The 144,179-nt window shown below is 37.1% G+C and overlaps 1 protein-coding gene and 1 pseudogene across 2 annotated transcripts; one reads left to right on the forward strand and one right to left on the reverse strand.

Moving 5' to 3' along the window:
* Positions 1 to 3,654: 3,654 nt before the first annotated feature.
* Positions 3,655 to 117,292, reverse strand: PLA2G4A (phospholipase A2 group IVA). Of its 2 annotated transcripts, XM_069459382.1 has the most exons (17): positions 117,188 to 117,292; positions 102,715 to 102,796; positions 79,613 to 79,761; positions 78,861 to 78,974; positions 67,568 to 67,605; positions 63,278 to 63,419; positions 50,326 to 50,462; positions 44,376 to 44,598; positions 43,548 to 43,662; positions 38,100 to 38,237; positions 37,918 to 38,010; positions 34,348 to 34,419; positions 29,320 to 29,562; positions 23,212 to 23,396; positions 12,758 to 12,953; positions 10,706 to 10,863; positions 3,655 to 4,251 (listed from the first exon to the last, which is right to left on the reverse strand). In XM_069459382.1, the coding sequence occupies exons 1-17, from the start codon at positions 117,218 to 117,220 to the stop codon at positions 4,120 to 4,122; spliced, it is 2,250 nt and encodes a 749-aa protein (XP_069315483.1). In that variant the 5' UTR covers positions 117,221 to 117,292; the 3' UTR covers positions 3,655 to 4,119. The 2 variants fall into 2 exon arrangements, with proteins under 2 accessions (XP_069315483.1, XP_069315484.1); XM_069459383.1 differs by lacking the exons at positions 63,278 to 63,419; positions 67,568 to 67,605.
* Positions 117,293 to 120,663: 3,371 nt separating this feature from the next.
* LOC138375621 (nuclear ubiquitous casein and cyclin-dependent kinase substrate 1 pseudogene) lies at positions 120,664 to 122,412 on the forward strand (annotated as a pseudogene).
* The last annotated feature ends 21,767 nt before the right edge of the window (positions 122,413 to 144,179 follow it).

Consider the following 144,179-nt stretch of genomic DNA (forward strand, 5'->3'; position numbering starts at 1 on the left):
TTTTTGTTTTCTTTTCTGAGCCATTTAGGAGTAAGTTGCCAACATGATGTCCTATCACCCTGAATACTCTATTATATGTACTGACTACAAATAAGGATAGACTGCTCCATAACCACAACACAGCCATCAAAATGAGGATATTAATGTTGACACATCACTTTGATCAAATGCTCAGATCCCATTCATGTTTCGCCAGTTGTCCCATTGACATTCTTTACATAGCGGTAAGAATTTGGCTCAGAGTCACACGTTGCTTTCAGTCATCAAAGCCCTTTAGTCTCCTTCAGTTTAGAAAAGTTCTTCAGTCTTTCCTTGACTTCCTGATCTTAACAGTTTTGAAGATTACAGACACCTGTGCTTGGCGTTTCCTCCAATTGGGTTTGCCTGATACTCCTTCCTGACTAGGTTCAGGTGATACATGTGATGCCAGGACTGTCACAGAAGGGATGCCACACTCTTCTCATTGCATTCTATGAGGTGGTGCAAGATTTCACTTAATCCTGTTACTTATGACCTTTATTTTGATTACTTAATCTGCCAGCTTTTTCTAGTATAAAGTTACTTTTCTTCCTCCTTGTAATTATTTTATAAAAGGAAGTATTTTGAGATGATGTAAATATATGATTCCTTATTAATCTATCAGCTTGTTTATTTATTTAAACCAAGATAGAGTCATGGTTTCCAATATTATTCAATGGGTTACAATCTGTTACTATTGTCACTTATTTTAATGTTTAATTTGTCCCAAATAGAGCTAGAAGGTGTTGCTTCAAGCTGACTTGTGTGTCTTTTTTGACATGCCCTTATCATTCTTTGAGCACTTTGCTCTCTGGCAAAATAAAACGGTCTAGAATCATCTTATACATTTTCTGTGCTGAAACCAGCCACTTCTACAATACAAGGAGGCTGGGTTTCTTGTAGTAAACAATGGGACTTAAAAGACAAGTACGGAGCTCCAGGTGTGCTCATTGCTTTTGGGGGTGTCACTACTACCAGACGCTCTCACTGACAGACCTATGGAGTATGTGTCCACATGTGCACACTCACACCCTGTAATTTCTATGTATTTCTATATATCTTGACATATATTCAAAACCACGAATTCATACCAATACCTTCAGTTTCAATCTAACACCACAGAAACCTGCTTTTCTTCATTTCCAGTGAGAAACTCTCAGTGAGAATCTGGCTCCTATTATATTATAGTTAATATACGGAAGTATTTGCTCGATCCCCCACATGTAACCAATCTCCATGTCAGTCCACCCCCTTCCTAAGCACGGGCGCCCTCCTGACTCTGCTCAGGGTTCCTTGTCCCTTTCTGCCTCACTGTTGCTCCACGACCACCCCCAGTGCCACCTACCTGTCTCCATTCACCCAGTGGCTTTAGGATTAAATTATGCGGGGAGTAAAAGGAAAGGAAGGGGAAAAGAAATGGAAGGAAAACCACTGTTGAAACTTTGAAGTGTTTTTAACATTAGAAAAGTCTAAAATTTTACTTTTCAGAAAGGATGAATTTATATTATGTACATACACACACAGAGACACACAAACACACATACAGCTTTTATTTTGTTGCTTTTAGTGCTTATCAAAAAAAAGAGGCTGGGCGCGGTGGCTCACGCCTGTAATCCTAGCACTCTGGGAGGCCGAGGTGGGTGGATCGCTCGAGGTCAGGAGTTCGAGACCAGCCTGAGCAAGAGCAAAACCCTGTCTCTACTAAAAATAGAAAGAAATTATTTGGCCAACTAAAAATATATAGAGAAAAAATTAGCTGGGCATGGTGGTGCATGCCTGTAGTCCCAGCTACTCGGGAGGCTGAGGCAGGAGGATTGCTTAAGCCCAGGAGTTTGAGCTTGCTGTGAGCTAGGCTGACGCCATGGCACTCACTCTAGCCCGGGCAACAAAGTGAGACTCTGTCAAAAAAAAAAGAAAGAAAGAAAAAAAGAAAAACCCTGAAATTGGACAGCTTGTGCATGGCTGAAGTAAAGTGTGATCCCATCGTGGGATCAATGAACAACCACTACATTGGAAAGGCTATGCTTGTGTCAAAAAGCCAGAGAGTTGAGCTGAAATGACTAGGGCGTGTTGATGATTTTTGGGAAGACTAACAGGATATCTCACTTATCAGTCATTCTTTGGAACAAAAAAAGTATGTATTCAATTTGTAAATACACATATGTAAATGTGTATATTTAACTTGCCATCAAAACGTGTTTTTGTATAATCAAGATTCTAGCAAATTCATAAATGAACAATTTAGCAAAGCTGAATTAGATAAGGAGCCTAAAAGCACGTGACCAAAGGGAAAGCAAGTGTCCTGGATGGTTCCAGCTTTAAAATCATTAGTCCTTCAAGTGTTCAACTAATTTATTTCTAGGGGGCACCATAGATTCTGATATACAGGCCACAATGTCAAAGGCACAGGACTCTGGTTAAGACATGATCATAAACACAATCTTGGGCAAGTTTCTTAACCTCACTAGTCTCGTTACTTCACAGGGGTTTTGGAAGGATAAATTAAATATAAACAACATCTCCAAGTTTTACATAAATAAGACACAATTTTTTATACCTCCCACTCTGCTCTGGGCACGTTGTTCCCTTCCCTGTTCGCAGAACATGCTTGGTGCTCTACCTCAGGACATTTGCATTTGCTATTCTGTCTGCCAGGAATGCTCTTCCCTTGGATACCCAAAGGTCTGGCTCCCTTAGTTCTCCATCTCTTCACTCTGAGGTCACCTTCGCATTACAACATTCCCCGGACCAATCACACATCTCCAATACTTCCCATCTCTTCTTTCCTCTTCTTTAATTTTCTCCTTAGCACTTATCACTCTTCAGCATTCTGGATGCTTATTTGTCTTGTTTATCATCGCTGGTCATCTCACTAGAATGTGAGGTTCTCAAGGGCAGGCACTTTTGTCGGTTTTGTCCACTGTTGTACCCACAGATCTTACAACATGCCTCATGGCACGCGGTGGGCACTCATTTGCCGTATGCATAAATCAATGAACAAAAGAAAAACTTTCAAGGCCTCCCTTCTTCTTTACTATTGTTTTATGTCTTTCCTCATAGGCAGAAATAGGTGAAAAAGAAAAATAAGACAAGCGAGTAGAGAGCTTAAAGAAAGGTAATTCTAGGAAAGAAGAATGGCAAAGAGCAAAGGAAGAAGACGAAGACCTGAGCTTTGCAGCATCGATCCTGAGCCACAGCCTGAGCTGCACTGAAACCACAGTTGTGCGATACAGCCGGTCCTGAGGCCAGTCTTGCAGGTGCAAAAGGCAGGGCACTTCATGAAGCCTGATACGGCCCTTGCCTCTTTTCTAGATTGTTCTCTGGGATTACCCACACTGGTTGGTAGATAAGTAGTCCAGGATAGTATCAGCAAAATGAAATGATGCATTAGAAGTGATGATATATTTTTTCTACTTATGTAATAAATAAATATATACCACTTGTTCAACAAATTATATATTTCTTTTTTAAGAAAAACAACTATGATTTAAAATGAAAAGTTTCACATTTGAGTGTAGAATTGAAACCTTTTGTGCTTGGACGTAGTGACTCTGAGAATCTTTCATAGCCGCAGTACAATATCTCATTAAAAGGAATAACAAAATAAAAACTCAGTTATTTCATGTTAATTTGTAAATTGATGTTATTTATTTCATATATGTAAATATAAATAAAAACTAGTGTTGTCTCATGGAATGAATAAATCTAGTCAGTGAATAACATTCACACGCAATGGGATGTCTTACTCATTGAGATTAAACTGTTAAATATGTTAAAAGTAGAACCACATGTTTAAAAACTACACGCATAAGAAAGTTGGTGAGAAATGTTTAAAAATACAGTATATGCCCCTACATTTGCATCAGGAAATTCACACTGACAGAAAATGTAGTTAAGTATATCTTTACGTAATCGACATCATTTGTCAACCTAACAAACTTATAATAGTATTATTCCCACGCAGCTCAAGAACTGCAACTTTGAGTATCAGCCCATTTCTTATGATCAGCACAACCATCTGTACTGTGCTTTTAAATCCAGTTGTCATGGAAATTCAAATGGCTTCAGTGTCAGAAACTGCTGCCCTTGCCAGCACGCCAGCTATGCTGGGGGTTTATTTAGAAACTCCTTGTTGAAAAATCTTCTTGCCTCAACATTACTGAGCGAAACAGAGCAACGAGATGGATTCTGTCTTCTATATTCAATGCTTTCAACCATGGCATCTTTTATTACCTACAAATAGAGGCAGAAGATGTATAATTAGTGTTGCTATGAACTCATGTAAACATTTTTTGACCAAAACAAAAATATAATTGATCTTTTTATAAGGCTATTCTTTTTGAAATATATGGAGAGAACTCTATGAGTTGTACATGCACATTGAAATTCAACATCCCACCATTACACTCTTGTTAAGCTCATACCCAGCTACTCTTCCTTCCCCCACCAGAGAAAAAAGTATTCTGGGGTGTTCTAGATTTTATGCTGATAAAGTCGGGAATGAAATTTTTGTAACATGGTAAAATTTGTTGGTTCTGTCCTTCACAAAGAAATTGATAGTAGGGAAGAAACAAGTAATTACTAAATCTATAATTTATGTTCTTTATAGCTAGTAGGCTAGTAGAAATGACAGAACAAAAGAAAAGTACAAACTTTCCTTGCTGGGGAGAGAAGGCATTGCTGAAACACCGTGCTCTGAGATTTCATTGATGAAAATGCATTACCACTTTTTATTCTGAATAATCTTGACATATACCCAAGTTAATGGTGACCAGGAGAAAATATAGGCAACCGCAACCTCTGAGAATTGCTATTGGAATTATCATACACTGTTTATGGTATGAAGTTAGCCTGTTAGGAATTTGAGGAAAGAAGAAACCACTTGGAATCCGGTAGAAGCAATTATTGCAGAGCAATGGGAATGGGCTTTGGAACAGAGGCCTGACTCTTGGCTCTGTTGCTGCTTTAGAACCTTGTTAAAGTTAGGACGACTCCATTACCCAGGACAGGACTACAAGGTTTTATCTTAAATGACCAATGAGCTGGACATTTCAAGGCATCAAGAAACAGAGGCAAGTCACAGGGTTATTCCACGATTCTCTGTATTCTCTACCCCAGGGATTGCTAAACAACATTCAGGCATTTCAGCCTTCTGCCATGGCAGGAGCACTTGGCAAGTCTGAGCAGTTCAGGGCCCCATGGCCTCCCCCACTCAGAGCTGTTGTGGCCCACTTGGCCCTGGAGACACCTGCACGGAGGGTTCTGCCCATCCCCATTTGTAAGCTCACTGGGTGGGCACAGTTCAATGCCTGGAGGAGGGAGATGTGAGACCTCAGTGATGCAGTTAACATGCAATTAATATCCTGTTAATTTGTGTCAGCCCCAACAGGCCAGCCTCTCAACCTCTCATAGTAACTTTAAACAGCACTCGTATTCTGGAAAGAGGGAGTTAGCATAGGAATGTGATTCTTTCATACGCTTTATTTTAAAAAATAATACATGTAATTATCTTCCGGGGAAAATGGGCTCCAATGTTACTGTCTTTTAAGTAAAGCAGATAATTGCTGATCCTATTTTTTCCATGACAAAGGGAAACATAATTAATTTTGTCATGACAGAAGATGTTTCAGATCTATAAAGGAGACTTTGAGCAAAGGCCTCTTGGCTGTGTGAGATGAAGGGGAATCAGTTTAAATGCTTGAGCTTGATTCTTCTTCTTTAAAATAGAAGTAATATCACTAATGTGAGGTTTTGTGGGGATTGGAGATCATTTATATCAAGTGCTTTGCACGTTGCCTGGCACGTAGGAAACCTTCTGTTAACCAGTATCTATTACCGTTGTTATTTTTAAACTGATCATATGTGATGAAAATTAAGAGCTCTAAATTAAGTGAGGCTATAAAGTTCACAAGAAATAAACACACCATGTGCATAGCCGAGAATGAGCTTACTATAGTGTATAAGTCAGTAAATCAACTTTGCTCTTCAAAGCGCCCTACTGCATCTTCTTTTAATAATCCCTCTGCCTTTCCAGGGACCCACGTTGGCAAATTTATCGGTTGTTTTCTCCTTCTTCATGGTAACCCGAGAAATATCAACCCTCACTGCAGAGAACTGCCCAAGTAAAATAAAAATCAACTGTTTACTTTTCAAACACCCAAAAAGCTTTAAAATAGAAAAGAACACAGGGGAAATTATACTGATAATCATGACTGCTATCATTTCTTTATAACGAATTCATGAGCACAAAAAAATCAGGAATACTAATATCAAGATCTAGTGGATTTACCATAATTGGACCTAGTAAGCAAGCCATTCTGATAAAGGAAAATGAACATTTACATTTATAACTGAAAAAAAACCCCAAATTATATGCAAGTTGAATGTGCAAGTTGAACCACTAGGTGGCGTATTAACACTATGAAACCATTAACCAGGTTTCAGGTTTTTTTTTTTTCAAATTACTGCAGAAAATGCCCAGTTCCTGGGAATTAAAATTCTGTGATACGAACAGAAGTTAATCAGTACTAGATCAGTTATTAAATTCAAACCTTTTGGCATGCTACATGATGTAGCCTACATACATACTAGATGTTCCCATACAGCCTTTTGGCATGCATATGAGTAGATGTATCCAAAAAGGCAATACGTTAAATTTAAATCTTTCTAGGAATTATACTAGTAATAATCTTAGACAGTGTTTATATCTACTTTTATAAAGATATTTTATATCTTATTTTTAAAGATAAGAACTTGGACTTATACCTAGACACTCTTATCAAGATGATGAACTATCAATAAATTAAGACTTAAATGCCAGTGTTTTTGGATATATGGCTGTCCTCATTTTAATTAACAGTTAATATTTAACACTTTATAGAATTATTTGATAAAGAATTTTAACATCTCATTCTTATGCATCATTAGCATTATCTAAATAAACTGACACACAATAAGTTCTTAGAATTGTGCCTATTCAGTTAATAAATTGAATGAGTGAGGCTGGGAAACAATATATTTTTCTGTGATAGCTGAATCAACCAGGTCCTACAAAAAAGATCCTGGAAGGCACATTTCCTCCAGATCAAAGAAGTGCTTACGAGTAGAGTGTGTAGCCATGCGACATGGCCAGGCACGCACTGTGTACAGAGTCCCCATGGTCAGAAACTCTGTCTCCAACCAACGCACTTTGTACCCTGACACTTGTCAACAACATTTTAAATATCCATCATGAAAATTGTATTGCATATTTATTTTAGGTGCCTAGCATTGTGATCAATATCTCTAGAAGATACAAGGCAAATAATGCAAGTCACTGTTGTAAAAGTGTTTATAATTTATAATTAAAACCAGAAAAGGTATGAACATGAATAATAGTTATTGTCGTCATTATATTAGCAGCTTCAATTTACTGAGTGTCTGTTAGATGCTAAGCTCTGAAATTATACGATTTTACTTAATCCTCATCCTAATCCCACAAGATGTGTATCATTATTTCCCCTTACAAATGAGGATAGTAAAATTTGGGAAGGTTGACCAACATGCCCATGTCACCTAGGCAAGAGGCAGCAAAGCAGGGATTTGAATACCCAATTTGCTCTGATTCCAAAGCCTCGGAGTCTCCCACATACCACATATCTACCTATGCAAGGCACTATGCGTTAAGTTTCTTTAAAAAAAAAAAAAAAGCTTGAAATACTACAGTAATTGCAAAAGCATTGAGGCAACGTCCAGGCAGTGAAAGGAATTTGGGAAGACTGAGTAAGTGCAGAAACCCGATGCTAATGAGAAACCCAGGCTGCTGTCACGAAGTCAGCAGAAACAGAGCAGAAGTCCTCTCACATAAACTGGAATTTAGCTTCAGTAAAGCAGGCCAGCCAGGATCTCCAAGACAAATGAAGCAACAGGAGTGTGCAGCTGCCTGAGACAGCGCGGCCTCCACAGAGCCAAAACTGAGATCAGATTGTGAATGGAAGAGGAAAACTAGCCTTAAGCCACAGGAGTCACAGCTACAAAGTTGAAAACTTTCTTTTATGGGATCAGCACATAAGTGAGCTGCATTCTAAGAATTTATATTCACGATGTCCACTATCTACAACAACTCTAATGGTCCGTGGCAGTAGGCATGTGCCCGTGTTGCTAAAGTGTAAATCAGCGTCTTACTCTATTCAAAGGGTGAGAATGAGAAGTTTAGCTAATGATAGAGCCTAATGAACTCTCCAGCATCCTAACCTCAGCAGAGTTTAGTTGCTCTTTATATAGATCATCACTTATTAAGAAGTTTGATTCTGAAAAAAACAAATGTGTTTTCTTGGCTAAAGTGAAGAAGCAGGGAGTCACCAAGGGAGATATTAAATGTCAGTGAAAATTGAAAACTTTACCTGGATACGAGATACCCCCCCCCCAACACCCACACACACACAGAAATCACTTGAATGTAAGTCTCAATGGTCATATAATTTAGGAGAAAGCCTACATTTATTTATTCAAAAAAACATTTACTCACTGTCTAAGCTAGTATTACCTGTACAAACTTGTCTATCTTGTTAATTCTGGGCATTCACAAAGGCCTTTGGGTGTAAGCACCATGGATTTTCAGGGGTACAGGCTATGGACATGCACAGGTCAGGGTCCCCTTTAGTGAGCAGCTTCTGTTTCCAGGGCCATTGTTTATGCATCACCCAATTAAACATTCTCCACTATAATTAAAATAGGTTCTAGCACACCTGGTTTAGAGATAAGGAAACCAAGGCTCGAAAAGTTTAAGTAGCTTATTCAAAGTCACACAAGTGGCCCATCTGGGACTCAGAGATGATATAAAGCCCATGACCTTGCCTCTACAATGCTGTGCCAAAAATGTTAGCAGAACTTGTTAAAAACTGCTTAATTAATGGCTTGTGAAGAATTAAGATTTGATGAGCTATAAGTTAGGACAGTTATTTGGGGATTTAGATATTTGTTCAGGCTGTAACTTTTTCATTTATATGTCAAACAAACTACTTTGAAGGATATTTGTAAAATATATAAATAGAACTATATCATTCCTTATAGCAAATAGTTTAGCAAGTTTTACATAAACCAGAACAGCAAGAGAAATGTAGTTGTTTAAGATATATATGTGTACCTGTATATATATTTCCAATTCCAATAAAGTATTTATATATTCTTATAATATAATTTTTTCCATTTGAGGATAACTTATCAAGTTGAATACATTTCACTCCAAGGAATATATATATAGTTTTGAGTTTACTGGCTCATACTGACAAAATAGGATTACTGTGACATTAACCCTTAGCTCTCTTCTCTTTTAATAGCATGAGGTTTTATAAAACACACCTAACTCTATTTCAAAAATTTCTGTTCACTCTCTGAAAATCACAGATTAAAATATTCATTTTCTCTTAATATTCTTTCAACTTTCACAATCACTACAGAAATAATGCAGCATGTGGCTCTCAGGTGTCCACTGCTTGTAAGATTTTGAAAAAAGGAAATAAATCTATTGAGAAAATGATATATTATATAAATTTTGATAACCATGTCTTACATGAATTATCACATATTTTTAAATGAAGGTTTAAAAGAAAGAATTTTAGTTTTGTAGGAACTGAAGCTTTTGGGGAAGATTTCTTATGTTTACAGAAATTAAAGATATTGATTAACAAACATATTATGGTGCAATTGTCATGACTACACACGATATATCATTAGTAGTCTCAGGCCAAACTACACAAACAGATGAACTATATTTGCCAGAGTTCTATTAGGTCTCAAACCATAATTAAAGCCCATATACATAGAAGACTCATCCACATACTCTGAGTTCCTTTGCACCATTCAGACAGTTTCCCAGAAGACTGGCAAATCAGACATGATGCCTTTTCCTCTCCATTTAATTTCTTTCTTTTTCTCTTATTCTTTTTCTTTTTTTTTATAATGAACAAAATCCAATCGGGCCAATTAACGCGAGCTTTCACAACTGATCACAATTTTTCAGACACTATGATTTGGAACCACAAGCCAATTAGTTGGATGACACAATAGTGTTCATAAATGGTGAGTTAAAAGCTAAAGACTTCACGTAGACACAGAATCTTGGAGGCAGATATACTAGTGATAGATAGGAATGATTGATAGTGAAGAGAAAGACTTGTTTGTAAAGTTTCTAAAGCAGAATATACTTGATATATCAAGGGCTAAAAATGGGGGAGGCTATTACCTTTGGCGACACTCCCAAGATCCACAAAAAGAAAATATTTAAAAGCATGAATATAGTCATTAAAATTCATGTCATGATATTTTTGTGGATTAACTACATTTCTGGTAACATTCACTTTCATACTTGTATATTTTCTTTTCATAATCTTTCTTCTTTACTTATAACTTATTTTATCATGTGAGGAATACATTAAATACTTCAGTAAAGTGGCTGAGTGTTAACCAAATATTCAATAAAATAATAGCAAAGAGTGTGGCTTTGCCAACTTGGAGGCATGAGTTTTCTTATTTGTGAGTTTTGTAGGATTCTTTTGTAGATAAATAAAATAATTCATGAAAGGTAAAGGGGCATTTTGGGATGATATCACTCATAAACCTTATTTTTAATTAATTAAAAAGAAGCTTTGCTGTATTCAAGTGGTATGGAAATAATCTGGCATTGTCAATGGTCACGGGAGATACTTACATCAATGTTGTTCAGGGTGTTGAAATACATAAGATCATGCAGCCTCTTGAATGCTTGATTTGGATATTGAAAATTGAAGGTTGAAAATGGTGATTCGGGGTCATCAAAAATATCAAAGTCAGCTATTTCTCTCTCTTCCTCAGTTTCTCTTGGAACACCTAAATACCAGAAAAATCACAAATTGGTGTTATTTTGAAAACTACAAAATATCTCTAAAACTCAGGGAATAAAACAAACAGACCTAAAGACAGCATTGGGAGCCCCCACAGAGCCATGTAATCTGAAGTATCCCTGGACTTTATCATGTCAGTGTGTTCTGACTGGGTGACTTCCATCTGCCCCTGTCTGCATCTCTGTGCCTGAAGGCTTTCTGCCCTACCCTGCAATTGCAGAAGGCTGCTTTGCCCAATAGCAGCAGGCTGGAAATTCTGGTAAATAACACTTTGCCCCAGGCAGCAGTCAACCAAAGACTGTAAGGAGTTAGGCTATAAATATCCGAGGTCGCCTGCCTTTGGGTTGTGTGTGGGAAGGATGAGCCTAGGGCATGGATTCTATTCCATTTCCTAGACTTTCCCAGCAGGGTCAAGTTCCCCTTGTTCCCATCATGGTAGCCAACTGATTGACACATGCTTTGTTGTCTGCCTTCCTTCCCCACTTCCCCACTTCCTTACTAATAAACTGGAGTGTTCTCTAGTTCACCTAAATAAACTATTTGTACTGGAGTGCTTTTCTCAGAATCTGCTCCTGGGGCAACCCAAACCCAAAACATTATGTAATTGTCTTCATGCCACAGAAATCCCCTATATGTGCCAACTGCTCATTGGCTGTCCCCTTGAGAATTAACAGTGGTAGAAAATTCTGTTTTAAGCGCTCCACTGTTGGATAACTAATGATGTCAGCCAGTTTTTCTTTCTTCTGTGCTGAAATATGCCTCACAATAACCTCCACTCCTATTGATCCTTTCTCCATCTTCCTGAGAAACTTAGAAAAAGACTATTTTCCTCTCCATATTCCCATCACCCATCTTCTCTATTTTTTGTGTCTTTCCATTCACATAATGGAAAACTACATTTTCTGGTCCTGAAATCACATGGTTTTTAGAGCCTTAAGCATCCTGCCTGTCAATCTCTAGACCTCCTTTTCTTTTGTTACTTTTTTTTTTTTTTTTTGAGACAGAGTCTCACTTTGTTGCCCAGGCTAGAGTGAGTGCCATGGCATCACCTTAGCTCACAGCAACCTCAAACTCCTGGGCTTAAGCGATCCTACTGCCTCAGCCTCCCGAGTGGCTGGGACTACAGGCATGCGCCACCATGCCCGGCTAATTTTTTCTATATGTATTTTAGTTGGCCAGATAATTTCTTTCTATTTTTAGTAGAGACGGGGTTTCGCTCTTGCTCAGGCTGGTCTCGAACTCCTGGCCTTGAGCAATCCACCCGCCTCGGCCTCCCAGAGTGCTAGGATTACAGGCGTGAGCCACCACGCCCGGCCTAGACCTCCTTTTCTTAACCAGTATTTTCCAGGATACAAAAGAGTGAACAGACTCCTCTGGATGTAATAAATGGAACAACTATGCCTTCAGCTTGATTCTCATTTTCTATGAAATACAACATGGCGACATGAAATTGCTAGCCACGTTTACCATGTTGTACTGTTAGATTATGTTAATCTTGTGGTCAGCTAAAATTCCCAGAATCAGAATTTTTTACATGAATTTTCTGCAATAAAAGCTCTCTTACAAGAGGGATACTCAAAATATTTGATTCAAAATCAATCACAACAAACAAAATTCAAGGTCTTAGAGTAAAGCCCCCGAGATTTTTTGCTAAGCTAGTCGTTAACTCTTCACTTTCTGGACTGTGAGCAACTCCATGGACGGAAAGAACAGAAGTACCTGGGGGCTCAGCATAGTAGCTATTTATCAAGGTGTGGAGGTGGGGAGGCATTTGATATTGTAACAGCTGGCACAGCGGTGCCAGAGTAAAACAGCTCACGGTCAATTTGGCCTCCCTACCAAATGTCTATTTTATGGAATATGAATATATCCCAACATACCTGGAGCCTTGTACTTTCTGAAGTTGATGTTGGCCAGAACAAAGTGGATGATGGTTGGGCAATCTTTCTCCACATCAGGATTCTTGGGTTTAAAGACATAGCACTCCTTCAGTCCTTCCCGATCAAACACGTTAGGATCGATCTTTGGAAAGGGGAGCTTGTTCATTTTGGCCCACTTTTCTGCAAGTAGGAGTTCCTGCAAGGGAAAGATGCATTTGTTCAGCTGATCTGACCATTATTCAATATTCATGAGGTGCCTTCTACATGCCAGCAGTATGCTCCTTGCTAGGATGAATAAAGACCGTGTTGCCAAGAAGCCCATCAATCTCAAAAAAATATCAAAGTATTCTCCAAACAAATTCACTGCTGTTATATCAACTTTTGACACAGGGCTAGCTCCGCAGCAGGCATTTGGAAAATAACTGGTAAATTAAACTGAATGAAATTATGCTGAAGAAATGACTAAAGAAACAAATATTATGGGTTCAGAGTATTTATAACCATGTGAATGTTTTTTAACCCTCAGGATTAAAAAAAAAAAGAATCTGATGACACAGAATCAGGAACATTCTGTTACTGGATTTTTACCTGTATCATCTCCATAACAGTGTTAAAAATACCTATTAAAAATGCATTCATTTTATGTATGTGAAAATATTTGAACTACTCTGAATCAGCTTTTGTTGGTGTCTGATAATGAAAAAAAGTTGAGCTTCCGGCCTCAGCGCGTTGCTATTCCACGTGTAATGGTCAAGATTAGACCAGACAGAGGTGCCAAGAGCTTTGTTAATGGCCAGGGCAGCTCGTATGATTGTTTCCACACATTAGCTCCTTCCTGGTAAAAGGATTATACATCCCCACTGGAACGAGGAGACACATGCAACAGAGCCAGCTGATCTGCAGCTGCTGACATGTAACGGACCAAGAAATGTATGTTCGTTGTCCACTCTTGGGATCTGAGGTTGGTTGTCTCTGCATCAAACCTGAGTAACTCGGTGGGTAAGCCCCCAAATTAAATGTAAACTGGAGAACATAAATCAAAAGGAAAAGGTGCAGCAAATAGACCTTATTTCCATTTATATGCAGCTTCAGAGAAAGTGAGATAAATAAGAAACAGAGTATCACAGTGGTGAAAGCACAGGCTCTGGGGCCAGATGCCCAAGTCCAGATGCAAGCTCTGTGGCCTTGGCGTGTTTCTTAACTCAACGTCTCCGCACTTGATATCCTCAAAGATAAAATATGGAAGACATGAATAATCCCTCTCTCATAGACTGCAGTTAGAATTAAATAAATATTTTATAGTGTTTAAAACAGGGATTGTTACATAGTAAGAGTTCTACACATGTTTGATAAATAAATACCAATAAAGAGAGCAAAAGAGATGGAAAGAAAAATGGGGGGAGGAGACAAAAGAAAAGAGAGATAGGAACAGTATTAGGGAAATTCCTAAGGAGAGAAGGTTTGGGGGCAACTGGCATTAGAATCTTAAGTTACTTTAGACAATCCTTGTCATCAATTGATCCATTCAACAATAATCATTAGTGGTCAATCTAGGTTCCATGCTAGGAGTTGGAGATACAACAGTGAGTAAAACATTCATGGCTCTTGTCATGGGATTTGTAGCATGGTGGGTGACAGATGGTGATCAAGTAATCCTTTCTGTTTAAAACTGTGATAAATGCCAGAAAAAAAAAAAGTACAGGTTGAGATTTTGCAGTATACCCTGGGCCATTTCCCCAAAGTATTTATTAATTCAACAATTATTGAGCACCTGCTATGTTCCAGGCATAGAGAGAGGCTGTCCCTGAAGGCAGGGAGTTTATAAAGCAATGGGCGAGATAAACAGATAGGATAGTCCAGTGCGACAGAGGTGGGGAAGGTGCTGGGTGGTTATGCACCTGGGCTGTGCAGTCTGGAAGGCCCAGCTCAGACACACAAGCCTCAACTCGCTGACTGGGTAACTTGAGGCAAATAGCTTCGCCACCACAGCTCACCAGGGAACCAATTATTCTGGAGGGCTGCAGCATGCAGTGACTCTCTCCAAATGGCGCAGCAGGGACAATAAATAACAACAAACAAACAGGGACTAGGTTCTTAGCTATCCCTGAAATAATGGCCTCTCCATGCCATTTTATTCCTATTTCATCTGGTTCTTATTTCTCAGCAACTTATTTTCTACCACTGTAGAATACAGCTAATGCAATTATTACCTTTCTCATAGGATTGCTGTGAGGATTAAATGGGATAATGTATAAAAACCTCAGCAATTCCAATTCTGAGGAAGCAAATACTTTAACATAGGACCTTAAGTACAGAGAAAAATACACTTTTCACCAAACATTCAGGACTCTTGATCATTCTGCAATGTCATGAATTTTAAGTTGACCAACTCTTTCTCAGTACCATTTACAAAGAAACAAAAATCCCAGAAAACGAAGGATTTAATGTACAGGAAAGCATTTGCTTCATAAACTATGAAGCTAAACAGAATTATGTTTCACTGAAAATCCCATATAGGTATGAATAATTTGTTTAAAATTCGAGAAAACCTCTTTTTTCCCCCTTCTCTTCAGTCGAATTAATCAGCTTGTTATTTCTTGTCTAGCACCATTCACAATTATTCATTCATGATTATTCAACAGCAAAATAAAACCAAAAGTTCACATTGTGGAGCAATTGCGTGAGGAGAGGCAAAGAAAGAGCTTTCTAGTGTTTACAAACATGACTCAAAGGTATGACCAATGATGTGTGGCTGTGGGGAGAAGAGGAAAGGGAACTACGTGATGTAAAAGCCAGGCTATTTTTAGCAGCTCACTTCACGCTGGAATCAGCAAGAGATGGAGACTTTTCCTTTCCTTATACAATCCCGATGTGGAAAAGATTAAAAACCGACGACGATAGAGACAGTGATTACAAGATGGAAAAACCATTTCCTCTCTGATGTCTCAGTTCACTCTGTAAAGACTTGAGAAACAATGACACAGACTCTGAGTAAAACGCACTAGTGTTTCAAAAGGATTCTAAAAGAAAGCAGTGAACAAAAAATCATAGCAGTATGCCAGAACTGTGTTCTATCTGTCACTGCCCCTTTTGGTGGTGGTTTGACACCTCAGATACCTCACATTTCCATAGACTAGTTTATGGTAAACTTACAATGTGCTAACTAAAATGATTTTCTGTGAAAGTAAAAATGACAGTCTCCTTCAAAGTATCCTTTTACCAAGTGATACTTTGTAAAATGTCTGTGCTCATTGTTGAGTGCCTAAAACCTGATGAAAATGTCTTGAGGGAGAGGAAAAACAAATGAATACCAAATAAATACCAAATACCATAACTAAATGCTATTTCTAGGTAACAGAAATATATTCAAAACATAGTATGAATAGCATATGTATGCCATTTTATTTATTTACATGTAAATATGTATTTTTAAATATATGAAAAATATATTTATCTACATAAATGCATATATGTAAAATAATAAATTGGCTTTTCATGATAGGAAGTAGAATTTTTTGTCTTTGTGCAAACCAAGAATGTGTGTTTTCTATTCTATAATGTTTCTCATTATTTAAAACTTATTTTTAAGATTGGGAAGAGGGATGGCATATAAAAATGTAAATAAACACCAGAATCTTAAAAAAATATTGAAGTGACTAACATAAGATACATCAAATAGAAACGACAATTGAGAATTCATTATTTTATGGTTACAGTCACTCTTTCTTTCAGTAAAAGACATACTGGTATTAGGTCCCAAAAGCTTTATAACACAATAGGCATGAAGGTAATTTTCCATATCTAATATCGTATAGAGTTTACATAGTACTTTGTAATTCTTGTAGTTCTTGTAAGTTCATCACAAAAAGGTTACTATAAACTCACAAAAATATGTAAGGAGAAATTAATGTTGGGTATATCTACTCATTGCAAGACATCTGATCCTCAGTGGCCAATATGGATATAGTAGATTGATTAGTGCCCCCTAAAAGATAAGTCCATGCCTCAATCCCTTGGCCCTGTGAATATGTTCTTATTTGGGAAAATAATCTTTGCTAATATAATTTAGTTAATGATCCTGAGGTGAGATCATCCTGGATTATGTGGATGGGCCGTGAATTTAATGGCAATTATTCTTATAAGAGATAGAAGAGAAGAAACACTTGCGGAAGAGAAGGCCATGCAGAAATGGAGACAGAGACTGGAGAGACGCAGCCACAAGCCGAGGAATGCTTAGAGTCCCCAGAGCTGGAAAAGGCAAGGAAGGATTCCACAGTGGAGCCTTTGGAGAGAGCGGAGCCCTGCTGATTTCGGCTTTTGGTCTCCAGAACTGTGAGAGATTATGTTTCCGTTGTTGTAAGCCATCATGTTTGGGTTGATTTGTTATAGCAGCTCTAGATAACTAATAGAAGAGGTAAACCTGGAAGTACGATATTTAATTCTACGCAGTTTCCTTCGCTAGCCATTGTGGATTGGGGTTCACAGAGCTAAGGCTTGAACTAATTTGGCCATGATGTAGCCAACCTAGCAACTGTAAATAAATCACATGGAGAGAGTCTGAACAGGGCCATGCCCCAATGTCAACAAATAAGTCTGGTCACTGTGGAAAAACACAGGTTGTTTTCCCTTTATTGTAAGTTTAAGTGGAATTTTGACCCTGAGTGAAACATAGGAAGATGAATTTAATTTAGATACATTATTCCTATCATTTCTGAAGACTGCCTCACTTCAAATTTTCTTTCTTTCTTCCTTGTCTCCTTCCCTCATTACCTCCTTCTCTTTTCTGTTTTTTCATTTCCTTTAATTTTTAAGAAAATAAGCCCATTGTTCTAGCTTCTGATCATGAAGCACATAAAAGAGCATTGAACAACTGAACCAGATTTATGTCCAATATATGGTAACATAATATAGCATAATATAATTTATGGCACAATAACTTTAATCCATTACTCTCCATACAATTTAGTAAATTAAAGGGGAAAAATCTCTAGGAACAAACTCTGAATTCATTATTCCTTGCTTTCTTGCTCCCCAATAAAACCCAAACTCCCCCTTTTCTACCCTAAATTTGCAATCTGTTTATTTTGCATACTTGAGAGTAAAGACCCTGGCTTATTTTTAGGACCAATACTAAAGACAAATCTTATTAATTGTCCTTAGATGGACCCTAATGGTAAAGTCAATTAATACGGTATCTATCTAAGATATTAAATGGTTAACAAAAAGAAACTTGACAAAATAAAACAAACAGCTGCTTTTCTTAGGAAAATTAATAGGAATAATATTTACAATGATGAGACTCTTTATATCAGATTATTATTAGGGTATGCACTAACCTAAAAAAACGGTGTCACTTACATTGACGTCATTAACTTTCAAGGCCAGTTACAACATAGATACAGCATAAACTGTGGTTGCATTTATCAAAAGTCGTGATATACATCTTTCTGTATCTTCCTGACAAAAATCTGACATTTAACTATACTTATAAAATGCTAGAATTAACAGTAAATATAAAGTCAATGGTTCTGATTTTTGCCCTGTATTTGTGCTATACTCTTTTATAAAAAAGGTATCCATATTTCAATGTCAAAAATAGATGATTCACAATTTAATCATCTTAATAAAATCATATTGCATGTATCTATTAGAATCTCCATTAAAGATTCTCCCCTACTATCAAAAGAACTTCACACAGACTTCTCATCAATTTTCATACCTTACCATACTCTATCTAAAATAAGTATACTATTTTAGCATTAATAGTATAACATCTTTATCAATTTAAAAATTATAACTGGGTAATCCTTTAGACCCATTAGGAATACATACTTTTATAACAACACTCATAGGGTTACAAAGTGTTTTCAATATTCCAAGTAAGGCTGAAAAGTTTATTTTGTTTACTTTGTTGAACTTGTTGAAGTTCATTTTTGGAGAATAAATATATTATATGTAATATATTGCAATATCCTTTATATTAAATCTCTGAAAATATAATTCAATACTTTTGGAATGATAAGTTTCATGTCATACTCAATAAATGATGAAAGGACTTGTATATATTTGGAGAAAGGAATCAGAAGAAAGGAATTGACAAAATAATTTTAAAACACATCTATAAGAATGCACAGGTAGGAATGGCTATAAATATATTTAAAAAGGAGTGATTGGAGACATGCTCTTTAAGATAGTAAACATATAATAAAGCTACAGTTACTAAAATTCAGTATGGTACTGGGATAAGAATTATCAGATTATTGTCAGATGGGCTAACAGAACACAACAGATAAAAACAAAAAGGATCCTTTTGCTACAATAGTAATACAGTATATGATAAAAAATAACATAATAATGTTGAAAAAAAGCTTATTAAAGATTGTCATTACATGCACAATATATTCAGATAGATTAATGAGTTAAAATATTTTTAAAAGGCTATCATAAAAAAATATTAATTCATATTTAAATCATTTTGAGCAATATGAATTTCAAGAATGAAACCAATGGAAGAAGTCACTACATAAATATTTTAATAAAATCGTCAGCAATAAAATTCTCAACACAAATGATATATTAGATCATACTTATAAAAATAAGACAAATTTTCATATGCTTAAGACATGAAAAGAATGCTTATTAATCAATAACAGCAACATTAATAATCTAATTAAAAGTAGCTTAAAGACATGACTGACTATACAATAAGCATGACAAATCATTTAATCTCACAAGCAAAGAAAGAAAACTGAAGCAAAACGTGGAAATTTTTCTATCATATTGTAAATTTTTTTTTACTTCATTTTTAATATTTTTTGATGCCAGCAAAGGAATATAAAACAGGGACTCATAGATACGATCAGATATAGTAACATAACTTGGTGCAGCTTTTCCAGAAAGCAATCTGGAAATATTTAATAAAAGTCATAAAGTGATATGTTTCTAGATACCAGCCTAAGGAAATAATAAAAATGTGATTAAACGGCCGGGCGCGGTGGCTCACGCCTGTAATCCTAGCACTCTGGGAGGCCGAGGTGGGCGGATCGTTTGAGCTCAGGAGTTCGAGACCAGCCTGAGCAAGAGCGAGACCCCATATCTACTAAAAATAGAAAGAAATTATATGGACAGCTAAAAATATATATAGAAAAAATGAGCCGGGCATGGTGGTGCATGCCTGTAGTCCCAGCTACTCGGGAGGCTGAGACAGGAGGATCGCTTGAGCCTAGGAGTTTGAGGTTGCTGTGAGATAGGCTGACGCCACGGCACTCACTCTAGCCTGGGCAACAGAGTGAGACTCTGTCTCAAAAAAAAAAAAAAAAAAAAAAAAAAAAATGTGATTAAAGATTCATGTACAAGGATCATGATTATAGAAAAATGTGGCAAGGCAGCAATAGTCTAAAAGTTGAAAATAGAACATTGTTAAATTCTTGCATATTCATATAGAGAGATACTATACAACATTTATATACATCTTACATATATCTTTTATATTTATTTTATTACATCTCTTTATAATTATGTTTAAAATATTTAATGGCATAGGAAAATAGTTATAATATAGCTGTAAGTCGAAAGAAGCAGAATGCAAAACTATATGACCCTGGTGGTCACATACACACACACACACACACACACACACGCACACTCCAAAGACAGACTAGAAAAAAATACCAAAATACTAGCTTCTGTTTAGAAGCACTTGATGTATATTCCAGATTTCCATGTATTTTACAAGTATACATTCTTCTTAATCATAAATAATAAGTCAACATTTTAAGAGTACTGCAAAGTATAACGGTTCTTTTTTGGAGGTGCAAAGTGATATTCTAAACCTCCTCTCAATATCAACTCATTGAGGCAGTGGGGCTCTGATTCATATGTAAAATGATGACTTTGACATTTTACTCCCCCATTGGTAAAATGAATAATACAGTACCTTCCACCACCAGAATCAGACTGTAAGGTATCATCTTAGAGTCATCCCTTTAAACCCACCTCCCCACTGTTGCTCATGGGTCATCAAATTCTGCTCCTGGTGTTCACAGTCACCCACCCTGATGCAGTACTTCATTATCCTATGGTTGGCTAATTCCACTCCTATGGTTGGCTAATTCCAATCCTTTGCCTCCCATTCTCCAACTCATTCTACTTTCCACTGTCAGATTAATCATTCTAAAATTACAATTTCATGAAGTCATTTGTCTGCTGGAAATCGTCCACTGGTTGTCTGTTCCCTATCATTCACTCTTAAATCCTTCCCGGAAGCCCTCCTAAGGGAGCTTGATATCTGTCAGTCTAATCAGATCACTCCAGTCTCTCAGATGTGCTCACTGCTGTTTCTGTGCTGTTTTCATCCTATTTCATGTATTCCCCTGTTCATCAACACCAGGATACACCAATCTATTTGTATACTAACCTGCTAGAAAACCCATACTTATACAAACCCAAATAATCACTTAAAAATAAATTTCACAGTTTCCTTCCAAGTAGATCTTATGTATAAAAGCCTTTCTCCCCAAAAAGTCAAAATGTTACAGAGATCCGGAACTATGTTTTCCCATTAACTGCTGCTGCACAAAACATAGCACACAGAAGAAAGCACATGAAAAGGTTCACAAAGGAGGCAGCTGGTAAAGGGTATTAGATCCTCATTTTGTAGCCTTGGAATCTGGTCCCAGCCTGACCACTTCTTAGCTAGCACTTCCCCAGCCAGGTCCTGCCTATGCTCGTTTCATGTATCTTATTTAATTTTTTGATGAGGCCTTAACTCATCCATCCTTGCTTCCTTGTCTAAATACCACTACCTCACTCAAACAAGATAAAATATGAAAGAATTTCAAAAATATGAGGTTTTCTATATATTTAAGGATAATTATTATAACTGCTATTAATCTTGAGAGCAATTTAATCATCATATGCTAGAGAAGAAACCAGATTGCTGTCAGAGCACACAGGTTACAGATGATGGACTGTTTCAATTAATCTCTATCAATTTCCATTTCTTAATCTATGAAATGGGAATAATAACTCCGTCTCTCTTAGAGCATTTCATTCATGCACCTACAAAAAATGTCCTACATACTCACATTTTGGCCAGCACTTACAAGGCAATTAGGACCAAATGATTAACACAAAACAAACACATGTACAAAATAGTATTATAGTCTCAAGGGGTTCACACACAGAGGAAGCAATATATATGTAAGCAAATATATACAATACACCATGATAATTGCTGTATCATTAGAAGAATTTATTAAGTCCTAAGTACTGTAACTATATGTGCGAAGTCAAGAAAGATAACGTCTGTGATGTGTTTAAAGAAAGTTTGGGGTATTCCAGACAAAGGAAACACAAAGTACTTATGGTTTCACTGGAGTGAGGCCACAGTGCTGCCCAGCAAACTCTTCACATTGCCCTATTCTGGACTTTTGCTCATTTCTTCACAGAGGCAGACTTTTATTCACTTTACGCTCCTGACTCCACTACCTCCCTTTTCTCATTCTCACAAGATGCACACGATGACACTGATCCTAATTCCTATAAGTTAGAAGTCATCAGATGAGATCTATCGTAACTTCTCTTCTTCATGCCTAACAACGAGTGTCCATCCATAGCCATTGTTCCCCCTTCTCTCTTGCCCCGATATGCACATTTCCATACTACTCTCCACGTGTGTCTTTGATCCCCCCCTTCCCTATAACCTTCCCAGACTTTATCATATGTCTCATTCCTCTCCTCTCCAATAATATCTTCTTCATTAGTGACTCCTAGCCATCGGCATTCAAACATGCTGGTCTCCTCTATTAACAATCCACCCCCCACCACACGCACACAGTTCTCCTATTCCCCATACACTCTTACAGGTACAATCCACCTCCTTCTTCCCTAAACAGTCTACAGAATTGTCTCCATTTTTTAAAAATTTCCACTCATCCCTGAAACCACTGCATTCCAATTTCCACCCTTACAACCAACCCTACTGAAACTGCTCTTGTCCAGTTCATCAATGGCTTCTTGTTGTTATTATACATATTTTCAATTGGTTTTTGTAACATTGCATACTTCCTTTGTTCTCTTCCTTTCCCCTAGATATTGTTCTTCAAAGTACTATTTTGAATCCACTTCTCTTCTACCTAAAACTCTCCACAAACTCTTAGGTATCTTTTACCTGCTGGCTCCCAAATCTCAGCCTCATTTTCTTTCTAAGCTTTAGACCTGTTGTATCATTCTTGTCCTGCTCAGGACTCTGAACTTTATTGAGCTCATTGGAATCATTTAAATGTTTCTTCAAGTAGAAGAGTGATTGAATCATCTGCATTTTAGAAATATTCCTAATAAAAATGTAGAAAACAGGCTAAAGGGATAAGAAACTGGGTCAAAAAGACTAAGAGATCTTTAAGGCATGCAAGAGAATGCGGGAGGGAACAGAATGCTACACAAAGTCTCTTTACCTTGAACGGAGGACTGGAGTCACTTGGCCTTGCAGAGAAGTCAAAGGAGATGATAAGATCGACCCCTCTCTGAGGTCTCAGTATCAAGGGATATGGCAGGTTAAACGTGAGTCCACTGTCCACCACGTGAATCTTTTTACTTTTGACATCCAGAGGCTCATATATTTGCTCAAATTCATCAGGATCTTAAACGAAAGAAAAGCCAAGAATGAATCAAATGATCATTTGACATTATTTGTGATATAAAAAGGCTTGTTTAAAATGTGAGAGACAGAATTTCATGTGGTTAGGCCCTCAGGCTTTGAAGACAAATAGAGCTGGGCATGAGACCAACCTTAGCAATTTTAAGTGAATTATTTTCTTCAAGTTTTAGTTTCTTCATCTGTAACATCAGGATCAAAGTAATTATCAAATAAGGGTGCTGCAAGGATTAAGTCCGGCAATGCATGGAAAGTACTGAGCTCAGGTCCTGGTATTAACTCTAAGCTATGACCACTTTAATAGTATTATCTTACATTATATAGTCTTTGCTGGTTTATAAACATTTCCTCAAACATTCTCTTGCTTAATTCTTATGACTGACAGGTGAGGTAAAGGACATCTACAAATGGAGAGTGAAATGAATTAAAATTCACCTCTAAAGTGGCATAACTGGGAGTAGCAGAATCCGAATGGATTCCACGCTGCTTCTCTCATGTTGAGGGTGCATTTTGCTACAAAGTGGGGAGTCCAAGAAAATAGTCCAGCCAACACACTCAGCAGACATGTACTGTCTACCTACCACTCAGGTACAGTTCTAGGTGCTGAACAAGATAGATATAAACTCTGCTCTGACAGAGCTTATATTCTGAGTACATTTCTCTTTTAGCCATCTTGAAAATATACAATAAATTTTTAGCTACAGTCACCATGCTGGGCAAGTGCACCAGAACTTTTTCTTCCTGTCTAAATGAAACTTTGTATCCTTGACCAAGAGAAATTTGACCTGTGTATTCCTTTCCTGTTCACATTCTCCGTCCCCTCTCCCCCATGCCAACCTCTGATAACCACCATTCTACTCTCTGCTTCTGAGTTTGACTTTTTTAGATTCCACAAATATGTGAGATCATGTGGTATTTGTCACTTTATACCGGGCTTATTTTGCTTAGCCAAATTTCCACTAAGTTTATCCATGTCGTAAAAAAAAAAAAAAAAGATAAATGGTAAGCAGTATTTCTTAATTGTGTTGCAAAGAGCATACTTTTGCAAGATGTAAACAGATGTGTCATACACAAAATAAGAGTTAAATAATGATTAAATAGGAGCATATCTTGAGAAAGACAAGATTCAACAGCTTAACGTAATAGCCAATTACACTGTGTATTACCTCCTTACTATGGTTTTCACTACCATCACTTGAGTATGAAGATGCTATTTAATCCTCACAATAACTGTATAAAATAGGTACTGCTGTTATTTTTATTTTATAAGCAAACTGAGGCTTATGCTAAGTAACTGCTCAAGATTGTCCTGCTAAAAAACAGCTCAGCTAAGAGTCAAACATAAGCTAGTCTACTTTTTAAAGTACTGTATTCAAGGCACTTTTAAGTAGGACTTAAACTCATTAGGGTATCCCATTGCATTTGAAGAGGGAGATAGAGTTGCCAGTTTTTCCAAATTTATTTGAACTTGAACTGGATTTATCATGTAACGTCCACTAAAATGTCATAGAGTATGGGATAAAAGCCATATGGAAGAATATCCTCCCATAATTTAAAGTATACAAGGTTTCCAAACCTTTGAATGAGTTAATCAGGTTCTCTGATAGGTATAGAAACATAAGTCTGTTTTACAATTATGTAACATTTCCTCAAAGCAGTTCAATTGTGGACATTTGTAATGGTCATTTTATTAATACATCACCCAGATTCAATTTACAATGTACAAATATTTGGATGTCTGTGTTTTGAAATCTGGCCTGAATTAACTCATGTCTTGATTTCTTATTCCAGATGGTATATGTCACAGTAAATAGCAAAAACACAAAAGTAAACAGGAAAGAAGTCATGTAACTAACGAAAAGCTTCTCCAAAATTTGTTTCTACAGGTATACAACTATTTTGCAGTAAACTAACAAAGGGATTTTCACCATCTTATAATTTCGCTTGTTTTCAACAGATAGTCTCAAAAGTGAAGTAAAAAAAAAATAGTACACTTTTTCCCATTTTGAGGGATTGTTTCAATTCTAAGATACTCAAATTTTAATTTGTATAAACAAAATCAACATAGGGTAAACTAAGATATAAGATTTTTCCAACATAATAGCTAAATTAGATAAAAATCTCTATTTTTTGTATAAGGGTACAAAATTAAATGAGAAATAACCTAAAATTAATGTTTTCATTAAATTGTGGCATGTAGTTGTATGAGAGGAATTTTAATGAAGACCTTATGAACCAAAGGATCATAGTTTGTGATATAGCACTATTAGGCATTTACCCAAAAGAATAATTCTATTCTCTTATAATTCTATAATAAAGACATCTGCACCCGAATGTTTATGGCAGCACAATTCAGTATTAAAACGATGTGGAATCAACCCAAGTGCCCGTCAATCCATGAGTGGATGAATAAAATATGGTATATGCATACAATGGAATACTACTCAATTATAAGAAATGATGGTGATCTAGCACATCTTATATTTTCCTGGATAGAGCTTGAGCCCATCCTCCCAAGCGAGGTATCACAAGAATGGAAGAATAGGCACCATATGTACTTGCCATCAAATTGGCACTGACTGATCAACACTATGGTGCTCCCACGGTAGTAATACTCTCCAGGGATTGGGGGGTTGGAGGTGGGTACACTCACAACTAATAGACACGGTGAGCGTTGTAGGGGGGAAAAGGCAAGCCTCAAATCATGGTTAGGTGTGGCAAAGTCATAACATGTAACCAAAATGTTTGTACCCCCATAATATCCTGAAATTAAAAAAAAAAATTAAAAAAAAAAACTTTTAGCTTTCAATCCAGACATACGGTTATTCTAAAACTTGGAAACAACCAGAGGGAGATAAATGGGGTCTCACTTAGTAAAGTCCTTGACTGAAAAAGCACTAATCAATTCAGTAAACTCAGTCTAAAATGCAATCATTTTTAGCAATATTGATCTGTAAACAATAAAGTTTAATTAGTTTGTCACTGAACTGGCTGAATTTTTTTCACTGAAATCAGTACCCTAAATACATTTTTAATTGAATAAATATAAAATGAGTAAAATGTAATTTTAATGAGATACACTCTGAGAAATGACATTGAAAGTTCTTTCCAAAGATGATTCATTTACAACTATTTTAGTAACTATAAGAGAATTGGAATGTCCCTAATACAAAGAAATCATAAATGCTGAGGTGTTGGATACCCCAATTACCCTTATTTGATTAATTCACATTGCATGCCTGTATCAAAACATTACATGTACCTATAAATATATACGACTATTATGTACCCATAATAATAAAAAAAATAAAAATTACTTTAGGTTAGAACACTTTAAAATCTCTTAACAAAAGAAATATTTAGTCTATATAATACCATATTTTGGGATGAATGATATATTTCTTCCTATCATGTTACGAAAACTGTCTATAATTCTTATTTCAAAGGGCACGAAACAAAAGAAAGCAATCAGACAAGGTGATGTACAACTGTGATTCTCCAAACCCTAACACCCATGTTTATCTCATATTCTTACTTGCGATCATATCCTCAATTAAGGTTGTTGTATCCTTGCTGACAGTTCCATTAGGATCCAGGTTGCTGATTTTTAGTTTTACTCTACTTTTCTATCACTGTTACCTAAAGTACATAAATCCTTCCATTAATCAAAACTTTGAGGATGGCCCATGAAATGCTTTTCATCTTTATGAGGCCAAGGATTACATCTGTCTTATTGACTACCGGATCCCAAAGACTAAGCACATTATAAGTACTCTGTAAATACAGTGTGAATGTGAGAATGAACAAAACAAAGAAGGAAGATGAAAAATGCAGAATAATTTGAAAGAAAATAAGAAAGATGAGGCATAATTCCTAAAGTTGCCAAATTTAGCTAATAAAAATACAAGATGCCCAGTTTAATTTGAATTTCATATAATCAACAAATAATAATTTAGTGTATGTCTCAAATATTGTAAGGGTTATATACAGATATTATTTATATGCATATATACATATTATTTGAAATTCAGATCTAACTGGGCATTCTGTATTTTATCTGGCAACACTAACACCACCAAGTCTACATAAAATATTGCAAAACCATCAGGAAGTTGTTAAAATGTGGAATGTGGAACACGTGCCGTGCAAGCCACATAAGGAGCTCGGCTGGGTCATGCAATAAAGTAATAATGTAAAACAGATGTCATAAAGTATACACAAACAGAACTTCCATTTTTACATCAGAAAGATAATGACTAATAAAACTAAGGGCTGTGGGAAAGGGAAAGGCTTAAAGCAGTGTCAAGAGACCTGTGTCCCAATCCCAGCTCTGTTGAGAAATTTTAGACAACGATGACAGAATTATCTTTTTTGGTCTTCCTTTCCTGTAGAGTAAAATAACTGAATATTCTTTATACACCTCAATGTTGTAAAAGTTATTTTTTAAGCCCATCATCATTCATCTACAAAGCATAAGTTTCTAGAGGAGACATATTTTATTGGTATTACAATGGCAATAAGCATCATCATGTGCCACAAAACAAGAAAAATAATGCCACTGCCGTGTGGTTAAGTGTATTTGTATTTTGGATGGATTTTAAAAGCGGCATTGACTTTATCACAAATAGACTTTTATTATAGTTAATATAAAAGGGTTTGGATTACAGGTATGTAATCAGAAATATCTCATATCGTAGAGTTTGGTGCCATAAATATAATTCATTCAAAATATGAATTTGGACTCATTTTTTATGAGGCAACAGGAATCACTTTTGCTTCTATAATTTCCCTAAGGTCAAACAACAAATAGAAACAATACTACCAAAAAAACAACAAAATCTAAAGCTGTATCCTAATTTTCAAAAATATTTATGGGTATGATGCTTAAAGGACAGTAGAAAGTTTGTTTTTGAAATATCCCCTTTCAGTTTTTCCAGCATCCCGGCAATGTCCTTAGACAAACATGACTGAAGAAAGACGTTCGGGCAGTTCAAGGAAAGACGATGGGGCGATGAAGTATAAATACTTGAGATGACAGGCCCATCACAAAAAAGATTAGTATGTGTTGATAAGTCACCAAGGCAAATGTAACTTTTAATCTATAGCAGACACAGAGCTGAAGTATAAAGGGATTATTCTTGAGGAGGTGGCTAAGTGACAAACCTGAAAGTGACCAGGTTCTTGCCAGGCGGCCCTAAGAAAGTGACCTAACCTTTCCGAGAACTGGAGGGACAGATTCAATTGCCTGATGGAGTCTGCAGACTGGCTACCTCGGCTCCAATCCGACCCCAACGCCGCCTGCGTCCCAGCACCACACGAGAGTCAGGGGCCGTGTTTGCTAGGTTCCCTTGCAGCTCCAGTGCTGCTGAGGCCTGGCCTCGGCCAAAGAGAAACACACCACGTGAGGTATGAAAAAGGAAATGAGACAGAGGCTACGTTGCTGGTATTTTTACTGCCAAGCATAGTTGCTGAGGCATTTGTGGGGATGATTCTGCAGGGTTTTTGGAGTCATTCCTGGAAGCTCGGCCTAGAGCTTGCTCATCCCTGCCTTGGCAACAATTTTGTAAGCACCGAATTCCCTAGTTTAAACCCCTTTCAGTTAAATGAGGTAGAGAGTTTCCTACTTTCTGCAAGTGAACCCTGACCAATACAGGGAGGATCTAAAGTCTCTCTCAAGATTTCAGCGAAAATTTTCTATACTGACATGACTAGACCATTTCCCATCTGATGTCATTTTTTCTTCCCCCTCCCTCCAAAAACCCAGTAATTTGAAGCCCTTCACCTATTAAATGCAAGTTGTTGTAACTGAGTGTAAAGGAATTAGTGTTAATAATTAAAATGCTTCTCCCCAGAGAAGGAATAAAGATCTTCTGAATTAATTTCCACGGATTATATTTTTTGTACTTACCTGCTACAGCTGTATCCAGTTCATCTTCATCGAAAGATTCCTGTGTGTTAAAATCTCTCAAAGGAGACAGTGGATATGATGAATTGAGATTCAAGCCCAGCATGAAGTTGTGCACCTTCCCCGCACGGCCTTCTCTGGTATTGAACAAAGCCGAATCGCTCACCAGGGCCATTAACATCCGATGGACCCAGCTCGCTTGACCCTCATTTTGATCATCTCTTTCAGCATCTTCATTTTCGGTGCCTGAGGAAACAGAAGAGATCATTATACAGACTCTAAAAGGAATGTTTTACAAAAGGATCTTCTTCGGATGATTCAATGTTAAACTTAACAGCGAGGTTCTACGGCTTTTGATTTAATCTGTGTTGTTTGTATAAATTAACGTAGAAAATATTTCAATAAATCATTTTGTTCTTAAATTGTTCTTAGTTTACCTTTTGCCTCTAGTCAGTGTAAAGGTTCTATTCTTGAAAGTGCCCCTTGGCTTAGTCTTAGATTTCCAGGTAAACTGCTTTCATTTTCTCATTTCTTCCCTTTCTCGGTCATTTTCTTCCTTTCCCCTGGGTTCACAGACAGGCACACACAGGCACACACAACCACACACACACACGTACACACAGAAAATCCACAGTAGCTAATCCTACCTTCTACATGTCTTAAGTTTCCTGAAGAATGTTTATCCTGTTTAGTAAACATCCAGGAATTAAGCAAACTGAGGAGGGACAACTAAAGGATTCGGCATACACTTGCTATTCAATAAACACCCTTATGACCTGCTGGTCATATGAGCTATCATTTGATCCTTGATTATAAAGTTTGGGGATAGAAAACCCTGTAATTTAAACAAATGCTAAACATGTTTTTAAAATTCAGCAATCATCCCAAAGAAGCAGTTTTATGAAATGACTGTTTCCTTAAAACCTATGCCTACATCACTACTACTGGGAAGTTCCGCTGTGCATAATTTAGAGCACTGGCTCCAGAATCAGACTGCCTGTGTGCCAATCCCCTCTCACTGTTTACTAGTTACCCCTTCTCTTCCTTTGCTTCCTCATGGGTAAACCTCCTAATGCTGTTGCGAGGATTAACTGAGTATGTGCACCCATGTGGAGCTCTCAGAAAAGTGCCTGGCCCATGTTAAATTCTTAACAAATCCCAGCTAGTAGTAGAAACAGTTGGGCAGCAGCAGCATCAATATTATTTATTCATAATCAAAATCAAACAACACTTCATGGCAGAGTATAACTTCACCTGCCCAAACCCCCTCTGCTCCGATTTCTGGAAGCTCTGTATGTAAACATATATGAACATGTAACTGTGTGCGCATGCATGTGTATGACTGTGTGCAGGTGCTGAGAGAGAAAGAAAAGAGAATCTACATTCAAACTTCATACTTTCCAGTAAATGTAAAGGAAACATGCATAAAACCTTAATAAATATTGATTTTTATCTTCACAAAGATTCACTTAACCAAGTTGAGTAAAGGAAGAGATCTCTCTTTCAGTAACCAATCCTGATGACTACATAGTCACTAAAAACAAATACTCCCACAGTTTTCTACTGCCAAACACGACAAAGAAAACCTTTCACTAGAACATCAGACTTTCAAATGAATGATTTTTATCTCCAGTTACACAGGATATGATTAAGATACTCAATTATTTCTACAGATTCGGGGTGCCTTCTCCTCTTGCCACTCCTCCTCCTCCCCCTGCCTTCCCCCTTCACTTTCTCCTTCTACTTCTTCTCCTAAAACTCCCTACTTCTGTACCAGCAAAAGATTTCCCTTCCTTATGATACATTGGAAAACAGCATCATTTGCAAGACAAACCCAGCAGTCAAAAGATAAATTATATTTATTGTTTATTAGTTACAATACTAATAAGACATTTCTATTTATATCACAGTTTACAACTTGAAGCCTTTTCGTATGCATTTACTACTTAATGATTGCAAAAATTATGTGAGAGGAGGTAAAGAATTCTAGGATATATCCGAAGAAAGTAAAGTTGAAAATGACTAAAGACCTTGCACAAAATCATATGACTGAAAATTAAGGAGGCTCAACAGAATAAGATAAGCTACAGACTCAGAGAAATTATTTGCAAAAGACATATTTGATAAAGGACTGTAATACAAAACATACAGAGAACTCTTAAAACTCAACAATAAGAAACAAACCTAATTAAAAATGTCTTAGGGCCAGGCATAGTGGTGCATGCCTGTAATCCCAGCTACTCAGGAGACTGAGGAGGGAGGATTGCTTGAGCCCAGGAGTTGGAATCCAGCCTGGGCAATACAACAAGATCCCATCTCTAAAACAAGGCAAAAAAAAATAAAGAATTGGCTAAAGACTTGAACAGACACCTCACCAAAGAAGATATACAGACAGCAAAATGCATATGGAAGATGCTCCACATCATATGTGATCAGGGAAATGTAAGTTAAAACAATAATGAGATACTACTATTAATACATATCTACTAGAGTGGCCAAAATCCAAAACACAGACAACACCAAATGCTGGCAAAGATGTGGAGCAACAAGAACTGTCATTCATTGCTGGTGGGAATGGAAAATGGTAAGCCACTTTGGAAGACAGTTTAGCAGTTTTTTACAAAACTAAATATCCTCTTGCCATATGAACCAGCAATTGTGTTCCATGGTATTTACCCAAATGAATTGAAAATTTATGTTCACACAAAAACTTGAACACAGATGTTTACAGTGACTTTGTTAACACTTTCCAAAACTTGAAAGCAACCAAAATATCCTTCCTAGGTGAATGGATACACTATGCTACATTCAGACAATGGAATATTATTCAGCACTAAAAAGAAATGAGCTATAAAACCATGCAAAGTCATGGAAGAACTTTAAATGCATACTACTATGTGCAAGAAGCCAATCTGAAAAGGCAACATACTGTATGATTCCAACTACATGACATTCTGGAAAAGGCAAAACTATGGAGACAGTAACAAGATTAGGGCTTGTCAGGGTTTGGGAGAGGAAGGGATGACTAGGCAGGAGACAAAGGGCTCCTGTATTTTCCACTCAATTTTGCTTGAACCCAGAAACTGCTCTAAAAATCTATTAAAAGGAAAAAATAAATATTAAGAATGAAAAAGAAAACTTCAAAACCATACTAAATATTATACTCTAATCAAGGCTGGTACTGAACCCAAAGCAGCCATATTGAAGAGGTCCTTGAACTCCTCAGCCTTAAGAACCAGCTAGCACTGCATAGGTTATCAAATCCACTGCCCATCGATAGAAATTGACTTAAAAATTGACAAAGTATTATTAAATCTACTTGGCAGTCTCTAAATCAATACACAATTAATTCTAGAGATTCTGGGCATAGGATTTCTATTTCTTTTGTACTGGCTAGCTTCCTTCATTAAATGGAAATTCAAAATAAAAAGGACTTCAACAACTAAAATGTAACATTAAAATTTAAAAAATAAATGAGCCAGAATTAGGATTAATTTTCCTTCCAGGGCAGGAGTCTTTTGGGGTTCCTCATGAGGACCAGCGCTGCTGTATTTGATCAGGTAAATCAAGGGCTGCAGAAAGCAGCAGGAGAGAGGGCAAATCGGGGCTGAAACCCAGCTTATGCTCCACGCCACACCCTGTGCCCAGACAAAAGCTTCACCTGCCCAGAGAAGGGATTCTCTTTTTTAAAGTTCCCAAGACACTGCACACCCGCCATGCTGTGGCCCTGTGCGGCTGCATTCCCCAGAGAAGGCACCTTTTATATAGTTTGCACAAAGTCAATTTAAGAGGAAGTAATAGCCCAACTATGCAAAGAGAACTTTTTTTTTTTTTTTTTTTTTTTTGAGGCAGAGTCTGGCTCTGTCACCCAGGCTAGAGTGCAGTGGTGTCATCGTAGCTCACAGCAACCTCAAACTCCTGGGCTCAAGCCATCCTCCTGCCGCAGCCTTCCAAGTAGCTGGGACCACAGACACATGCCACCGTGCCTGGCTAAGTTTTTCTATTTTTAGTAGAGACAGAGTTTCGCTCTTGCTCAGGCTGGTCTAGAATTCCTAAGCTCAAGCCATCCTCCCCCATCAGCCTCCCAGAGTGCTAGGATTACAGGCGTGACCTACAAGGCCCAGCCAAAAAGAGAATTTTAATTTTACTGATAATTAAGCAAAGATAAAACTGGCTCTTTCAATATCTACACCTTGCCTGGTGAGATTCATTAAGTTTTGGACAATAAAGTATTAAATATATTCTAAAATCTAGATTGTATACAAACTATAATAGGACAGATTTGCCCAGTTGTTACAGTCTTCTCTTTGTTTTTTGTTAATTTTTTTTGGACTATTGGGGACATTTTTATCAGTGAATATGTCAATACACTGTATCAAAATCTAAAATCTCTCCATTTTCCACATAACATTTGCATCAAACATGACCCTCATGCTTGTTGCAAATCCAATCTGCCCCACGTCCACTGCTGACTGTGGTAATCCATATGAAACTGCAAACTGCCTTGTCAAAAGCAAGAGGATTCATTTATACTACCAAACAATAGATGCAACAAGTTCTTGATCATTTTCCACCACTTCAGCCCTGATCCCTTCCCAAAAAGTGAGGTGTCAGCCACGAGATAAACCTCAGGAATAGAGGGAAGAGACAATTTTTTGCATGTTACTTAATAATAAAATTTTAATTTTTAAAACCACCTAAAAATGTTCCCAAATCACAATATCCATGTTAAGAATCCCAGTGCCCCAATCAGACTTAAAACAGAATTTAGCATTTCTACCATCTCAGATTTGTTCATTTGTTCAACAGATAATATTTTTGATGTGTTAAAAAAAAGAAGTTAGAGATATATATGTGCTATTTTATTATAATACACAACATTTAATCCTCTCTCTCAATGGAAAGCTGCAATCCCATTACTCCAGTGCCGTAAGTGGAGATGACCACTAGCATCTTGAGTGAGAGATTCAGGCAAAACGTTCACACCCTTCCCTCGGGGATCTCTGCCAGAGAAGTTTCCTGCTCTCTTACCTTTGGGTTCTTGTGACTCATCATCACTGTCTGAGCTATCGTTACTCACAATATGCTTTGCTGTAATATTTTCTGTGGAAAAGAAAAAAAAAACAATTAAGCATCGAGGTGTGAAAATTCAAATTTAAATTTATTATCAAGAAGTTAATCTGAACAAAACCACAGAAGGAGGTCTACAAAGCTCCACTAGTGTACATTAAGATCTATTTAGTAAATCTAGATTTGTTAGAGTTACTATGGTTTTCAAATTTCTCATTGCAAAATCAAATTTCCCAGGAAGTGAAAAATTAGTTTAAATTTATTCATTCATGATTTAAAGGAGATAATTTCATATGTTTATCATAATTATGACAAAAATAACAACTTGATTATAGGAAACTTCTTGTTATAGCAAAAATAGATATGCTTTTCAATTAAATGCTTTTAAGGTGTTTATGAAAGTAAATAAAGGATAAAACCAAAATCTGCAGGGGAGCTAGAGAAGTTTCCTCAAAATGAATCAAAGCTACTAATATAAATTATCTTTTGAATTCAATTATACTGAAAATTGTCTGATGAAATTCACCTTTTGGCGTCAAGAATTTGTGTTTCCTGCAGAACATATTAACAGAGAGTTTATAAAAACTAAAATAGCAACCATAAATCCTTACAACAAAGACAGCAGTAAAATCTAGCACAAAAACTAGCTGTATTTTTTCAAGTAAAATGTACCTAAACAATGAAATATGTAGATCATCCTCATCATCACTATTTGCAAAAGAAATCAAACTATGTTTGGACACCTATAGAAAACCACTTTCTGCTGTGAGTTCTTTTTCCTCTTGTGTTAGTCAATAAAATTCTTTTATTTTAAGAAGCTAACTCCAAAATTACAAATTTCGGAGATAGAATCATTTGGGAGGCTTTAAACTCAAAGAAATACAGGTATGACATTTGGTTTCACCATATTACTTTGCAAGTGTTTATCTTACTTACATAAATGGCACGTATGCAAATGATCAAGAGTATGGAATGGAAGAATCAGTAAATGCTTGGGGCAATAGATTGACATTTATTTTTTATTTTTACTGGCACAACTATACACATGAAGTTCAATAAAATAAAACGTTCACAAGCTAATATTATTCATCTCATTTCAGGACTATTACAGATATCAATTTTGTTGTATAAAGGAGGGTAATGTTAAGAAATGATCCGGTTCAAGTGTCATATACATTAAGTGTGTTTCTGGTCCTACCTGTATTTTCTTTTCTTTCCTTAAACATTTTCTTTCTCTTTTTTTTTTTGTCACATTTGATATTCTGATTTAAGAAAATGGTTCACGAAAATATTGTCTTCTTTATTAGGAAACTTTTATGATACGAATAGCTAAATATTCTGAATTTATATTAATATATTTTCCATCTTTATAGTATAACGTACAGCTCCATCTTTTCAAAAACATGAATTGCTCACATTCAAACTTCCTTAAGAAGGTAAATAATTTCATTTGGAGAGACCTGAGTATGGTCCAATTTACCTTAAAGTCTCTCTTCAGAAGGAAGAAAACAAACAAAAAAACAAACACAACTTCTGAATATCCCTTCAAGAGGTAGACTTCACCCAGTCAAAGGATTAAAAAGTCACCAGGAGTCCTCAGAGTCCCCTTGGTCACCTCTCTGGTTTCATTTCTGGAAACCCTTACTTAATCTGAGGTAACATGTTTCCTGCTGACCGGGGGGTCACAGATACACAATATTCCACCTCAGCCTGACACACAGAACAAGCAAATAAGCTGCCAGACGGCTGGCCTCAAAGGGAACTTCTCAACAAAGAGTCTTCCCAAAACTATTTAGTATAAACCTCCTCCTTGTCCTTGGCCTTCAGCCACTGTCTCACCCAGCTTCAGATGTATTATTTCAGTCCTATTCCCTTCCTTCCTTAGGAGGAAAGAAATAATAAACCTTAGGGTATCTGTACCCTTTGCCTTCTGGTTATCATTAGAGAATGTGCACTGGATTTAAGGTCACAGCAGGCTCAAGAGGGCCACCTCCCTCGTCTTCTCCTTAACTGGGTGATGATCAGAGGACAGGAGTAAGTGCAAACACAAAGTGCTTTTTCGTTTGTTTTTATTTTTATTTTAAAATCTCTGGCTCTAATGAAATTATACGATCACTTCTCCATGACTTATTTAGAACAACCCAAAAACACAAATGACACTCTTAACGAAAATATTAAGGGCTACAGAAGTTTGCTGCACTAAATATAAACATCAACTCAAATACTGAATAACTAAAATCAGCTCTTGCAGGGGGAGTGATAATACTGCTCATAAGCGAATTGACAGTGTTCCAGTTCTTACAATTGTATTCTCTTCTGCACATAAAGCTTAATTAAATCCACTGCCACTGCCTAGGATAACCAAGGGCAGTTCGTTTAAAACTCCTGCAGTAGGCTTTTTACATGCACTCATTCTTCAAGTGACTTGATTACTGAAAAAGTTATTAATGTTATTCTGTCAATTTTTCTGTTCTCAAATAGATCTGCTATACTCTCCAGACAGAAAAGAGACAGTTGTGCTGACGGTCCCTGGCACCCTTCTCCCTGGTCCCTGCTGGTCTGGCCCCAAATTCAGACTGAGCATTCCACTGCTTCTTTCCACTATCAGCCAAAACAGCCATAACCAAAATTAGTGTGGATTAAAATACACATGGCAAGGCTTTGGGGAGATGCTGAATATATGTTTTGTTCTATTTGCTTTAAGTCAAATTTATTCATTTAAGAAAACATATTTCTATGGCACTATTATTACTATTATCATCGTTATTATTTTTTAGAGACAAGGTCTCACTTTGTCGCCCAGGCTGGAGTGGCACAATCACAGCTCATCGTAGCCTTGAACTCCTGGGCTCAAGGGATTCTCCCACCTCAGCCTCCCAAGTAGCTGGAATTACAAGCATGAGCAACCAGTGTATTATTCTTATAATGAATCAAAACCACTGGTCTGCAATTGAGTTTGTCTAGTTTTTCAATTTTTGTGAATATTTTTAAATTTATTATGGACGAATGGGTTAGATATAATGAAAATCATTAGTTTTACTGTACTAGATGTAATTTGTTTTTTCCCCCTTCTTTTTGGTATAATTTAGCTATGAGATGCTAACAGAATTCTAGTGAGTTAATATTTAAGGGGTGAATTAACTGTGACAAGCATGACTTTATCCTTAAGTGTCATACTGTATCTAACTTTTGATGAATCTAATCTTTAAAAACTACCTTTATTTAATAAAAGGGCTTCTTAATAAAAATAGTATGTTTAGAAACATAATGATAGAAAGGAATGGAGGTATCCTATTAAAAATTATTCTTAAGAATCAATGCTTTTTATTAATTCTATAACCTCGGCGTGAAAATACTTTGGAAATAATTTACATATGATTTTCAGAAAATATTAACATTGGTTCAACCAAATTACCGATAAATTTAGAATAATTACAGTCCTTATGAAGATTTAATTTTGTCTCTATACATATTAACAAAATTTAACAATGTAACATAATTTTTATCAATGTAAACATATTATTACAATACCTAATTCTTCCTCCATTGTGGAACCTTTATTTTGTGAACCAGAAACTCCCAAGACTCTGTTGAACAATATAGAAAAGGCACTGCCCCAGACTCCTAAAATAAAGTAGAAACAGAAAATAATTTAAAATGTGCCAGGATTTAAAATAGTCAAACAAATTAGTGATAAGATTTTTACCACTTACCCATTAAGAAATGCAAGGGGTTTTCTTCATATTTCTTCACAACTGTTCCCATAAAAAATTTGCTTCCAAATAAGTCAGGAGCCATAAAAGTACCATATTTAGCCATGCCAATTTCATATGGACTAAATTCAACCCAATCTGAAAGCATTGTAAACACAAGACAATCCACTAATAAGAAAATGCTACAGAGATGCAGAAAGATAATAATCACTTTAATAATGCCATGGTTATTCTCACTCATTCATTTAAAATATTAATATAAAAACATTAACTAAATGCCTTCCATGTTTATGGCAATGCGCAGAAGTTGAGGGAAAAAATATTTATACATCATAAGATGAGACAATACAAAAAGATCCCTTCTAATTGCACAAATTGAAAATATGCTTTTCCATTTAAAAACTGAAAAATATCTTTCATAAAGTCCATCTTCATGCTAAAGAATAGAAAACTGAAAACTGCCAATCAGATATAAACTCCATGGAGGAGATAGAAGAAACTAACTCTTTTTAACAATGGAAGCAGCCTATGAAAATGGAATAAAATGTTTTCTAACATTTGCTTTTTTTTCATCTTCACTTAATTTTGTTTATTAACCATTTATTCTAACTCACAAGACTACAATGCAAAGTTTTTATGCTGGATGTCTTAGAAATACAAGGTAATTAAGGCTGGGCACAGTAGCTCACGGCTATAATCCTAGCACTCCAGGAGGCCAAGGCGAGAGGATCGCTTGAGGTCAGGAGTTTGAGAAATACATGGTAATAGCACCAATAAGGTATACAATCTAAGAGCAGAAGCTCTGGAATCACACTGTGTGAGATCTACTGCTTACTGACTGTGTTTACTTACTACTCGGGTATTTATCTTGTCTGTGTCTTAGGTCACTAATCTATAAAATGCGAATAAAATCAGTAGGTAGTTTGTAGGATTGTTTTGAGGATCCAATGAGTTCAAGACATGTAAGAAGAGCAGAAGAGGGTACGGCATATTTTAATTGCCCAATAAATACTTTATATTTCATGTAGTCTCATGGCTGTATCTAATAATTATCTGAATCTTAATGTATTCAACAAGAAAACTCCTGTCTCTGACTCCCATTTCCCACACTTGCAACTGCTTCAGTCTTTCCCTTGTCAGTAAGTGGTACCACTATTGACACCACTATTCAGCCTTTAGGATTACCCTTGACGTTTCTCTTTCCCTTATAGCTCACATCTGAAAAACCAAGCACTGTAGGCTCTTTCGGCAGGTGTGTTCAGAAGCCGGGCATGTGTCCATTTGCCCATCATGACCATCCTAATACAAACTTCCATACTTTCTCCCCTGGATCTGCACAACAGCCTCCTAAAAGGCCTCTACTCTGTTCCCCTACTATCTTTTTGATACCCCATAGCCAAAGTGAATTTTAAAAAATACAAATCACAGCACATCAACACCAGCTGAAAGCTTTCTACTGGCTTTCCATAATAGTGACAATAAAAACATGGCGTAAAAGGCTCCATGATGGCCCAGATCACTTCCTGTCTGATCCCATCTCCTAAGCAATCTCCTATCGCATTTCGTCTTGCTAGTTCCACTTCAGCCGCAGACTTTCTTGCTGTTGCTTAGAGAGGTCAAGTTCATTTCCACCCCACTGCCTTACACTTGCTATTCCCTTCTCAATTATAAGGCTTGCTCCTACCTAATCTTTAATGCAAGTCTTTTGCTGATGATCCTAAAGTCTCAACATTATCCATCCCTGCTCAACCAATAACCCTCAGCCCTACTTTATTTTTTTTTCAGTTTTTCCCTTTCTGAAATTATGTCAATAACCTCTTATCCAACAATCCAAAGTCCAAATAGTTCCAAAACCCACAAGCTTTTTTGTTATTTATATGGTGGTAAAACCTGATCTGAACTCATTTAGAGAGAACCTAATCTTGAAATGATGGGGTGGGGGCTCTTTTTATAATTTATTTGTCTCACTCGTATTAGGATATATCCTATCAGAGAAATATCACTGTGTGTGATTATAAGACTCCACTAAGGTATTAGGTAATATACAATATGAGCAGCTTTATATCTTTAAACATCTAAATTATTCTACATTCCTAAACACTTGTCATCAAGGGTTTGAAAAGGAATTGTAGATTGTTTACTGAATGGCAGACCAGAACATTCTATTTTCGTGAAGGAAGTTATGAAATCACAATTTTGATGAGATAACATTGTAATTTATTCCAAATCAAAGCCAAACGGCACATATACTCTTCATCAGAAAGTGGTGTGTTTTATAATGATTTACATGGAGTTAGTAAGACATGACTAGCAATGAATCAGGAGCTGTTAGGAAAATTTCTGTATGCATATGGGTGATTTCCTATCTCTGAATTTCATACCCCTATCTTGAGAATTAAAGCATGACAACTTCCTGGTTCCTACTTTTCTAGTGATGTGGGTACAATACCTCTATAACTAATGTTTAATGGTTTTGTTCACATCCTTTGGAAGATACAGCTCAAAGCTCCTTATCACGGAAGCTTAATAACGAAGGTTAGTGATGCACCCTTCACCTCAGTAATAGTACTTCAGTTTAGGCAGTTGTCAAAATCAGACACATCCAAGTTGAAAGACTTCTAACTGGAAATAAAACATTCTTTTCTCACTCTAGATAAATCCAAAACATTCACCTACCAAAAAATTATTTATTCATTAATTATTTTGGTTAGGTTTTCTCTTGAAAATGGCTATTGACTGAAAGTTCAAAATGAAAAGTGGCCAATGCAGTAACAATCATAGCAATAATAATAAGACTATTATATTTTTATGTGTCCTTATAGTTTTCGGTCTTATGCATATCTCATAAGCTGGTCTTAATAGCTCTGTAAGATAAATTTACAGCTAATAAATTATGCCATAAAATAATGAGGAAAATAAGAATCACAGGCCTGAGGTATTTCAACTTAGAAATAGGAAAGTGCTTCCAAATTAGAATCTAGTGCTCTTTTCACCATATCATAACTCTTCCTGAGTGAAAGACAATTTATTTGGCCATGCAGAGATCTGACTATCCTGCTAGTGCTATATACCTAACACTTGCAAAAATTTCAAAACTTCACAAAAGAATAGCTTTGGGGGAAAAAAAAGCAATTTTCATTATGGCCCTTACTTTTCTTATATAACAAAGTCTCAACTCTCTATTATGATCATGAACTCCATCACAGTCAAAGGTGTGGTCCCTTATTGCTGTTAAGCATGCCATGTTTATCCTAGACCCCTCCTGCATGCTTCCTTCCCATCCTTGACAATCCCGTAACTAATATTTGAATAATTGTATTTGAATGTTTTCATATTCAAATCCTATCTAGACCTCTCACTTTTCTTATATAGCTTTTATAGGATACTCTAAATTGTTAAGATTTACTAGAAACTTAATTTGGGCCTGCTGGTATTTTAAGTATTTTATATACTTATCTCATTTGTTCGGCAAAACACTGTAAGGAGAATCTCGTCCTCATATAACAGATGAGAAAACTGAGGCTAAAAGAGGTTACATCACTTGGTGTATAGTAACATTTCTGTATTCTCTTGTGCCTTAACTTCTTTAATAATTATTATAAATTTTCAAGATTATAAAGTCTTATAGAACAGGGACAAAATATTGTAGTGAGGGAGAGGAGTTAGCCTTTGCTTTCTGGAAGACTATATTCTACATGGTCAGTAATCAGAGAAGGTAATAAAAGGAACAAAGGATTTTTGAGACCAATTCTCAGCTCTGCTACTTACTGTCTATGTGGCAATGTGCAAATCATTGAATCTTTCTGGGATTTTGCTTTTTCTTCTATGAATCAAAGCTAAAGATACCTATCTCCCCAGACTGTAGTAAAAATGGAATAAAATAACAAATGTGATAAGTGCTTCCCGAACCGTAAGTATGATAAACTTTGTACTCATTTTAGCAAACACTTGTTGGATGAATAAATCCTAGGTGCACCAATTTTTGTAAACTATTCAAATTTCATGTTTAAAAGTAGGCGGTTAAGAAACTGAAACAGAAAAATTACAAAAGGATTCTGGATATAAATCTGCTAATCATACATCATTCGTGAGGGTTTTTTAAGTTCATGATGTGACTGAAGTCACTGAGATACTTTTCCTAAGAATCGAATGAACCACAGGGGCCATGGTCAGAAACGCCACCACATTCATACCAACAGGGCCCCCCAGAATTGTGATGTCACGTACTTTTGGAGCACCCAAGAAGCATAGCTTGAGAAGAAATAAATGTTCACCCCTGAGATTTAACAAAAGGAGGCCTTTTGGTTATCAGCGGCCATAAATATAGACTAGTACTTTTTAGGTGCTGAATTATAAAAATAAGAATAGTGCTTTGAATGGCAAACACACAGTAGGCTCTCCATATATGTGAGTTCCACAGATTCAATCAACCACAAGTCAGAAATATTCCAAAAACAATTCCAGAACATGTCACATTACTGCTGACGTGTAATGTGTAGTTAGGTCTACTACAATTGAGTCTGTACTAAACATGTACAGATTTTTTTTTTTTTTTTTTTGTCATTACTCCCTAAACAATACAGTGTGACAACCATTTACATAGCATTTACATTGTATTAGGTATTATGAGTTTTCTAGAGATGATTTAAAGCAGCGGTCCCCAGCCTTCTGGGCACCAGGGACCAGTTTCGTGGAAGACAATTTTTCCCCGGACGGGGGCTGCGGGGAGCCAGAGCTCAGGCGGTGATGGGAGCGATGGGCGTGGCTGCCAGTGCCACGAAGCTTCCCTCGCTCACCTCCCACTGTGCGGCCCCCCACTTCCTAAGTTCCATGGAAGGCAATTTTTTCACGGACAGTGGGCAGGGGTGGGGGTCTGCAGACAAGCTCTGAGGCCCAGTCCCGAACACGCTACAGGGTCGGGGGCCGCAGATTTAAAGCATACAAGAAAATACATGTAGGTTATATGCAAATACTATGACTACGCCAATTTATAAAAGCAATTCAAGCATCCACAGATTTTCGTGTCCACCCAGCATCCTAGAACCAATGCCTGGCAGAGACCGAGGGACTCCCACTGTACAACATATCACCCAGTTAATGAAAATATAGCCCACAATTAAAAGAATATGAATTATCTAAAGACACTAGGCATGTTATTTTGTCAAATGTTAAGAAATGGGTAATTAAAATTGAGTTATTGATTATATTCATGATTTATTTTTATTTCATTAATTTCAATGAAGAGACATTAGTCACTAGTTTCATGGAATACTATCTACAACCATAAAATGTAGCTTAATATTTTCTTATATCTTCAAAGGTTCTTATGCTACAGAAAATGTATTAAAATAAGCAACTGAAATTGCTTACGATGTTCCTCCAAAGAAAATCACTGGAAACCACAGTTCAAAGTCTCCAGGAAATATTTTGAGACAGGAAATGACATACCTGCAAACATCAGCTCTGAAACATCAGGTTTGACGTGCAGACAGGTGAAAAGAGGTAAAGGGCATTGTGCAGCATTGATCTTCTCCTTCAAACTACTCAAGGTAGTGTTCATTCTCTGCCCACAGAAGAAAGAACTGACTTTATATAAACAGATACAGAGAGAAAGCTACTTAAAATAGTACTTCCAATCAAAATACTTAAAATTTTTATAATAAAAATAAGTCTTGTTATTTCTAGAAATCCCTGGGTCCTGAATAAACAACAATAAGGAAGCTCTATGGAAGTAATCATCTTCATTTTGAAAGCAATCAAAACTCTAGGGGCTATGTTTACATTTGAACTGGAAAATGCTTTGGCAACTGTATGGAGCCTGGAAAAAATGTAGCCTCCAGACTCCCTGCTGTGTCTCTTCTCTATCTCCTCTCTCTATCTCCAGAGGAAATGTCACACTGCCGCCATATGTGAAGTGAGTTTGTTCCCCGTGATCCCCTTCCTTTTCTGACTCTTTCCGGGCAACCTCCATTTTTCCTCTACTTTTAATATATTGCTTGTATTCACTTCCTCATCGAAAAATATTACCACTCTTGGGCAGAATGGGTAGTTAAGGTTTCCCTACACATCCAAACTGATACATAGTTTGAATAAACTGGTCAGCAGTAGTTTGAAATGCAGAAGAGTTATGCCTGGCCGGGGGAATGTGCTCAGTCCACAGAGTTGAAAGACTGAGTTGTATGACTTTTACAAAACGCATCATATTTTCTTTTATTGAAAAGATTATATGCACTGTCTACTCGCATTAAAAGTATTGCAGACTGAACTATAGCTTACATTATGAATTAGTGTTTCTCCTATCAGCATGCCAAAGACATCAGTAAAGGTGACAGGTTGTCCAGAGCTTTTCTTCTTCCATAAAGACTCAACATATCTTTTGATTTTCTGTGGTGTGAGAAGTAAAAGTGGGTTGTGGCTGACATTTTTCATTAGTTCTTCATTGATCTCCTCTGGCCCTTTCTCCGGAAAATCAGGGTGAGAATACAAGGTTGACATGTACCTGTAAACAAAACAAGACATAATCAGTAAAGATAAAGTGCATTGCATAATGCTCTCCAAAGAAAGCAGCTACTCTGTGTCACAGATAAAGAAAGAATGGTGCATATATTTGGTTAACTTCATTATCTGATTGAAGATATTAACCTATTTAAGGAAAGAAAGAAGGCGTTAATCAGAAAGGAGCTGTTCCACAATGAAAACAAAGTAAAGGGGAGGTCTCAGAGGAAACACTGGACTTCCATGCACAGTCCAGAGAAGATGCTCTATTAGGCCTACTGTCCACTATCTACTCTGCCAGGAATAGGTATCCTTATCAGACTGTTAGAGACATACGACACAACACAACTGAGTCATGGAAATAAACTGACTTGTCTGGATGCAAGACTAATCAAGCAATCTGATAATCTGACTTTCTGTGATGATTATCTACAGGTAGAAATGTGCTGTTTCAACCATTGTAAATGCCTAATCATCCTGACAAATGCTTTTTTTTTAATTATTATTATTGTCCCTTGGCCGACTAGAAAAAATCCCAGACTTTGCCAGCTGTAGGTCTGGCAAAATCCGAAGCATTCAGATTCTGAGCATATGAATCTGAAGGCAAAATCCTGGAGAGGAGTAATGTCTTTAAGGTAAATGCTTTCTTGTGAAGCCTCTTAACCATTTGGCCACTTCTGGTGAAATCAAAAATCACCAAGAGCCTTGGTTTTTGATATCTAAGACAATAAACATTCAATCATTGGCCTCCTTCCTGTGAACCAATACCTCTAATATTGTAGACCTCATACTGAATATTAATTACCTATTTACTTGTTTGTCTCCCTCAATACATTGTGACCTCATTCAGGAAATGAACTTTATTGATTAATCTTTTGTAGCAGGTGATCAGCTAAGTCCTGGCGTACACAAGCACAGCTTACTGGACTGACAGAACAAAAGAAAATGAATGCTATAAACACTCTACCACTTCATCCAACCAAAGAGAAATTAGCACATGTTTTAATCTCTTGTTTCCTTGAGATTCAAATAAAAATGTTTATCATAATGGTTTATTTTCCCTTCAGGGAGGTGGGAAAACTAACTCTTCGTGAGTACCTGCTTTGTCCTAGGCCCTGTGTTCGTTAATGGTTCATAAGCTGTTGTCTTACAGACACACAATGGCTTTCAAATCTTCTATTTTAAAAATTTAAAAAAAGGATTGGTGGATTTAATTAATTCTCACATTTCTCAATTAATAACAGCAGAACTGGAAGTTAAAATTTATCCTCTCCTCTGTAAGGGTTTATGTTTTAAAACTATTATACAAGATTTCAGTTCATAGAGACCAAACTATTCTCACTTCACAATAAATTAGAATTTCTTGTTGGATTCAGAGTTCTTTGGAGACAAATTGAGAATAACAACATGTTAATAAATGGAGAGTGATACACCTACAATGGAACACATGCTAAGCAAAACAAAAACAAAAACACCTTGAGAGATTACAAATTGAATTCGTAATAGTTCCCACAACATGTGGTAAAGATAAATCAAATAGACTTACTCTGAACTCAAGCCTAGTATAATCACCAAAAATCTATAAAAATAAAGCTTAGAATGCTTGAGAGATGGGTAATCCATCCATTCATTTCCATACCTATCCCAAAGTCTACGACATGATTCATCCAGATCAACCAAGATCTGATTTTCTGGACCCTGTCATACTTTGAATAAATGCATACATTGTTGTAATAACATTAGTTTATAGTTAAGAACATCACAAAATAAGGAAATAAAACATCCTTTTGAGCCTCTAAGGTTGTCAATTCTGGAAATATTCAGGATATGGTTCACTTTTTATGAGAACACTGAAAAGAAATTCTTGACTGGTCTTATTACCAAGAATAATTCCTCCCTGGGCCAATAGCTCACCATTAGTTTATAAAAATGTGTATTAAATAACTGTACATAATTTGCCTTTTGCCTTGAATTCTAGAAAGCTTAAATCCAAAACTGTGTCACATGCCTCTCAAACCTACAGATTACAGCATGAATTTTTAATATAATTTCTAACTATATTTTTTCTTTTTTTCCATTTCTAACTTTAATGTATGCAATCCAGTTTTATTTCATATTAACATACATTAAATCCTTTCCACAATGAGGCAGGGTAAATACAAGCAAAAGAACCAAACAAAGATTTAATGTCAGTAGAAATTAATTTAGCGATTAATGATCATTCTGCTGTTGGAAATTGGCATTTCCTACTGTTCATAGAATGATGTAATTATTTAATCTTATTTACATTATGCTTAGAATTCCCTTTTCCATCTATATTTAGCTGGTCTTCAATGAATCAACTTATGACTCTAAAAAGTATCTCTGCACAGTGGATCATCTCTAGCAAGACCTGAAGGCCTTTCTCTTCTCCTCTCTTCCGCTCTTCCCAATGTTAACCACTGACTGAATGTAAATTAGGAAAATCCTTCCTTTGGGGTTGGAAGTTGCTCAAAATCTAAGAATCCTTTCCACAATTTCAGAAATAGATAATTGGGTTCTATTGTCTAGAGATGCAGAGCTGTTCTAATTTCTCTTTAGAAGGTAACGCCATGCAAACATGGCCATCAGTATCCAATAGCCCCTAAGGGTGTTACAAGAAAGCAGCCTTACTGAGGAAGAGAGTTAACTGAGTAAGAGAACATAGGGTGACTGTCATAATTCCCTAGCTCACACACTTCATGTCTCCAGGTTGGCTCATGCTTATATTTAATGAATCACAAGTATCATCCAAAAATAATTTCAGAAATAATTACCACAAAAGTAGTAGGAGTTATAAAGGAAGCTTTGTTCTACCTAAAATTCTCTTTTGTGATCACAGAAAACTTTCTGGGAGGTCTAGGGCTTCTCCAGATATTTCCGTATTACCTCATTTATGCCAAATAATGGCCACATATCAGCAGAATATAAAAAGTTGCATAACACAGAAGTGTAATTTGTTTTTCCAAGCCTTTCCGAATTCCTTCCTTTGAACTTTTTACCTTCTCACCTATACTTTTTAAGAGAGAAGCATTAACATGACTCATCCTGACCACCTTTTCTTCTGTCTCGGGAAGCATCTCGTCTTTCCATGGTTAACACCTTCACCTGTGCTTTCTCTCTTTCTCTCTCTCTCTCTCTCTTGTCCTGTCTCTGCCTGAATCTTTCCCTATCTACGATCCTTCTATTTCTTTATCTCCCATCTATCCCTCTACACTATTTCCTTTACCGCAGACTTCTAAAAATAATATTTGAATTTCATAAATTCTAAAAAAAATCCTTCTTCCCTGGGCATTACATTATTATATTCCCTTCAAACAATAACTCTGCTCATTCCTTCCCTTTCCAACTGCTTGAAATAACAGACAGCTCTTACGAAGGAGGTTCACATTCCTACCTTTTGAACGTCTACCTTCTGTTCACTTCTTTTTGTTTTGTAATTTCATGTTCAAAAGTATCCTTTATTTACTTTAACTAGTGGTTCTTATTAAAACCACTGGCCAAACCCAGTCCTATGCTAAGCTTTTCACAGATTTCCAACATGATTGAATCAGCCACTTCTCACAGCACTCTTCACCCTGCCCTCTGGGACTTATTTTTGCTCGGTTCTCCTCTCTGACGGCCTCTTTGCAGGATCCATTAGGTGTTTCTTTGCTTTGCCTATTAAGTTTGGAGATGCTCTAGGATTCCATAAACTAAATTCTTGGTGGCAACAGCTGAAGTGGTAGAAGTAGGTGGAATTACCAAGGAAGGATGAGTACGTGTAATAGAGCAAAAGGGAAGGCCTGGAGGAAAGCCCACGTTAAGGAGAAAAGTAGTGGAAAGTAGGAAAGACCATGTATGGAGGAGAGAGCAATCACAGAGGACGAAATCAAACCAAAATGCCACAATAGAAGCAATCTGAAATAAGGACAAGTCAATGTGTGAAAAGTCTCAACCTCCGACCCCTCCCTCCCCTACTCCACCCCCAAAGAAGTCAAGTAAAATAAGAATTTTGGAAATTAAGTGGTCTGTGAGTGAAAATCTACTGTAAGGATTTAAAAAGTGAGTAGCTTTTAAGAACACGCAATTAAAAAAAAAGGTGGCTAATCTTCAAGGAAATAAGGCTTTGAAAGACAGAATAAAAGTTCATATATACATAAATGTGTGTGCACATTTAAGATTCTTTTAATTACGTTTTACAGGACTTGTTTTCAGAACCCTAACAGGAGAATGTGAGACTACAATCCTCCAAATCTATAACCTAAGCAATGGCTGCAGCTCTAATCAAGTTCACACACACACAATTATATCCTTAAATCAGTTTCCAAGGACCAGTCTTTCTTTATTAGATGAGTTTAAGAAAGTATACGTCTTGCAGCGTATTAGTCAGTCCTGGACAAAAGGGATCTATAATAAATAGTGAGTTCAGAGAACGAAAACCAACTGAAGAATAATAACAAAATTGAGTAGGCGAATTAATGTAAGGGTCCAAGTATTTCCACCACATTACTCATGAAACAGGCAGGTGCCTGCTCTTTCCTTCAAGGGAAAGAATAATGATGGGCTACACCCTTCTTTCAGAAAAGATAAATCATTTTGAGGGTAACACCAAGAAGGTGGCAGCCATGGCTCTACGTTTTTGTTCTTTAGCCAAAGAATCTGATTCAAAATATTTAAGAAACTATAGGTTATTTAAATGCAAAACTATATATAAAATATATAGATGTCCAAGAAAAGATGGTGGTTTAGTAGAAAGCATCTTCGAACAGGGGACCCAAAGCCAGAATTTCTATGTTCCGCTAGCCATGCTGGACAAGTCACTTGGCCTCTGAGTCAAATTTTCTTTAACTGAAAGATGAAGAAACTTATATCCATCTCACAAGGTAAAATGACACAGAACGTGAAAATGCTAGACATATAGAATACAACATGATGACAGATTGAGCTTGCCATAGTTGAATGACTAAAAAAGTCTTGGAAATCAAAGATAGATCTTTTGTAATAAAGTGGTCCTATTAATTGAGAAATATGAGCAAGGAATTTATTTGATTTTGCATGTGCTTCTGTGAGGTAGGCAAACCAAAAAGTATTAATACATCTTGGAAAATGTTTTATAAATGTATTTGTGAAGAAGCAAATCTACAGGGTACAAGTATATACATATGGATGCTTTGACTTTCCATCTAAACTTAGCTGAGCTTACATGCATTTAAAAGGCTAATTTCAGGTTTAGTTAGATATATATCAGTGAAATTTATTGCATTCCTGCATTTAAAATTTGTTTTCCTTCTCTATACTACAGTATATTTATTGCATTTTATTCTATTTGCCCTAAAGAAGAAAATGAATACCTAGTGAATCATGTAGACTTAGACATGTTCACCAAAGGACTACAAATCAGCAAATTATAGGAAGATTAAATTAATTATGGGTGGAGTATGTTATTCCTCTTCTGCTATATTTATCTAGAATTATTTTCAGTTGGTCCATTTTTTTATTTTATGTTTTAACTACATTTTTAGTTACAAAGTGGCTTAAAAGTGGTAAGTTTATGGTGATAGTTATTAATAGATATGGATTTGCCTTTAAAAAAATTTTTTAAGCAGATTATGGCATCAGGCTGGAACCTTAATTTTCCATTTTCTAAAACCCCTTTTCACTTCTAATGTTTGAGTTAGATAAATTCTTAACATTTAGCATGATAAAACTAAAATGAAAAATGTATACAGACCATGTGGAGCCAGAAAGACCAGCAACATAGGTAGCACAATCCAAGATTCCTGATTCATACAGTGCCTTCATCACACCGGAAAATCCCACCATGGCTCGGAAACCTCCTCCAGAACCCAATATGGCCACCACCGGCACCTGAAACGAAGCAACACAAAGATTGCACACAAAGTGAAAATCGTAAAATGTATTGCCCTTTAATCTCAATTTTTATATTATCTAGCCCACATTTTGTTATAAGGGAGTGCAAGTTCACTCATACTTTAGTAATGTCTAATTTTTTTTAACAAAGAAAATAATGTTTCATATAAGACAATCAAGAATCAATGTCTATTGGAAAGCAGATATTATTAAAATGACCAGCTTATTCTATTTAGTAACAATAATAATAATGTTCTATTTTTGTTCAACCTTTTGCAATATTTGAACTGTTTTCAGGGGCATTGTTCTGTTTGGTTCTCTCACATATCCTGTAAGGAGAGCAAAGGGAAGTATTTGCTCCTTTTGCAGATGAAAGTTCTAAATGATGATGTTCCTTATATAAGATTTGTTAACTGGTAATTTGTAGTTGGTTACTGATCTGATGCTAGGAGTAAAATAGAAAAAGAAGTGCTAGGGTTTCTAGCTTTGCTCATAAACAGATGATGCTGTCATTACCGAGAACGAGGATCCCAAAGCGCAAAGCCAGGCTAAGGAAGACATAGGGCACTCGATCCTAGAAATGCTGAATACACAGCATCAATGTGTGTACATCCCTGAGTGCCCACTTAGCAACATAATGTACGCATATGTTAATGAAATGATTATTTTACAACCAGAAAGACCAAAAAGATTATTTAACTCTTAAATATGGAAAGAGAAACCTGTAGAAGTTAAGTCTTATTGAAGTTAGGGCAGCAAAGAGTAGGACACCTAAGACTAAATTCCTAATCCAGAGCTCTTCTCTAAAGCCAAGTGGCCTCAAATCAAAAGACGCTAGCGGCCGGGCGCGGTGGCTCACGCCTGTAATCCTCGCACTCTGGGAGGCCGAGGCGGGTGGATCGCTCAAGGTCAGGAGTTCGAGACCAGCCTGAGCAAGAGCGAGACCCCATCTCTACTAAAAATAGAAAGAAATTATATGGACAACTAAAATATATATAGAAAAAATTAGCCGGGCATGGTGGCGCGTGCCTGTAGTCCCAGCTACTCGGGAGGCTGAGGCAGGAGGATTGCTTGAGCCCAGGAGTTTGAGGTTGCTGTGAGCTAGGCTGACGCCACGGCACTCACTCTAGCCTGGGCAACAAAGTGAGACTCTGTCTCAAAAAAAAAAAAAAAAAAGACGCTAGGCATCAAACTAGATGCAAACTGGAGACCTCACAATAAAAACACACTCTACCAGTGCCTCGGAGTAATTTAAATGGCTTTGAACCTGTGTATGTATAGATAAACATAAGGCTCTCAAACATAGATTTTAAAGTTGCAAATCAAGTAAAATATATAAGTTCTTAAAAGCTTGTCTAGAGGAGGAAACAAAGCTAAGATAGGAAACTAAAGTGGTATATAAAGTGGGTGAATGGAGCACAAAATAGTATTAGCTACAACAGTAGTTGTAAAGAAGCCAGATAAGAAGTCAGAACAAAGAGGAGGGATTTGAATTAGGCCTTGAAAAGAGGTCAAGTTTATAGGCAATATAATAATAATAGCAAACATTTATCATTGCTATGTGCTCAGCACTGGGCCTAAGGTTCAGACCAAGCCAGGCATAAGCAGTCAAGGGTATGCGATTCGGGGACCAAGAAACCAGTCTTATTATTGCAGAAGGAGTATACTAGGGAGTTCAGAAAAATAGTATTATTAAGGGTTTTAAAGGAAAAACTTTCAAGGTTGATATTGTAGGAGAAGGTAGATTGTTTGTATTCAAAAATCATTTGGGGGCATATGAGTCTGTAGGTTTGGTTAATTGTAACACTGTATTATGAAAAATAACAAAATACAAATCAAGTAGTTTAGAATAGAGTAAGAATGTTTTTAGCAACAGATTACACTGTTCATTTCAACATACAGCAAACAGCTTGCACAGTTATTCAGAGGGAGATTTAATAAGAGAAGTTGGAAGAATGAACATAAAGCCTTCACTAATCCTAAGCAAACAACCCCCCAGATGTCCTTCTTCATGTGTACGTTGCTCAGAATCTTCTGGAAACAGCCTCCTAATTAAACTGGAATTCATGTGCTATGTAACCCATTGCTCTCATTATTTCTTTAAAGTAATTCTTTGAAAAGGTTTTCAGGTAAGACTTTTAATTCAGATGCTTGGGTTGCTATCAGGTAAAAGAAAATGCCAGATATCTGTACATAAAAACTGATCAAATAATTGTGCAAATTACAATTACCTTCATTTATTAAGTATGAATTAATCTGTGTTCATGTATCATATGCATATCATTTAATTTCCTCACCTCTATCAAATACATATTATTACCCCCTTTTTAAAGTACTTGAGACACAACAAAGATAATTTTTCCAATGTCACAATGCTAGAAAGTGGTGTTTGGATTCAAAAATGGATCGGTCAGATAAACAGCTCTTATTTCACTATGCTCCACTTTGTCTCTGAAAACAAATATCTCCTGCTTTCCTGCAACTGTGCCCTGTGCCCTGAGACTAAGAAAATCTTCTGTGGGCTCAGTTTACTTATATATAAACATATTAGATAGAACTATTGATTGAGAAGCTGTTTGCAACTAGCAACATTCTAGATTCTATAACTCATACAGAAATATAAATTATAAAACTACAAAATTATAACTGCGTATGAACTATTAAAAAAAAGAAAGGGAAATTAGACTTATCAAGAACATACTAAGTGCTTCACACCCTCATGGACATTTTACATAATTTGTCTCATTTACTCTTCCCAACTCTCAAGAGAAAGTAATTTTTATTTCCATTTTTCAGATGAGGAGTTAAGCACGTGCAATACCTCACCCATGGACAGATAGCTAATCAGTAGGACAACCAGGATTTGACCTGAGGTGTGACTGGCACCAAAACTTGTTGCTTCTTCCTCTTTGTCATTGCTCAGAAAGAAAGCAGGAACCTTTATTAAGAGAATCCACTGGATGCTTAGTCAAACTATGTTTCAGATTCATGTATCACTTCAAATAATATCAGCACAATTTTATGTAATAAACGAAGACTAGTTTGGATGTCTTAATAGTTTTGGTCATTCTGAAATAATGTTCGACGAAATAGCTGGGGAGTTATAAGGTGCAGCTGTTAGTCCTGGCTCTGATTATAAAAGAATCCGACAAGTGTTGTTGAGAAGGTTTTAGGTTATATTTAGACTTAATATCACTAGTATTTGGGTATAAATCATGCCAAAAAATAGTTCTCATACTTCTCTCATAGGATTGCAGGAAATGAGTTTTCCTGTATCAAAAACCCTGTGGTTTTGATTTAGTTATCACAGGCTTACAGATATTAATTTCCTCCTCACAAAAGAAAATCCAGAAGTGTTCAAGGATTTTTTTTACTTTTTCATAGATCTTAAGATCTGACAATTACATAAAGACATTTGTCTCCCTGTCCTCCTGACCCCTGTATTAGTCAGGGCTCTTCAAAGAAACAGAAGCAATAGGATGTATGTGTATGTGTGTACATATACAGGCACAGAAAGAGATTTATCACCATGAGTTGGCTCACAGCATTATAGAGACTGGCAAGTCCAGATGCATAGCGTGGAGCAGCAAGCTCCAGAACCAGGAGAGCCAATGGTACAGATGAAATCTAAAGCAGTCTGCTGGCAGATTAATTCCCACCTGCTCAGGGAGCCTAGTCTTTTGTTCTCTTCCAGCCTTGAGCTGATTGGATGAAACCCACTCATATTATGGAGGGCAACCTGCTTACTCAAGTAAGCAATACCACCTGCAGAAAATCTAGCACCTGTCCCCATATGCCCTCCCTTTCATTGCTCCTGGCATGTGGGTTTTTGTCCGCCTCTCCCCAGTAATGTTTCCCTAACAGCTCCGCATTCCTCAGCGGTCAAGCACCTTTAGGCCCCTCATAATGCACCACCCCACTGAGTGCAGTCTCGGCCTCTTGGACACCTGCTTTCCAGACCAGTTTCCAGCTCTGTTTTATCCCTTGGCTGTTTACCTGAGTCCTGAAACCTGACCCTTGGAAGCCCACACCTGCTGAGTGCGTCATCCTGCACTCCACCCCGGGGAGTCCTCCCCTGTCTGCCCTTCAGTGTTTACAGGCTCAAAGGGCATTAAGAATTGACAGTGCAAAGTGCCATGGTCAGGATGAAGGCAGAAATAAGAGGACAAATCTTCTAGATGAAGGAATCAGCATAAACAAATGAATAATCATTCTCACTAACAACTCAAGGTTGGTTTCCATGACCTCCTTCAGAAACTGTTCTGCTCAGCCGCCCTGCCCCGACTAGATGTTCTTTCTTTTCTCTAGTCTTGACAACATGACAAACTACAGAGTAGAACTCAGAGAATAAATTATTTAAGGTCCATGTTGTACCTCTATTTTCATCCAAAGATATCTATTTGTTTAAACTGAAATATAGTCCTTATACTCTTTCTTAAGAAGAAGCATTTTTCTCTTTTATACTCTGATGAAAGTCGAGGCATTTTCCTTTTCTCATTTCCCCACTAATCTAATTGCAAACTTCAGTCCCCCAACCAACTGTGCTCTGCTGTAGTCAGTTTTTAGGGGACACAGATACTGTGTAGTAACATTTCACTTCACATAGGAGACTGTAATCTGGAAACTTCATCTGACCAAAAGGAACTTTATAAAAGGAAAATATAAAACAGTGGCCCCTGAACAATCAAAATATGTCAAAAATCCCCCCACACAAAGTCATATATCTTGCTCAGGAAAGATCTCAGTGCTTTACTCATGGGAAAATTACACTAATTAGAGACACTTCTAACAACAAGCTTGTTTATCAGATTTGAAATCTAAGCAACAAAGTTGAAAGGAAAAAAGGCAGTATGAAGAAATTACTTCAAGTAGACACACAGAGCATGGAAAAATGGTAACTGATTGCAAAGAAACAGACATGCAAATACCCTAATCAGTTCAATCTGAGCAAGGAATTATTCATTTCAGAAAGACTTTCATCCAAATAATTAAAACCAATGATCTTTTAAAAAAAAAATCTTAGTACTTAAGAAAATAAACTCTTAGGCTGTTAGAAACCTTGACTATTTGACTAGTTCATCATCCAGGCAGGAAAGCCAAGGCCTTATTAAATGCAACAGTTATTGCCTCAGGGTGCTATGCTACAGAACAGTGGCACCCAATAATATGCATAATGCAAACTATTTTATTGAGAAACTACTATATGCCCCCTACATATTTTGCTGGATGTTTTACAAGTATTATACCCATCCTCTTACTCCAATAAGAGACATTATCTCCATTTTACAAGTGAACCACACGGGTAGAACAATGTACCCAAATTCATTCAACATTTTAAGTCAACATTAAGGTCCTAAACTGGATGCTGCCTGTTTATTAAAAACTGTGAACAAGAAAGTCACAGTCTGTGCACTGAGATTTGAGTAGGACTTTTCCCTTTCTTTGCACAAACTGCCACAAGAGCCCACTCTTCCATACCTTAAGGAGGCCAACGAGCCTGTACTGAGCAGAAAGTCACGATGTTGGCAGGGAACAAGGGAAGTGGGAGCTTAAGAAACCCAAGGATTAACAAAAAAATAGAAAAATATTACTTTTGCTATGGGAATGGGTGGTACCGATATGTCCAAATGAATTATTTCTGCCAAGAGAAAAACTTTAGACAAAAATAGCAAAAACAAAAGTTGCAATTCTAGAAATGACTTCCAAACACATGAATTTAATATTTTTGAAGGATATTCCAGAGAAAAAAGCATAATTACCTCATTTCCCATCTGTTGCAGAAAAGTTAGTATGCTGTCATTGGTACAAATATTAACCCAAGTTTTATTTTCCCAGGAAGACTCACCACTCCTTTCCACAAAAGGAGAGTCACTAGGGGTGGCAGCAGCAACTTGCTTTTTGAAAAGAAGCACCTGACAGCAAATGCCAACTGGACATCTGTGCCAATATGTCCCACATACATTTCTAATTCAACAGTCTAAGCCACAATCTCATCCAGACTCTCTCCTTAACCTGTGTCTTCTCCCAAACAACCTAATACTGGTATTCCTCTGTGTTGAGACCCTGATTCTCTCTCTAGCTAATTCATGCCATGGATGCAATGCCAAACCACCACCTAAATCTGTGTCCTGACCTAAACAATGAATAATTACCAAGGATCTACCATTCCCGGAGCTACGCTAGATGCTTGGAATATAGAAATGTATAACACAGACATTGTTCCAGTCCTCATAAAACTTACATTCTAATGAAAAAAAGAAGTCATTAAACAAATATTTGTACACGTATTTTTAAAGTACAATCATGATAAATGTTGAGAAGATATTGTACATATATGTTCCATAAGAGACTATGACTGAGAGACCCAACACAGACTTGGCGGGAGGAAGGGAGAAGATGAGGGAGATGATGAGGAAGTCTCAGAATAAAGGATCTATGTGCTGATTAAAGAATGGGAGGCCAGTTAGTCAGCTGAGAAGCGGGTAGGGTGGAAGGAAGAATGGTCCAGGGGAAAACATATTGCAGCAGGAATGAACAATTCACAGAAGAGCTCCAATTGGGAAAAGTTCTGCAGAGACGTGGAACTAAGAGGCACTTACTGGGAGGATCAACTGGCAAAAATGAAGCTCGAGAGAGGCTGCGGGCCTGAGATCCTAAGAGCAGCAGAAGGATTTTAAGCTTAGAATTGATATAATCAGATATGTGTTTTGAAAAGATCACTCCGAATTCACTGTGAACAGAAAATGGGAAGAGGGAGGACAGGCACAAGTAGAACTATTAAGAAAAGACAAGATTGTGCGTTCAGATTTCGACACGCTGAGTCTGAGATGTTGGGATGTAAAAAAGCAAAGAAATCAAGGACAGGTGTAGATATTCAGGTCTGAAACTCAAAAGGGGGGTTCTAAGTTGTTGATATACGTGTGAAAGTCCTCAGCACTCAGGTGTTGGGTGACATCATGAGTGGGAGAGAAATTTCTTAAGAGTATAGAATAAGGAGAAAGGGGCCGAGGGCTGGGTCTTCAGAAACTACTATATTTAAAGACTGCTCAGAAGAAGAAGATCTGGTAAAGAAAACCGAAGAAGCATGATGGAAACCAGGAGAAGACAGCAAGTGAAGGGTAGACAATGTTTCAAAAAGTAAGGAGACGTTGTCATTTGCAGTTGCAAGGTTGGGCAAGACAGGGCAAGAACAAGATCCTTCGCATTTATCAGTACCGGTGAAAGCGGAGCAGCTGCAATAGAATAATGAAGGCAGAAGCCTCAGGAAAGTAAGGACGTAGAATGAGCTTGCACAGAAAATTTTGGAGAAGTTTGCGAAGGTAAGGAAAGACACAGAGCAGAATGCAGAATGGAATGTAGAATTTAGGGAGATTTTTCTGTTCCTTTTTCTTTTTTTTTAATAATGGAATTTAGAGCATGTTTATATTTTTATGGGAAATATCCACACGGAGGTAGAGGCTGACGGCATAGGTGGAGAGAGGCCTGGGAAGAACCGGACAACAGATATACTGGGGTTGCTAAGAGGACCTTGTGGTCTCTATCTGATGGGGATTTGTATTCCAAAGAAAAGGGAGTATTTTCTCCATTGAACTAGGAGGGAAGTTGTGAAGGAGAAGCGTTGGTTATGCAGTATGTCAATCCTATGGCAAGAAATAAAGGATTTGTTATCTTATAACTTTTCACTTCGGAGTCGGAGGCAAGTCTATCAGCTGTTAAGAGTGAAGAAAATAATTCTTGCCTGGAAAGAAACTAGACAGAGAATCTCTGAGGTTGCAAAGGCAGAGTCTCCCAAATGAGCTTGGTGACCAACAATGAACAGAGGTATCAATTTCCTCCCTTTTCTTCTAGCCAAGCTCATACTTCAAGGCTTGGCCAACAGTCATCCACTCTAAGAGAACTTTCCACAATCTCTGCTGCAGAGAAAGAGAGTGAGTCACCCTCCTGCAAGCACTTTCCATCCCTCCGTTCATACCTCTTTGTTGAGGACTTAACATGTCATTGGTTTTAAATATCTTCCTCTTAAACTCACTAAAGAAAGTAACTGTTCAGTGCTAACCATCTCAGCTTTATTCTTCTCCAGTAGCTAGCACCGTGTCTCAATAAATGACAAATGCTTGAAATGAAAAGAACTCAAAATATCATTTCTCACGCTTTGTATGGAACCAGAGAAGACCCCGTTTAGCAAAAGCAATCTTAAACAACAAAAACAAAATGGGAGGTATTAATTTGCCAGACTTCAAACTATACTACAAGGCCGTGGTTCTTAAAACAGCCTGGTACTGGCACAAGTGCAGGGACACAGACCAGTGGAACAGAACAGAAAATCCAAATATAAAACCATCCTCATATTGCCATCTAATCTTTGACAAAGCAGACAAAAACATACTCTGGGGAAAAGATTCCTTATTTAATAAATGGTGCTGGGAAAACTGGATAGCCACATGTAGAAGACTAAAACAGGACACACAGCTCTCACCCCTCACAAAAATCAAATCACGGTGGTCAACAGACTTAAACCTTAGGTCAGAAACTATTAGAATTCTAGAAGAAAACGTAGGAAAGACTCTTACAGGCATTGGCCTAGGCAAAGAATTTATGAAGAAGACCCCTAAGGCAATCACAGCAACAACAAAAATAAATAAATGGGACCTGATCAAATTAAAAAGCTTCTGCACAACCAAAGAAACAGTCACGAGAGTAAACAGACAACCTACAGAATGGGAAAAAATTTTCGCATACTACACATCAGATAAAGGACTGATAACAAGAATCTATTTAGAACTCAGGAAAATCAGTAAGAAAAAATCGAACAACCCTATCAAAAAGTGGGCAAAGGACATGAATAGAAATTTTTCAAAAGAAGATATAAAAATGGCTAACAAACATATGAAAAAGTGTTCAACATCTCTAATCATCAGGGAAATGCAAATCAAAACCACAATGAGATATCACTTAACTCCAGTGAGAATGGCCTTTATCAAAAAGTCCCAAAACTATACATGTTAGCGTGGGTGTGGAGAGATAGGTACACTTATACACTGCTGGTGGGACTGTAAACTAGTGCAGCCCCTGTGGAAAGCAATGTGGAGATACCTTAAACAGATTCAAGTAGACCTACCATTCGATCCAGCAATCTCATTATTGGGCATCTACCCAGAAGAAAAAAAGTCATTCTATAAAAAAGACACCTGCACCCGAATGTTTACAGCAGCACAATTCACAATCACAAAGATGTGGAAACAACCCAAATGCCCATCGATTCATGAATGGATTAGCAAAATGTAGTATATGTATACCATGGAATATTACTCAGCTATTAGAAATAATGGCGATATGGCATCTCTTTGGTTCTCCTGGAGAGAGCTGGAACCCATTCTATTAAGTGAAGTATCCCAAGAATGGAAAAATAAGCACCACATGTACTCACCAGCAAACTGGTTTCCCTGAGTGCACATTTGGGAATAACACCAATTGGGTATCGGACAGAGGTCGGGTCTGGGTGGAAGGGATGGGTGTATACCTACTTGATGAGTGCGATGCACACTGTCGGGGGAATGGACACGCTTGAAGTTCTGACTGGGGAGGATGGGGTGGGGGGAGGGGATGGGTGTATACCTACATGATGAGTGTGATGTGCACTGTCTAGGGAATGGACACAATTGAAGCTCAGACTCGGGGGGATGGGGAGGCATGGGCAATGTATATAGCCTGATCTTTTGTACCCCCATGAGCTGAAAAACAAACAAACAAAATATCATTTCTCTGCTCCAAGGGTATAACAATACCAAATAAGGATGGAGACAAAAAGAAAAAAGTTGTAGAATTGCTGCTGAAAGGTTTACTATTTATATTAAAAGAAAAAAAAAACACAATAAGAAAAAACTCCAGAACAGCTGAAAATGTCTGAGTAATATGCAGAGAAGGAAGTTTCTTCAAGGACTAGTTAATCTGACATGATAAACAACCACAAGTTCTGCCAGGAATCTGTTGTGGTGACACGCATGATGCAGGATGGAAGAGAAGTCTCTTTCTCTTTTAAATAGAAACTTAAATGGAGGTTTCACTTCTCCCTTTAGTTTCTTTTTAGCAAAAATTCCCCAGAAGCAGTATCTGTTCTTGTAACAACAAAGGCCATTCTAGCATCAGCAGGTTGGCTTTTCCCCCCTACGCCCACCTAAAAACACATTTGTTGATCTGCAGTCACATGTGGGACCGGGGTGCTCATGTGGCTCCCTCACTCAGAATTTATGTCTCATTTCCAACTATATTCTGTCCTTAATTTGCAACAACCTTGAATCCCTGATGCGTGTGTGCATAGATGACAGTGCGTACATATGTGTTTCCTTATGCATGTAATGCAAATATTATTTGATGAAAATAAATTATGCTCACTTAAAATACTCAATTAACAGAAAAGTTCAAAGAAAATAAGTAAAAACTTACCTAATAGGGCACTTACAAGAAACTTCACCATTTTATCATTTGATGAGCATCACTGTAGCAATTTATCTTTGTAGATTTCAGAAAGAAAGAGATAGAAGTAGATAGGTAGATTAGATGATGGATGGATGGATAGATGAATGGATGAAGGAAAAAAGGATGGACAGCCAAAGAGTAGATTATCAAATATATTACTGAATAATAAATGATGCTATATTTTATTGGAATTTAAAAGAAGAAAAAAGATAAAGTACAATTGAAGGATTATATTTTCAATATTTGTTCACAATATATTTTTATTTTAATGTCTTTATACTTAGGATTAGGAAAAGCTTTAAAATGTGGAAGACATTATTTTTAACTACTTAGTCAATTTTGAATAATATCTTTTAACTCTCTGCTATGAAATATGAAGAATTTGGCACATTTCCTTTTGTCTCCACTATCATATTTACCTATATTTGTTTTGTTTTGTTTTGTGTTTTTTTTTTTTTTTTTTGAGACAGAGTCTCGCTTTGTTGCCCGGGCTAGAGTGAGTGCTGTGACGTCAGCCTAGCTCACAGCAACCTCAAACTCTTGGGCTCAAGTGATCCTTCTGCCTCAGCCTCCCAAGTAGCTGGGACTACAGACATGTACCATCATGCCCGGCTAATTTTTTCTATATATTTTAGTTGTCCAGCTAATTTCTTTCTATTTTTGGTAGAGACGAGGTCTCGTTCTTGCTCAGGCTGGTCTCGAACTCCTGAGCTCAAACGATCCGCCCACCTCGGCCTCCCAGAGTGCTAGGATTACAGGCGTGAGCCACCGCGCCCGGCCTATATTTGTTAATTGCATTATCATTAATAAGATTTATATTATTTCTTCTTGTTCCATAATGATTTTCATGGTTTAATATTTGTCTATACTAAAATTAATTAATTAGTATTCATCCTTTTAAGTCTGAGACTAAATTTTTCCTATTAATAAAATAAACATCTTATTTGCACATAAGTATACCTGTTTAAAAAAACTATATCAAAAATTAGCTAAACTGTGGCACATACAGACAGTGGAATATTATTCAGCATTAAAACAAAATGAACTATCAAGCTAGGAAAAGATGTGAAAGAACGTTAATTCATATTACTAAGTGAAAAAAGACAATCTGAAAAGGCTACATACTGTATCACTCCAACCATAGGACATTCTGGAAAAGGCAAAACTATGGAGACAGTAAAAAAATCAGTGGTTGCCATGGGCTAGGGGGAAGAGATGATTAGGTGGAAGACAGAGGATTTTTAGGGCAGTGAAACTACTCTGTATGATACTATTATGGTGAATACATGTCATTATACATTTGTCCAAGTCCATAGATTGGAGTCAGCCCTAATGTAAACTGTGGACTTAGAGTGATAATGATATGTCAATGTAGGTTCATCTTTGTAACAAAGGTACCACTCTGGTATGGGATGTTGATAGTCAAAGATTATGATGGTTAATTTTATTTGTCAATGTGACTAGGTTAAAGGATACCCAGATAGCTAGTAAAACATTATTTCTGGGAGTGTCTATGAGGGTGTTTTCCAAAGAGATTAGCACTTGAATCAGGAGACTGAGTAAAGAAGATTCACCCTCACCAATATGGGTGGGCATCATTCAATCCTTTGAGGGCGTGAGTACAACAAAAACATGGAAGAAGGGCAAATTCTCTCTCTCTCCTTGAGCTGACATCCATTGGACATCCATTGGACATTGGCACTCCTAGTTCTCAGACCCTGGAATTCTGAGATTATATCAGACCCTGGAATTCTGAGATTATATCGGCACCCACTCCCTTCCAACTGCCCCTGGTTTCAGAGTGGGAGTTATACCTTCTCCCCTGGCTCTTAAGCCTTTGCCTTGGACTAAATTGTGTCACTGGCTTTCCTGGTTCTTCTCCAGCTTGCAGTTGGCATATCATGGGACTTCTCCACCTCCATATTCATGAGTCAATTCCCATAATAAATCTCCTCATATATACTATATATACACATATTCTTTTGGCTCTGTTTCTCTAGAGAACTCTGACTAATACTGGGAGGTGGGGGGGGCAGGAGGTATATGGGAACTCTCTGTACTTTCTCCCAAGTTTTGCTGTGAACCTAACACTGCTCTAAAATATAAAGCAAAAATAAATATAAAAACTATATCTGATAAATATTACCAAATACAGGCAGCATTTGGGATGACCTTCCTCAAAGACTTATCATTTCTGAACTGCTTACTTTACCTTAAAAAGCTGAAGGAACAATGCTCAAACTTAATATTGCCATATTTGGGTAAAATCATTAGAGAAAATGACCTAGCAAAATTATTTTTAAATTATACTAGTACTCAAAATATGGCAGACTCACATCACGTGTAGAATACAATCCTTCACTATTCTTTGGACCCAAGAGTTTCTTCATGTTCTCCTTTATGTTTTCTTTTCTATGTTGTCTGAAAACTTTCTCCTGATCACACAGGGCCATGCTAAATCGTAGGTCTGGGCATGAGCTGTAACATAAAACAGAGAAGGTCATGAGCCAACATTCCCAGTAGTCTTGTTTGACACCCATCCAGCTCCCTCAGGTCCCCAGTAGCTGCACTGATATATGCTGACTGCTTACCTCAAGCCATCTCCTAAGAAGGGACCTAAAGCAAGTGTAGACAGTGACAGCTATCTGAAAGCAGCACGTGCCAAGGCATGTTTTCAGAGAAAAAGGAGTATGTGATCTTTTAGATAAACGAGCAAACAAACAGCCCCTGATATGTCGTATATTATGATAATAATGACTTTGGGAAGTGCTTCACTGAAGAACCCTGTTTATATTTGTTTGCCAAAGTAGCTCCCAAACTTACTTGACCACGAATTTCCTCCTTATCACTCCACCTCCATAACTTACTAACATTGCAAATAGTCTGCGTTCTGAGGAACTTACATGCAGAAGTAGTCTTAATAAATCACCCTGTCTAATGGACAAGAAAGCAACTTCTAATAGCAGAACTTGACATAACCACAAATGAGTTACAACTAGAGGACTTTGGAACCCTTAAATTATATATACACTTCCTTTCTAAATAAGGCAGCAGCAATTTCTCAGAAACCTACACTATGCCAGAAACCACATTAGGTACCATATATGTATCAATGCAACAACCATGGGAGTAAACATTACACATTATTATATAATATATTATTATATATTGCAGCCTGCAAATCAGAAATCTGAAGCTCTGAGAGGACAGGATCACATAGTAAATATATGATGTGCTTTCGCCATGCAGTAATGCCTCACAAATAAGACAGGTCCTAATACTGAACTCTAAATACCAGCTACTAAATTTAAAAGTACTTAAAAAAAAAAATCTAGCAACCTATATTGGGATGTGAATAAATTCAAAATGTAGAAGCCAAGGCTATCACCAATAAAATATTTTCTCTTTACAATTCCTAAAAAAAGTCTATCCCATAAGAGTGAATTAGTTTAAGAATTATTTCTGTTAGTTCAGTACATTTCTTCCTTAGAATAAGAGAAGACACTGCAAAATCTCTGGGCTATGTTCACTACAGTGATGATGTTTGATCATTACAAATAATATTTTAATTATTAATTCCCAAATCACAAATATAGGTAACTCACAGAAAAGGAAGTATAATTAATAATGAAAATATAAAAATAAATATTTAATTTCACTGGCAAATTAAAATAGTAGTTATTAATGTTTAAAAAAATATTTTAAATACTTGTTTTCCAGTACTGAAAGAGGTGAAATAACACTGTTATTCTTATACATTCGTTTTGGTAATATAGGTTTGTGAAACACTTGAAAAGTAATAAGGTGGTAAATGGTAAGCACCAAAAATAATTAAAATGTACATTCCCTTTGACCTAGTAATTCTATTTCTGGAGAGTTACTTTAAGGGAAGTAACCATAGATCTTTAAATATTGTTTAGCCTTATTATCCAACAGAAAGGAAATGGTAATTAAATTATAGTGCATAAAATTATTGGATTTGCAGTTATTAAATTTGATTATTTTGAAAATTATGTAACAAGGGGAGGAATAGAGTAAGAGAGTGAATTAGTAATTTTTAAGTCTAGTCTTGGCTACACTCTTTTTCTAGTACTATTAATTATTATCATATATTAGGTTAGGTATCTTGTAGCCACTTGAAGAAATAAAAATCTCACTGTATTGCCTCTGTAAATTCTCCTCAACTTTTCTCCTTCTTTTCTGGTCCTCAAAGGTAACCGTTACCTTAAATTTGATCTTTATCATTCTAATGTATTTCTTTATAATTTTACAGTATATATTTATATTCTTAAATAACATAGAGGGTCATTTTGCAAGTTTTTAATTTTGTCATAAATGCTATCAATGAACATTATTTTTTTCCATTGAACATTTTGCTTTTGAGAATCATCTGTGCTTACATAAATAGAAGTAATTCATTTTGGAATATTTCTGTTATATGAATATACCATAATTTATTTATCTAGGAACATTGAAGTTAGTTCCAATTTTTGCTAAACTATTACAAACAGTACCATTATGACATGTGGTATACATGTATGAAAGTTTCCTAAAGTATATACTTTTTAGAAAGATTATCTCATTTAATCACAATAGATATGCTTATATTCTTTTCCTATTTTACCAATGAGTAAAAATGTAATTAGAAATTTTTCAACATTGACATAATTAGCAAGCTGTAGATTTATTTATTTTTTTTTTTTATTTTTTTTTTTTTGAGACAGAGTCTCACTTTGTTGCCCAGGCTAGAGTGAGTGCCGTGGCATCAGCCTAGCTCACAGCAACCTCAAACTCCTGGGCTCAAGCGATCCTCCTGCCTCAGCCTCCCAAGTAGCTGGGACTACAGGTATGCGCCACGATGCCCGGCTAATTTTTCTATATATATATTTTTAGTTGTCCATATAATTTTTTTCTATTTTTAGTAAAGACGGGGTCTCACTCTTGCTCAGGCTGGTCTCAAACTCCTGACCTTGAGCAATCCACCCGCCTCGGCCTCCCAGAGTGCTAGGATTACAGGCGTGAGCCACGGCGCCCGGCCAAAGCAAGCTGTAGATTTAAATCAGGACTTCTTATTCTGGAACCCATGTTCTTTGTAATATAGTATGCTGTAATATGCTATTTTTTTAAAAGAATCATGATTAAAAAAAAATCTATTAACAGTAATGACCTAGATGTTTAGAATATATCAATAAAAAAAACTGTAAGAAAATTTAAAAATACGGAGTAATTTTATAAATATAGTAATAGAATTATGGTTTATTTCTTCTTTTATGTATTATCTATAACTTCCTAATTAATTCCTTCTTTATATTATGTTATATTTAATGGAAGGCATTACATGGAAAATTTTTCTTTGAATACATTGAGTTTTTCTTTGAAGAAAATATTTCTATTCTGGAGTTGACATAAATTAACATATAAAAGAGGAGTTTTTAATACTATAAAAATATGATCCTAACTATCTCAGTGAAGACTATTTCCCATTAAACAAACAGAATTACTTCCATAGTCAGTCAAATAATAGTATTTCTAATCTCATGCCAAAACATACCATTTTTAAACAAGGATCAACTTAATGCAAAATAATGCAACATAGTAACTTGTACCTGTGATATTTGGTGACATACATTGAGAGGTTGTGGAAATTTATGCCAATCACTTACTAAGTCAAATCAACACACTCCAGAGGTCAAAATAAGAGCAAGAACTACCTAAACCCAGTACACCCATCTTCATATGTTTGGCAAATCACAAGATATGAAAATGTTAAATTAAGTTGTTTGGTTTTTGTATAAAATATGTAGTAGTAACTTTGGTAAATTCAACATCAACAGGGAAGCCTAAAGAGATGGCAGTTGGGCTGGCTTTAGCTCAGCGGTTCCTGCGACACCGTTCTAGCAACCTCTTTTGCAGAGGCGAGTGGCTCAAAATATGCAGGCGTTCTCCAGCCCTTTTAACAAAAAAAAATTTAAAAAATCAAATAAAAATAAAGAGATGGCAGTGAGGCTGAGGGAGGTGGGATCTACTGAACTCATTGTTAGATCTGAGATCAGGTAGATCAAGGCACACCTGCCTCTCCTAAGAGTCACCATTTGAAAAAAAGTCAAAGATTTCCCAACACTCATTCTTGGCCACTTTGAAAGAGCAACATGCTTCGTGGACCTTTACCATGTGTAGTCCTGCTCATCGATCTGAACAAAATCACTCTCAATTTTCAGGTTTTCCTCTACAAAAAAAAATTCTTATAGTTTCCTGTTTCTGTTCACTTGTATGTTGTTGAATATCTACCTGAGTCAACAATGGAAAATAGGCTTAAATAACTGCATTCATCTCTATGGAAATAGATATCTGACTAGAGGGAGGGCCTTTTCAAAAAGTACGTATTCGGACATCTATTATTCAACTGCCAAACTACTAGAAAATTAAGCAAAGAATATTACACTACAAGAATTTTTTTTAATTTTGTAGCTATTAACAACTAAAGAAAAACAAAATAAATTTAATACACTTCTAGGCATTCAAAGCTGTCAGAATAATTTTTATATCTAAAGTATATTCTTTAACAATTAAAATAAATCCGTGGATCACTCACAATATTTTTTATCAAATTAAATAAATGCACTTACCAAACTTCAAGAGACATTTCCAGAATCATTTCGGTGACCTAAAAAAGATATATTAATAAAGATATAGTAATTAGATTAGGAATAAAATGGATATATGTTTCATATAATGGAAATGAAGTTAAAATAAATGTTGAGAGCCAGATTATTTTTAACATAAAAATAAAAGTTAACACAGCTCCACGAAGACCCTAAACTACAGGTGCTTTTCAATAAATCATCTCTTTGCTATTTTGATGATATAAGTTACTTAATAAGTCATTTTAGCAAACATAAGAATTGTCTCTGTCTGGTTGTTATCCCCCCTCACTAAAATAAAGTCGTATAGTTCCACAATTTCTATTTACAGGACATCAAAACTGTCTAAGATACAAACCACTGCAGTGTTTTGTCTATTATTCAGGAGATTTCTCTGGCCACCAAGTCAGAGGCTGTCAGGGCCCAGAGGTTAACGAAAGCCTGGGGGAAAGTTCACGTCTATGCATTTATGACAGGTGCAGGCTGCATTAAGCTGGAAACAGCAGCCATTCACTGTAGGCAGCAGGACCCAGGGCCTGGCCAACCGCGGTTAGCTCAAGAAACATCTACTAATGAGATTTGGGAGCTGCAGTTTTTATTTTTTCAACACTATTTGAACCAACCAACCCTATTAAAAGACTGCACGCTGCCAATGAGACAATTTTGCTCTAAAGGAAAAGAGAGTGACTACTGTCCACAGAGCAAAACGGTATTAAGAAAGAGATGTCAGCCGGGCGCGGTGGCTCACGCCTGTAATCCTAGCACTCTGGGAGGCCGAGGTGGGCAGATCGTTTGAGCTCAGGAGTTCGAGACCAGCCTGAGCAAGAGCGAGACCCCATCTCTACTAAAAATAGAGAGAAATTATATGGACAGCTAAAAATATATATAGAAAAAATTAGCCGGGCATGGTGGTGCATGCCTGTAGTCCCAGCTACTCGGGAGGCTGAGACAGGAGGATCCCTTGAGCTCAGGAGTTTGAGGTTGCTGTGAGCTAGGCTGACGCCACGGCACTCACTCTAGCCTGGGCAACAGAGTGAGACTCTGTCTCAAAAAAAAAAGAAAAAGATGTCTTTCTAGAGATTATAAATCTGTTGTACAGTAAGACCGTCTCAACACTATCCCTGGCTTTAATTATAAATAATGCAACTCTAGATTGTTATGAGAGCCAAATGAGAGAATGTTTCGAAAGCTGCTGTACAATTGTAAGATGGGCTATTATTTTTATTGTATCAGTTACCACAAAAACACAGATAGAGCCAACTTGTTCAATAACTTCAAATACAAGACTAGGGCATGTCTCTTGAAATAGGAACAAGATAGTTTTAGAACAAACATAAAATGCTATAAATTATTAGGTTTATTATCTTTTGAGTTTCAGAGGATAGAATAAAACAAACTAGGAGGAGCTTTCTGAAAGGTTACAGTAAGTTCACAGATGATCCTCATTCAGTACTGAATTTTATGAGTAAGCAAAAGGTATTGATATCAACCCTACAAAAATTTGCCTCTCCCACTAAACTGCAAGCTCTGTCTTATATAGGTTGCTATTACAAGTTCATTGCATAGTATTTGGCATACAACAGATAATCAATAAATATTTGCTGAGCACTGTTCATGTGTGCAGGAGGAAGAGCACATCAGGCAATTCTTTCTTGTCAAGAAACATCTCATTGGCCGGCGCGGTGGCTCACGTCTGTAATCCTAGCACTCTGGGAGGCCGAGGCAGGTGGATCGCTCCAGGTCAGGAGTTCAAGACCAGCCTGAGCAAGAACGAGACCCCATCTCTACTAAAAATAGAAAGAAATTAGCTGGACAACTAAAAATATATAGAAAAAATTAGCTGGGCGTGGCAGCGCATGCCTGTAGTCCCAGCTACTCGGGAGGCTGAGACAGGAGGATCCCTTGAGCTCAGGAGTTTGAGGTTGCTGTGAGCTAGGCTGATGCCATGGCACTCACTCTAGCTCGACACTCACTCTAGCCCAGGCAACAGAGCAAGACTCTGTCTCCAAAAAAAAGAAACATCTCATTGCTACTAGAGATAAAATCAGGGGAGGGTCGGATCCAAAAAGCATTTCCACTGTATGGAATTCTATGAATCTATATTCATCAATACAGCATCTAAATATGACTTTTAAAGTTAATAAAATAATTAAGAGTTCCAGGGCAAATGGTATAATACATGCTCACATGAATAGTAAGTAGTTAAATAATAGCAAAAGTGTGATCGGCTACAAAACAATTAACGCAACTGCCGTCTATTCTATCAGTGGAAGCACTGCTCAGCCCACATCCCAGAACAGTGTGTCTGTTCTGTTTCACAATTTCAGTTGGTGTCTTTACCAAAGAGGGCTTGGGAAACATTTTATACTGAATGAAGTTGCTGTGGATGCTTAGTAAGAAAATAGGACATGGGGAAAACATGGTCTGTTTATTTTTAAAAAAGAAATACATGAAAGCCGCCATTAAAATGGTACTAAACTTCATGTTTTTTGTTTTTTTTTTTGAGACAGAGTCTCACTCTGTTGCCCAGGCTAGAGTGAGTGCCGTGGCGTCAGCCTAGCTCACAGCAACCTCAAACTCCTGAGCTCAAGCGATCCTCCTGTCTCAGCCTCCCGAGTAGCTGGGACTACAGGCATGCACCGCCATGCCCGGCTAATTTTTTCTATATATATTTTTAGCTGTCCATATAATTTCTTTCTATTTTTAGTAGAGATGGGGTCTCGCTCTTGCTCAGGCGGGTCTCGAACTCCTGAGCTCAAACGATCTGCCCACCTCGGCCTCCCAGAGTGCTAGGATTACAGGCGTGAGCCACCGCGCCCGGCCTAAACTTCATGTTTTTATCTCCGGAGGGCAAAGCCATCACAGCATAATGGAAATGATACGAACAATATTACAAGTCAATATAAACTTTTCTAACAAAGGGAAAGAGTCAAAGTTGGAAGAGGCTCCCCAGTCCAATGTGCCACCCCATGACAGAAAGTGTTCAAGAAAAAGCTGGCCTCCCAACTGGCAGATCCCTAAGCAATTTATGAGTTATATATTAAAATATCCCACACTTGAATATATCCAATGCCTATTTGTCTTCGCAACTGAATAAATATCAATAAAAGGAAAATGAACCATGCTATATTTGTAATCATATTTTTCTGCTCCATAAGAATACCCCTTCTACATCCATCAACATTTCTTGGCTAAGATATTCATGATCCCAGAGAGCCTGACAAGATTCTTTAAAGAAAGGCAGGACAAAACAAGAGACACACAGGTTTTTTCTGTCATTTGGAAAGTTACAGGATGTGTTCCCATGGTGCTTGTTATATGGGTTAGAATCCTCACTTCTAGGCCAGGTATTGTGGCTCATGCCTGTAACCCTAGCACTTTGGGAGGCTGCGGGGGGAGGATCGCTTAAGGCCAGGAGTTAGAGACCAGCTTGAGCAAGAGCAAGACCTTGTTTCTACAGAAAAATAGAAAAATAAGCTGGATGTGGTGGCATGTGTCTATAGTCCCAGCTACTTGGGAGATTGAGACAAGAGGATCATTGAGTCCAGGAGTTTGAGGTTGCAGTGAGCTATGATGACGCCACTGCACTGCAGCCTGGGTGACAGAGCGAGACTGTGTCTCAAAAAAAAAAAAAAAAAAAATCCTCACTTCCACACATTGCCCAATTTCCTCCACAACCAGGAAGAAAGTTTAAACTCTCTCACTATGTTCAGACTTGCTATGAAGTCTTACATTTACAATCTCTCTGCACCTTTTACCTGGAACATGTCATTCAGATAAAACAGCCACAAAAATATGTACTTCCTGTGAAGAATTAAACAATTACTATAAACTTCTTCCCACACACTGCATAAAGCATCTCTGCATTACAGGCTTCCACACTGCTTGCGTTAGCGGGGCAATTAGAAAGAAGGGTGACCAAATCTCCCAGGCTTTCCCCAACCCCTTAGTACTTAGCTGGGAACCAGGACAAATTAGAAGAACTCCACCTCTTCTAGGAAGAAGTAGGCTGTACACATCATTATATTCTTGGGAAAAGCAATAACCCTTCCTTTGAATTCCACAGTGGAAAGCAATTTTAGATGCTTATAAAGGGAGACTCTCAGTTGGGGAGGGGGGAGAGGAACTGAAAGAGAAAATTACAAAAACAAAAAGCCATTTCAGACTTTAAAATAATTCTTAAAGTATCTAAGCCATTAATTCTCTTACAAACTTTCCAGGGGCCTTTTGAAATAAGGAATTTAAAGCAACAAGCATAGGGACAGGCAACAGGAGGGCCTTTAAAATTACAAAAAAGATGCACATAGTCTAATAACTTTAAACTTGAAAATCTATCCTATTGGGAAAGAGTTCTTCAAATATGCCATGATTTCTCTTACGTACTCCAGTATTCATAACAGTTACTTTTAATAAAACATTACTTTGAATTCTGATCCCCATTGGGTCAATTTACTCTTTCTTTTTTCCCCCTAGATAGAAACAAACAACAACTAATCACCGTGTTGATTCAGTAATTGTCTGTATTTTTCAAGAGACTATGTAATATTTTCTGCTTTATTTGTATTTACCTGACCTGAGCGCTTCCCAGGTTTTCAACAACCCCTATAAGAACATTCATTTATTAATTCATCCAAAGTGATTCAAGCACCCAGTGTATGCCAGGCTGGGTATGCAATGGTAAGTTGAACGTGTTCTACTTCCTGATAGAACTTATCCAACAGAGGGCCCCTAGAGATGCAAGAACATTCTAAAGAGCCCTAAAATTTTAAAGTTATAAATTGCAGAACTGTTAAAAAACACTCGCTTAACTTTCAATTGCTAGTAACTCAAAATAAAAAATGCATTCTCTGGTCAAAGCCAGGAATTGTTTGACCTATATTCGAACTCTGTCCTGCATCCAGGTCTGACGGCCTTTGCATCTTAGCCAAAGATCTTCCAAATTTCTCACAAAATTATACAGTTCTCTTGTTTTCTCTCCCAACGCCACTTTGGCTCATTAACTTACCTAAATTGTAGTCTTTGTCTTCACACATCAATACATAGTTTTCCAATGAAATCATCCTGAGGCTAATCACACTCAGAACTCACCACCAAAATTCCCATTTTTTAAAAGCTTTGACACTATCTCTTCCATAGTTGCGATCATGAATCAGCGACAGTCAAAGCAAGCATTTAGCCAAAATTAGATGGATGCCACAGGAGCCATGAGACATGGCTATTTTTAAACAATAATACTAACTTCTAAATAAAGACGGCAAATTAAAACACAGTATAAAGTTAGAGTCAACATTCCTCAAAGTATTGGCCAAAACAAACTAATTTCATCCAGAGAAATGAAGAAGCATAATCTTCTCTATCTTGCTTCAAAGCCTTAGCATTTCCATGGTTCTTTTGAAGTGGGTTACTTTGTTTACCCAAAACACACTAAGTTCTCAAGATTCTATATCCTTCCACTTTAAAATGGGCCACTATAACCCAAAGTCACATTAGATATAGTCAGTAAATGACTGATTAGAACATTCTGAACCGCCTTGAAACGAATGATCACGACATAATTTACAGGCTCTCCCTTTAGTATTTAAATAACAAGTTCATTTTGGTAAGTAAGTTCAAACAAATTTAATACTCCGTTAAATCAGTTTCATGAAGCATATGACACATGTTTAGTTAAATCTGGTCAGTTATAATTATAGTGAGAATATTTAATATTTATTTGGTGTTTACCAGGCTAGGCACTGTTTTCATACTTTCCATATACTAACCCATTTAACCATGACCACAACCTTAAGAGGTAGGTGCTACGTGTAAACCTGTTTTACAGATGAGGACGCATGGCAAAGAGAGAAAAAAAATAGCATGTCCAACATCAATGGACATGATTCCAATCCTGGCAATAGCCGTCTGACTCTGAGCCTGGGGTTGAAACCAGCAGGTTGTACCAGCTTCTCTCAAATAACCCACTCTGCTGCTCTCTAAACTTCTGACTCCAACACAACCTAACCCAGATTTCATAAATGCCCACTGGAAAATGAAAACTGTGGATGCAGCCCTAAGATTGACCTTCTTCCCCCCAAAAGAAAGTTCTAAAATAATTAGTTGAGTGATCAGTCATAGTCTAAGGGAGAGCTGAATCCACATAAATTCCTGCTTTCCAACTTCAGCAGATCCTCTCTGCTCCCACGAAATCATTTCATTCAACTGTAATTGACACATGAAAGCTATGACGATTCTTTCCCCAAGCTACCCTGCAAGCCCATGCTACTCACTTGCCACTCAGGCAATCTGCTGCAAGCCGCATCAACCTGTTTGCAGTATCAACTACTCACTTTTTGCTTGCTAACGCTTCTGAGGAAAAAGCCCTATGTTTGCTGTCAGTTCCTTATTACCTGGTCACAAACTTTCCATGACTCACAGCTGTCAGGAAGATAACATCCAAATTTCTGTATCTCACAGTTAGACTCTGCTGTGGTCTGATCCCCACGTACCTGTTCTTCCTTCATGCACCGGCGCTCTGCTCCCACCAGACTTGTCCAGGAACGGTCTCCTGAACAAGCCCTGCCCTTTCTAGTCCACAATACCTTTGATCAGACTGTTCTCTTGGCCGGGGTTACCTTCCTTCCACCCCTTTAGTGACCCCACTATCCCAAGCATACCCTTTTTACGAAGGCAAACCTAAGCCACTGATGTCCCCTGTCACCCACAATGACTGGCACCCCCAGCCCTGCCTTCACCCCTCTGGCCTCATCTCCTACCATGCACCCTACTACTTTTTCTCTGTGCTCCAGCCACACTCTCCTCCTGGCTGCTACTCAGCGTGCCAGAGACACTCTGCTTCGAGGCCTTTCTACCTGGAGCACTTCCACCCTCAGACACCCTCTCAGATGCCTTTCTTAGCCACGTTTTTGGAACTGCCTTTGGGACTCCCTTCACACACATACGCCCCCAATGTCCCTCCCTGGTTAAGTTAGCGTTTGCCACTGTCACTACCTAGCAGAAGCGTCTTTCACTTATTGACCTTGCTTTTCGTCTGTCATACTAAGTGGAATGTAAGTTCCATGAGGGTAGGAATTCTTGTTTGTTTCGTTCACTGCTAATAGGCACTGCCCAAAGAGTGTCTACCACACAGTGGACGCTGAGTAGTTATTCAAAAGGTGAATGAATGAATGGATGAGTTCTTCTTCAAACTCTCACTGCATATATTGCATATACTGTCCATTTGACACTTAAAATTATCATATATAAATACTAAACTCTAGTTAATAATATGCTGAAATGTTCAGGGATAAAGGATAATGTTGTCTGCAACTTCCTTTTAAATGCATCAAAAAAATAAGATGGCTTAATTAATGAATAGAAGGTATGTAGCAAAGCAAATAGTGTTTGGTAAAATGTCAATTTAGAATCTGGGTAGTAGTTATATGGTGTTCTCTGTACAAATCATTCCACTTTTTATGTTTGAACATTTTTATAATACAATTTGGAGAAAGAATGATGATGCTTTAGAGAGGCCTTCTCTGACTATACAAACTTCGGTTGCCCCACAAGTATTCTACATTGCATCCCTTGATTTTATTTTCTTTACAGTATCTATTACTACCTGATGTTCTGGTGATTATTTTGCTCATTGTTGCCGATTTACTTTCCTAGAAGACAACAAGCTCCCTGGGAACCAGGATATTACGTCACATTCTCTGCTGTCTGCCCTTCACCTAGAATATTGCCTAGAACATAACAGGTGTTTAGTAACTACTTAAGTAATTAAATCAGTGAATAGATGCCTCATGATATTGTTTATTATATTACTTATCAGTTTACACATGAATGTCTGCTTTGCAAATAGATTCTTAGTTCCTTGAAAACGTAACTTCTTGTCTGCAAAGTTTTAAGAGCACAATAAAGCCTTACATTCTCTCACGTTAATAAATAACACAATCTATTGACAGGTCAGTATGTTTAAATCACGTAATATGATATGAATGAAAGATTTTTATTCTTGCATTATTATTATTTAGCTTCCACATCTTTAAAAGGGGAAGAATTAAAAAGCTTCTGGGTGAAGATGGCCAAATGAAAATAAAGTATTCTTTCTAGGTCACAAACTCTTATAAATTAGAAATGAACTTAGAGATAATTTACTCAAAACCTTCATTTTGGAGAGGAAGAAAGTAAGACTCCAAAAATAAAGCATGACGATTCAAAGATTCCGGAGGGAGAATTCCCAGAATTCTCCCAATTCCCAGTTTCTACCCCGAGAGTGGGAGAAAGCCAGTCTCTGCTTGGAGGCTGGTGGTGTTTCTCTGGCTGTCTCCTGGCCCCGGAAATCACCCTAGGTTGACTCAGTATTAACTTTTGGATGACAAAACTTTAAAGGAGTTTTTGCTAATAATATCTTGGCTTGAAGCATTTGATCTCTTTCCAAATCCAAGTGCTCTTGTTCCTATCCCAGATGGCCATAGCCACTTGGAAGGTTAAGTCTCTCCTCTCCCATCATTCCCTTGCCACCTGTTCTCTCTCACGACCTCTGAGAATGCTGTAGAAGGAAGACTGCCCCCCTCAGAAACACGGGGATTCAGGGCAGAGGAGAGGCTGCGTGGCTTACATGGGGCACTCCCATGTGATCCAGGGAACGGCCAGGGACTCTCTGCTCAGCCATAAGTCACACTTACCTTTCTCCCAACTACCACCGCATTTCATTCAACTCAAAGGATGTCATTCATATAAAAACTGCAAAGGACTCTTGAGAACAGAATCATGAAGAAAAGCTGTTTGGACAACTGTTTTCTTAGGCACACTAAAGAAAATAATTACATAAGCTACTTTAAATTCAGGAATGTGGAAAGCCTTTTTGAGAGCCTGCGGGTTGCATAACTAACTATAGGAAATGACAGGAGAGGAAATAAATTTTATCCATAATACCTTCTCTTATAAAGCAGGCTTTGTATCATGAACTGAAGTGTAGAAGAAAAAAAAATTTTCCTTTGGAAAGTTCAATCCATGCTTACAAAGTCCTTGCAAGACATTTACTGAGAGCCCATCCCAGCTACATGCAGTAGGTAAAGCCTGTGGGTTTTAGCCTTTGACCGTCTCTACGCTCTTTTCCCCACTGCTCGTCAACATCGACCTGCCAAGCTGCTTGACTTGCCATGCCTCAGCTTGAGCTCTTCCTTCAGGACTACAGGCTTTTGCAATTTTTTCTGCCTAGAATGCTCATAACTGCTTCTCTGCCTGCTGAAATCCTACTCTTTCCTCAAGGTCTAATAACAGCAACAATGACAAGAAGCGTTTATACAGTGCTTAATGTATTTGAAGCACTATATGTGTGTGCATACATATAGGTATATATAGTATTTATATATTTTTAATCAATTATCATTACATATTCAATATATAATAAAGTATATGACTAATATATAACTATCTAAATAAGTAGCAAATTATAATTATGTTCATATGTAATATACATATTATATATCATCATATGTATATATTATATATAAATAAAATCAATTTTTTAATCATAATGACTTCCTTATAAGATATTATCTCCATTTTACACATAAGTAAACTGAGGCACAGAGGAGTTAAGTGATTTTCCCAGGATGAAATAGATGGTAAGGCACAGCAATGGGATTTAAAAACCAAATAGCCTGGCTTTCAATGCCAAGGTGTTACCCACAGTTTACTGTTCAATCTGTTCAAAATCAGCTGCTGCTACAGAGCCATCCTGGCCTCCTCTCACAACACATTTCTTTGTTCTGTCTTCCCACAGCACTCCATACACGTCTCACTTAACTCACTGTCCAGTGATTTCCTTTTATCACATGTACGTATCTTCCTACTTCCACTTTTCATTTCACCACCTACCTCACCTCCACCCCAGATGAAGATAATTGAGGGAAGAACTTCCTGTACATTATTTTTATATTCCTTGCACAAAACACAATGGCCAGTACATAGTAGATGCTCAATAAATTTTTGTAAAAGGAGTGAATGAAATAGCTTTAAAAGGGGTCAACAGAAATGTGGGTAATGAATCTCTTGGCACAGGTTAGAAGACATGCTTCCCAGAGCAGCTAAAAAGACCACCAGAAAGTGCATGGACCAGAGTGTGCTCAAGGTCCCTGGGTCACTCTGATTGCACCAATTAATCCAGAAGCCTTTGGGGCTGAAGTTGGTTTCTAAATAGGTGTACATTTATTCAATAATTGTAAGGTATGGATTAACTCTGTAGGCATACTCAATCAGTATTTAAAATTTCTTGACCTATAGGGTTTTAATTTACAGGAGGAAGACAAAAAATTGAACAATGTAAGTAATTTACTACCAATGAACACCACAGATAATTCTCATGGGGATTGAAAGGAGGAAGAGGTCATTTGGGATGGTAACAGGAAAGGCAACGCGGAGGAGATGAGAGTTAGGGGATAGGAAGGTGGGTGAGTGAAGGGATTTGAAAAGTCATTCTAAGGATGAGCAAAAACACAGTGTACCTCTCAGCAAAAAGAAATTAACATATTAACCAGCCTTACACATACTGGCCCACCAGTTATTTACATTTCTCACTGTAAACTATTAAATTACTCTCCTATAAGGTTCAAAATCGAATGAGTTTATTCTGTATAAATAATTTACCTAAGGTTTTATTATTCCTAAATAAACCATCAAATTTTCAGAAATGCAACAAACCTGGAAATACAAAGATAACAATAACCTCATGACTATTCTTTCTGATCTTTCACTGCTGTAGTCCTAATTATTTGAGGATTATATGTGACAGAAATACTCCTCCAGAGAAACTTATTACTAAATATGTAATTCGGGATAGTTTGAATTTCCCAACATTTTTTCTTTGAGTTTGCTTACCTGTTCTCTCATTCTTTCTCTCTCTAGCTCTCTCTTTCTCTCTGTCACTTCTCAGATTTCACATCCCTCTTTATCCTCTCCAATTTTTTGTATTAGACCTATTTGCCAATGGAGTCCAAAAGCATTGCTTAATCCATTGTTATCACTTGGACCAACAAATGAGATTAATGTTTCAGTAGTATTTAGTGTAATACCTCCACCAAAGTTTATATTAATAGGTATCAGAATAATTTTAAAAATTAAGACAAAAAGAAAAAGGAAAAATGAAACTTTCTCTTTATAATATAAACAAAACATTCTATAAATAAATAAATAAATAAATAAATACAATTTTCCAAGTGTTAAACCCAACTTGCCAGAATAAGTAGATTTTGTCTAACATAAGGTTGAGACATAATTCTGCAGTGTTACTCACTTGATTGAAAATAAAGGGGACTTCTTTCTTCTCCCCTGCTTTCATCGAAGATATAGGAAATGTGGCTGTCCCTAGAGTTTCATCCATGACATAATTGGCATCCATTAATGTGATCTAGAGGGTAAAATGTAGAGCACAAGGATAAAATTTCTCACAGGTCTTTGGAAATATTATCTAAAATCTCCATCATGGTTAAAAAAATTAAAGTTCTCAAATTATATTCAACCACCATTTGAGTTCCTCCATATCCAACTGGTAATAACACTTTGTATCTTTTCCTTTCTGATACCACATTTGCTATATGATAACAATTATTTTTCACATTTTCCTGATTGATATATTCAATTATCATGTTTTCAAAAATGAAACTTTGTCCCCTCTGTATTTTGGAATACAAGAAAGAAATTAATGTAGAAAACCAATTCTACTATTTTGGGGAAAATCTATCTTAAGTTATTTTAAAAGCAATTGAAAATGTTTTTGTTCTGTTGTACAGAGATTCTCCCCTTTACAACAGAAAATGTTTTCCCCAAAGCACATGGGTAGAAGTCTTCCCAAACCACCTCACCTCCTGCATTTCCCCCTGGACACTCATATTACTCAGCACACATCATCAGATGCTAGTCTACCATGCTGCCCAGCCTCACTGCAACCACAGCTAACAGGAGAAGGAAGGCAGGAAGAGAACAAACTCAAACATCTCTCTCAGCATGAATGATGACCATCTAATAACCCCCAAATGATTCACTTACCTCCAAAACATTTTCCTGATTAGGATCCAGAATAAATTCAAAGGTCTCATTCCACACAGGGTTTACATCATTATTGAAGTGTCTAGTTCTTTTTCTGCTGTCAGGGGTTGTAGAGATGAAAAGTTCCACATAGGGATCTGGAGTATCAACTACGGACAGTAAACACAAATGAGAACGAGGCAAAAATGTGATTCATACTTCCCAATTGGTTTTTATTAATATATGTTGCCAGCTTATTTTCAATGAATCTGTAGTGATATATTCAAAATATCTGAGACAAGATAATATATATGTAATAGAAGAACATCGTGGCTATAGCTATATACTTTTTACACATAATGGTCTCTGTCCTTCATAATAGTCCTATGAGACGGAGTCATTTATTAGGTGATTTATTGATAATTCCTCCATCCACGTAGAGGGCAGGTTCATTGAAGTCCATATCTCAGTCCAGCTACTACAAGATGATAGCAATCTCACCCAGCTAACTACAGCATGACTTTCATCTCAGGACTGTGATAGTGCCAAGATCATGCATTCAATATCGTGGTACTTTTCTAAGTTAGAAAAATCATCCTGCTTAGTCTGTCTATCAAACAAAATAATGAAAGTCATTGTGAGAAGATATCACTTATTATTATAGAGTCACCTTGTATGGTTGTACAGGTTGTACACTGAAAAACTATAAGGGGTGGCATTCACATTAATAGTCATATAGATTTATTATGGCAATACCTAATCAGAGGAAAGTGATGTGTCTCCAGAAAGTGGCAGCTTTTTATATTTCACATAATGGCTTGCTTGAGTCAGGACATGATATGTGTGCTCATTTAAATAAAAAGAAACAATTGCAAATAAAGAAAATATTTACATTTCCTCTCACTATATATACACTGAACAACAAAGTGAGTGACTCTAGCAGTACAAATATCGATCATTCCCTCTTAACGATTCTACTGAATCCTTTATCTTACAGCATTGCATAAACATATTTTGTGGAAGAAATTATATAGCTATCTGTCTTCCTACAATACCATAAACAACTTGAGGGGAAGGATTGTATCTTACTCATCTTTACATTTTTATATCCTAGCAACAGAAAGCAGCTATCACAATATTTAAGGTCTCCTAACTTAAGGTCCTGACTTTTCTCTCTTTAACACATCCTTTCCTCATGTGGACATTATAATGAATAACTACAAAAAAGATATCTAAATCATGCCTGCTAGGATCTGTGTTAAGCCCTTAAACATTTTAGTCTCATTTATATCTCACAATAGCACTGTAAGGTAAGTACTTTATTTTGGTATTGAGGCCACAGGAACTGAGAGATGTTAAGCAATCTGTCCCATATCACACAGCTAATAAGTATCAGAGCAATATCTTGAACCAGGGTCTTCTAACTGCAACAATCATTCTCTTAATGACATTATGTTCCTAAGCAAAAAGGATGAGATCATAAGGTATGGATTACCGTGGACAGAGGAGCTGGACTTAGAGTTTTGGAACAGAGAAGGGGCGGAGGGAAAGAGAGAAAGTGAGGGCAAGAGTGGGGGTACAGGGAGAGAAGGAGGTGCAGAGGTCCACACAAAAACATACAAAAATTTGGCCGGGTGCGGTGGCTCACGCCTGTAATCCTAGCACTCTGGGAGGCTGAGGTGGGCGGATCGTTTGAGCTCAGGAGTTCGAGACCAGCCTGAGCAAGAGCGAGACCCCATCTCTACTAAAAATAGAAAGAAATTATATGGACAGCTAAAAATATATATAGAAAAAAATCAGCCGGGCATGGTGGTGCGTGCCTGTAGTCCCAGCTACTCAGGAGGCTGAGACAGGAGGATCCCTTGAGCTCAGGAGTTTGAGGTTGCTGTGAGCTAGGCTGACGCCATGGCACTCACTCTAGCCTGGGCAACAAAGTGAGACTCTGTCTCAAAAAAAAAAAAAAAAAAACATACAAAAATTTAAAAATAAAGGAAAACCAAAAATAATAGTTTCTGAACTATTGATTGGTTTTCAAAGAAAACAAAAAATAGACCTTGTCCTTTGCCAACAGCTGTGGTCATCAAATAATGTGATCAATGCCCTTCACTTAATTGATAAACACTGCTCCTAGGTCCTCACTCGGTCATCAGATTCTTTTTTTCTCTGAAATGCATTTTCTTCATTAAAAATCCATGTCTATGGTGACATATAGTGAATTTTTCTTGCTGCTCATAACAGTTAAAGAGGATGCTGCTCACGACAGGTAAAACAGGTTTCTTGAACCCTTAGGAAATGAACCGTACTAGGATTTTATTTTTGTTTAAATAACAGAGGAGATGTTTTTTAAGCACGCTTTTTGTTTTTACTGTAAAGTGGGAAGATTTACAAATGAGGTATCAGCATGTGGGACTGCCTTTTATTTAATTTTTTTGCTTGGAGCTTATGCAACATTAGTCAAGGGCAGTGGGTCTCAAAAGTGAGCATGCAATACACAAATGCCTGGGGTTGTTAAACCCGACTCTCATCTTTTAAGACCTATAATCAGCAGATCTGGAGTGGGACTAGGGGGTCCGCATTTTTAAACAAACAATCTAGGTGATACTGATGTAGGTCATCTTCTGGTCACACTTTTGGTATCCTGTATTAGAGAAAAGGAAATAGGCAGTTATTGTAGTTTCCAACTCAGTGCTTGTATCTCTCAACACCTTGAAAGACAAATTAGAAAACAAAAAGACCAAGTGGGAAGGAAGGGGAAGGGGAAATGGGCCAAGGAAGAAAAGGACACGCTAGGAGGCGACTCTAGCACATCCTCAGCCAGGGGGGTGACGGCTCCTTTCCCTTCCTGTTTCTGCTCTATCACCAGTGCTCAGGATTGCAAACCAGAAGTAGAACTACATGTTTAAAATAGCAGGTAATAGATAAACATCATTCATTCATTCAACAAAGACTTGAGTGTCCAACCAATGCCAAGAACTGCGTGTCAAGAAGCAGTTTGGCTTTGACAGGAACCCAAATCGTAAACTGCAGTTTTGAATTATGGAAGTGAGTCAAATGCTAATAGCCTAATTTTAGAGGCGAGGTGAATGGGAGATAACCAGATACACTTTGCCAGTGACTAGTAGCTAAGTCACCCAGATTATCACACACGAATAAGGTCAAATCGTAGGTGGGGAAATTGCCTTTTGAAGCTTGATCTTCACATGAATCTTTGAGAAAGAGGAGGGAGAGGTCTTCCTGGACCAAACGAGAAAGAGAAAGCTGCAAGGGAATGAAGTTCCACGGAAGGAACCAGAGAGGAAGAGCAAATGTTGAGTTGAAGCAGCATGAGTCAGTTAGTGATCTAACAATCTTCTCAGACATCTTGGAGTCTAAATGGGCCATGTGCTTTAACAAATTCTAACTCTCACCAAAGGATTTAAAAAACATTGTAAAAACAAGATGCCTATTCCACATTTATATGTTAAAACATCAATGGACCGTTTTAAAAATTGAAATCCAAATTTAATAGCTGTCACTTTGAATTCTTATTATTTATTTTTCCTTATAAATAAAGTGGATATTCTAAAATGTTTGCCAAGAGCAGCAGTTCTTCTAGTTCCTTCTCTTATTTCTTTAGCAAGAGACTTCAAAGTTAAGATGTCAAAGGGTGCCGGACAGTGGTAAACCACCGGCAGCTGCAAACTTTGATACTGCAATCTGCATCAGCGCTGATCTCTGCAAGCTAAGCAACACCTACCGAGTGGTAGACTGGATGAAAGTTTTAAGAGGCTAGTTTGAAACTGGATTGCAATAATCATAGCTCACCTGCTTTGCATAATCTATAATCATTGACATGGTAGCAAACAGAATTGGAAGCTTTGAAAAGGAAAACAGTCCACTGTGGTGCAAAATCTTAGCCCAATGCTTTACAAAAGTTCCTAGAAATTAGTTTTTTTAAAAAGTCCAATGTAGAATGTTTTCCTCCTGTACAGTGCATCTGTTTCGTGGCTTTGTGAATTCATTCCTAGAGGGCAATTGAGTTTTCAGCCTCACCTTGATTATTTTCAGCCAAACAAGGGGTGAAGCAAAGATGTACTGTTTGGGCAGAAATTCTCTTACATCTCATCCTTTTATCTAAATCTTGACAAACAAAAATGTCAGGGGTGTGGGATACAGATCTTTTCTGTTCTCAGAAAGAGGACATGACACTACATGCACCCAGAAATAGCTTCAGAATTCCAGGGTTGTAAGACTTACTCATAAACTTCAATGGTTTAAGGAGAGCCTGCCTGAAGTAGTAACAGGTCCATCTGTCATTTCAGCTTTGTCCAAATAATATACTAATATGATGGGATTCATGAAAGTAACCAAGGGCAGCTTCTAAACTCCTAGTTCTAATTTGATATTCTCCATTTGCTTTCTCATTTCCACTTCACACAGTAGCAACTTAAAACCCTCGCTTGAAATAAAGATAACCAGTAGTCTTTTATGATTCTTGTGATAAACAGCAAAAAAAAAAAAAATACTACCAAAAGGCAAAGTCCCACCAAATGCACAGTCAAATATCACCATTCTGAATAGCTATGGACCAACGATGGTTAGCTTAAAACAGTGTTTCTCTGTTTCTCAGAACATAGTCCACTGAAATACCTTCACAGAACCACGGGGAGTCCTTGTTAAAAATGCTACCCCCTTTCATCTTCAATCAGCTTCTCCACCAAGGGCTTGGACATCTGCATTTTTGACAACTTGATCATGTGATTTTTATGCACACATTTTAAATAGCAGAGGTGGAAAGCATAATGTTAAAATGAACTAAAGAGCAATCGCATAATAACTTCCACAGAAAAGTTGAAACATTTTGGCATTGAGAAGGCAACACGCGTACTGGCCTTACGTCAAGTTGCTATTCTGCCCACAGACCGGATTAAGTACAATCCAGTCACTCACTTCTGTTTCTCTCCAGACATAAAATACATGTTCAAGTGACCGCATGAGGATAAATCCAAGAATAAAGTAAATGTGGGCGTGCCAGCTGGCAGTCTGTTTACAGTGATGGTCTGATATTCAAGCGTTATGCTTCAATGATCACCAAAGTAGAAATGAGTAAAGTAGAAACTGTAAGACCAAAAATTAAATAATAATAATTTGCAGAAAGAAATGCCTCTGAATGTTATTCTCCAGTGTAGGCATTCCTTTGAAACACTTATGATTTAGTGAAAATGATAATTATACATGCAGAACTTAGAGCAACTTTTATGATCACCAACCTTTTTAATACCTATGTACTAAGCTAGCTGAGTTGCTGGCATCAACCCTAGGAAAATGATGGTCCCACCACAGGTGTATGAATTTCAACAACAGGTTAGTTCTTTTTTATGTAAATGTTTTCTGAAGGATAATATACATGCAGAAAAGTCAGTAGATTGTAACTGTATAGCTTGTTGAATGTTTATAAACTGAACTCACCCATGACGCCACCACCCAGATCAAGATACAGAACATTCCCAGCACTTTGGAAGCCTCCCTCAGCTCCCACAACTTGAGTGTCCACCACCCTGCCTTCTATCACCATAGAATATTTTTGCCTATTCTTTATCTTTATATAAGTTAAGTCAGGCTGGGCGCGGTGGCTCACGCCTGTAATCCTAGCACTCTGGGAGGCCGAGGCGGGCAGATTGTTTGAGTTCAGGAGTTCGAGACCAGCCTGAGCAAGAGGGAGACCCCCCCCCCGCCCCGTCTCTACTAAAAATAGAAAGAAATTATATGGACAGCTAAAAATATATATAGAAAAAATTAGCCGGGCACGGTGGTGCATGCCTGTAGTCCCAGCTACTCGGGAGGCTGAGGCAGGAGGATTGCTTGAGCCCAGGAGTTTGAGGTTGCTGTGAGCTAGGCTGACGCCACGGCACTCTAGTCCCGGCAACAGAGTGAGACTCTGTCTCCAAAAAAAAAAAAAAAAACTATATAAGTAAAGTCAATCACACAGTACACTTCTTGGTCTGGCTTCATTAGCTCACCATTAAGTCTGAAAACCTCATCTATATTAACATGTGTAGAACAATCTGTTCACTATTATTGATGTAAAATATACCATTGTATTACTAGTCCATAAAATATTTATTCATTTCACCATTAATAGACATTTGGATTGTTTCCAGTTTGGTCTATTACCAATGGTGCTGCTCTGAACATTCTTGCACATGGCTTTTGGAACACATACATAAATGTTTCTGTTGTGGAAATCTTAAGAATAGAATTACCTGGACATGGAATTTTTATGCATCGTACACCCTAATGTTAACAGTTACCATGGCAGCACATCCTTCCCAAAACTTAATATTTTGTAAGTTTTGTAAATTTTTTAAACATCTGCTGTATTTAATTCACACTTCCTTGAGGACTATAAGAAGTTGAGTACTTCATATGTTCACTGGTCAGTTGGATATTCTCTTGAGTGAAGGGCATAATCAAATCTTTCACCTATTTTTTTTTTCTGTCTTGTTTCCTGTATTTTATATTGATTTATAGAATGCTTTACATATTCTGCATATGAATCCTTTGACAAACACACATACATTGCAAATATATTTTCCCAATCTGGGGTCTATCTTTTTACTACTTTAATGGCATCTTTTGACAAAAAGAAATGTCCAATTTTAGTCTAATATATACATCTGTTTCCTTATGAATCATGCCTTCTATATTTTGTTTAAGAAAACTTTAGCTACCTAGTCATAAAATAATCTCTACTGATTTCTTCAGAAATCTCATTTGCTTTACCTTTTCCCTTTAGATCTAAAATCCACTGAATTAAGTTCTGTGTATGGTATGAGGTAGGGGTTGTAATTATTTTTTTTCTATGTATAACCAATAGACCCAGCATCATTTAATGGGAATATTTTCCTTAACCGTTGCGTTACAATATAAAATTTGCAGGTGCTGACTCGGGAAGGGGGGGATGGCAGGGGAGGGACATATACCTACATGATGGGTGCAACGCACACTACCTGGGGAACAGACACGCCTGGAGCTCTGACTTGGGGGGAAAGGCGGTACATGGGCAACATATGTAACCTGCAATTCTGTATCCCCCATAACAATAAGATGAAATAAAAAAAATTAAAAAAAAATATAAAATTTGCATTAGCCATGTGGTCATATAAGGGTTAAGTCTTTCTGGGCTTCCATTAGTCTACTAGACCTTTAGTCTATTCACTGAAGCTTGCACCAACCAAACTGTCTTAATTATCATTATTTTACAATAAATTCTGATATCAGGTGGCATAAATCATATAACTTTGTTCAACTTCTCCAAGATTATCTTGGCAATTACTTTACTTTAGCACTTTAAAGATGTCATACTAATATTTATGGCTCCTATCTGTTCTGTTGAGAAATCCACTTTTGGCCTTTTGCTTTTTTCTCTTAAGCTTTTATGATTTTTTTCCTTATCTTTAGTTTCAGTAGTTTTACCACAATATGCCTAAGACTGGTACTCTTTGTATTTATCCTCAAGTCCATGGCATATCTCATGGATTGATATAGTCTACAAACCTATTTTTCAGTTCACTAATTCCCTCTTCAATTGTGTGCAAGCTATGATAAACCCATCTACTGAGTTTTTAATTTCAATTATTATGTTTTTCAGTTGTAAATTTTCTATTTGATCATTTTCTATATATCTGTTTCCCTGGTAAAATTCTCCATGTTGGCATCTATCTTCTTGAACTTATTACTCTTAGTTATTTTAAAGTCCATGTCCGATACCTGTGGATCTATTTATTTTTCTTGATATTTTTTGGTATACTTGTCAATTCTTAACTGAATGCCAGACCTTTTTTATAAAAAAATTGTGGAGGAGTTAGCTCTACCTCCACAAAGGACCCACATTATTCACTGGAAGGCAGAGAGAGTAGGACAGATCTCCTCCATGTAATTAAAAAAAAAAAAAAAACCTGAATGGACTTAAATCTCTGTATGGTTGGTCTAGCTCTTGTTCACTTCCACTCTATGGTTCCCAACTGGGGGTCACAGGGTGTTTATTAGGCCCCTTTTCATTCAGCCTTTCTGAGCTCCATTTTTTTTCTCTCAGCCTTGTGAGACTTCCAATATCTCTATCCCATTTTTCAAGTGTTTTAACCCCCCGGTTCTTTGAGATTGCCAAAGCTCTGCTGGATTCTCTGCCTCTTCATGGCTTGGCTATTTCCCACATCTCTATCTCCACCAAAACCTACCGAGATACAGCGAATGGACTGAGGGAAAAAGTAGCTTGCAGAACACTGGGCCTATTTCAATGGCTTCTCTTCTCTCTGAGATCCTGGTCCCTCAAGTCTCAGTTCACTCAGCAGCTTTCCATTCCTTCAGACATTTTAAAAAATTAATTTAATATGTGTTTTAATTTGTCTTTTCTAAGTTGTTCTTAGGGAAAATGAATGTTCTGTTATTAGTTACTTCAGCATCCCCCAATAAACAGTTGGTTCTTAACTGGCAAAAATACACTAATTCCTGTTCTTTTTTTGTTTTTTCCATTCTTCACATGGCTGCCCAAACGTTTACTATTTTTCCCAAGTCACCTATCAGCTCCTTTCTACTTCTGCTTTGAGGACACAACGCAGACTCACACTTCACTGAGAAAACAAAAGGGGAGAATTAGATATAATCTTTCAATTTTCCTTCTCTATATCTCACAACTTTAAAAACATATTTATAATTTAAAAAGGTACTTATTCATACTTAAATCCTACTCTCTAGAATAAAAAGTCTCCATGCACTATTCTCTCAACCCCATACTACCCCACCTCCTCTCAGATCATTTTATTTACTTATCCCCAGCCCCCAATTTAATCTGTAAATATTAGCTTTGCCTTAGTTACTTTCTCTCAACTTACAAATATAAAGAAACATAGAGCATGCTAAAAATTGAACAAAATTTCCTTAATTCTGCCAGACCTATTCCATCTTCCATCAAAGATTTTGGAAAAGTAAATGTAGTCTATATTTACTGCTTCTAAATCCCATTCTCCTGTAAGTTTCCAACCTACTGTCCTCTCTCCACCTCTGTTACCCTAATCAGTTGATTCTCCCTATCATAACTTCAAGGTCAAAGTCAATGAGCTTTTTCTCAATTTTCACTTTATTTGGCATACATGCAATATCCTTGGTGCAATTATCTCCTTCTTTTGTGCCCAAGATATCATTATTTTTTTGATTCACTACTTATCTCTAAATATTTCCTCTTTGTATCTTTCACTAGCTTTTCTCTCCTCAACTCTCCACCAAACTGGGCTTTCTCCTACATCTCTTACAAATCTTTATTAGAATCCTTCAAAATGAACTGAGGCCTTAAAAAATTGTATCGCTCGTGTTGTCAAAATTAAGTTGTAAAGAAATTAACACAGTTATTTACATTGTCTTAAAAACATTCAATATGCACCCCTATTTTATATAATGGTACCGTCATTTCTAGCTGTCTGAGCTAGAAACGTGAGAGTCATTCTCTTCTCCTTGTACCTCTTATCTCCAAGTTTTAGCTTTTTCCCCTTTAAAATGCACCTCACTTCGGCTCCTCAATTCCACTCAAAACACCACAGCCCCAGTTCAGCTAAGCATCACCTCCCATCTGTACTTTTACCATAATCTCAGAATTCTTTTATTTTCAAGCCACCCTCCATGTTGGCACCACAATTATCTTTCTGAAACACACTTTGACCTTGACTCACTTATGATGCCAGGCCTAAACACGGTGAGTAAGACTTAAAAGGGGCCCCCATCACCGAACACCAGGTCCCCCTTCCAGGCAGTGCCCCCCACCAAACCACACACTGGAACATCACTCTTGCAAGTCAACAGTTAGGCCAAGAAGCATCTTTGGAATCTACACATTCCAAACATTCCACACAAGCATATTGGTGGCAGAAACATTCATTCCGTCTGAAAGAACATTGCTATACTTTTTCTTGTACATATTGTTACGTTTTTCTTTTGACGTTTTAGCTGATAGCTAAAAGTTTTCCAAGTTGCTGTTCTAGTCCTAAGAATATCCAAGATAACGGTCAAAGATTGTACAGTTAAGGGATAAAGGAAGGAGATGTTCTCTCCATTCTTCCCTTATCTAGTTCATACCTCCCTAGTCCACTAGCTGTTCTGTTTCTTATCAGGTAAAACTGGCAACTATAAATCATGTTCCCTAAAAGCTTCATCTATATACATCTGCATAAAAAAAAAATTCCACATAAAGCTTCAACTTGCTAATTACATATTATTATTCCCATCACATAGGTGAAGAAATTGAGACCCAGAGGCATTTAGTGAGTTGAACAAGATCAGTCAGAGAAAGGATTTTAACTCAGTCTTTATGAAGTCAAAGTTCATGCTCTGTCAATACAGCAATCCTAATAACTATTACTTCTTTTTGCCTCTACTAAACTATAAACTCCATGATGGCAGGAATCATATCCTTCCTATTCACTATTGTAACCAAGAGTCTAACATAAAGTCTGTAACATTATGACAACACGATACCTATTACTAAAGGAATAGCTGAAGCACTAGCCCTGAGCGATACTGTGGAAGAGGCCACCTTTTTTTTTTTTTTTTTTTTTTTTTTTTTTGTTGAGACAGAGTCTCACTTTGTTGCCCAGGCTAGAGTGAGTGCCGTGGCGTCAGCTTAGCTCACAGCAACCTCAGACTCCTCGGCTTAAGCGATCCTACTGCCTCAGCCTCCCGAGTAGCTGGGACTACAGGCATGCGCCACTATGCCCGGCTAATTTTTTTTTTTTCTATATAGATTTTTAGTTGTCCATATAATTTCTTTCTATTTTTAGTAGAGACGGGGTCTCGCTCAGGCTGGTCTCGAACTCCTGACCTTGAGCAATCCACCCGCCTCGGCCTCCCAGAGTGCTAGGATTACAGGCGTGAGCCACCGCGCCCGGCCGGAAGAGGCCACCTTTATCGTAGGCACAACACTCTTCCCTCTAATTTGTTCTTACTCTTTGGTAACATGGTCATTTGTCTCAACCGTCCTGGTGTTTTGTCCCAATCCATGTGTTTGTATGTCAACGTAAATCAATGTCAGTCATTTCTTATAAGTGTATTCGGATTAAATCTTTATGTGCAAATACTGAATTAAAAAAATCCTGAATCTCAGCTGACCTCCCTACGATAATAACTCCACGGAATAAGTAGCGTGCCAGGGAACTTGTTGACAGGTAGCAACCCCTGCTTCCTTCGGAAAGGGCTCAAAATTGGACTTGTTATGGCTACAGATGCTGAAAGGCAATCCACAGGAATTGAGAGAAGTCCTGAAGCTAGAAAAGTTACTGAAGAATTCAATGTGATTTGGTAAACAGAACTTTGGAATTTATTCCATATATATTTGGGAGAACAGAGGAAAACCTTTAAAACAACTTCAGCATTGTCTAGGAACTCAAGTGAACATAGAATGCCTTTCCCTCATTTGAAATGACAGTGCAGTTTTATTAACACCATTCTGAAATCCCTTTTATCAGGCAGACTCTCCCATTTGAACTCTATCATTCGTTTCCCTTTTTCTCATAGCCTCAAAATGTACAAGAGTGCTTTCTAGGGTCACATGTTTCCTTTTGTAAAGAGACATGAAACTATCGGAAAGTACCGTCAGCCAAATGGGTGTCAAGAAGACAGCTCAACAGCAATGGTATCTAGAACAGCATCTCTAGACACCGCCCAGTGTGTCAGGAAGGCAGCTCAACGGCATCCACTCACCACTGACTTGGAACATATTGCACTAACAATTGCTTTAGTATTAATTCATTAATGAGACAGACTGTCATCTGGCTATAGTTAAAATGATTTATTTCAAAGAATATTGATATATATGGAAAAATAGACAAAAATACATACCAAAACAGCCCAAAGAAAGCCAAATTCAGATCTAAAACAGAACTAAAATTTTTGTTGTTGCCTGCATTGGCATTTTACTGAAATCTCTATGATAGCTTCTTGGAAGGAAACAAAAATATCTTTGTAACCAGTATCTATGCTTGGAATATTTTCAATGTTTATAATCTAGGGATAGTTCTTGGAAATCTATTTAGATTGAATAGAAAGAGTAATTCTCCAGAAGTTCTTATGTAGCATTATAAAGCATATTAATTTATTCATATTATTCATTTTACCTATATGGATTTAGCTGTATATGAATTCCACTCTACTGTAAGCAAGAATAATTCTTCTTTTTCATTAAAAAAGGGTTTCTCAACCTTAACACTATTGACATTTGGGGCCAGATAATTCTTTGCACTAGAGTGCTGTCCCTGGCTTCTACCTGATAGATAGATGACTGTAGGAATCCCCAGTTTTGACATACAAAAATGTTTGTAGAAATTGTCCAATGTGTTCTGGGGGCAAAATCATTTTCTGCTTAGAACCACTGCACTAAAACAAGGCATAATTCTCGCTGCCAGATATTTATTCACTAGCATAAATCGTAAAAAAAAATAGCTAAGTTCCCTAAATAATATATGTTGGATATATTATTTCAATCCCACTTTTAAAAACTTTCCTTATGATTGTTTTCCAAGTTGAAATTCCCCCACATCATTCTACATATTAAAAGTCCACTTAAGTTATAAAACCCAATCCAATCTCCATTCAACCTGCAAAGTCTTCTTTTATTGCCAACACTTTTCCAAAGTGTTATTCAAGCCCATTCTATCTTCCCAACTAGACCATAAATTGATCAAAGGCAAAGCTCCACACAAGTAAACACTGGAGTGAGACAAGTTGAGTTCTAGCCACAAAACATAACAGCTCTGCAATCCTGGACTATTTACTTCACATACTTAACTAAATTTCTTCACTTGTAAAATTAAAATGACGACAGCATATATCTCACAGTGTCACTGAAATGAATAATTGAACTATGTTGTCAAGTCCTAAGAACTCTGCTGAGCATTTTTATTTAACACACACCTATGTTGTGTACACTATGCCATAATTTCATTTAATTCTCATTTTAAAAGGTATGATTATTACCTCCACTTTATAGTTGAGGAAACTGAGACATAGAACAGCTAAGTAACTTGCCCAAATTCTCAGTGTTAAAGAGCAGAAGGGACATTTCAAACCAAGCAAGCCAGTTCCAGAGTCCTTGCTTTAACCACTAAGCCGTACTTCCTCTCTAGTATAAAATATATACTCAATGAAGTTATCTAGTATAGGTATTGTGCTTACTTTTTCTTGTTCTTCAAGGCACTGAATGAGAACTAAATAGATGGCATACACTCAGGATTTATTGATGAGGACATCAATAAAGGAGCTTTATGGGAATAAACACCGGGTTATATTTCTTTAACATTTCTTCTCCAAAGTTTTAAGTCTCAAAGTTGTTATTTCATTTTGCATCCAGAGATTTGAATTATCCTTATACACCAACTAAAAACATTTTTCTCTGGAATTTTATTTAAATGATTTAATGAAAATATACTGATATATCAAGTGAGAAGTCAGAACGGAAAGTGCTTCCAAGGAGTCAATAAATGCGCAAAGATCCTCGGGCTACACCTCAGCTCAGCTTAATCAGGCAGTTCAGTCTCTACATTGCACAATTTTTATTTTTCAGAAAAACTGTAAAATATGAAGATATACTAAAATAATATTGATAAATGTTTTCATGTAAATGCTTAAATTTTTATTGTGGTAGAGGTATTCTAATTGACATAAAAACTTTAAGAAGATACTTTTCCTTGGAAATTTAAGAAATATTTAACCTATTTTTATTTAATTTTATTATATTTTAATCATGCCCTATCACTATAGGAATGACATGATTCTTGGCAAAAAAAATTTATTTAACATATGAAAAGAAAGCTGCATATTAATCAGCTTTTATAATCTAAGTGCCCATTAATACATGAGTGGATTAGTAAAATGTGGTATATGTATACCATGGTGTTCTCAGCCACAAAAAACAATGATAATCTAGCACCTCTTGTATTATCCTGGATGGAGCTGGAACCCATTCTACTAAGTGAAGTATCACAAGAATGGAAAAACAAGCACCACATGTACTCACCATCAAATTGGTATTAACTGATCAACACTTAAGTGCACGTATAGTAATAACATTCATCGGGTGTTGGGCAGACAGGAGGGGGGAGGCGGGGATGGGTATATTCACACCTAATGGGTGCGGTACACACCGTCTGGGGGATGGACACTCTTGAAGCTCTGACTCTGGTGGGGCAAAGGCAATATATGTAACCTAAACATCTGTACTCCTGTAATATGCTGAAATAAAAAAATTTAAAAAGATAAATAAATAAAAAGTTTTTAAAAATAAGCTTTTCCTTTACTTGGTACAACATTAACATGTTAAAGTATATAGATGAAAAATATGAAAAGTATTTTAACATGAAGAAGCTCATGTATGAGACATATATAATAAATGACAAAATGAGTCAGATCCATCACTGACAGGTCTTGTAAAAAAAAAAAGAAAAAGAACACGGGGATGGTGTCCTGTTAGTATCGGTAATACACTCTTCATTTTGATAGGATTGTACTTTTACTATATTGGAGAGCATCTCTGCCAAATATACTAGTGAAATATAATTCTGTTTATTCTACTGAATAAATGGGGTGGAAATCCACCTAAAGACCAACTGATGTTATTATAATATCATAGAATAGTATTATTCACTATTCATCAGACCTAAAACACATGAATACTTCGATACAAACAAAAAACATCTATTGAAATTTAGAGAGGAAATGGACTAACTGTTCTCGTAACATCATTTGACAACTTTGGTGGGGCACAGTGCTTCACTCCTGTAATCCTAGCACTCTGAGAGGCCAAGGTGGGGGTGGGGGTGGGGGTGGAGGGGGCTGGGGATGGCTTGAGGTCAGGAGTTTGAGGCTGCAGTGAGACATGATGACGCCACTGCACTCTAGCCAGGGTGACACAGTGAGATTTTTGTCTCAAAAATGAATGAGGAACAGTAATCCTTTCCTAACACATTATAATTTTCCACTACATAGAAAATACAAGATAAGAGATGTTACAGAGACATGTGCTACAGAACACTTATCTTAAAATTATCTTTCATGAAAAGACCATTGGGAAATAATTTCATTACACGTAGAGTTTTTAAAATCTTGGGTGGATACTCAAAAACATTCCAAAACAATTAATAAACTAAAACTCATGTTCAGTCATAACCTAAGGGCTGATACTAGCGCAATGTTTAAATCAAAAAAAGATATACCTTAGGTATCAAGTAGCTATAGGCCCACAGCAACACCATTTATGAAAAATAAGATTTGAAACTCCATAATTAATCTAAGAGAAGATTAAGTTCTTTCAAAGGTGTTGTAAAGTTTCCTGTACATTGAACCTCAGAAAACATCTAGTGAGCTGTGGATAGAAATATAGAGGCATTTATAATCTATCAAAAAATGAGCTAATACAAAATTATTTTGCAAATTATCTCCCTAGTGAGGCAAAAAAAAAAAAAAAGAAGCAATATCCAGGAAGAAAGTAACAATTACACATTTTTATGTATTCTATTCATTCATTCAGTAATCCCTGAGATCTTACTACTGAGCCAGACTCGGAGCACTAATGTTTCAAAAAGTGAATAAGCCACAGGCCCTGATCTTGCAAGTACGTAACTACACTCCCGTGTTAACCAGAAGTCCAGAGAGCTGCCAACGGAGCACAGGAGTGAACTGCACCCAGGTAATTTTTAAAAAGGCTTAACAATGGAAGTACCATTCCACCATCGGTTTCTCTCAAGCAGAAAAAGAAGGATCCCATAATCTGGTCAACACAGAAACTCAGAATGGAAATTTCTTGTCTCCAAAGTAAAAAACTGAAAAGTATCCCAGTGAACTACCTCAAAAAAGATTCTTTGGTTCACACAAAGATGATATTTAAGAAATAAATGTATTTTTATGTTGATATTTAAAATAATTTTAGCAATAATAGGTAATATTTATCGAGAAGTTACTATGCGTTAGGTATATAAGTACTTTACACATGTCAATGCACTGAATTCTGACAACATCCCCAAGATGGAGCAAGGTAGAGAGAGGAAATCTGTGCAAGGACACAGGGCTAGTGAGTGGTCTGCCTCCGGGCATCACGCTCTTTCACCTATACGCTCTGCCTCTTCCCTGGACCTTCTGATCACCATGAAATTCAAAAATGGCTACCAGAAAGGGATACTGTATTTTCATAGTAATTTCTATATGCACTTACTGCTAAAGAAGACTCTCAAATATTAATAGGGCCAGGTGAGGTGGTTCACACCTGTAATCCTAGCACTTTGGGAGGCAGAGGCAGGAGGATCACTTGAGCTCAGGAGTTCAAGACCAGCCTGAGCCAGAGCTAGACCTGTCTCTGCCAAGAGTACAAAAATTAGCTGGATGTCGTGGTGTGCACCTGTAGTCCCAGCTACTCGGGAGGCTGAGGCAGAAAGATCGCTTGAGCCCAGGAGTTTGAGGTTGCAGTGAGCTATGATGACACCACTGCACTCTACCCAGGCTGACAGAGTAAGATTCTGTTTAAAAAAAAAAAATTAAATAGGTAATATTTCTCTACACACATACACAACCTCACGCCGACATTTACAAATAGGAAGATTAAGTTCTAAGCTCCTTTTCCCAGGGAATTATTAACACTTTGTGTTGAAAGTTGGGTCCCTTGAAGAGGATTAAGTGGATACGCCCTACAGGCGAGGGGATTGAGGCTACTGCTTTGGAGAAAGAAGACGAAAGGAAAGAGGGCTACCATTCTTAAAACTTTTATGGGTTTAGGTTTTTTTTTTTTTTTTTTTTGAGTTTCTACAAGTGTTAGAAACCCATGCCTTTTGTGCATCATACATGGCTTGGTGACTACAGGATGGCCGTGCATTCTGCACTCTAAACACCATCACCTGGAGAACAGTGGTAGGGTCCTAAGTGTGCGTATGATTGCTGGGGAAGGCTGCTCTAGGAGGCATTTCAGTGTCTGTCAAAAGTGGAAGGCCGGGATCCACGAAAACAGCATTCACCCAAAGGTTATACAGTGAAGCTTACACAGGCCCTACTCCTAATTTACAGGCAACTCTAAATGCCTAGAATTCCTGTCGGACCTTGGAGAGGGGCAGACCACCCACCTACTGTGGTGACTGGGGACTCCAAATCAACATGAATGTGATTTAGAAAAAGCATGTCAGGTGAGATTTCATGGTCCTGAGTATGAACATGTAGAATATCCACGCCACCACACTGTGATGTGTTAACTTTTAGGGCAATTGCTCTACAGGATTACAAAGACGTAAAAAAGCAACAGAGTATGATTAAAAAGCAATTGAACACTTGAGAATATTTAGTGCTCAATATCTGCTTTATATGTGAACATGTAGTCAAAATCGGTTTGTAAAGGAACTTTTGTAGTTATTTCAGTAATCCTACAGATGCTTAACAGGCATCCCTCACGTCACAAGGCCCACGTCAGAACTGTCGTTGATTCATCCTAGACGACCCACCTCCACTCGAGGTAGAAGTCAGGCATAATGTGTTCCTTGTTTCCTCAAGGCCATAGGCTAGTACAAACCCAAAGTTCCTCATGAAGCCCCAGAAGAAGACACGTGGTCTAAAACATTTAACAAACTGTTCCATTCTCTTTGACTCCCCCTGGTTTTGTACTTACATTCTCAGACAATATATGAAAGGCAAAAATTTAAACATCCTTTTTGGAGAACAGCCATGTTTTCATTAACATTAAGGATTTATCTACATTGCACGCAGTGGGAACACTTCCACGACACCACAGGCATGCCACAGCAAAACCCAGGATCTTTCCAGGGCAGGATAAAACAACGTTTTGCAATGTGGCAGTGGCTCAAAGCCGAGTGCCTAGAGTTACGCTGCCTGAGTTCTTAGATATATCCTAAATACCACACAATCACAAATTAATTTGAGGGAGCATTAAACTGTGTTAAAATACTTATGAAAGATAGCTTTATATATAGGAGGGTAAGTGTGTATTTGTGAATGTGTGTATATGTAGTACATTTTATACATTATTTGACTTCAAGTTAGCACTGTGACCTTTGGAACAATAAAAATGCATATTCTTCTTTTTCCATTGCTTATAAGCTGATATGTTCATGATTATAGTATTAAAGATATCAGAATTTAAAAATATAATTGTGATATTAAGGCATTTGTGTTTATTTCTACCATTCTAATGATAATGTAATGGGTCATGTAATTAAGCATACTTTATAGGAATTTAAAAAATAAAAAATATCAAGCTGTTCATGATTACTTTATTTTTTAAAAAAAGGAAAATCAGAAAAAAAAAAAAAAACAAAAAAAACCCTTAGCATAATCTTTGTTTCATTATGGAATATTTAAAGCCTTTGTTCAGCTCCTAAATCCTTTAGATCTCAGGGTAGGCAAACATAAAACAGAAGAAATTGCCTAGACTCCACCTTCTAAAATGTGGCTCATGGATCATCAGTGTCTGCATCACTTGTATGTAAGAAATTTAGAATCTACTCCCTAAACCTACTGAATCAGAATCTGCACTTTTAACAAGATCCCCCAGAAATTCTAACAGACACTGAAGTTTAAGAAGCTCCATTTGAGGAAGATTAGGTCTAGCCTCAGACCGGCAAATGGCACAACCCTTTAGAAATTAGTAACGTGATCCAGATCTTGCTATGAGTTTATCTGAAATAAAACATCATTTACCCACAGACACAGATATTTTGAATTATTAAAGCTTAAATTTCTTTAAAAAAATCTTAAAAGAGTACTTTAAGATATTAATCAATACAATCTTATAAAAATTCTCTCAAATGCATGTGTTTGTAATTCTCCCAAAGACGTTTATTTTTTCTTAAAGTTTAAACATGGTCATTAAGCACCATTGTCTCCTGAATACATAAGGGAAGTCAGATCCACCTGCCACCCTACAACTACCCTTAGAAGCCCTAATGTTTATGACGCTCATTCTGTAAAGAGAATTAAGTATCTAATAAAGGAACCAGACAAGAAAAGAAGCCTAAGTACATATACATAATTAGGATATTCTAAAAATGTAATGTTTGTATGGTATTTTATCATTTAAAAAACACTATAGAATCTATTATCTGACTTCCTCTTAGAGAATAAAACATGGCTGCGTATCCTGAATTCTGAAACCAGCCCGCCATTATCCTACATGATCCGTGTTTTCCCAAAAACATTTTAAAAAGAGCAGAAATTCAGTTTAGGTAGCAACCGCATTGGTGTGAGTTCTTTCATTTGGTTACAAAATGAGGTTTGTGGCTAGGGTTGTGGTTCTGTTACATAGAAACACAAAGAAAACTCTATCATCAACCGAAATTTAACTGTCACCCTGGTCATTCTGCAAACATGTATCTTCTGTTACAAGGGGAAAGGGACAATACAGAACCCGGAGTTTCACACCCACCCACCCAGCAGTTAGCACCTGACGCAACGATGGCGCGCTGTTTGTTACATATCACATCTACTACAACGTTCTGTAGCTTTAAAAGTAAGAGTTATATTAATATTATGAAATTAAATGCAAACTACTTTTTAAAAAAAAATGAGAATACAGCAGTGATTTTGAGTCAGGTGCACACTTGACCTTCAAACTGCCTCTTTGTATGAACCGTGGGCAGAAGAATGCAGAAGGGGTCAGCCCTGGAGCCCGGGGTACACGGGATGCATTTGAGAAACACTGAGATTGGCCACCACGTCTGGGAAGGGACTGCCTGCTGTCTTGTTCTGGGCTGGACAACGCCCTCAGGTGAAAACAAGGGAAGGAATGAGATGTTATAAATTCAAATGTCAGCTCTGACCCCTCGGAAGATAGTTCACGGGGCGCTGCAGATCTCCTTCTGACGTTTTCACAGCGCCGAAGGGCATTTCTAGACGTAACTAGCTAGGATGGGATGATCTGTCAAAAGACAAAATAAAAAATAGATATAGTATCAGTCTGATCTTTTTAAAAAGCAGATAGAGATGTTTTGCCAGGAATTAGCTATTTGGTTTTTGATCTGTGTGGCATCTTTGAGAAAGCCCCCACGGATGCAGGGAAAGCAGAAAACTCCAACAGTTGTGCTTCTTTACCAACGTGTAGAGCTTTGTGGAAATTTACCTTTGTAAATAAATGCAGGCGCTATAAACAACAGAAGAGGATGTAGGGTTCTGTAATTCTGGTCTTCCCAGATCTTAGGGCATCTTTTATAGTGTTTATAGTTCTATTCTTGTCTATCTTTTAAGGACTGCTATGTACAACTATCCCAAATTCAACTGACTTGATATAGTTGTACAGATTAAGCTCACCAAGCAATATCATCAAAATTCCTCTTAGAAAAGTGAAAAGAATAACTTTTCTCACTATAACCTCCTACAATTTCTCAAAAATAAGGTGTTTGTTTGCACAGTATGTCATCCCTTCACTTTTTCATACTAAACTTATTCCTTTCTGTAAAACTACTTTCTATTCTTTCTTTTTATCTCTTTTTGACTTCCTGAAAAGTCAATAAAGTGATATAAAGGCTTGGCAACAACTCCCTCCCCCCGAAAAAACAATGTAATAATTTTTAAAAAATCAAATTAGAAATGCTGAATGAAAATGTTAACAGATTGCCATAACATCATCCTTTAGCCCACAGCAATTGATCTCCAGTAGCTATTCCTCCTATGGGTCCTTCAGTACAAAAACACTTTATTTATTTTATTTATTTATTTATTTATTTTGAGACAGAGTCTCGCTCTGTTGCCCAGGCTAGAGTGAGTGCCGTGGTGTCAGCCTAGCTCACAGCAACCTCAAACTCCTGGGCTCACCCAATCTTCCTGCCTCAGCCTCAAAAGTAGCTGGGACTACAGGCATGTGCCACCATGCCTGGCTAATTTTTTCTATATATATTTTTAGTTGGCCAGATCATTTCTTTCTATTTTTAGTAGAGACAGGGTCTCACTCTTGCTCAGGCTGGTCTCGAACTCCTGACCTAGAGCCATCCACCCGCCTCAGCCTCCCAGAGTGCTAGGATTACAGGCGTGAGCCACCACACCCGGCCTAAAAACACTTTAAAAAGGGAGCTTCTCAAATCTGGGGTCTAACTTGTGCTGCTGCCTATGCTGTGAGAATCCAAGGTGACCCTGTTCTCCATTTCACAAGATGAAGTAACATCTCATGTTCATTATTTAGTAATGTTACCAAGGTGGACTCAAAGAGCTTTAAAACGACATTTGCAGTATTACTGTCTTCCCTCTCCTAATTATAATAAATAATCACTGCCAAAGTGCCGGGGGCCTATCGTGGAAGTCGCTGAGGAATTGGATCCACAACCAGGTGAAAGAAATTCACGGAGTGCAGAACTGGAACTGCTGTTAGACTCAGCATGGTGACACCCAATGTCTCTACAGGACAGAACTCCGCATTGATAGAGAAGGGTTGCTGCTCCTTTGTCTAAGAGATAATAACTCTATTTTTAAAAGTCAAATTAGCTCTGCTTTTTGCATACCTGGCAAGCTACTGACACAGCACTTAGTTGAATTAAGAATGGCTTTTCCAACTAACAGTCCAAGCTCTCTGGTTGTGAGGCCTGTGCTTTCTCTAACTGACATGGTCGGTACCAGTCTTTAAATGTGGTTCCTAATGAGGCTTTTCTTTCCCAGGAGCCTTTTCTCCAGAAAACTCTGAATTTAAAATGATAAAAATGCAAAGAAAAAAAAAATGAAGAAGAAGAATGACTTAAGAAAAACATTGGTAAAGGAGTGATTAGACTGGTTAGACCGGAAGTCTGAGATCAAATTTAGAATGTAAACCTCTAATCCAGACTAGCTTTGAAGAAATTTCCATTGTTCCCCTTCCCTCACCTGTCACGAAAACCACTGCTCACCCAAAAATCTTGCCGTCACAATCCCCTCCTTACTTCTGACATTTATCTACTTCCTGGGCACTCTTCATTCACTGAAGGCATGGGCAACCGAGCTATATTCTTTCTTTTCTTAGTAATTAACTTCTCCCTCTCTATTGGCCTTTTCATTGCCATTTCCACAAGCTGAAGACCCTCCTAGTCTGAAAAAAAAAAATACAACAAAAAACTATCTTCCACATTCCTCTGCAACATACTCGATATACTAAAACCAGAACATTTTTAAAAATGACAATTCAATTATGTGATTTACTACTTAAATGCCATAAAGTTCTTCTCATTGCATTTATGATAAAATCTCAATCCTAGTCCATGTCCTACTCGTGCCTGTCATCCTAGTCTCGTCTGCCCTCCAACCTCTACGTCTTGCTGGCTATTGTCCAGTAACCCTGGACCTGTCCTGGCTCCTCACAAGCACCCTGTTCTTCCTTTGCCTTTGAACTTGTTGCTTTCTCTGCCCAGGACTTCTTGCTCATCACCAACATACTTTTCCTTTCAGGTACCAGCCTAAATGTCACTTCTGCAGGAAAGCCTGCCCTGTTTCCCAGACTGATAAACTGCAATCTCTTTTCTTTCTCTAACACCTGTTCTGAGAGCTAGATCGCCTATTCCTATATTTTGGCAATAATCTAAAACTTTACAAAATTCATCATCATAATACTTTTTTGTATCCATTATTTTTTGTATTCTCACCCGAATGAACCCCAGCCATTTGAATGGTAAGAGTCATCAGGAAAACTACTTTTAAAAGCATGAAGAAGGATATTACCAAGAAGTTAATTCAGCATTATTCTCAGGCTGTGGTTCCCACCATTTCAGGCTATCCTACACCAGTTTCTATAGCTGTTCCATACAGAGGTATAAGAAAGGGAAACTTCAGTTTCAAAGAGGCAGCTTGTTTAACGTCTTGATTCAGCACTCTTTCCAAAGTAGAATTAAACAAAATGTCTCCAAATTCCAAAGAAGTGTACATCACAAGAGGGTCATTTTGTCTGACTCCACGTGCTCTCACCTATCGTGAAGCCAAGGTGAAATGCTATTCTGACAGATAACAGCATCAGAGAACTGTTCAAAGTGTTACCATTTAAAGATTTAGACAAAGACAACCACATTTGAAGAAGACAAAGCCCCTGGCTTGTCAAGGAACGCAAGCAACTGAAGGGTGAACCGTAATCACACATTTTCAACAGCAAAGCAAATAAGGGCACTCACGCATGTCACCGAAGGCCCCCTTTGTCACTTTGGTGGCACGTAACACCACCACCGTAAACTTGTGGGAATACTGGTGCTCCACCTGGAAATAAAATGATAGTAAATTTAAAATTAGCTTCCATTATAGAATCTCATTGTTTCTTTGAGACTAATTAAAAATAATTCCACTTGAAAAGAAGTAACATGCACACCAGAAACATTCTTTGATCCAAAGGCTTTTTTTTTTTTTTTTACTCTCTTTTCTCCCTCCACAGAATCATGGAGAAGTTTAGAGCATGCTTTAAAATGTCACTACCGCTGGACTATTAGCACTTCTTCGGCTGTCAGGTTTACCACGCACTTGGGAAAAAATGTAAATTAGGATGGCAAGTATTCTAGGAGCACAATCAGGCTTTGTACTGGTTGACTAGGAAGCCCTGGTATACAAAGGTGAACTCAGACCAACCTGTTCTGGGTTTGTTTGTTTTTGTTGTTGCTGGTCAATGACTCAATCAGTTAACACTCTTTTTCTGCATGACATTTCCAGGAGTTTTCAAAACCCTCTGGACCCAAGACAATAACCAGCAAACTACTTACATTAATTTTATTCCATTTGTTATAAATCATATGCAACAATATTAGAAGTTTCTATTAGCCTAATAGTTTGTATACACATAATAAGTATTAACAGGTAGAAGACTAAAACACTTCACCTAAATGGAAATTAGTTATCAAACAATCCTACTCATTAAAACAAAATGGGGAAGCAGGAACTCACAAAGTTCTCAGAGCAACTGAAAAGATTACAAAGTCTTTAGCTTATCAAACATTTTTTATTTCAATCTTAAGAGCGGCCATCTTGCTTAATTTTAATAGGCTTGCTTAGCTGGCTAAAATGTCCATAATGAATTAAAAAGAGGCCAAGATACTAACAACACTGAGAAGTCAGTAATAACAATCTAAAAGCAGGGAGGCAGAAAAAAAATTGTCAAAAGTATAGATAGATTCGTAAGGACCAGCAGTAGTAAGATGTAAGGGGAAAAATAGCACTCAATAGTTTCAGAAGAAATCACTCTCTATCAATAAATAATATTCAGATTTATAAGAGCATCAAAGAAGAGATGAAGTAATGGATACCCTGTTTAAACAGGCAGAGAAGCATGAAAATCCTTCAAGATGAACTATTCAACTTTATTTTTAAAAAGAAATATCTTCAACATCCAAAAGAGTTCTCAGTAGACAAAATCGTATTCTACACAAATAAAATTATCAATCACAAAAAAATACATGCTTTTTAAAAAAGTGTGTTGCCTTTTACTATAACCAAAACCACACATGCATCCCTATTACCAAAAGAAAGCAAGTTTATAAGCAATGATAATAACTTTGAATAATTTCTATCTAAAACTGCAATCTCCACAAGTTTAATCCATTGAGCTATGTGTTTTCTATGTAAACCTCATAAATATTTTATGTTAAATATGCCTGGTTAAAAATATGCCAAATATAAATAATAGGCCAGGCTACAAGGAGTGAAAATTGCTGTGAATATTTATGTCAACCATCAAATCTTCTGAACCATTGAGGTAATATATAACACAATGAAGCTTCCGATGATAGCTGGTATAGAGAAGCAAAAATAAGAATTGCATCAGACTTTTCCTCAGAAATCATGTAAGCAAGAAGAGAGTGAAGTGAAATATTTAAAATGTTGGCAGAAAAAAAGCATAAAATCCTGTATCCTATGAAATTATCTTTCAAGAGTGAAGGAGATAAAGAATTTCTCAAACAAAAATTGAGGGAATTTATTGCCATTAGACCTACCTTGAAAGAAATGTTAAAAGATGTTCTTGAGAGGAAAAAGAAAATGTTATAGATCAGAAACTCAGATACTCAGATCTACATAAAGAAAACAAGAGCATCGAAGAAGAAATAAATGAAGGCAAAAAAATATTAAAAGTATTTTTCTTATTCTTAATTGATCTAATGGATAACAGTTTGTTCAAAATAATATTAATAGCAACATTGTATATTTGTTTTACGTACATACGTACATATACATGCTTATGTATAAGTGAAATGAATGACAGTAATAATACGAGGGATGAGAGGGAAAATTTAGAAATATTTTGTTATTATATGATACTTGCAGTACTGTGAAGCTATAGGGTTATCTGAAAGTGGATTCAGATTAGTTGCAAATATATATTGCAAATTCTAGGGCATCCACTGAGAAGAAAATGTAAAAAAAAGAAACACAATTGGCATGCTAAGAAAAAAATATAGAATATGTTCAATAAATGGGTAATTAAAAATGACAAAAGAGATAAAAAGTGTAGAAAACAAAATACGAACAAGGAGCAATGACAGAGAATATAAAACAGTAACAAATATGATAGATATTAATCCAGCTATATTAATAATCACTTTGAACATCAGTGGTCTAAATACACCAATTAAAAGACAGAGATTGTTAGAGTGGATCAAAAAACAAGACTCACCCATATGCTACCTACAAGAAACTCACTTTAAAAGTAAAGACATAAGCCGGGCGCGGTGGCTCACACCTGTAATCCTAGCACTCTGGGAGGCTCGAGGCGGGTGGATCACTCGAGGTCAGGAGTTCGAGACCAGCCTGAGCAAGAGCAAGACCTCCTCTCTACTAAAAATAGAAAGAAATCATCTGGCCAACTAAAAATATATATAGAAAAAATTAGCCGGGCATGGTGGCACATGCCTGTAGTCCCAGCTACTCGGGACGCTGAGGCAGTAGGATCGCTTAAGCCCAGGAGTTTGAGGTTGCTGTGAGCTAGGCTGACGCCACGGCACTGACTCTAGCCCGGGCAACAGAGTGAGACTCTGTCTCAAAAAAAAACAAAAAAAAAGTAAAGACACATACGGATTAAAAGTAAAGAGATGGAGAAAGATATATGAGACTAAAATTAACCAAAAGAAAACTGAAATAACTATCTTAATTTCATACAGAGCAGATGTCATGGCAAGGAAAATTATCAGAGATTAAAAGGAATATTACTTATAATAAAGGGGTAAATTCTCCAAGAAAATATAACAATCCTTAATGTGTATATGCCAAACAATAAATCATCAATATACATGAGACAAAAACTGACAGCACTTCAAGGACAAACAGATGAATCTACTATTATACATGAAGATTTTAACACCCCTCTATTAGAAATGGACAGATCCAACAGGCAGAAAACCAGTAAAGACATAGTTGAACTCAACAGCCCCATCAACATCTACAGCATAACAATGGACATCTATATGCTACTTCATGCAACAGCAGAACAAAACAAAATCTTCTCAAGTTCACATGGAGCATTCATCAAGATTTACCACATCTTGGGCCATAAAACACATCTTTACATATTTTTAAAAATATAAATCATACAATGTCTGCTTAAACTAAAAATCAATAACCATTAGAAACTATCAATATCCATTAATCAATAACAATTAGAAAATTCCAAAATATGTGAAGATTAAACAATACACTTCTAAACAATACTTGGGTCAAAGAAGGAAGTCTCAAGAGAAATTTGAAAATATTTGGAAGTAAATGAAAACACAACATATCAAAATTTGTAGGATGCAGTGAAAGTAGTGCTTAGTGCAACATTTATAGAATAATAATATAATACCAATACCAATAAATTTAATAGTAATAAAAGCTATTTCCATGTACTGTAGAGTACATATAGTTACAATCTAGTGTATGATATCTGTAGTTGATTTAAAGGCTTTCTAGTAATTGAGTTATTTTCTCTACACCTTTTCAGCTTTCTTATTAGTTTGCTTTTATTTTCATCAGTTTCAATTCTGCCTTCTTAACCAAAGTGATTAAAATACTCTTGTACTGTTCACAGAAATAAGCATAAATTGATCAATTTCTTTATTTTTACATTAGTTTTGGAATCATAAGCATTCAGATCACCTGTAAATTATTCTCAAAGCAAAAATGTCAAAATTTGTGTCCATCTCTTCCTAAGAACTCTAAAAATTAATAAAAGAGTATTTATAAAGTAAGTACATATTCTTGGAAAAAGATGTTCAGTTTCAATAAACGATTATCCAAATAGTCCTTTGAAAATCCTTTGCCATGTTTCCTGGGGCCAATACCAGACTGGGTGAGGTTCCAACTTGGACAGGAGACTTTTGGTTATGTCTTAGGGACAGTGCCAGAGGAAATGATATTATTGAATCCACAGCCAGTGTTCTTCGGGGGAAACTAATGACTCAGGACAATGCTAGTTAGTAGCTGGCAGAAAAAGATGTCTTATTTCAATTGAGATGTCAAATCCAAAATCAATCTACAGACTTAGTCACCAAGATTAAGCCTTGACTTTAGGTCTTGAGTTACTTTACTTTGAGTGTCTTTCTTCATCCATAATCTTTTCCATTGTGAAAAACCAAGACCTTTTTCTTTTCCCAATTATAATTTCCCAATCATTAGGAAAACAGCTACTGTAATTAAACTTGTTTTGAAAAATTATATTGATATCTATAACTAAGACACCTGGCATTGAAAAAAGAGCCAGTTTGTACCAAATCAATTTGATGATTTTCCTAATCTATTTAAAATTCTCCTGTTACATGTCAAGAACCAACAAAACAATCATAAAAGAAGTGTGATGGAAAAGAAAGTAGATTCTGCATGCAAATAGTTTTTCTCTGTTCAAGCTAACTTTGCCTAACTTTAACCCAAACTAAAAGACTGGTCGTATGATGAAGACTACCAAATCTTCTTACTGAAACCAGAGATTATGATCAACACAATCAGCACAAGGCAATTTAAAACATTTCAGAAATGATTTTAAAAATATTGCTGCACTGATGTCATTCAGAAATCATGATACTTTTTTCAATAAGATACTTATTTTTTAGTTTCACTTCCTGGTATGAAGTTTCATTCTAATACAATTCAGAAGCACAGACATTGTGCTGTTATCCCCCCACATTTTTAAAGAATGATCAGCATTATCTATTTATAGTCTATAGGCCTACCTAACCTTGCTTTCAGAATTCTCAGTCATGGGTTGGTCATGTGCACAAATTATCCTAATGTTCCAAATACCTAATCTGGCAATAGAATCTTGTTAGCTCTAGCAGTCACCATTAAAAGAAAATCATATTCAGAAATATGACTTGAGATTCTTATCCCCTTGAACAGGAAATTTTTCACTTGCACAATATGTATATGCATCAAATTTGGCAATATATTGCATTATATATGTATCTATCTTTAAAGTAAATATATTTTTTCACTGTAGTAAGAACATTTTAAGTTCTATTTTAATCAAGATTACAGGAACTGATATTCAGAATATATAAGGAACTTGAACAACTCAATAGCAAAAAAATAATAATAATCTGATTTTAAAACAGGCAAAAGATCTGAATAGACATTTCTCAAAAGAAGACATATATATGGCCAACAGATATATGAAAAAATGCTGATCATCATCAGGGAAATGCAAATCAAAACCACAATGAGATATCACCTCACCCCAATTAGAATGGCTATTATCAAAAACACAAAAAATAACGAATGGACGTGGAGAAAGAGGAACACTTATACACTGTCGGTGTAAATGTAAATTAGTACAGCCATTATGGAAAACAATTAGGAGATTCCTCAAAAAATTAAAAAATAGTACTACCATACAATCCAGCAATTCCACTACTGGGTATATAGCCAGAGGAAATGAATTTAATATGTTGAAGAGATCATTGCACTTCCTTCTTCACTGCAGCACCATTCACAATAGCCAAGAATTGGAATCAACCTAATTGTCTATCGATGGATGAATGAATAAAGGAAAGTGGTATATACACATAATGGAATACTATTCAGTCATAAAAGAGAATGAAATACTGTCATTTGTGGCAACATGGATGAACCCGAAGGACATTATGTTAAGTGAAATAAGCCAGGTAGAGAAAGATAAATACCACATTATCTCACTCATATGGGGCATCTGAAGAAGCTGATCTCATAGAAGTAGAGAGAACAGTGTTTACCAGAGGCTGAGGAAGGTAGGGAGGAGGGGCAGATGGGGCAGATTGGTCAATGGGTACAAAGTTACAGTTAGAAAGGAGGAATTAGTCGTGGTGTTCTATTGCACAGTAGAGTGACCACAGTTAACAATATTATATTGTATATTTCCAAATTGCTAGTAGAGAGGATTTTGAATGTTCTCACCACAAAGAAATGGTAAATGTATGAGGTGACGGATATGCTAAATATCTTGATTCGATTATTACACAATGCATACATGTATCAAAACATCACACTGTACCCCATAAATATGTACAATTACTGTGTGTCATTTAAAAACAATATTTTAAAAAGTGAGGTATCCATAAAAACAAAAAAGATTACAGAGACTGCTCCAGCAGTGAAAACCAGAAAATATTGGATGGTTATAGCTTGGTTCTAAAATACTTAATGATATATGCACCACAAATTTATCCTCGAGATACTTAAAACAAAACAATCACCGCAATCTCTAGCACCTGAATTGTAATAGTGATTCTAGTCCAATGGTCATTAAATAGCCATAACATCACAAAAAAAGTTTGAACGTCAGCCTTTTCCTACCTCAATACTCCTGAAAAAAATCTATACTCTGCCAGAGTAACAATGGCTTAGGGGCCAGGGGAGGTGGCTCACGCCTGTAATCCTAGCACTCTGGGAGGCCGAGGTGGGCGGATCGTTTGAGCTCAGGAGTTCGAGACCAGCCTGAGCAAGAGCGAGACACCATCTCTACCAAAAATAGAAAGAAATTATATGGACAGCTAAAAATATATATAGAAAAATTAGCCGGGCATGGTGGCACATGCCTGTAGTCCCAGCTACTCGGGAGGCTAAGACAGGAGGATCGCTTGAGCTCAGGAGTTTGAGGTTGCTGTGAGCTAGGCTGACGCCACGGCACTCACTCTAGCCTGGGCAACAGAGAGAGACTCTGTCTCAAAAAAAAAAGAAAAGAAAAAAAAAAAAACAATGGCTTAGGGAAGGACAGGTGCACCTTCATCTTCCTGGAGGCACTCATTTGAGCACATGAAGTAGCATCTGAAACATCTTCCCACAGTCTTAAGGACACTTTGGGAAGCAATCGTATCTATTTGGCTCAGAATTACTGGTCTAGATGATATGTCCTGTTCCTTCAGATCTAAGATGTCTTTGCACTGATGATTTTCAGATGTGAACCTTACAACCAGTGGACCCAACAGACTTGAAAATATGGGAATGCTTACAGATGCCATTTTGGGTATTTTATCCCTATTTAAGGGACTTCTTCAAAACCTCTTTGCCTCACTTGTTCTTTTCATTAAGCACTAAATGAAAGGTTCATAACTAAAAGACACAGATATAAATCAGAAGGGCACTTACAAGAATGTACCTGACATTTTCTATCTCAGTTTTCTCCCATGGTTTCCCTATCTGTAAAATGGCAACCATAACATTACCAGCGCCATAAGATTTTTCTGTGAATTAAACGACTATATATAAAGATACTAAGAACACTTCTCCTAATTCCAGGAGGTGGAACAAAAAAGGACTAACAACAGAAAAGTAAGGGTTTCAATATTTTTGTTATAATCATTATTTCTATTATGTCATATAATATAATTTTGTATAATTATATATAAATTGATATGTATATTAATATTAATAATATTAGTAGCATAATACAATTATAGTAATATTAGCATTACTCTACTTAAGTAAAATAATATATATTATAGCAAGTAAAATGAGGTTTTTCTTACTGTCATCACACAGCCTTTGGCAATGAGCAATCCTTCCTTTATTTATCTCACATAACTAAGCAGTGAAGATCCACACTCCAGATGCAAGAAGAACTGTCACTGGTGAAAGAACCAACAGTCTGGCCAATAACATAGGATTTCTTAGGGGTCCCCTGGCAGAAATCCAGACTGCAACATTAGAATTTCACATAGAGCAATACTGAACGTCAACTTTGGTGGGGGGTGACCTTATCATCTGTGGGACTCTTTTGAAATAGGCTGATCATCTATCTACCTTCTTAAGATTATCTGGAGGCACCACTGAGTGCAAAAAAAGTCACTGGGGAATTCCATTTGTGATAATAACAGATTAAATAACCTGGGTGACCACCTCCCACTGAAAATAGCTAAAAACTGGACAAAGCTTTAAAAAATAAACATTTTCCTGAAAGTAACAAAGAGCTAACAAGATAGGAAAGCATCCACTACCAGGACAGAGAGCAGAGATCAAGGTGAGCACAACCCCCCAGAGAGGTAAGCTCAGCATCGCCAGGGGGGTTCTGCTGATCCAGAGGGGGAGGGCGCCGAGAGGCGGAGCAGTCTTGAGGGATTATGAGTGTTGTAAGGACGAGGACCCTAGTAAACCACACTCCTGTTTTCAGTTGAAAACTCCAGAGACTGCAACAGAGGACTAAGTGCGAACAGCCCTTCCAAGTACTGGCAGCCCATGTTACTGTAATCCGAGCTGCTCAGAAAACAACCAACCTGCAACTGGGATTACATTTCTCCTAAACTGCTACTTTCTCCAGCAGCCTGACAGAAGTAAATTAAGTTCTCTCTAAAAGATTGTTTCTATTTTTCATTAGAATGTTCAGCACACAATGAAAGATAACTGGGAACATAAAGAGGCATGACACCAGGACGACAAACCAGCGGAATTAACCAACGGCCGCCACAACAAACCCATCCATAAACCAGCTACGCTGTACTCACAGTGTTCCAGGAAACGGAAGTCAGGCTGAAATACAACTATATGGAGCTGCAAACTACAAAAACTGGCTGAGAAGAATTTTTAAAGAACGAAATGGAAATTTGAGAACTGGAAGATAAACCTGGAGACCTTCTAGGGACTTCTGATCTATGTTCTGTGGTAAAGGAGCAGAAACACGAACCTAACTTTCAATGTGTGCACTTTTGCCTCCAAAGAGAGGCTTGTGGCAGGGCATGGCTGGTATCAAGGAAAGGGCAGAAGCTCATCACAAGCTGTGATGATTAATTTTATGCATCGACTTGAGTGGGCCATGTGTGTGTCGGTCAGAGTGTTTCCCAATGAATCGGTGGGCAGGGTGAAGTGGATCGCCCTGCTCCATGTGGCCAGGCCAATCTGTTGAGGACCTGAAATGAACAAAAGGCAGAAGGAGAAAGTCACTCCCTTTTTCCTGCCTCACTATTTGAGCTGGGACATCTCATCTCTCTTGCCCTTGGACTGGGAATTACACCATTAGCTCCCCTCGTGCTCAAGCCTTCAGACTATGACCCAACTGCATCACCAGCTCAAGACAGCAAACGCTGGGACTTCTCAGCCTCCATAATCGTGTGAGCCAACTCCTACTCATTCATTCATCCATTCGTATCTCCTGTTGGTTCCGTTTCTCTGGAAAACCCTAATACGCTAGCCTTCCCCTTCCTCACTTTTCTAGATTTTGTTAGTGCTCACGAAGATTAAACTATTTGCCATAAAACTGATTATCAACTCAATCACAGTGCTGTGCTTTGGTAATAAAACTTTCATCACTTTTATATTTCTGATGTCCCAGTAGCAGCATCTCACCTTCTGACTTTTCTGAAAATATCTTACTTTATTGAGTTTCAAAAGAATAATGTTGTACACAGAACAATTTATTATTTAAAAAAGGTCTGTGAGGCAGACACACCATCATTCCTACCTTGTTTTCCAGATGAGGCAGCTAAAACTCAAGAGTCCACGTGTTTATGACCACGTAACTGGTAAGACTAGAACTGCCACTAGAACACTAGTTCTTTGATTACTTCTCCAGTGGTGGGTTTTTCCTATGTGACTGTAATAATCTGGAATAATAGCTTTCTATATTTTCGGTAAAATTTCCAGTCATTCTACAATGATATTTTTGCAAAGCCCTTGTATTTTAGCAGGAAATAATGCTGGCTATTCATGTGGCTGACGGTCCTAACGCAAAGAAGACCACCTTAGTTTCTGTGAATGTGGGCAGTCTCCACTGCTAATAGGTGCAAGCAAGAGGAGTGGATTTTTTGTTTTTTAGTTCAAGGATATGACTCATATTTTCAGAGTAAAAAGATGGAAATTTTTATAAATATTTTATATTTGACCTCTCCTTATAAAGCTGATGCCTCCCTGGCCAAAAAAAAAAAAAAAAAAAACTTCAGTGACTTCTGAAGGCACAAATATGCTTAAGGTCGAAATGTACCTCCCAACAACTCAAGACATGGGGGAACTAAATTCTGTCATTTATCACTCTGTTTTCTACCACCTTCTTAAAAGATTGGAAGCAGAAGAGCTTGCTGGCTGCAAATTGCTGCATCAGCCCACGGGATTCCCTAGCAAGTTCCTGCATCACGGGCGTGGTGAGAATGAGCCCGGGTTCCGTGCCTGGAGGCAGCCAAAGCTATGTTAGCCTGTTTGGCACCATCTGCTCATTACTAGCGAGCTGGCTTGATCTCCCCCCATCTTTCCTTATTACTAACATTATTCTGCGTTGAGTGTGTTCACTTATGTATTTGAAAAATAGCCTTCTGTGAAAACCAGAACAGGGAATTTTGTCACTAAGCAATTCACACACATACATGTGCATCCACAGTTCTTTTTCTACATACACACAGCAAGAACAAGAATGATGAAAAAAACTACAAACCTCTTAGGATCTCTTCATTTAAAAGTGCTAAAAATCGGAATACTAATTGAGTGTCTAAGTCTGATGTTGGAGAAGGTGAAGAAAAATGTGATACAAATATGTGGGGTTTTTTTCATGCCTTATCAGATGAAAATGTTACCTAAGTACTTAGTTTAGCCTAAATGTTTTGCTGTAGTTAACAAAATTTGCAAGAAAAGGTGCCAGTTCTGAGGCTTAAGATATCCAGTCTGATTTTTAAATAAACTCTGCTGTGTTAAAAGAAGAAACTGAATGGCCAGTTCACAGGTCATCTGACAAGAGACGCCTGCGGACTACACAGCAGTCAGTGATAAGGCCTGGCCAGGTTAGGCGGGACAGTGGTGGTCATTCCAAACAACAATGTTCTTTGAAATGTATTGTGCTGCGACCATACTGGACTTCTTTCTTTCCTTAAACCATGTACTTTCTCACTTGCAGACTACTTCACGTGTGCCTTTTTTCCCCTAATCCAGAAAAGTCATTTTCTCTTTCTTGACCTGGGTAATTAAATCTTCAGGTCTATGCCTACGTGTCACTTCCTCTAAGAATTCTTCCCACAAGGATTCCTATTATTGATTATTCCTGTTGCACATGCCCAGAATAATCTTCATTGTCTCTTATCAGAACCCTTACATGATGGGCTTGCATTATTTTACATTATGGTAATTATTGTATGGTAATTATTATAAATAAATTATTCATCTTTTCTGCTAGACGTAAGCTCAACCCAGTCAGGGACTCTGTTTGATTCACCTTTATATCACTTGTTGACAAGTGGTGCACAGTGGCTTTCAATAAATGGTGACAAGTGCTCAATAAAAAATTGAAATAGATTTAGAGGTAGAATGAATTGAAAGCCTAAATGTAACCTTATCTTCATTCTTCTCAGTTCCAAATATCAGACTCCATGTTAAGTTTGAGAAAGAACACTTTAGATTAAATTCTCTGAGAGTTATACAAACTACCCACCTCTCTTGAGGTGATGGGGTGAGAAAAAAAATTAATATGTACATAAGATATAGAAACAGTTGATTCATATGAAAAAGCAATTTAAAGGAACCTAATTTAGAAATCCATAATTGTGAAAGGAAAACAGGATATTGGTTCAGAAAATGAAGATTATGTAATACAATTTTTTTTAAAAACCTGATTATATGCTTTTTACAAGGAGTACATTTTAAATATAAGGAAAATATAGATTGAAAGTAAAAGGATACATACACTAACCAAAGAAACTGGAAGAGGTTATATCAATAAAAAACAAACTAAAATGTAAAACAAATTTATTATAGATAAAAAAAAGGACCTATCATTATGATAAAACATTTATTCAACAGAAATATATACAATTTGGAATTTGCACCTAATAACTTCAAAATTCATGAAACAAAAGTTGAGTATGAAACATATTGTTGCATATGAAACATTTAGCAAAATAGATAAGACCATAACCATGTATAAATATATTACAAACAACAAGAAATGATACAGAGTGTATTTTCAGAACACAGTGAAATTTAGATTAAATATCAATAAAAAAGACAACTAAAAAAATTACCAAGTGTTTGAAAATTAAGTAACACATATCTATGTAACCCATGCACCAAGAATAAATGAGAGTAAAAGAAAATATTTTTAACTGAGTAATTATGAAAATATGACATTCCCAAACTTATGGGATATACCTAAAGCACATAGTCTATAATCAGTAGAGCTGGAAAGATAAATAAATATTTACAGATTAAAAAGGAAGAATTAAACTGGTATTATTTATAGATAACAGGAATGTTTAAGTTAAAATCCAAAATAATCTACAAAAAAACTATTAGAATTAATAGAAATTCAATAAGGTCACTGGGTATTAAAAAAATCAATTGTATTTCCATATAAATGCAGCAACTAATTGGAAAATGAAATTTATAAACACCTTTATAATTACATTAAAACATCAAATATCAAGAAATATATATATATATAAAGATTTCTTACTGAAAACTACAATAAATTATTGAGAGAATTAAAGATGATTTAAATAACATTTAGTTTTGGATTAGATTCATGAGCTGTTAATGAATTAGAAGACTCAACATCATTATCATGACATCTCTCCCCTAAGTAACCTATAGAATCGTTACAACCCCAATCAAAATCTCAGCAGTTTTGTGTTTCTGTGTGTATGTGTGCAAATTGAAAAACTGATTCCAAAATTTATATGGAAATGCAAAAGTTTAAAAATAGCAAAGATAATCTTGAAGAAGAAAAAATTAAAGAATTTACATTACTATATGTAAAAGTCACATTTTAAAACTACAGAAATTAGGATAGGTTGATATTGATGAAAACATAGATTATTAGAACAATAGAACAGAACAGACATGAAGTCACACAGATTTCATTGCCTGGTTTACAGCAAATCACCATTGCCATTCAAGGAACATATGATAGTTTATCAGTAGGCTAGATAAATAGCTTGTGGTAAATTTGAATAATGAAATGCCACATGGCAAAGTAAAAGTGTGGAATTCTGCTACTCACAGCAACATGCATGAATCTCATATATATAATGTTGAATGCAGACATTTCATTTATATGAAGCTCAAAACAAGCAAAACTTACCCATGATAACTGAGGTAAAATATTGGTTACCTTTGGAGGGATTTATTGACCAGGTATTTTTATCTGGGTGATAGTTTCATATGTAAAAATCCATCAGGTTTAACAATTAAGATTTATGCAATTTGTGTATGTTTTGCCTCAATTTTTAAAAAAATAGAAAAACCGAAAGAGAAGCTTGCAAAAGAAAACTGAGAAGTAACCAACAAGAAAACAGAAGAAACAGAACCAGAGAAATCTGAGAAGAGTTTCATGAAGAGAGGAATGACCAACATAGTGGGCTAGAAGGGATGGAACTAAAGAGTCCATTGGATTTGGCACCAAAGAAGCCATTGATTAGATCTTTTTGTGAAGTGGAAGGGCAGAGTCCAGTTCAATGATTCAAGTTGTGAATGGAAGGGAATAGGGCACCACAAAGAATTGTAATGTATTAAACCTTGTTATCCAGGCAGGGCACAGAAGAGGAGGATGGTCGCTAGGAAAGGATGCAGGATAAAAGAACAATGTTTCATTTTAAGTAAAAATGAGGCTGTGGATTATTCCTTAATATCCATAAAACCTATTTCTAGTTCACATAAACCTAACTGGGTCTCAAGTGTTGAATTCAGCAAGGAAATCTCTCCTCTATTTTTTGATCAGAAGAGAGAATGTATATTTCCAATGCAGTTTGGAAAATTACATGCTAAAATTTCAATGACTTAACTCTTTACTAAAAACTAGTGGGTAAAGAGTTTGTTTAAACATATCCAACAAAGGGAAAGTTTACAAAATTAATGACCCTGGAAATGCATACCAAAATATAACCTTGAACTCAGAAATTTTTTTATCTTTTATTCTTCTCTCAACCAAGTCATGTGAAGGGTATAAACTATGCAGGCTAGTAATTGCTAAGTGATAACTGTATTTTAATTGTTCCGTGAAAGTTCATTTTTGTTACAGATGTTTTGGAATATTTTTCCCTCCACGTCCCTTTTCTGGAAACTTACAGTAATTAAAAAAAAAAAGAGATGAATTAGTTTTATTATGTACTGTAGCCTATATGTGCCACATTAAGTTTATATGAGTCTAATAACAAATCCAGGGATTGTCATAGTTTCATTTTACTACCAACACCAGCAATACACAGAAACACATCTTCCCCGCTCCCAGAAAGAATCCATAAACAGTAAATGACTTACTATAATGTGCTGATAAGGATCTATAAATGACATTTTGGTTTCAATTACAGGAAGTCTTTTCACACTTCAAAGATCTTCTCTGGCACTCTAGCTTCTTTAAAACCTATAAAATAAACAATCACTATTGTTAAGCTTCCTCTTGGATGCAGTTCCAGGATTTAAGTGATGATGAGTATGCTTGGGACATAGGAAGTTAAAAGTCTACCCAAGGGAGCCAGATGGATTGAGTTCCCTCACTGTGTATATTAATGGGCATCACACATAACTTAGGGAAAGGGTAAGTATATTTTGATGAGACTGTTTAATTTCTGTATTTATTTGTTCAAATTTATTCTGTGAGTTATTATTAGGAAACTGCAAAGTTTGTTTTTTTTTGTCATTTGCCAAGTATTTTATGAGAAATGCATTGAAATTACGGAAAATTAAAATTATTTTATACTGTTTATAAGTAAAAAGCCACATGTCATTGTTTCTCAGTTGGGTCAGCATTACACAAATTCACAATAAGAAAGGAAGATTTTTCACCTTAGCTATTTGTTGAGAATTTTAAAAATACATTCATGCTGAATTTGAACTTTAGTAATGACATTTTAAAAGAAATGTTTGTTCATTCTAAGGTACCAGTTTACTTTAGAAGCAGTTAAATGAAAATATTTTAATGGAAAAACACTCTGTATACTTTCCTCTTTTCTTCTACAATTACTCCATTTTACTTAAAATTTAAAAAAAAAAAAACCTCTTCAATGAACATCCTTGTTATTTCATCATTTCATTATATCTTTTCCTTGAGACTTTATAAAGCAACACACACATATTTCAGCATTCTGTAAGTCGCATCTACTTTGGAAAATCTTTTCAAATACCTTTAATATTTATATTTAATATGTAACTTCTAAAATGTTTGTATTTCAGAATAAATCAAATATGCTTTAAATTTTAAATGATTGTTTCTTTTTAAACATCACCTTTTTAAAAAAATCATAAAAATGACTCATGATCATTGTCACAAACACAAACTGCTGATGTGAATAAAGTATAATCACCATTTTCATTTTGATGTGTATCTTTCCAGGCTATTTCAATGCGTATTCATGTATGTAGAGTAAAAAGAGAAAAGAGAAGTTGAATTTGGGGTTTTTTCTTTTTACAAAAATGAGATCTCCTGATATGCCCTTGTTTTTTTTAAACTCACTGTATCATTTTTCAATGTGAAAAATAGAAAGCAATATTATAAGAAAGGTAAAAATCACCTATAGTCCCTGATTTTTAAATTACAGAAAATAGAATCTCCTCTTTTCTTCATTCTAGTCCATCAATCATCATCATTTTTATCAGGAAGAAAAAATAATTGTTTTTAAAGTATAACATTCATTTACTTTAATCACTTACTTCTGAAGCTCTAAAACATGATTATTTTTATCTTCTCATCATGCATTTTCATTAGGCTGAAAATTTATACAGCTTTTTAAATCAAGATGAGACCAAACCATCATTCTGATTTTATCGTAATAAACTACGATAGTTTTTGCTTTGCATTTGCTTATTTTAAACCTAATAGAATAGTTTAATGCTGATAACATTAGCCAATTATCACTGGCTTCAGTGCTATGGTTTGAATGTTTGTCCCCTTTAAAACTCATGTTGAAGCTCAATTGCCCATGTAATGGTATTGGGAGGTAGGGTCTTTAAGAGATGGTTAGGCCATGGGGGCTTCACTCATGAGTGGGCTTAATGCCTTTATAAACAGGGCTCATGGGAATGGGTTCTCTCTTTTGGCCCTTCCACCTTCTGCCATATTTTGGATCCTCTCTGGACAATGGCTATCTTAGAAGAAAAGAATGGCCTCGCCAGACAACAAACCTGCCAGCACCTTGACCTTGGACTTCCCAGCTTCCAGAACTGTGAGCTAACAAATTTCTGTTCTTTCTAAATTACCCATTGTGTGGTATTCGCTATAGCAGCACAAAACACAATAACGCACTCAGCCATCACATTTCTGCTTGGATCTGCCTGTTATAGTCAGTAACTTTTAGGTTTTTATTCCAATATCATCTTTCCAGTTAAGCTTTCCCTGACCATATTATTTAGAATTGGTAGAAACCCTGCTTTCCTGTTTTATGGCCATCTCACATCTGTGTAGTTATTGTTGTGTTTGTCTGTCTCTCCTCCCTTCTTCATTAGAATAGAAACTTCACGAAGGCAGATTTTTTGTGTGTTTTATGCATTGTGAACTCCCTATTCCCATCCCCTATGTAGGCACATCTGAGCATTTAATACATATTTGTTAAGTGAATGAATAAATGACAGAATATATTTATACAAGTAGAAGGGACAATTTTCAAGCCCACTAAAGCATTTTAACCAAGTCAAGAAAAGTTCACTTTCCATTTATCCATCAATTGTATTATCCCCACCTCTAGCTATCTCTTCTACACCATCTTACTCTATTAATGAATACTGACATGAGTTTCTCTTTTGCCTCTCATTATTTTTTCCTAATTATCTACATATTACATGCATCATAAAAACATGATTATCCATTTACTACTATACAGTGCCTTTGATTAGGCTCTTAGTACTTGTGAAACTACATTTTATATTGAAGAAATGACATAAAAAGATACAGACAAAAGTACAATGGAGCAACTTGTGACTCTGGTATTTGTATTTCAATTTATGATATAAGAAATATATATCTATATCAGGTGGTATGATCCTAACTATTTAGCACTTCTCATTATCAGTATTTTCTGACCTAGTTCTATTTACATCTCATTTAAAATGATCAGCAATGACTTAATCTACCGGTATTGCTGATGTTTTTATGCTGATTAAATTCAAGGTATGGCTACATCAGTTCCCAAGTCAGCATACAGCTAATACTTTACAGCTGCTGGGGGAATATATTTTTATGGATGGGACAGCATAAAAATTCTCCTGTCTCACTCTCACCTTATCCAACCATATTTCCCTTATATCATTACCCCTCAGATATGACGTAATTTCTTAATATAAATTAAGCACACAATTAAGCTTATAAATTAAGCTTCCAAGCACACAATTGGCTACATAAAGCTCCTGGGCCCCAGAGCACAAGGCCTTTAAACTGCTGCAGTCGTACTTCCTGGGAGACAGGGCCTCTCTCCAGAAGCTGAAACATCCACGCAATTGTAGGGCAATGCGAGGCCAGTGCTATCAAGGATTTAATGCCTGAAGGAAAATCATATTATTTTCTTTACTGAAGCAGCATAATTTGGTAAAAATACCATTGTATATGGGATCAGAAAAGTGTTACTCTGAGTTCCAGTTTCACATTATAAGACCCAGGTTAGCCATTTTGAAGAGACGGGGGAGCGGGGGGCTCGTCTGATCCAAGGGCGCTGAACCAAGGAGCCGCGGAGTTTGAGAAGCCAGCAGCTCGGGGTTCGGCGGCAGCGGCCCCATCGGCCGAAGTTCGGGGGGGGGGGGGGCGCCGAGCGCGCGGGGTGGGGGGGGTCCTGGTCTTTGGCTTCTCGACTCGGTCCTGTTTCAACAGCGAACATGTCGCGGCCTGTCAGAAATAGGAAGGTTGTTGATTATTCACAGTTTCAAGAATCTGATGATGCAGATGAAGATTATGGAAGAGATTCGGGCCCTCCTGCTAAGAAAATTCGATCATCTCCCCGAGAAGCTAAAAATAAGAGGCGATCTGGAAAGAATTCACAGGAAGATAGTGAAGACTCAGAAGAAAAAGATGTGAAGACCAAGAAGGATGATTCTCACTCAGCAGAGGACAGTGAAGATGAAAAAGAAGATCATAAAAATGTGCGCCAGCAACGGCAAGCAGCATCCAAAGCAGCTTCTAAACAGAGAGAGATGCTCATGGAAGATGTGGGCAGTGAGGAAGAAGAAGAAGAAGAGGATGAGGCACCATTCCAGGAGAAAGATTCCGGCAGCGATGAGGATTTCCTAATGGAAGACGATGATGATAGTGACTATGGCAGTTCAAAAAAGAAAAACAAAAAGATGGTTAAGAAGTCAAAACCTGAGAGAAAAGAAAAGAAAATGCCCAAACCCAGGCTAAAGGCTACAGTGACACCAAGTCCAGTGAAAGGCAAAGGGAAAGTGGGTCGCCCCACAGCTTCAAAGGCATCAAAGGAAAAGACTCCTTCTCCCAAAGAAGATGACGAGGAACCACAAAGCCCTCCAGAAAAGAAAACATCTGCAAGCCCCCCTCCCGAGAAGTCTGGGGATGAAGGGTCTGAAGATGAAGCCCAGTCTGGGGAGGATTAAAAGTGATGATGGTTTGGGGAGAGATTTTATTAAAAAAAAGGAAAAAAAAGAAAGAAAAAAGAGGGAGAAAAAAAAGAACCTACTTAAGATAGAACATGGTTTTGGCTATGGCTTGACTCATGGGCTTTCAGTGCTTTTTTCCATTTGTTAAAAGTAACATTTTTTTCTCTCGCTCGCTTTCTCTCTCTCTCTTTTTTTTTTTTTTTTTTTTTTAAGAAAACCATTGTATGTTTAAGTGTTTAAGTTGCCTTTTTGTCTATTGGTCTCTTTACCACCACCACCCCTTTCCCAATGAAAGCCATGTCAAATTAATCACTGGATTGACTGCTTCATCTTTTTATTTTTAATGGAAGGTATACCACAGTTGTAAAGCAATAAGATTTGAGATGAACACTATGGAAACTGCTTTTTGCTAAATGATAGCAAGTTGAATAGTAATCCAAAAACGTAGAAAGGTTTTAGTTGAAGATGATTGCTTCTTTCTCTACCTGGACTTTTTAAAAATCAATTGTCATCTAATATGAATTTATATGTCTATATACACAATTATAAATGTCTAAAAGAAGTCATGAATTAAACTTCCACTGATGAGGCAGGTAGGAGATAAAAGAATTATGAATTGTTACTAAAAGTACTCATATTTTTTACCTTGTGGGGAGGGTGGGGAATGGGGTTACCTGACCTTGTTTGAGGATGAGTTTTCTTTTTTTATTTCATCACTTGTTATCTCAAAGAGACTCGGAGCCAGTGATCCTTTCATCCTGCAACAGTCTTTAAGGAGCTTAACAAAAGAAAGAGCAGGGGGCTGCCAAAACTGAAATCACTCTTGATTTTATATTTCTTTCTCCAATGATTCATGTTTTAAAAATATATATGTATCCTGGGTTTGTTTTTTTTTTTTTTGATAAAATTTTACCAAGGATCCCCCCCCAAAATAAAACCATCCTAGATTTTAATTGGCAAGATCAATCTACACATCACAGTGGATTTCTTCTCAAACTGACAATGTTTAGGTTTTAAGCAAATAAAGTTCCAGTTAATGTGAAACTCAAAAAAAAAAATAAATAAAAATAAGACCCAGGTTACACTCTCATAAATCGGAATAGCACTACTGTGAAATGTACCTAGCCCGTAATAGATACTCAACGCATATAAGTTTCCTCTTAAGATAAAGATTACATAGCTTGAGCACTAATAACATTATGTATTTATTTGAAATATGTATTATCTGTTGTGATTATCGTTGCAACTGTAGAAAATCAGGAAATTTTGATGAATTTGTCTTTAACAAATCCCTACATTATACCTTGCACTATGCAAGGTGCCTGGGAGCAAATGATGAACCAGACGGGTGTGAGCTATGAAACCTGGTGGCCCTGTAGACTTTAGACTTGACACTCTCCATAGTGGAATTTCAAAAAGCAAACAGGTAGTTATTAATCATAATATTAATTAATAAAAATAATTATTAATTAGTAAAAATATTATTACATAACTATTATAATATGATTATTATATATGTAATATAATTGTTATATATAATAATTGTCATATATTATTAGTAATATAATAATAATATTATTATTAATCTGGTAGTTATTCTCACCAAAGTTTACTGTGTCACAAGCAGTAATAATGGCAGTGGCATAGCAGACGAGCATCTGCTGGGTTCTATAGCCACTTGATTCACAAACAGTAGCTTTACACAATACTTTGATTCATTCAAAAATATGTCTTTTCTGTCTACCTAGTCTATGCTAGGCACTGGGAACGCAATGGCGAATAAAGCGTAGCTCCTGCCTTTAAGAAACATAATGAAGTAGTCCCCGGTGGCTATAAATGCAGCCTGGCCTGATTCTTCATGCACACAAGTTGCTAAAAGAAGTAGCCCTTTCTATGCTTAATGTCTCCAGTTGGGAAGGAATCCTGAAACTTACTCTTCTGTGAAAATATTTTCAGTGAGTTCCTATTCCCTTAGTAAAACATCAGAAATCCTTAATATGATCTACAACTGTGGATTTTATACCTATTCACTACAAACTAAAGCAGGAAAACCTTTTTGCATCCCAATATTATACACAAATAGATGTACACACATATATGTAAAATATGGAAGCAAGTTTGATGTGATACTTTTACTGAGTACCCTGTGCCCTGCTTTTTAGTTTGTTTCATTTGTTTAAATGCTGGTAGCAGCTCACTGAATTGATTTCAAATAGCAATTTGAAAAATACTGGTCTTAAAGTCTGTAAGATTGGATTTCTATTCACATCCCCAGTTCACCCCACTGCTCTCCTTTTGTCATGCCATGCTACAGCCATTCTGGTTCTCTTTTCCTTCCTTCCAATGTGTCAAGCTCCCTCCCACTCAGGGCTGTAACATACCCCTTCTATTTATCCATTTAGTAACAAACACCGAAAGCATGACCTCTATGTGTCAAGCATTGCTCCAGGGACTGGAGGGGCAAAAGCGATGAGTTAGACACATCCCCTTCCCTCTTGGAGCTTGCATTTCTCAAGGACAATCAGAAAACAAGGAATCCGAGACATAAATGAAACAATTAGAAACTGAGTTGTAGAAAACGATGGAAACAAGCAAAAGACAGAAACAAAGAGTAAGTTGAGGTTGGGCACTAAAAAGGAGCCAGCCATAAAAGAGAGGGAGGGTGAGGAGAGAGCGCGTTTAGAACACAACGCGTCAGGCAAGCAGTTGGAGGAACTGAGGGCACACAGGTGTCTGGCGAATGGTGAGCAAACAGGAACGTGGCTCAGGACGAAGTTGGGGACACAGGCAGGGGCAAGATCACGTGGGGCCTTGCAGGGTACTCCTGTTCCACCAGCTGTAAATCTGCCCCATTCTTCAGGGCTCAGTTTAAATGTCACATCCACAGAGAAGCCCTGCGGGACCTTCGGAGCACGTTTGGTACCCATAACTGGTTCCATTTGCACGCTGGATGTCTCATTCCACTTACACGATGTCTACTGTCCCTGAGAGAACTAAAGATGCACAAAGGCAGAGACCATATCTGTCTTGTTCACGGAGTTATCCTTAGTGCCTAGCACAGAGCCTGAAGTATATAGTAGGCTCAGGATAAAGATTTGTTTCATGAATGGATGGACGGATGGACGCATGGATGATATTACTCAAAATAATGCCAGGTTTATGCATGAAGGAAATTCACAGAATAGTGCTACACTCTCTTTTGATGTCCCTCTTTTTTATTCCTAACTCTTCTTAATGGCAAAGGATGTTAAATATCAACCTCTACTTATAAAGGAAAAAAAAGCAGAACAAATGAAATTCCAGAATGAGTGAGATTAGTACTCAAATGTTTAGAGGAAATCTGTTTCTGGGGCCCAAAGTTTGGTGTCAGCAACTTTAGTTCCTCTTCTCATTTCCAGCAACTTTATCCATAACCACTCTGTTCACCATCTAGCTATTAGCCACCATGCCATCCTACAGCAAGACTTGGATTTCGACTCCTCTGGTATTAAAGCCAAAAGCAAGAAATACGGTTAAGATAGCTAACTGCGGTCTAGCTCGTTCTCTCTCACTCTCTTTCTCTCTCTCTGTCTCTGTCTCTGCTTGCCTGCATGCACATGTGCGTGTGTGCAAAACCACTAGGTTAGGAACTAGAAGATAACTAGACATTAAACAAATATGACTCATGGCATTTAATCTTAGAGCAAATTTCTTTTGTTCTTTAATTCCCTTTAGGGATAACCCTCCTCCGGCCTTGATGAAACCTCACTCAGCCTCACAAATTCTGTGTCAACTCTTGGATATAAAAAGAAAAGAAGAATTATTTAGAAATTGAAATGCCGGTCCATTTAGAGTCAAAGTCTCTCTCCTACCCAAGCCAGAGGCTCTTACAGGAAGAAAAGAGCGAAGTCATTGGCTTCTTCCCTCGTCCCCTGCCTGGAGTCTAATGGTTTCTAAGCTCCATAACTCTGGTTGAACCTCTCATTGTTAGAGAAAAATGAAGTGGGAGAGATAAGGAAGGCAAGAAAGCTATTACTTCACTGGTACTTTTATAAGCTGGCTTTGTGATCTCTGGGCCTGGTACAAATTAAAGGTGAGCCTGTCTTTCATGAATGCTTTCTGTGAATTCTTCTGAGATTCTTTATTTTTGAGAGTTCTTCCCTGTGTTCCCTGACATGTGCAAATGTGTCTCTATTCTAGCTGAGAACCTGTGATTTCTTCTATAGCCCCAATGCACCCAGTGGTCCACTTCCAGTTTTCTTTTTCTGAGCTTCTTTCACTTCTCCAGGAAAACCCCTTGTATGCGATTTAAGGCCCCTTCCCAGGGTTCTCTTTAGTCCACAGAAAATACTTGTGTTTTCTCTTTCAACAGACTCTGAGAATGCAATTACTTCCCAAATCAAACTCTCTGTTCTGCTACCCATGTCCGTTTTTATTTCTTAAGCGTGACTAGACACGAGCCTACTGCAGGAGACAAATATTCAACCCTCTGATGAGCTTTTTGAGTGGTCTCCTTAAATGCCGCTCTCTTGATTGGGGATTATGAGGCACATTCCTCCCAGATCTTGTCCTCAGAAGAAGAGGGGCCGTACTCACAATAGTGGTCTCCAAAACAAACAAACAAATAAGCAACAGCAACAAAACTCTTCCAAATCTCTCCTCACATCTCTATTATTTCAATGTTTTAATAACTGTGAAGTAGGTAAGATTTAGATTTATATAATCTTCTTGTTCATCTGCTTGTTTAAAAACATAAAGGGGATGCTGTTTCATAACCCATTTTAGTATTTTATATCTTAGGGTCTTGGTCAAAGCTTCCACTTGAAAGTATAATACCTAAGTGGCCGGGCGCGGTGGCTCACGCCTGTAATCCTAGCACTCTGGGAGGCCGAGGCGGGTGGATCTCTCGAGGTCAGAAGTTCAAGACCAGCCTGAGCAAGAGCGAGACCCCGTCTCTACTAAAAATAGAAAGAAATTATCTGGCCAACTAAAAACATATATAGAAAAAAATGAGCCGGGCATGGTGGCACATGCCTGTAGTCCCAGCTACTTGGGAGGCTGAGGCAGTAGGATCGCTTAAGCCCAGGAGTTTGAGGTTGCTGTGAGCTAGGTTGACGCCATGGCACTCACTCTAGCCAGGGCAACAAAGCGACACTCTGTCTCAAAAAAAAAAAAAAAAAAAACCTAAGTGGACCAACTTTCCAAATGGCAGAATGAGGAACTTTGGAAATTTTCTTCCCAAAAAGCACTGAAAAACTGGGCAGAATTATCACAAACACCCTTTTACAACTCTGAAAAACTAACCAAAGGGACTTACAACAAATGAAAAGCATTTATTTTTTTAAAAAATCTACTAAATCTCAATAAGAACAATGAGATTCTGTGACATTTTAGCAAGGAGTTTCTTCTACCTGCCCTAGAACCACAGCATGGAAGTTCCAACTGGGAAGGCAGGGCAGCCCTGAGGATTTGTGTCTCTGCTGCCTGGCTGGTTTGAGTGGAAGATAACTATATGTGGAGCACAGCATGGAAAATTCCATGCCAGAGGGTGCTGTCAAATAGAGATCACAGTAGCAAGCAATCAGGGAAGTCGAATGCTACCATTGGGTCCATATTGGTTGGCATAGGCAACAAAAAAGCAGACCAGCCAGAAATTTAAAAGAGAGATCTAGAAAAAGAGACAAGCACAGAGAGCCTTGCTAAGGCCTCACTTATTCCTGTTGGTCTGGAAGGCTGTGTATAAATGTGAGGCCTCAGGAATGCTGAAAGTAAAAACCAGAGAGGACTTATAAACTCTCTCAATGTTGAAAGCATTCCCTAAGCCATAGGCAGACGAAATGGCAGAGTGGAAGACACACTCACTTAAGGTGCTTAAGTAAAATTTTTGGTCTGTAGCCTAAGCTATGCTGACCCAGGTACGACCATTAGGAAACTAGGCTTAAACATAAAAACAACAATACAAACAAACAAACAAAAAACAACTGAGTACACACATCAGAAGCTGAACACTACAGTGGAAAGTCCCCAAGAACAAGTTGAAGAAAGTCATTAAAAGAAAAAAACAGCAACAATAACTTTCCCAAAGGAAAGGTCAAAATCCAAAATTACCACAATATAAAATTTATAACTAATATATAATCTAAAATTTTCAGTTTTCAAAAACAACAACAACAAAACAGAAAAGTGTGAGGCATATGCATGAAAAAAGCAGCGAACAGGAACTATCCCTGAGGCATTCCAGATAAAGAACTTAACAGAAAATATTTCAAAGCATCTATTATGCATATGTTCAAAGCACTAAAGGAAACCATGCTTTAAAAAAATCAAAGGAAGTATGACACAAAAGCATATCAAATATAGGATACCAATAAGGAGATATCAATAAAGAGAAAAAAGAACAAAATAGAAAGTCTGGAGTTAAAAGCTCAATAATTGAAAAGAAAAATTAACTAGAGGAATCAACAGCATCTTTTAGCTGGCAGAAGAATCAGTGGATGTAAAGATACAGCAATAGACATTATTCAATCTGAAGAACTGAAAGAAAAAAAAAAGAATGAAGAAAAATGAACAGAGTCTCGGAGACTAGATGGCAACATCAAATATACTAATGGGAATCCTAGAAGGAGAGAAGGAAGAAAAAAAGAGGAGAAAAAAAAATTAAAGAAATAATGGCTAGAAAATATCCCAAATTTGATTAAAAATACATCAAAGAAGCTCAATCAATTCCAAGTGGGATAAATACAGAGAGATCTACACCTAGACACATCATAGCCCATCTGTTGAAAAATGAAGACCACAAAGAAAATCTTAAGAGCTGCAAGAGAATGATGGCTCATCACACACAAGACAACCAAAATAACATTAACAGACGACTTCTCATCCGAGTCCAAGGGAGTGGGATGGCATATTTAAAGTGCTGAAAGAATAAAACTGTAAAGCAATACTACATCCAGCAAAGCTAGCCTTTAAAACTGAAGGAGAAATAAAGACATTGTCATATGAATAAAGAGAGAATTTGTTGCTGGGAGACAAGCATTATAAGAAATAGTAAAGAAAGTTCTTCAGGCTGAAAGGAAGTGACACCACATAGTAAGCAAAATCCACATAAAGAAAGAGAAAACACCAATAACAGTAAGTATATAGACAATTTTAAGAGACAACGTGCATATATATATAATATATGTAACATACATATTCTCTTTTCTTCTTTCAACTGATGTATAAGTCAATTACATAAGAGAATAATTATAAAATTTTATTGTGCTTATTTAAAGATGTGATATATATATATATGAAAAAAACAACACAAAAGGAGAAGGAGGAATGGAACTATACTGGAGCATGGAAATGACACTGGAAGATAATTGAATCTACAGAAAAAAATGAAGAGTACCAGAAATAGTAAATATGTAGGTTAATATAAATTATTCTATAAACATTTTCTTTTCTTCTCTAAACTTCTTTAAAAGACACAGAATTTATAAAGCAATAAATTACAATACCATATTACTGGGTTTACAACATACACAGACATAATGTAGACGACAATAACAGCACAAAGGAGTAGAAAGAGATTGGAACTATATTAGAGCAAAGTTTCTGCACTTTATTGGAATCAAGTTATTATTGATATGAAGTAGATTGTACCAAATTAAGGTACATAGTTTAATTCCTAGAGCAACCACTAAGAAAATTACTCAAAAATATAATTACAATATCAACAAAGGAACTAAAATTGACCACTAGAAAATATCTATTTCATATAAGGAACAGAGGAGGAAAAGAGAAAAGAGACATTTAGAAAACAGAGCAAAACATCAGATAGAAATCCAACCATACAGTCTAATAACATTAAATATGAGTGAGTTAACACACCAATGAAAAGGCAAAGGTTGTCAGACTGGATAAAATCGAATACATACAAAAGACTGTTGAAATTTAAATAAAGTCTATAGTTTAATTAATACCAATGTATCAATGTCAGTTTCTTGGTTTTGGCAATGTGCTATGGTTTTGTAAGATAGTATTACATTAATACATTAGGGAAAGCTAAGTGAAGGGTACATGGGAACTGTAATATTTTTGCAATTTCTTATCTTAAATTATTTCAAAATTAAAAAGTTTTTTTTAAAACATTTAATACACATGGGCAGATCTAATTTATATGTATAATTTTTATTCCAAAGTTATGTTCAAAGGAAGCAATAAAGCAGTCCTATGGAGAAAACACTGGCATAAGTTCATTTTCTTGAGGACAAAATCACTGGTTATTATTGCCAGACAGTGATTGAATTTTCAATTCCAGTTAGGAATAGGCACCCATCCATCCTTTTTTCTCCCTGTAATTGTTAATACTGGCAGCAGATATTTCAAGTTTCTGTGGAATTAAGGCATTTCTGTCCAACTAGCTACATGAAACACTAGGAAAATGGTTTTCCTCCCACAATTGGCTCAGTCCTGGAAATCTTACTGCAACTAGGTTGCACAACCAGTATCATGAATACTCACAAAATAGCAGGTTTTTGGTGTTTTTCTTTTTCTCATAACTATGCTAAATAGCCACTCTTGGTGAGTGTATGCAGTCTTTTATGTCTGAAGGAAAAGATGTGAAGCTCGCAGTTTCTTTTTTCTTTCTTTCTTTCCCGTTTTGTTTTCATGTCCTATAATTAGAAACTTCCTTCCTTAACATCAGTAAGAGGGAAATTTGGCTATTCTTTCAACACACACTGGCCTATGCGATGCAACTGTTGGCTTTCAATGAATGCTTAATAGCGAGTGGTTTGTCCAAGATCCTTTTGAGTCATGTTGGCAGGGCAGGATGGCCTTCTCAGGAAAAGCGAACAGAACCAAAACCCAGATGAGAGCGTTTTGTCACTTCTCTCCCTCTGCATAGCATGATAGGACAAGAGGAAAAGAAGGGGTTATTACTAGGGTCTTGCATCTGGAAGAAAGAAGGATAAGAACACAAAGGATACTTTTCTCTTTCCCTCCGTTTCATTGTGTAGAGCAGAGTAGGTAATATTTAATAACAGGTTCAGCATTTAAGTAGTGACGTCTCAGCCAGAGCCAGACTGATCTAAGTTCAAGCCTGTCTCCTCCTGTATCTGTGGGATCTTGATCTTCAGTTTCCTTATCTGTAGCTGGGGAAAAGGACCCCTATTCCTCACAAAGTCAGTGGAAGGATGAAAGGAGAAAATACATATAAATCACCAAGCACAGTACCTAGCAGGCCATACATGTACAAAGTAACCATTTATTATTGTCGTTTATAAAACTGATATTCATACTTTTCCCCAAACTGCCTCAACTTGACGTGACTCACTTAGCTCTACGGAAGTTTCTAAGAAATCAAGTAGCCAAACTCGTTGAGCACCTTTTATAAAGACCATGTACTTTTTCATACCCAGCAAATGAGTTTTTAATAGAAATAAGGAAATACTGCTGTTTCTGATCCATTAAAATTTAACAAAATAAAAAACATTGAGATACCTGTCTGCTGCCAAATTCAAAGCTGTCTCCATTCTGTCGGGTAAAGAAACGTATTCTAAAACCAAAAAGGGACAGTGAGTTGTTCGTTTCCATCACTGTCAATCTTACACAGATATATAAAACTGAAGCATTATTCAAGTTTGAAATTCTAAATTAATTTTCTGGTGCTCATTTTTTAAACCCAGGCTAAGCAAAGACTTTGATATCACCCACACAAAGAAATGAAGAAACAATTGGAATTAAGATAGGTAAATGAGCTGCTTTATATCGCAAGACATGTTCTCAGTTTACTATGGAAAACCTGATAAGAGACCTTCCCTGTTCTCAAGACAATATAAAAGCCCACCTCCAGACACAAAGACACACATTAATTAACTAGGCCTGTTTCTTGAGCCAAGAACCCAGTGGTGTAGAACCTGCTACCACATCCCATAGTGAGACGCCTGGTGCCGTACGAATCCTGTCCATACTATTCCTCTTGAATTGATTTTTCCTCTCCATTTTTATTCCTAGGTCTCTAACACTGCTTATGAATCTCTCAAATTTGCATTATTGAAAGCTCATTATTTAAATAGACAAATATATACAAATACCCACTAGACTTTCAGAGAAGGGAGAGTTTCCAGTGGTTTAATGCAGAAAAGGCTTCAGAAAAATGGTAAATAGCTGAGCTGATATTTGAAAATGTGAAAGGGCTTAGTTAGATGTCTGAAAAGGGAAACTGGAAACATTTCCTCCAGGGAAGGGTCAGGAATGTTGGAGAAGCTCCACCAGACCTCACACTCTCACTGCTGCTTCCTCCTTCCCCACCTTCCCTGCGAGATAATGTCTGCCTGTCATCTGGGGTTCTGCATAAATTCACTCTCTAACGTAAGGCATCTCTTAACCTGTCTGCTAGGACGGGACCCTTGTACATCTCTTACCACAGTGTTAGCCTTGATTACCGTTATGCACGGGGTCTGTCTCTCCTAGCTGGGAGCGACATCAGGGAAGTTCTGTCTTCTCCCTGTATTCCCACTGGACCCAGAGTGATCACTGGATTGCAACCGACTAAAGGGTGAATAAACAAGACTGAGAATTTGCATAGCATACCGGGAAAAGCTGGCCATGTCAAAGATGAAGTCTTGTGCTGAGAAATAATCAAAGGGAAATAGAGCCCGTGCATAGAACTCAGAAGGATAAACTGGAAGATATCTTAGCAACTGCTGATTTGAATACTTAATTTTTCAAATTCACACTTGTTAAACATTTCCCAGGTACCAAGTGCTTTGTTAAGTGAAACACACATATAGACACACAGCATCTCTTTAATTTTTATAACAAAATAGGAATTATTATCTCCTATTGTGCCATTTAAAAACAAAAACAGGAGTGGAAAAGTTAAGTGATCTGTCTAATCGACAACTCAAACTAAAGGCAGACTCCCACACCCAGGCTCTATTAATACAAGAGAATAACTGTCTCTCTGGAAGCATGAGAAACTTCCCAGGTCACCTGGGTTAACAGGAACTGAGAAGGCCTTAGGATCCTCTTCTTTCTATGTCATTTTTTCACTCTACAAAAGACCCTAAAGGACATGCAGAGATTGTAAGACATTAAACAACAAGCAATAGAGTCATTAGAGAGCCTCAGCAGGGAGGTGGCATGAGGAAAGTGGCATTTCGTATTAGTTTGCTAGGGTTGCCATAACAAAATACCACAGACTTGGTGGCCTAAACAACAGAAATTTATTGTCTCACAGTCTGGAGGTTGGAAGTCCAAGATCAAAGTGCCGCAGGTTTGTGTCGTTCCGAGGCCTCTTTCCTTGGTTTGCAGCTTCCTGCCTTCTCACTGTGCCCTCACAGGCTCTGTCCCCTGTGCACAGGTGCCCCCGGGGGCTGTGTTCAAATCCTCTCTTCATACAAGGACACCAGTCGGACTGCAGAAAGGCCCACCCTCCCAGCCTCACTTTAACTTCCTCACCTCTGTAAAGAGCCTGTCCCGAACACACTCACACTCTGAGGTCCTAGGGGTTGGGGTTTCAATGCATGAACTTGGAGGGGACATCATTCAGCCCATAACACACTTCAGTCACATAAACACAGCAGTTCAACAAAGAAGCCTACAGTGGTGAACCGAGGAAAGCGGAGCTTGAGGAGGGAGAGACACAACCAGCCAGAGAAGTCAAATGTGTGTGATACGCACCTAAACTAGGATTGTGGAGGTAACCAAGGAGAGAGCAAGCACCCTCAAGACGGAGCACCCTCCCTCCCTCCTCTGATTATTTAAAACACCCACTCCCACCACCGCCCCACACAAATATTCTCTATTAATAAAACAGTGCATCATGTCATTTCTTTTACCACTTTACACTTGGCAAGTACTAATCCAGGTAAGAAAACTGGCCAGCCCAGTTTCCCACGCCGCATTACAAACACAACAAGAATGTCTCCTCACTCCAAGCCAGTTGCAGTTTTTGTTCCTTCATCATTCAGGTTTGCTGTTACTTTCCACCGTTTCACCTCTCGGGGGCCAAAAACAAGTGGCCATTCGGGCTCTATTTTAAGATCAAGACATTTTGGAGTTGGAGGAAATATTCATAATCACCAATGAAGAAAGTACTTCACTGTACACATTTGTAAGCTGAGGCCTAAAGATGGAAACAAGCCTAGCCAGGTTTACCCAATTAGGGGAACAACCAGACATACCTCTTCACTTCAACCAGGTTCTCTTTCTTTATACCCTGCTGGCATCCTCCCCAGCCCCCCCACCACCACACACTAGGGCTAAAAAGAAAATATAACCAAAACTGAAAGGACATATTTATAAATTTTAGTTTGGCCAAAATTTTAAGTTGCCAAGTTTGGTAGTGTAGAGAAAACTCAAGATATAAATCTGAGGGCAACGAATAACTAAATTTCTCCCTGTGACAGGTCCAATAAGGCTTTAAAAAAGTAGCTTTCATCTTTGATAATTTTCTAGGCTTGAATCATAATTTTAAGTTATTTACTTACAAAGGTTAGACAGATTGTGTAAAAAACGCCTCTTCCCACTCAGACCATTATGGAATAACATTGACAGGTGATAAATATATGATGTTCATCTTCAGAAAATGTAGAATAATAATGTTCTGCCTTCTACAAGAAACTGATAATGGTGACACACTCAGTGTTAACCCTTTGTAAATATAACCAGCAATGAAGCACAAAATGCTGGGGAAGGAAGTGTGTTTTGGGAACAGCTTTCCTTCTACAGCTTTCTCTTTCCAGACTGGACATTTTGCAAATATGCTCCCCTAGGGAGTATTTGTGCTCTGTTGAGGGTTCCACTCCCTCTTTAATTGCTGCTTTTCTTCATGACATGCTGAAGATTTCCAAAGCCTTATCTTTTCTCTGAGGTAAACAGTTCAGGGAAAAGCCCCAGGAAAATCATCAGACTGGCTTAAATGTTCCATGAGGGTCATTTTATTACTGGATGAAGTTATCAGCATTCTGGGCTTGCTTTGCTTGTCAACTAGCACAGTAACTATCTTAGGCAGCCAGTGAGGCTGATCATGTAGTTTAAAATACAGAATGTTTATTATGATCTCTAAATGGAACAAATTGATGGGAAAATATATTATTATCTCAGGAATTGAGGCAGCTCAGAGAAGCTGTCTAGTCACCTGTTTCAGGTGTTATTGCAAAGTGAAACCACTAACCATGGGACCAGCATTCTACAAGTCCTGCATCGTGTGACATGTGATAGGAATTCAGGCTCACCAGTCTTTTCTCGGGTCATAAGAAGTTTTAGAAATGTGCTTCTAGATACCAGGAATGGCAATTCACTTTTGAAATGAACAAGAACCTCAGCCTTCTGCAAGGTTAAGAATGCTGTAAATAGAACAGTATGCATTCGAGGGGAGTACCCCCAGGGTTCTTAATCGTTTTTTTGTGCCATGGACCCCTCTGGCAGTCTAGTGAAGCCCAGGAACCCCTTGACACGATATAACATTTTAAAACTCATGAAATAAAAGCATTGGTTTATAAAGAAAACCAATTATGTTAAAATACATGGAGCGATGGCAGTTTGTAGACTCTTCAATTATTCATGTGTGCTTTGGAGCCTTACGACACATTTTCTCCTTCTCCTTCTATGGAGTACACCAATATAGTTCTAAAGATATGAAAATTTTGAGTACAGAAGAACTTAAAGCACTATGAAGGGTACAATGATTAAAAAAAATTGAGTTATTTTTGTACTACCTACCTTTGCTGGCATCATGATGAGCATGTGACACACCCTGACTGTTTAGGTGTTAAGGTGGGTTAACATGCGTTGAAATGAATTACTAGAACTACTGTCATTTGCTCCAGAGTGAAATTTATATTTCCTCAATCTTTGGTCAACAAGCTGGAGAACTGTGCCAAATCCATCAATAAAATCTATAAGGTTTCTGCTGAGCTTCTGCTGATGAGCTATAATGCTTCAGTGGGGGTTTTAGAAAATACAAAATTAACAAAAACAACGTTACGGTCTCCCCTTCATTTTGCAGATGAAAAATTGGACAGGAGGAAGTGAGATACCTGCAGGCAAAGCATAGACAAACAAATATGAGCAGAACCAGGAAAGAAGGACAGACGTGACGTGTCTCCTGCAGGTAGGGAGGAAAGGAGGAGGAAGCAGCAGCCCCTGAGACCAGGCAGAGCAGCTGGGGCTGGGCAGAGCCCGAAGCAAACCCAAGTGCAGGTGACCACAAAGAGCTCCGCCTCCTCTCGCCACGCTGCCCCATGTGACCCACACAGACTCCCTGCTTCCATCCACGGAGGATCCTGGCCTTCAAATAGTGTAAAATTTAAGCACTAACATGTTAAGAGGATTTATGAGACATTGCCAAGGGACTTTTAAATAAAAAACGGTTTGTTGGGGTTTTTTTTAACTTTGAGAAAACATGAGAGTCAATAGCTCAATAATGTTATCTTAGACCTTGGAAAAAATACCATTTTGATTATGGTAATCAGCTGTTCTCTAAAACTCTAAAGATTGGAAAAGAAAAGGAAAGGAAGGGATGTTTAGATGCAAAATGAAGGATTTATGTCAGGATGAAGACAATACGTTCTGATAGGGCTGTGAATGTTCCTCCTTTTTGATGGTCTATTATCGTGGCTAAGCAGTTTAGACATCTTTACACTGTAGAATTGCAATGGTTCAAATTCTACAAAGCCTTATTTTGAGGGAGTACTAACGTGTCCCTAGGAACCTGGGGAAGGATACAAAAGTTGAAGGGCGCACTTCAACCCAGACAAAAGAACTTAGCTAGGGACAAAGGCTGAGGAGACAAACTGTTAAAGGTTCAGAACTTAAAAAGACAACAGCAAGAGTTCTTTCTACCAAGTAGGACAGGAAGACAAAAGATTTCAGAATGATGGCTCCGGGAACAGGTAACTGAGAGTCACTGAAGTGTAGAAACAGCCTTAGCAACCGGCTAGGTCATAAGTCATGAATCCAACAAGATTCTGAGAAGAACAAAGGCTACATTCCTACCTACTAGAGCTGGAAATCAGCCAATGTGTGACTACTTCCTAGTAGGTATTATAATAATTACCTTAGATAAAGGGATCTGTGTTCTAGAAGCTCATGAATTTCTATGCCTTTTTGTTTGGGATGTTTATTTGGGGCGAGGGTTTCTGTTTTTGCTTTTGTTTTGCTTAGTTCACTGATTGTTCGTTTTAAGGATTACCAGCTTCTTTGCTTTTTTCTTTCTTTAAAAACTCCCACGCTAAAAGAACTCAACCATCTAGCTTCTTTGGGCCTAGCATTTAAACATGGCTGCCAAAAAAACCACATGACCTGGCAGGCTGGTTTTATTTTAGGTTCACGTTCTCAAAACCCACAGAGGCTGTCAACAGCACAGGGCATCTTTCTGAGCTTCTCTCGTGAACGTGCAGGGCACAGGAGGAAGTGACTGGGGAAGTGTTCCCTTCTCCCTCTCACGTCTCTCACCCCACCCCCACCCACGCTGATGAGGTGACCTCCTCTTCCTTCTCTGAGGGAACAAGGCAGGAGAGGGAAGCGTCTCCTCTTCCCACCGCCAAATCTGCAAACTCCCTTGCATGTGCACTTACTTGGGTTCCCTTCTCCCTGTCACAAAGCGGGCAGCGTTCTTCCTCCTGTCACAGCCCTGGTGCCACACATGGCTCTAAGGATGCACAATCCCTCTCTCCTTCTCCAGGACTTTACTCTGCTGGCCATGCCTTTCCAGAATCATCACTCTTTACTTTCAACTGGATGATCTAATTGGCAAACTGTCCACTCCTTATTCCTTTTCCCTGCTATGTCTCCACTGGGGGCTGCATTTCACTGCCAGCCAGCCTCCTCAAAGGGGAGGGTTGTCTGCTCAGCCTGTCCCCACGCAGTCCACCCCACCCCCACTCCCTCCTCACGTCTGCCCCCACCACTCCACTGAAACTGCTCTTATCAAGATCACTAACCACCTCCAAATGTAGCGGTCACTTTTCTGGTCTCCACTTACTCAACCTCTTTCTCAGAAACCACTTTCCCTTCTTTGCTCCCATGACATCACCCTAATCCCTGGTTTTCCATCAAATTTCTTGATTGCTTCTTTGCAGGCTCATTTACAAATGCTGTCCCCTGCCTGGAGCCCCCATCTGGAGCCCTGCCATTCATTCCCTCCTCACTCCCCTCCCACATATGGCTTCTCATCCAGCACATTTCGGCTTCAATTCTCTTTCCCAGCGAGCCCTTCCCATCCTCCACCTTCTCCTGGTAGTCTCTATTATTGAAGCCCAGTATGTTCTTGGTACTAATTAAAACTTCCTGACTTAGTGAAGGAATAAATGCATACAGCTCAGTGACCAACAATTCCTGGTTGATGTTAGCATCCTCATTTTTTGACCCAGCATGTAAAATTTATATGTGAAAAAGAAGATTACAAGCTATCTAAATTGCTCCATTTAATTGCCTTATTAATACACATTAACATGTTATCAATTAATGTTATTAATGCACATCAAAATATCATAAATATGTATTCAACAATTAATTCACAATGAACATGAATTAATTTGTATTGATAATGCATAGGGTTTGATGCTTACCATTATTAATCAATATCTTATTAATGCATATTCATACACAGGGTAATTAACCAAAGCGATTTGTCAATCTAAAATGTATTTTAAATAGATAGTAAGAATTTCTGAAAACAGTGAATGAGTCTCACAAAGTTAATTCTTTTATTGCTTTTCATTCACACCAGAAGCATCATTACAGGCAGTGATTAAAGATGAGGAAAACAGTCCATGTAAATATTGTGAAATTTTATATATTTTAAATATAAATTCCTGGTTGGCACCAGCTCAAGAAACAAGTACCAAGTAATAGATGATAAGTAAGCATCTATTAGCTTTGCATTTAAATCTTTAATGAAGCAAGAAACATCTTTAAATCAAAATTTTTACTCTGACAAATTTTCCTAACGTGTGTTTGTAGCATCTTCTTCTAAGAATCAAGGACATAACAATACTTCAAAGTTATTATCTGAACACGATTACCGTCGTTCATTGAAAATAGTGATTTAGAAGACTGTGCTTTGAACTACAGAAATGCCCGAGTGTCATCTCTCTGAGATCTACGTTCATGAACTCGGCCAGTTTTAAATTCGTAGCCCTCTTCTTCATGGCATTTGAATGAAAAGGAAGTTGATACCTGTTTGAGGTTTGTGGTAGACAGAACAAGTGACTAATGGATATTAAGAAGTCGTAATTATAGATGCAGGAGTCTATACAGAATGATCCCATAACTGCATGTATCTTTACGCACTTTTCCCCAATTTGCTTTTCTATAAAATTTTACATAATTACTCTAACTTATTTTTCTCAATATTTTTATAATATTGCATCAAATACATGTTAAAAAGCCCACATAATGAATTGTCTTTTGTTTCAATAAATAAAAAAAACAAAGCCTGAAAAAAAAACTGAAGACACCATTTATCTGCTCCTAGACTATCCCAGGCAGGCACTGCCTCGTCTATAATCACAAACTCAAGGATTTAGCGAGAATATCTATTTCCAAAAGGGGTGACATCTCAGTCCACTGCCTGAGGACTGCACTCAACTCGTTTATCTTGTCAAAGCTGTGGCCAAATAGGGAGTGTTATCAATTTTCTGACTGAAATTCAGAAAGCCATTTTCTGGCCTAACGTTTCTAGTGGCACAGGTACATCTAGCAGTTGAATCTAATGTACTAGGTATTATTTATTATGACATCATACAAATGCATAGTAAGCCAAGTGTATAACTAAAATTCGTTTTTACCTCTGAGAATGAGTATCTGCTTTACTATAAGCTGCTGGATTATTTGAAAAAGTTAAATGATAATGATTTTTCTCTACAAATGATAAATCCAAGGTCAGAGTAGTCATTTTGATACACATGCTTTATGCCAACTACCAGGTTTAAAAAGAGCCAGAAAGAGCCTTATGCTCTGTAAATTAGATTATTCTAAGATAATTCTCTATTACCAATCTGGAAGCAAAACCTTTGGTAAAATCAATGCTTCTTCTATAACCTATGAAATTACTCCTTAGTGTGTCTATTTTGTATTTTTGGATAAAATGTCATATATTTTATTTTCTTAAAGCAGCATATGTCTGTATAAAATACAATGTAGTTCCAACGTAAGAAATTACAAATCATACAGGACTTTTTCAATCACTCTTAAGTGTTTGCACAACTTCCTCTATTACGTTAATCAGTAACGAAGTTGTAAAGGCAGAACAATTGAGCTGTTATAGAAACATGCATTGGGACAGTGGACTTTCTGAGCCTTCCCTTATAATTGTTCTGATGTTAACCCCAATAGTAAGAGATTGACAAAGTCAAATAATACATATCAAAATGAAAAATATAAAGCGATAAATTAATCAATCAAAGCATTTGAACTTATCAAAATAGCATGTAAGACTTGGACATAAAAAAAGCCATTTGATTTTTCAACAGCTTTCTTTTCACATCAGTAAAATGTGAATAGTAATACCTGTTCTGCTAACTCATACAGTTATTGTAGAAATAAATGAAGTTCTTCAGCAATCTTTTTATCAACCATAAAATGTTATAAAACAAAAGATATTTGGGGGCCTCTGATTTTTTTTCAAAATAGGTAATAAGAAAAAAGATCATAAATTAAATAATAACAAAATGAAAAACTAAGCAAGTAAAAAGTATAAGCTGAGTATTACAAATACATGAGTTTTCTGTACTATAGAAGAATACGGAAATTTCACATATTACGGACATTTGCTTTCTAATTCAAAACATACTGTTACCTAAAATACCTAAATATCCCTGCAGACTCCAGAAGTCAAGCAAATGTGGAGGAAGACTGAGGAAAGGGGAGTAGCTGATTCAATCCCTGTGCTAAAAGAGAGTGGAAGAAAGTTGAAGGCCACACTCACAGGTGTTTACTGAGTTCCTCTAAAGTCATTTGAATTCATTAAAGAAGTGGTTGGACAGGTAGGGCACCTTTGCACATCTGCTTATGGTGAGCTCATTTTCTCAAAGTTGGCTGTTGACAAACATGGATATTATTTTTCTCACAAAACTTTTTACAAACATAATCACCCAACCCTTAGTCCTAACTCTTGTATCTTGACATTATACAGGCCAGGATATCCCCAAAGCTGTGGGAGATACTACCAGGGTTTTGGCCATCTTCTCCTAACCCTCTTTAGTTTTCCCATTTTTTGTAAAATAGGAGTCTGTAAGGATAAAAAATTATTTGCCTTCAGTTTCTATGCATTCTCACCCATTTTTAGGGGAAGAGTTTCAGGAAACACTGAAAATAATCCTTCCAAAACGAGAAAAACAGTGTTTATAGAATTTCCATTTCCAGTTCAAAATTTCATCTCTATTGTTAAGACCCCTAACATTCTTCAGGATTATTGAGGACCATCTATTGATATTTACTATATTAAAAATTAAAACAGAATTTTTTTAAAAAATCATATTCAAAGAGGCAATTCACAAACATAGATATATAAGTGGCCAGTATGAAAATCGTTCAACCTCGTTTTTGAAAGAAATGTAAATTTAAACAAGATACCGTTTTCATATACTGTCTAAGTTGTTGGATTTATTGTAGTTTGCACTATTTGATAATAAAACCCAGAGTTGACTTAGGGAGACTCTATTCTCTTATACTGCTTATAAATGGATACAATCTTTCTTAAGAGCAAAGTATCAAAAACAATAACTAGAATTCCATGAGATTTTTGCTAAATATTTTTGAGAATCCCCAAAATACTCAATTATTATTACTACTTCTATTTTACAACTGAGAAAACAACATTTTAAGAAGGGAAAGTAATTGGCTTATGATATCACAAGTGGTAGGTAGTAGAATTTTTCTTAGAACCTGGAAAATATACACTAAAGAATATATCCTTAGGAATACACAAAAATGTGTGTAAACTTTTATATAACAGGTTCTAGATGAAACATTATTGATAATAGTGGAAAACTGTAACCAAGCTAAATATTCCAACAATTTCAGATTGGCCAATACAACATATCCGCAGATTAAAAATTACATGTGGTAAGAACCACATACTCTTTTGCTCATGAATAGCCTGCCATTATTGTGCAGTGCTTGACACATAGTAGGGACTTAGTAATATTTCTTTAAGATATTAATGAATGCATAACAACACAATTATTTAAAAACATGTTAGAAAATTTTTTGAATGAAGGAAAAGCACTTTATAAAACCATATGAACAGTATGATCGTAATTTTGTAAATCTACACGTGAGTATATGTACAGAAAAATGTCTAGAAGTATAAACAGAGGTATATCCATGAATTTTTTGTCTATCTCAGTGCTGATACATACTGGGTACTCAAAAAATATTCATTGATTGAGTAAATGGAAGAATGACATTTTAAAAGTAGTTACCTCTTGGGGGGAGCATAATAGGTAATTTTTTCCTTTTATTCTTTCAATTGTCTATATTTAACAAAATTTAAAATGAGCATGATTATCTTTGTAATAAATGATATTATCAAAACACAATCATTCTAGGAAGTATCATTAGCAATTTTGGAATAAAAGTAGCAAATATAGACACCCCACAATCCAATCAAAAATAACTTGCATCTTATTTTCCCATTATTTTCTACTTACTGCATTCAGCAATAAAAAAATAACAGATGTAATAGAAAAATGACAAGTCTCATATTGTACAGCTAATTATTATTGATGATGAGTCTATAATCTAGGTCACTTGGGTTCCAGGCAAGCAGTTTTTTCCATTACACCAAGTTGCTTGGAGTTCCAGAACACCAATGAGTAAGTGACAATATGGGCACTGCAGTATCCACTGGTAGGCAGTTTCTTACTTATAAGTAAAATTGTTTGCTAATTAACCATTTGATACTACCTGAAAACTCCAAATTCCTAAGAAATACTGCATTTTCATGTGACATGAATTGTCTTTGGGGATTTGTGAACTTCCTAGCAGTGTTTCTAAATTTGTTTGTGTAGGAATGCCATAACGTGCATTTTTCTGGGGAGGGGTCCACAGCTGCCACTAAAGCTATAAAATCTGCAAGCAAGAGAGGAAAAAACTGAAAGGCATGTAAGAGGAAAAGGAACCACAACTAATTCTGTCTTCTTCCTTTTTATTCCTAGAACATATTTTTTAACACGTAGATGATTCAGTTGTATGACTCTGTTCTAAGTAGCAGCACTAGGAAAGATACCAATGGTTTAAAAACACAGGCCAAATTACCTCTGTGGAATGAACTTCATTAGTGGCTAAGAAATCCATGTAGTAATTTTTCTTTCCCTAATTAAACATAAATGCAAAATGCTTCAAAAGTAACTTACAATGGCAAAAAGAAACAGTGTGTGGTCCCATAGACTATGCCTCCCATACAGGAAGTTTGTAAAACTGTTTTGAGCAAATGCAGATTAAACACTTCTCTATGCATTTCACAAGTATTGCTTAATTTAAAATTTAACTCTTCCTGAGCTCAATGAAAGAAGCAAATACCTGCTGCTCATGGCAACATCTGACTTGACTGGTAAGATCCAAGGACCTCTAGGATATAATTGTAAGACTCAGAGTTCATTTCAGCATGATTCCCTGCAAATATCTTTTGGGCTACAATTGCAAATGTAGGCAACAAACAGAAACAAAACAAAATACAAATCCTCCTTTGACTCAAATTATATTTGCAAATGTAACTTTAGAATTGACCGGGAGCCAAATGGTATGCCTCTAATACTCTACATCTGCCTTAGCTGAATAAACGCCTACTTCATCAACCAGTATGAGGAGAATTTCTTGTTCTAGTTGTTGAGGTGAAAATAATTAACCTGAAGACTAAAACGATCATAAATTGTAGGAGACATTGATACATCAAGCCACAGTTATTTCAAAACCAAATGCCTTGTTCTCCTGCCTCTTCTGAAACAAAATTACGAAAACAGTACACTCCAAATTTAATTATATAATTTGATCAAATCCTGGCAAGTATCTAGTAGTGAGCTTTATTCTCCCGGCATGTCAAATAACTCAGGAGAAATGTGAATCAGAAGGCCCGTCAGTTTACAATTAATGTTTTCAGTATGGTCTTTCCTTCGCATAACGCTGCAACACATTGAATGCCCAGGAAAGCACTGCTGAAGTAATCGAAATCACTAATTTTTTTTTTTTTAATTAAAAGGTAAACGATTCAGCCGTCTGTCTCTCCAGATCGCCGGGGCTGTCAAAGAGCACGCTGCTGCTCCAGTCCGGGGAGCAGCGACCATTCGGTGGCATCACGTGGAATGTGAAACGCGCCACCGCACTTTCAAATGCTAACTTTGGGAGGCTCCGACTGAAGGAAAAACCTTATCGTTTGACTCCACGGTGCCTGCAGACCCGGGAAAGCAAACTCTCATTGGCTAGAAGGAAACTGAGGTCCCTAATCTGTGTCTCATTTCAAAAGCCAGAGGACGTGGGCACTTTCTAAAGCAGGGAGGTTTCCCCTCCGTCCGTCTGTCCTGCCGTCCCAAGCAACGCTACAGAGTAAAAGCTGAGCAGAGTGGGAAAGAGAAGTGGAGCAGGGGAAGAGTAAATATATTGCTTACAGTTCCCAGAGTTACATGAGAATCCTCAGGCTCCGCTAAGTCTCTGGCTTTGTCAGGATCCTTTTTCAGCTCTGGACTCAGAGAAAGTTTTATCCTTGGTGGGAGGGGCTCAAATGTGGGCTGGGCTCCTTGGG

The sequence above is a fragment of the Eulemur rufifrons genome, chromosome 27, assembly GCF_041146395.1.
Source record: "Eulemur rufifrons isolate Redbay chromosome 27, OSU_ERuf_1, whole genome shotgun sequence".
Lineage (NCBI taxonomy): Eukaryota > Metazoa > Chordata > Mammalia > Primates > Lemuridae > Eulemur > Eulemur rufifrons.

Excerpts from the sequence above, each read along its gene's own strand:
- PLA2G4A (XM_069459382.1), bottom strand. The coding sequence starts at position 117,220 with ATGTCATTTATAGATCCTTATCAGCACATTATA. Across the intron at positions 102,797-117,187 it reads ATCCTTATCAGCACATTATA|GTGGAGCACCAGTATTCCCA; the intron begins GTAAGTCATTTA and ends TTTTATTTCCAG. Across the intron at positions 78,975-79,612 it reads ATCAGGAAAATGTTTTGGAG|ATCACATTAATGGATGCCAA; the intron begins GTAAGTGAATCA and ends TTTACCCTCTAG.